General features: G+C 43.8%; 1 long non-coding RNA gene and 1 other non-coding gene across 6 annotated transcripts; both read left to right on the top strand.

Annotated features, from left to right (window-relative positions):
* Positions 1-621: 621 nt before the first annotated feature.
* LOC145343497 (uncharacterized) lies at positions 622-114,625 on the top strand. Of its 5 annotated transcripts, XR_013886716.1 has the most exons (3): positions 622-661; positions 94,961-95,049; positions 113,024-114,625. It is a non-coding gene; the product is annotated as an uncharacterized LOC145343497 (long non-coding RNA). The 5 variants fall into 5 exon arrangements; XR_013886719.1 differs by lacking the exons at positions 622-661; positions 94,961-95,049 and adding an exon at positions 103,270-103,428; XR_013886718.1 differs by lacking the exons at positions 622-661; positions 94,961-95,049 and adding an exon at positions 103,270-103,477.
* Positions 46,479-46,669, top strand: LOC145343568 (U2 spliceosomal RNA). Its single transcript, XR_013886728.1, has one exon. It is a non-coding gene; the product is annotated as a U2 spliceosomal RNA (small nuclear RNA).
* Positions 114,626-121,896: the final 7,271 nt, after the last annotated feature.

Genomic DNA, 121,896 nt, shown 5'->3' with positions numbered 1-121,896 from the left:
ACATTGTTTAAGTATAGTTCAAACAAAAGGAAACAGGTAAACTTTTAACAATTAAACAATCTTTAACCATGAAAAAATTTCTAACATATCACTATTTCAGGTCCAAATAAGCAGCAGTCTCCCCACAGATTCAAGACCACTTTAAATATAGTTTGCAAACCCAAGCTTGCTCTAAATTGTAGTAAAAGCTGTGAAACTTCCAAAGAGATTTTGTGGGAAAAGAGAGGGTGCAGCTTGCAGATCTGTCTTCAAATCCCAGCTAGCAAACTGAATGCTGTTTTTGTGCTGCATACCTATCTCCTCCCATCTTCTCATTAACCATTACCACTTGACCATATGACCCTATAGACCTAAACTCACCTTCCATTCCTTTAATGAAGAAAACCCTGGGGAACTTTCCCATTTATAAACACAAGCCCATTTGCCTTCTGCTAAGTAAACACTAGATGGCTACAATGAGTAATTATTTTGCTGTCCCAGCATCTGAACTGTGTGTTTTCCAGACACGCTGACCCCCTGTAGGAGAAAAAAAACCTCAACTTTAAAACATTCTGCAGAAACATGAAATTTATCAATAGCACTGTATCATCATAGGTGGAAAGTGGAGCTGCACGGGATGGTCCCATGCTGCGAAGGCACAGAGCAGAGAATGCAACTCAAGGTGAGTGAAGTGCGAGTGAGGGAATGCAACTCAAGGTGAGTGAAGTGCGAGTGAGGGAATGCAACTCAAGGTGAGTGAAGTGCGAGTGAGGGAATGCAACTCAAGGTGAGTGAAGTGCGAGTGAGGTAAAGTAATGTCAGAGCAGACTGTCAATCCATGATAGCTGTTCCTGAGAGCAGCAGTGCTTTGAACAGTGTTCTCTCATCTGGCCATGGCTGAAGCTCTTCAGTTTCACCGACTGAAGAGCCTGCAGCTTGCCTGTTATGCTGAAGAAGTTATCACTGATGCACAGTCACCTTGGTGACCGTGACAGGTTGGGAATCAGGTCCTGTGGCTACAAAAACACAGAATTCAGGGCCGATGCTAATGATAAACAGCACATCTTTCGGACTGTGGGAGGAAACCAGAGCACCCGGGGAGACAAGGGGAGACGATACAGGCTGCGCACAGCCACTGACATAAGCTGGGAACCGACCCTGGGTCCCCACCGCTGTGAGGCAGCAGTGCTAACCACTGTGCTACTGTGCCACCCTTATGCCTCCATGAAGAAGGATGTGTGAGCAGGTTTCATTTCCCGCAATGTGATTGGCTAGAAATAATTTAGGCTTTGTGCAATTGGATTAAGGAATAATAAAAGTAGGAAACAACCAATTACATAACTCTTTATTAGATAGATAGGAGAGTGAATAAAGGCCAGGTTTTTTTTGAACAGCTAGCTGCAGCAGACGAGAATAATCTGTTCCCACGGAGCATGTGATAATTTGTTTCTATACTTATAACATTCAAAGCAATTCATAACTCGAAATTTGGACATGTTTTCCTTAATCCCCTCCCCTCCCCTTTCTCTTCAAGGCTAAAACTCATGCTGGATATAGTTAGACAGATAATGGCAGATTTCCAACCCTCCACTAAAATGGAAATTCCAACATTAACCTCGACAGGGAATGTCAGAGTGGCTATTAAGTACAACTTGTCTTGTTCTGCAATGTGCTTGGGCAGAAATACCTTGAAGCTCTGTGCCACAGGGCTAATAACTTTATTAGATGTCGGAATGAACGAAGAATGAACCAAACAGAATCTAACTTTCAAAAATCTCATCCTCGTTTTTAAATCTTTTGATGGCCACATTTCCCAATCTCCACAGCCTCCTCGAACAGCTCCACAACCCTCCGAGGCCTCTGCACTCCTTCAATTCTTCACTCATGTGCATCTTGACTCATGTCTACTTTTAGCTGCCTGGGCCCTCAGCTCTGCAATTCATTCCTTAAACTTCTTTGCCTCTAGATGTCTCTCTTTTTAGGTTGTACCTTAAAATCTACAGCTGGGATTATCCATCCCTGGTTTTGGGGGGGGGGGTGGGGGGGCAGGAATAGCGGAGGGGGCGGAGAATCCAATGGAAGTCCCCAAATTGCTTTTACACCATCGGGATTTCCTGCCAAAAAAGTCTCGACCTACATCTGAAGTTTATTTATTTGTAAGGTTTACATTAATACTGCAATAAAGTTACTTTGAAATAGCCCTAGCCGCTACACTCCGGCACCTGTTTGGGTCAATGCACCTAACCAGCACATCTTTTAAACCATGAGAGGAAACCGGAGCACCCGGAAGAAATTACGCAGACATAGGAAGAACGTATAGACTCCACACAGACAGTGACCCATGCCAGGAATCGAACACAAGTTCCTGTGCGCTGTGAGTCTGCAGTTTATTGTGCCACCATGCCATCTTGGTCTTTGACCAAGGTTCAATTTTTTGTCCTAATAACTCCTTGCCAGACTTGATGTCACAACAAGTGACTGCATTAGGAGACATGGAATGAAAAGCAAAACTTTAACCATGAAGTTGGAGGAGGTCACCAACCCATCCCCTCTATTTCTTTTGCTGCCTGCAACAATATGGATCATCGTCTCTTTATCGAGCCAAGTGTAGTAGATTTGTTGATGGCCTTTATGTCTGCAAGCCCCCCTTCTGTTGCCATCATCAACAAGACAAGTGGCTTGAAGAGTCATATGGGTCCAAAACATTAACTCTATTTTCTTGTTCCACAGATGCTGCCAGAATTGCAGCTCTTTTCCAGCATTTTCTGTGTTTGTTTTAGATTCCAGTACCCGCAGTGTTTTGCTTTTATCTGTGAAATGAGTGTGCTGACGTTGCACTTGTGAATGGAATGGGTAATATAATCAGCACACTGACAGCAATCCCACCCAGGCCCTACTCCATTAACCCTGCTAATCTCCCTGACACTAAGGGGCAATTTAGCATGGCCAATCAACATGACCTGCACATCTTTGAAGCGTGGGAGGAAACCAGAACACCTGGAGAGAACGTGCAACCTGCACGCAGACATAAGCTGAGGCCAGAATTGAACCCAGGTCCCTAGTGCTGTCAAGCAGCAGTGCTAACCACTGTGCCATCATGCATTGTGCATACTTCATATATACATCCACATTAGTATCCCTATTCCACCTTGGTCAAACTGTTGAATTTAGCCAGAACCCTTTCTTTCCTTTAATCTCCTGCCATGCGGTCATAAAACATTGGCTTCATTAGCGAAGCTCAGGTAATTACATTGAAATACTCTTCTTCCAAGTTATGACACAATGTGTGAACAGATCATCTGTAGAACAGCACCAAAATGTTTTGCATGTATCACATCTTCTTAATTCTTTTGCTGAGCCAGTTCTGAATCTGGTGAGCGAACTTTCCATTAGTTCCATAAATGTTGATCTCCCTTCAAGCTTTTGTCTTCCAAAAGAGCTCATAAATTGGATACAGTGGATTGCCCTCGTCATCAGGTTTAATTGCCTCTGCAAGAATTTCACCAGATTTGTGAGGCATGACCCATTGCTGCTAAGACATTGTTGCCTGCCCTTTATTGCCTCTGCACTCTGGTGAGCATTAATAGAATTCCATGAAATGCTCTTGTGCTTTTTATGCCCTTTACAAATGTACTTTAAAAGTGGTCAGAACAACACAATATAAAACAATATCCTAATCCTTGTTGGCTTGGCTCTTCTCTTCTGATTATTATTGGTAACCTTTGGATCATTTCATCTCATTGTCTATTTTCATCTTGCCCTGTCTAATGCTCAAGCATTGAAATCCAATGAAGTTTTCTTGCAGTACATTTTACACTGCAGCTACTGGTTTGAGACCGGAAGCTGCCCATTAATTTCTACCGAGACAGAATTCTGACAAGTTGAAATCTGACCGGGACTTTAAGTGTTTGCAAAGGCAAGAACTTGGCACTGGCCTGAATATATGCATCAGTACAGAGCTGACTTCTTGTAATTAGCAAAGCAAATGTTTAGACAACAGTGACAGTAGAATCATTGGCTTTCGAAATATGTAACTTGAGGTAAAGTAGGGATTTAAACTGAACCACAAAGCCATGAGGTCCAAAGGACTTTCAGTCCACTTCACGCCAGAATCAATTTGAATCCTCACTTTGGATTTGCATTGCCTGTTTAGTCTCGATGATAAGCCGGTCTAAATACAATTTCAATACATGTTCCCTTGCATAGGAATGTTGTGCTGGATGCGACAGGGAGATGATGGCCTGGTGGCATTATCACCGGATTATTAATCCACAAACTCAGCTAATGTTCACGGGTTAGGATCCCGCTACGGCAGGTGGTGGAATTTGAATTCAATAAAAAATATCTGGAATTGAGATCTATTGATGACCACGAAACCATTGTCAATTATCGAAAAAAACCCATCTGGTTCACAAATGTCCTTTAGGGAGGGAAATCTGCCATCCTTACCTGGTCTGGCCTACATGTGACTCCACAGCCACAGAAATGTGGTTGACTCTCAACTGTCCTCTAAGGGCAACTAGTGATGGGCAGCAATACCCATGTTCCATGAATGAATAAAAAAAAAATGGGTAATATTACTCTTCATTGCTTCTCTGCCTTTTGGCTAAGATCAAGCATCAGTTCAAACCCAAGCCGGGGTGTGTTGACTTATCTTGAGGGCTTGGTTCTTGTTGGTGTCTCTTGTGGGGAATATTAATTGGATTCAATTTGAATTTAGTATTTTGGAGCAAGCAAAGAAATGGATTCCGGTCTTGCCTGCTCCACTCTGAACATTTAAGATTGAAGTAAAAATTGAAAACAGATACTCTTCATAAGAACATAAGAACATAAGAAATAGGAGCAGGAGTAGGCCATCTAGCCCTTCGAGCCTGCCCTGCCATTCAATAAGATCATGGCTGATCTGTCGTGGCTCAGTTCCACATTCCCGCCCTCTCCCCATAACCCTTAATCCCCTAGCTTATCAAAAACCCATCAACCCGCGTCTTAAAAATATTTAGCGAGGCAGCCTCCACCACTTCAACGGGCAGAGAATTCCAGAGATTCACCACCCTTTGAGTGAAGAAGTTCCTCCTCAACTCTGTTCTAAACTGCCCCCCCTTTATCTTGAGGCTGTGCCCTCTAGTCCTGCTGTGCTTTCTGAGTGGGAAGAACCTCTCCACCTCTACCCTATCCATCCCCTTCATCATCTTATACGTCTCAATAAGATCCCCCCTCATCCTTCTAAACTCCAATGAGTACAAGCCCAGTCTATTCAGCCTCTCTTCGTAGCTCAACCCCCTCAACTCCGGTATTAGCCTAGTGAACCTCCTCTGCACTCCCTCCAAGGCCAAAATATCCTTGCGCAAGTGCGGAGACCAAAACTGCACACAATACTCCAGCTGCGGCCTCACCAGTGCCCTGTACAGTTGCAGCAAGACCTCCCTGCTTTTATATTCTATCCCCCTCACTATAAAGGCCAGCATTCCATTTGCCTTCCTGACCACCTGCTGCACCTGTAGGCTGGGTTTTTGCGACTCATGCACAAGGACCCCCAGGTCCCTCTGCACCATAGCATGCTGCAGTTTTTCGCCCTTTAAGTAGTAGTCCTTCCTACTATTATTCCTGCCAAAGTGGATAACCTTACACTTGCCAACGTTGTATTCCATCTGCCAGGCCCTCGCCCACTCACTCAGCCTATCTAGACCCCTCTGCAGACTTTCTACACCGTCCGCACAATTTGCTTTTCCACTTATCTTTGTGTCATCAGCAAATTGCGACACCCTACACTCAGCTCCCTCCTCCAGATCATCTATATAAATGGTAAATAGCTGAAGCCCCAGCACCAATCCCTGGGGCACTCCACTAGTCACCAACCGCCAATCCGAATAGCACCCATTGACACCTACTCTCTGCCTCCTATTAGACAGCCAATCCTTTATCCACGCTAACACATTAACCCCAACTCCATGCCCCCTAACCTTCCGTAACAACCTTTTGTGCGACGCCTTATCAAACGCCTTCTGAAAATCGAGAAACACCACATCCACTGGTTCCCCTCCGTCCACCGCACTAGACATATCTTCATAGAATTCCAATAAATTCGTCAGACACGACTTCCCCTTAACGAATCCGTGCTGCATCCGCTCTATCAGACAATTCTTCTCAAGATGCCTCGCTATTTCTTCTTTGATGACAGATTCAAGCATTTTTCCTACAACAGACATTAAACTAACCAGCCTATAATTCCTCGCCTTTTGCCTGCTACCCTTTTTAAACAGCGGCATAACATTAGCCGTTTTCCAATCTTCCAGCACTTCCCCGGAATCCAGCGAGATTTGGAAAATAATCACTAATGCATTCACTATAAGAACATAAGAACATAAGAACATAAGAAATAGGAGCAGGAGTAGGCCATCTGGCCCTTCGAGCCTGCCCCGCCATTCAATAAGATCATGGCTGATCTGTCGTGGCTCAGTTCCACTTTCCCGCCCTCTCCCCATAACCCTTAATCCCCTCTCTTATCAAAAACCCATCAACCCGCTTCTTAAAAATATTTAGCGAGGCAGCCTCCACCACTTCAACGGGCAGAGAATTCCAGAGATTCACCACCCTTTGAGTGAAGAAGTTCCTCCTCAACTCCGTTCTGAACCGCCCCCCCTTTATCTTGAGGCTGTGCCCCCTAGTCCTACTGTCTTTTTTGAGCGGGAAGAGTCTTTCCACCTCTATCCTATCCATCCCATTCATCATCTTATACGTCTCAATGAGATCTCCCCTCATTCTTCTAAACTCTAACGAGTACAAGCCTAGTTTATTCAGCCTCTCCTCATAGCTCAACCCCCTCAACTCCGGTATCAGCCTAGTAAACCTCCTCTGCACTCCCTCCAAGGCCAAAATATCCTTGCGCAGGTGCGGCGCCCAAAACTGCACACAGTACTCCAGCTGCGGCCTCACCAATGCCCTATACAGCTGCAGCAAGACCTCCCTACTTTTATATTCAATCCCCCTCGCTATGAAGGCCAGCATCCCATTCGCCTTCCTGACCACCTATCACCTCAGCCATTTCCTTCAGAACCCTGGGATGCATTCCATCTGGTCCTGGGGACTTGTCCACCATCAGTCCCACTAGTCTGTCGAGCACTACCTCTCTAGTGACAATGATCTCATTCAGGCCTTCAACTCCTACCATCCTTCTATCTTTAATACCCGGCAAACTATTCGCGTCCTCCTCTGTGAAGACTGAAGCAAAAAACTTATTCAAGGCCTCAGCCATTTCCTCATCCCCCACCACTAAATCCCCCCTCTCATTCTCTAAGGGTCCAACATTCACCCTAGCCAGCCTCCTCCTCTTTATATATTTATAAAACTCTTACTATCCTTTTTTATATTTAGCGCTAGTTTCATGGCCTTCACTGGGTTACACTATAGCACCCTCCAACCTGTCTAAGTGATCTAATCAGCTTTAAAGAATTTCTAAGGTGGCTATGACTGAGGGGAAAACCATTGTATATATTGTGCCTCTCCCCAGCTCTTCTCCCTCGGAGAGACAATGGATTAATGAGCCATGGTCGCAGCCAAGAGTCATTTTAGAAGCTTTTCCTGTCCTTGCAAACAATGCTGACATTGCAGAAGGAAAGAATCATGGGAGCTTCCAGAGTACCAAGCATTGTCATGCACGATTCCATTTTTATGGTGACTGATCGCTTATGCATTCCTGGAATGGCTGCTATTCTACTCATGGAGGTTACTGCACATGGGTAGGGACAAATATGGCCACATGGCCTCCATCTAAGCTGCAGCTAGCTCTATGGTTCTAATTATGCCCCAGCATTTGTGAGAATCCTGCCATGTTGTGGAACTGACGGGCACATTCTCGCTGCTCAGAACTTCTGATCAGAAAATGGATTAAATGACTGGCCTTGGCAAACAACACTCTGGTGGCTCACTTGATGCAATTTGCAATGAAGGTTAGGCATTTTGGCAGACCTCTTCAGGCTGTACTCGCTTGAATGGATCCTTCGATGTAAAAAAAAATGCAGCTTTAATCTTGACAGGCATTGACAAAATGTTCCGTGCTTGAACTGGATTCTATACACAGTTACATAATGGCCGCCTTGAGAGATCTTACTCGATGTAAGTTATGAATAGAGCCAGAGCAGTCTACTGGGGGTTGCAGAAAGAAATCTGACCTTCTAGCTGAGCTGAGACTCCAAACCCATGGCAACATGATTGACTCTTAAATGCCCTCTGAAATGGCTTAGAGAGGAATGCAATTAAGTGGTTAGCGCTGCTGCCTCACAGCTCCAGGGACTTGGGTTCAACCCCAGCCTCGGGTGACTCTGCGGAGCCTGCATGTTCTCCCTGTGTTTGTGTGGGTTTCCTCCGGGTGCCCCCAAGTTTCCTCCCACAGTCCAAAAATGTGCAGATTAAGTTGATTGGCCATGCTAAATTGCCCCTTGGTTTAGCAGGTTAGGGAGATTAGCAGAGTAAATATATAAGTTTACAGGGATAGGACTGGGTGGGATTGTTGTCAGTGCAGGTTCAATGAATTAGGATGATGAAAATGCTTGATGCAGAGCAGAACCCCTTCATTTATGTAACCACTTGTATCTCTCAGAATACAGAGCCTCACCAACAATCTGTCCTGTTCCCTCCATGCCAAGGGTATAGTTAAGAGAGCCCACCAATGCCTCTATTTGTTCAGGAGGTTAAGGAAATTCAGCATGTCTGCTGTGACTCTCACCAATTTTAACAGATACAGCATCAAAAGCATTTTTTCTGGTTGCATCATAGCTTGATATGGATCCTGCTCTGACCAAGACCACAAGAAACGACAAAATGTGAATGTAGCCCAGTCCATCACGTAAACCAGCCTCCTATCCATTGATTTGGAAAAGCAGCCAGCATAATTAAGGACCCTACGCACCCCAGACTTTGATTTTGATTTTGATTTGATTTATTATTGTCACATCTATTAGTATGCAGTGAAAAGTATTGTTTCTTATGCGCTATACAGATAAAACATACTGTTCATAGAGAAGGAAACAAAAGAGTGCAGAATGCAGTCATACAGTCATAGCTAGAGTGTAGAGACAGATCAACTTAATGCAAGGTAGGTCCACTTAAAAGTTTGACAGCAGCAGGAAAGAAGCTGTTCTTGAGTCGGTTGGTATGTGACCTCAGACTTTTGTGTCTTTTCCCCGACAGAAGAAGATGGAAGACGTTCAGGGGTGCATGGGGTCCTTAATTATGCTGGCTGCTTTGCTGAGACAGCATGAAGTGTAGCCAGTCAATGGATGGGAGGCTGGTTTGCATGATGGATTGGGCTACATTCACGACCTATTGTAGCTCCTTGCAGTCTTGGGCAGAACAGGAGCCATACCAAGCTGTGATACAACCAGAAAGAATGCTTTCTATGGTGCATCTGCAAAAGTTGGTGAGAGTCGTAGCTGACATGCCAAATTTCCTTAGTCTTCTGAGAGAGTAGAGGCATTGGTGGATCTACTGTCCTCCACTTTTTCCACTGAGACAAAGATACAAAAGTCTGAGGTCACATATCAACTGAGTCAAGAACAGCTTCTTCCCTGCTGCCATCAGACTTTTGTATGGATGCACCATATATTAAGCTGATCTTTCTCTACAGCCTAGCTATGACAGTAACATTACATTCTGCACCCTCCCCTTTCTTTCTCCCCTGTGTACTCAATGAACAGTTTGTTGTGTCTATATAGTGTGCAAAAACAATATGTTTCACTGTATACCAATAAATGACGAATCAAATAAAATTTAAAAAGATCATCATTGCTGTTGCTGTTTTGTGGACTACGGGCTAATTAATGAACACATTCCATCTGCTTACGCATTGCTCCCAAACTTTTGGATAATTGCCTCCACTTAGCATTGCAAGCTACTGTAAGCTAAGGCATTGTGGTAGTCTTTGGAACGCTGAGTCAGAAAGTTGTAGATTCGTAATCCCACTCTGGAGAATTGATATCAGAGGAAGCATTGATTTACTGGCCGTGCAATCCTCAGTCTCTTCACTCTGTTCACTGATGGGCCTAAGCTACAGCCAGGGAGCAGGTCCCTGCTGCAGCCTCTGACCAAGGTAGGCTTGTAGTTATTCATACAGTCAGAGCACACTTGGATTTCATTGCTGACTTCAAGATCTGGGCCAACTGTACAAAGCGAGGCCTTTCGGTCCATCATGTCTGCTCCAGGCATCAATCCATTCTAATTCCATTTTCCAGCACTTGGTCCGTAGCCTTATATGCTATGGCTCACCGAAATGCTTCATAAATCTTGTGAGGGGTCCCGTCTCCCCCACCCTTTCAGGCAGTGAGTTCCAGATTCCCACCGACCTCTGAGTGGAAAAGCTTTTCCTCAAACCCCTTCTAGACCTAGAGTCGTAGAGGTTTACAGCCCTTCGGCCCAACTTGTCCATGCCACCCTTTTTTTTAAATCCCTAAGCTAGTCCTAATTACCTGCATTTGGCCCATGTCCCTCTACAGCCATCTTATCTATGTAACTGTCTAAATATTTTTTAAGAGACAAAATTGTACCAGCCTCTACTACTACCTCTGGCAGCTTATTCCAGGCAGTCACCATCTTCTGTGTGAAACAATTGCCCCTCTGGACACTTTTGTATCTCTCCCCTCTCACTTTAAGCCTATGTCCTCTAGTTTTAGACTCTCCTACCTTTGGGAAGAGATATTGACTATCTAGTTGATCTGTACCCCTCATTATTTTATAGACCTCTATAAGGTCACCCCTCAGCCTTCTACACTCTAGAGAATAAAGTCCCAGTCTATCCAGCTTCTCCTTATAACTCAAACCATCAAGTCCCAGTAGCATCCTAGTAAATCTTTTCTGCGCTCTTTCTAGTTTAATAATATCCTTTCTATATTAGGGTGACCAGAACTGTACACAGTATCCCAAGTGTGGCCTTACCAATGTCTTGTACAACTTCAACAAGACATTCCAACTCCATATTCAATCCTCTGACCAATGAAACCAAACATGCTGAATGCCTTCTTCACCACTCTGTCCACCTGTGACTTCACTTTCAAGGAGTTACGAACCTGTACCCCAGATCCCTTTGCTTTGTAACTCTCCTCCTCCGTAGCCTTGTGCCTTAAAAGTCAAAATATTTTCAGTTTTACTATTTCAATCCTCTCCAATATTTTTAGTCTTTAAAGCAAACTTTGTGGGGTGCGGGCATTGCTGGCTAGGCCAGCATTGATTGCCCATCCCTAATTGCCCTTCAGAAGGTGGCGGTGAGCTGTCTTCTTGAATAACTGCGATCCATGTGGGCTATGCATATTGTATTAGAGATTTTATGAATCTATCTTGCATTTATCTGCCAAAAGTCTATTTTTAGTGAATGATTTTCAGTGTTTAATATCTGAAGCATTTATTCAATGACTGCGCCGCTTGGTTTATTATGTCATCCAGTTGTTCCTTGATTAATTTTGAGACTATTGCCTTGATTTTCTCCTTCTGTTCACCCAACTTTGGGAGCCCAATCAGGCAGGCAGCAGTAGAAATTGGGGTGGAGCTTTGTTGTAAAAGATCACCACCCCTTCCAGTGCCAGTTCCATTTCCACCATCATTCCCGATGATTGTGGGAAGCACATACCTCAATCTCACATGGGAACGTCCTGAACATCGCATTTTCCCACAGTTCTGCAATTCTGAAAATTACACCCCTGTCAGACTGATGAGAATGTTTTCCACACTGCAGTGAGTACACAGAAGCTAATGGAAAAGACAGAGCATCGTTTCAATGTGGCTAGATATAGCGCCTGGGGCGAATGGGATTAAAGGTTATGGGGAGAAAGCAGGATTAGGCAGGCTATTGAGTTGGACGATCAGCCATATCATGATGAATGGGGCAGCAGGCTTGAAGAGCTGAACAGTCTCCCCCAATCTTATCTTCTATGTTGAAATAATTGTGCTTATGTATTGATCATCTTCATTTTCTTCCCCTTTGTCAGTTCATGTAAAATCCTGATGGGGCTGGACAGGCTAAATGTGGGAAGAATCATAGAATCCTACAGTGCAGGAGTCCATTCGGTCCATCAAGTCTGCACTAACCACAATCCCACCCAGTCCCAATCCCAATAACCTCATGCAATTATCTAGCTAATCCCCTTAACACTAAAACCTCTCCCTTAAACTTTCCATTTCTCACCTTGAACTTGTGCCCCCTTATAATTGACATTTCTACCCTTGGAAAAAGCCTCTGACTGTCCACCCTCTCTATACCCCTCATAATGTTGTCAGGTCTCCCCTCAGCCTCTGTCTTTCCAGTGAAAGGACCATCTTCTCATAGCAAACACCTTTAAGATCAAGAACATTCTGGTGAACCTTCTTTGTACTCTCTCCAAAGCTTCCACATCTTTCCAGTAGTGTGGTGACCAGAACTGCATGCAATACTCCAAATGTGACCTAACTAAAGTTTTATACAGCTGCAACAAGATTTCCCAGCTCCTGTACTTGATGCCCCGGCTGATGAATGCAAACATGTCTTTGGCCTTCTTAATCACTTTAGCCACCCATGTTGCCACTTTTAGGGAACTGTAGGCCTGCATGCTCAGATCCCTCTGTATGTCCATGTTTCTATGGGTTTTGCCATTTACTGTATAATTCATGCCTAAATTTGATCCTCCAAAATGCATCACCTCGCATTTGTTCAGGTTAAACTCCATCTGCCAAGTCTCCAATCTATCTATATCCTTTTGCGTCCTCTGACAGTTCTTGGCACTATCAGCAACTCCACCAAATTTCCTGTCATCTGCAAACATACTAATCAGGCCCCCCACATTTTCCTCCAGATCATTTACATATCCTACAAATAACAAAGGTCCCAGCATTGATCCCTACAGAACCACTAGCTACACAGCCTCCATTCTGAAAAAACATCCTTCCTCCCTGTCTTCTATAACCAGGAGTGTTCCCTTCCAGTTGGGAAACATTTCAGCAGTCACGGGCATTCAGCGTCTGATTTTTGGGTAAGCATTCTCCAAGGTGGCCTTCAAGACACACAACAACATAGGATCACCGAGCAGAAACTGATAGCCAAGTTCTGCATGCGTGAGGATGGCCTCAACCAGGATCTTGGATTCATGTCACACTACACGTAACCCTACCACTTGGCCTGGGCTTGAAAAATCCTACTAATTATCTTGGCTTGAGACAATTCACACCTCTTTAACCTTTATCCCTCTCTTGACTCACACAGTCTGTACCTGTGAAGACTTGATTACCTGAAACGACTCACATTCCAACCATTATTTACAATTGTGTCTTTATATATGTGGTGTTTGTGAAACCGACTTCTCCACTCACCTGGTGAAGGAGCAACACTCCGAAAGCTCATGATTCCAAATAAACCTTTTGGACTTGGTGTTGTGGGACTTCTTACTGTGCCCACCCCAGTTCAACGCCAGCATCTCCACGTTCTATAACCAAGCCAGTCCTATATCCATCTAGCCATCCCACCTCAAATCCATGTGATTTTAGTTTTTGTACCAGCCTGCCACATAAGACCTTGTCAAATGCCTTACCAAAATCCACACAAGCTACATCCACAGCCCCTCCCTCATCAATTATCTTTGTTACCTCTTCAAAAAGCCCAATCAAGTTGATGAGACATGACCTTCCCCATACAAAACCATGCTGCCTGTCACTAACTGGTCTATTTTCTTCCAAATGTCCATGTATCCTGTCCCTCAGTATCTTCTCCAAAGACTTCCCCACCACTGACATCAGGCTCACTGGCCTATATGTTTTGTATTATCCATGCTTCCTTTTTTAAACAAGGGAACAACATTTTCTGTTCTCCAGTCTTCTGGAACCTCGTCTGTGGTCAACGAGGATGTGAAGATATCTGTTAGGCCCCAGCTATTTCTCCCCTTGCCTCCTGCAGTAGTTTGGGATAGATCCCATCCGGCCTCAGAGATCTGTCTATCTTAATGCAATTTAGGATGTTTAACACTTCCTCCTTTGACATGTTGATGCTCTCTAGAGCATGCACACACTTATCCCTGATGTCAACAGCCATCATGTTCTTCTCCTTGGTGAATACAGATGCAAAATACTCTTTAAGGATTTTACCCACTTCCTGTGGTCCTTGCATAACTTCCCTCCATTGTCCTTGAATGGGCCTACTCTTTCTCTTACTACCCGCTTACTCCTAATATATGCAACAAAAGCCTTGGGATTCTCCTTGGCCCTGTTTGCTAAAGACATTTCATGACCCCTTTTATCCTGCTTGATTGGTACCCTATCCACAAACATTCACTCCCTCCACCACTCATGCACAGTGGCAGCAGTGTGTACCATTTACAAAATGTACTGCAGGAAGTCATCAAAGCTCCTTTGGCAGCACCTCCCAAACTCACAACCATCTAGAAGGACAAGGGCAGCAGACACATGGTAATACCACCACCTGAAAGTTGCTCTCCAAGCCACCCTTCATCCTGACTTGCAAATACATCACCGTATCACTCTTGTCGCTGGGTCAAAATCCTAGAACTCTTTCCCTAACACCTCAGGGACTGCAGTGGTTCAAGAAGACAGCTCACCACCACCTTCTCAAGGGCAGTTAGGGACAGACAATAAATGCTGGCCTGGCCTGCGATGCTTACATCCAATAAATGAATTAAACAAATGTTAGTTAAGCCACAACCTTTAAAAATGTTAAACCCTTGATAGTTCATTCTATTTCCTTTCCTCTGGGTGTTTTCCCTCTTCCTTTTGTGTGATTTTAAAAAAATACTGTACATGAGTAGGACTATTTCCAGTCCTAATTAACCATGAAGGCAAAGTCTGCATCTTGGAGCATAAATTTAAATTAAAATTCCACTGCAGGTCATTGACCAAGCAGGAAGAGCAAGATGACACTATTCCACAGCAAATAATATGTAAGCTATAGATAAGATATTTGAAAGGGAGATATATTGAGAACATGCATGTTAATTGGGCTAAGGAGACTGAACGCAAAACCCACAATTAAAGATAACTTAAATACCATAGGGAACTCATTATTATTCATCCATGGGACATGGACGCCACTGACTGGCCAGCATTTATTGCCCATCCCAACTTCCCTGAAGGGTAGTTGAAAATCAACCACATTGCTGTGGTCCTGGAGTCACATGTAGGCCAAACCAGGTAAGATTTCCTTCCTGAAAGGACATTAGTGAACCAGATGGGTTTTTCTAACAATCGACAATGGTTTCATGGTCAACAGTAGATTCTTAATCCCAGATTTTTTTTATTGAATTCAAATTCCACTATCTGCCATGGTAGGATTTGAACCCAGATCCTCAGGACATTAGCTGCTTTTAGATTATAGAGTATAGAATCCTATGGTGTAGAAGGAGATCTTTTGGCCCATCGAGTCTGCACCAACCACAATTCCACCTAGGCCCTATTCCCATGACCCCATTTACCCTAGTGAGCTCCCCTGACACTAAGGATTCAATTTAGCATGGCCAATCCTCCTAACCTGCACATCTTTGGACTGTGGGAGGAAACCAGAGCACCCGGAGGAAACCCACATGGACACGGGGGGATTGCCCATGTAGACAGTGACCCAAGCCAGGAATTGCGTCCAGGTCCCTGGCACTGTGAGGCAGCAGTGCTAGCTACTGTGCCACCATGCCACCCATTTCTGGATTAACATTCTAGCAATAATACCATTAGGCCATCACCTCTCCAGTTCAAGAAGACAGCTCACCACCACCTTCTCAAGGGCAGTTTGCGACAGGTTGTCACCCTTTCAAGGCTGTCCTGGAGTTTGCAGGTATGAAAGCTTAATCTTGTGGACATTATCAGCAACGCTGAAGAAATGTTATCGTGCACTTTGAACAACCTTCCTGCTTATGAGTCACAGAAAAAGAGAATTGGAGATAAGAGCATAATCCGTAAGGGTAGAAGTAGGCCATTCTGCCTATTGAATCTACCCCCACCATTCAATGAGATCATGACTGGAAAAAATTCTGAGGGATAGGATTAACCTCCATTTGAAGAGGCAAGGATTAATCAAGGGTAGTCAGCATGGTTTTGTTAGAAGGAGATCCAGTCTAATGATTTTGATTGAAATTTTTGAAGAGGTGACTAGATGTGTAGATGAGGGCAAGGCAGTTGATGTAGCTTATATAGACTTCGATTAACCGAAGTTGATGTATCCCCTTCCAGGAATCCTTCTTCCCCATGGGATGTTTTTTGTCATGAGTCATGAACAACTTTCATGTCTTGGGTGGAGAAAGGACTATTTGGTTTTGTGGTGCATTTGGAGATGGGGAGCCTGCTATCAAACCTCCAGTAATGTGTCCAAGCAGAACTGGCAATCTGAATTATTAACTCCCAATATGATCTGGGACTCAGCCATACAGATTACCAAATCTCCAGTTTGTGCATGGAGTTAGTTATTGGTCATGTGTGACCTCGCTGAGGTAGTGTTGGAGCAGTGACCCGTTGTGGTGTTACACATTGAAAGTGAAAGAGGGTGTGTTCAAATAATTACATGGAATTTACAGCACAACAGGCCCCACTGTTGCTTATACTCCAAGCAAACCTCCTGACTAAGCAAACCTGCTTACTTAATCTAACCCTATCACCCTTCCTTTCTGCTCCTCATCTCCTTAACGAGGGCAGCATGGTGACACAATGGTTAACACTGCTGCCTCACTGCACCAGGGACCCGGGTTCAATTCCAGCCTCGGGTCACTGTCAGTGTGGAGTTTGCATGTTCTCCCCGTGTCTGCATGGGTTTCCTCCGGGTGCCGCAGTTTTCTTCCACAGTCCAAAGATGTGCAGGTTTGGAGGAATGGTCATGCTAAATTGCCCCTTATCATCTCAAGATGTTAAGGTTAGGGGGATTAATGAGGTAAATGTGTGGGGTTACAGGGATAGGGTGGGGATGGGCCTGGGTAAGATACTCTGTTGGAGAGACTTGATGGGCTGAACGATGTCTTTCTGAACTGTAGAGATTCTGTGATGAGATGTTTTCCCTTATATGAATTTATGCTAGTCAATGCAACTCAAATATTTTATGCGTTTGCAACCATTCTCCGCATAAAGACATCTCTCCTGAACTCTTCAGTGGATTTATTTGTCGCTATCTTATCTTACAATCACTAGTTACAGTTCCACACGCACACACACACACACACACACACATACACACAAGCGCACACAGGCACACACACACACTCACACACACACACAGAGTTGCTCTCGCACACGCACACACACACACATATACTGACACTCGTGTGCACATACACACACACACACACTTGTGCGCCTACACACACAGACACTTGTGTGCACACACACACAGACACTCAGACACACACAGAGACACTCATGCGGACACGCACACACACACATATGCACACACACACAGACATTTGGACATATAGACATTCATGCAGACGCGTGCGTGTGCACACACACACACACACACACACACACGTGCACACACACACAGACACTCGGACACACACAGACACGCATGCAGATGCACACACAGACACACTCGCACACACACAGACACTCGGACACACACACAGACACACATGCAGATGCACACACAGACACACACGCACACACACACAGACACTCGGACACACACACAGACACTCATGCAGATGCACACATAGACACGCGCACACACACACAGACACTCGTGCACCCGCACACACGCATACACACGCACACATTTGCGCACATGCACACACACAAACACACTTGTGTGCACACAACACACACACACATACGCACATACACACACACAGACACTTGCACACGCATACATACACACATGCACATCACCTCAAACAACTGAAATAATCCTTTTTTTGTCCATCCTTGCAAGCTTCTTTGTAATTTTGAAGGCTTCAGTTGTGCCACTCCTCAGCTAGCTTTCACCTTTCTGGAGAAAAGGACCTGATCATTTAGAAAAATTGATTCATTGCATCTGAGTGAGTAAAATACAGCTGGCATCAGTGGCCTGAGCTGAGGAAGGCATTGGAAAAATCAAACGTTCCTGAATCAGGTTCAATAATTCCGACTGAAAAGTGTGCCAATAGGGAAGTCAGTCTGAAGCTTGGCTGCGGAGGTGAGTGGTTGAATTGTATGGCAAGTTCATGCACAAACAGTGGTGACAACTTAGCAGAGGGTTAAACGTGGCCTTTGAACCATCCTCAACCTGAGGGCTCCATCTTCAAGAGAGGATGGGAGAAAGGTAGGTTATTTTTTAAAGGAAGCAGGCAGATCGAGGAGGTCATGGAAATCAGTACTGAGGATAGGAGGGGCAACATTAAAATATGCTACGAATTGTGAAGCTGCCAAGACAAGCAAGGAAGCGACACTATCGTATTTATCCAGGAGCCGCTGCCTAAGGTGGCGGGTCAGATTTGATCAAGATTGAGTTAATAAATATATGCAAATTTCTATACCATCCACCCTGATTGCAACCAGAGGGAATTGAACCATTATTTTTTTACATTGCTTTAGCTTCAAAACAAGGAAATATATCACCCACGTCAATTTTGAACCTTGCTAATCTAATGGAACTGCAATGCCAGAGGGTCAGTGAAGCCATTCAACAGCGCAAACGAAAATGTAGAATGCTACACGCATGAGAAAGGCTACAAAGATACTGCAGAGATGAATGGTCAGGCCTCAGGGATAGAATGGTAGAAACTGGCCAGAAATTTACCAGCCTGCCACCACGGGAATCGGAGCGGGCGAGGGGCAGACCATGGAATGTCCAATGACCTCGAGTGGGATTTTACAGCTCCGGGAAAGGCGACTGACTCTGACTGCATCAGTCTGCAGGCACAAAACGGATACAAAAAAGGACCAATTCTGAAGGATGGTGTAACATCATGTGTCCAAAGGATGCCTAAAAATAGACAACTGCCCTCAAATTCGGTAAGCCCACTTGCCTGGTGCCCACCCAGAATAAGGTATTTCAGTCCCTTCTCAATGCTAAAGAGAGAACCAAAGAGGGATTTTCCAGTCACCCTCAATCCAAAGCCGGAAAATCCCGCCCAAGATCAACAGACCTTTGTATGGTCCGTGTCCTAGCTACAATTACCATGGTGGGCAGAAGAGGAAAATTCCACCTCAATGCCTGTTTTAAGGCATTAAACAGAAATTGGACTAGTTAGTTCCACTCCATTTTTAAGGTGTAGCCAAAAATGGCTACCATGGAATAAGCATGTGGATCCTGGAGATAGGCTGATCTGTCTTACTCTGCGTCACTTTCATCTGTCACAGTAGCTCCATCTGCACCCCCTCCCAGCAAGTCTCCCCCCCCACCCCCTCCCCCATTCCCCCAACCCAACCCCTCTTGACCTACTCTCCTCATCTACCCTTCCCAGGCTTACTTGAGGACCACTGCTAATGAAACAAGACTTGTCTTGGATGAGCTGCCTATGGAGGCACCATGGATCACCCTGAATCTTTAAATTTCAGGGTAAGATGCCAATTTCTTGCGTTTCTCAGACCGCTGTTTTCCCCTTTCCTCACAGCACCAGGACTATCCCAGCGACACTCATAATCCCATGAAATAATCGGCAAAAAACGTGCTGAGGTTGTTTCTGCGCACCCATCTGACAGTTTAATAACACTCCAAAGGAATTCCCCCCAGGCCAAAATGTGTTCTGAAGAAGAGTTGTGCCATCATCACTCATCATTATCATAACAACATAAGATATAGAAGCAGAATTAGGCCACTTGGTCCATCGAGCCCGCTCCACCATTCAATCATGGCTGATATTTTTCTCATTCCCCTTCTCCTGCCTTTTCCCCATAACCCCTGATCCCCTTATTAATCAAGAACCTAACTATCTCTGTCTTGAAGACACTCAATGATCTGGCCTCCACTGCCTTCTGCGGCAAAGAGTTCCACAGAGTCACCACTCTCTGGCTGAAGAAATTCCTCCTTACTTCTGTTTTAAAGGATCGTCCCTTTAGCCTGAGATTGTGCCCTCTGGTTCCAATTTTTCTTATTAGTGGAAACATCTTCTCCACATCCACTCTATCCAGGCCTCACAGTATCCCATAAATTTCAGTAAGAAACCCCTCATCCTTCTAAACTCCAATGAGCACAGACCCAGATTCCTCAATTGTTCCTTATACAACAATCTCTTCATTCCAGGGTTCATTCTTATGAACCTCCTCTGGACTGTTTCCAAGGCCAGCACATCCTTCCTTAGATATGGGGCCTAGAACTGCTTACAATATTTTACTTGAGTTACTTTAGTCTGTGTACTTTCTGCCATCATATTTTATACTCATTTAGGGAAATGCACCATGTGAGATTGCAAAACTTGTTTTGTTGAGGAAAGGTAGGATGTCTACTTTCTTTTAGTTATCTTGGAGGTGCACAGCTTTGAGGAGACTAAGGAAATTTGTCATGTCTGCTATGACTCTCACCAATGATAACAGATGCACCATAGAAAGCACTCTTACCAGTTGTATCACAGTTTGGTATGGCTCTTGTTCTGACTAAGACTGCAATAAACTACAAAGGGTTGCGAACATGGCCCAGTCCATCACGCGAACCAGCCTCCCATCCATTGACTCTGTCTACACTTCCCACTGTCTTGGAAATGCAGCCAGTATAATCAAGGACCCCTACAACCCAGACACACTCTCATATGCCTTCTTCCAATGGGAAAAAGATACAAAAGTCTGAGGTCCCATACCAACTAACCAAGAACAGATTCTTCCCTGCTGCCTTTTAAATGGACCTACCTTATATTAAGCTGATCTTCCTCTGCACCCTAGCTGTGACTGCAACAATTTGTCCTTCTCTCCAAAGTACTCTATGAACAGAATGTTTTGTCGGTATAGTGCACAAGAAACAATACTTTTCATAGTATATTAGTACATGTGACAATAATAGATCAAATCAAGTCAAATTCTGAGAATGTGGCTTCTTCAGTAGGTTGTCAAAATTCACAATAAAAAAAAGCACACACTTTCTTCAGTTTACCATCCAAAGAAAATTTTAATTTAATGTCTTCAACGGTGATAGATCAGCTGCAGAAATGGGAATGCGGGGGTTTCATTTTTTTGCCTCAGCCATAGGTTAACGAGAATTCTCTTATGTTTTTGGTTTCACGTGGGAAAAGAAACGCAGATCTGAATGAATTTTTTTTTCCCCGGGAAACTGTTGAACAGAAATTTGAAAGCTAAAAATTGGAAAAAGAAATCTGAGGCACTTGGCCAACAGGTTGCAAATTATTCAGGCCATATTTTCATTTATCTCCTATTACTGCAGTGTCAACAGAGAGCATCTGCACAAAATGTTCTTTCCAAAAGCAAATATGAATATATTCCTTGAGAAAAGTGAACCAGAGACTGACTGGAACAAAATTCATTTCTACTTATGGCCTGACTAGGATCAGACTATTTTCCACCTACAAGCTGTTCCCCAGCACACTGTCCAAAACAAAAGTGCAGGTCAGGTTACATACGCTGGTGACAACTACTTCACTACAATGTCTCCTGGCTGCTCTACTGTGTTTCCTATTTGATCAACATTCAGCAGTAGATGAGCAGAAATTTGCTCTAACAACTGCCTATCTTCATCAGCCCCCATCACAGCCACTGACTCCCTTCCTCTCCCTGACCACTGTCAGAGGCTGAACCGTTTGCCACTTTGGCATCCTATTTGAATTTATCAAAACCACATACCTCTTCCATCACTAAAACTGTCCACTTCTTCCTCTCTAACATCGCCTGTCTCCAGCCTTATTTCGGTCCAGCTGTTGCTGATAGCTCCATCCATGCATTTGTTTCCTGCAAATTCAATTCTTTCTTGGCTGCCCTCCCAGTTTCCATCCTTCATTAGCTCGAGTGTATCCTGTTGTCCCTAACATAACCTGTCCCATTCACCAATCACTCTAGTTTTCTATTCATTCGTGGGACACGGGCGTCACTGGCTGGCCAGCATTTATTGCCCATCCCTTGTTGCCCTTGTTCAGAGGGCAGTTGAGGGTCAACCACATCAGTGAGGTTATAGTGTATAGGAAAATGTAAAACAAACAAACAAAGCTGGGTGGAGTTAACGCAGAGAGCAGGATCGGCGAGGAAGATTGCACATCCATGATAGAACCTGCACAATTGACATAAATGAAGGAAAATTAGTTGGGTGGAAAGAGAGTCTCTTATTGCCTTATACCTAAATGCTTAAAGCATAACATCTACCTTAGGAAATTCTGGAAATATCTGCAAGTCAGTCAATTTTCAAAAAAAAGAGATAGGTTAATTATTTCCTATCAGACCCCTAACTTATTTACTTTATTCTTTAAGAAAAAACAAGTAATAGAGAGAAAATTTCTAATGAAAATATTATAAGTAGCTTCTTCTTGCTTCCAAAGGCAACTGAGTGAATTACGATGAGTGGGATTTTCCAGTCACCCCCACCCCCAGTTGTGTATGTTCCGTAGGTGGGTTTTCCAGTCCCAGAAAAGTCGAAGGTGTATTGCATGCCCCGCACCCTGCACTACAGGGGAATGTGCAGCATGGGGTTGCCATTGGTGAGACCAGGAGATCCCAATGGTGAGAAGGACCAGAAAGCTAAGGTCAATGGGTACAGATCAGCTATGCTGTCAGTGAATGGTGGGATAGAATGGAGGGGCTGAATGGCCTTATCCATGTTTCTATTTTCCTATGTTGCAACATTACAATTTAACATTCCTGTATCCAATTCAGGCTCATATGGAGTTGTTTTCCCATCCCACCAGCTGCATTCACTGTCACGGGCAGAATGGGAAATCTTGGAGAAGAGTCAAAAGTCCGTTCGTCATTGACTGGAAAGTCCTGCCTATAATGTTGGCAGATAATTGGTCATCAGAGTATTGTACATACCTTCAGAAATCTCCATGTCATCCAGCTTCATTTTAAAAGATTGAGTTGGCATAGCAATCATTACATCTGACACAACATAGAAGTACAAGCCTGTGGGAAAAAAAGGATCCCATTCTTCCCTTGTTTCACTTGAGACATGCTCATTTTACACTGTGTCCTTTAGCCCCATGGCTATAATTTAAGATAAGCATTCTGTCTACATCACATCATCAACATTTTACAGAACAGGATCAGGACCCCCGTCTAATGACATTTCATCCCATTTCTGTGTGGAGTTTGTACATTTTCCTCATGTCTGCTTGGGGTTCCTCTGGGTGCTCGGGTTTCCTTCCACAGTCCAAAGATGCGTGGGTTAGGTTGATTGGTCATGTTAAAATTGCTCCTTAGTGTCCTGAGATGCGTAGGTTAAAGGGATTAATGGGTAAATGTGTGGGGATATGGGGGTAGGACCTGGGTGGGATTGTGGTCGGTGCAGATTCGATGGGCCAAATGGCCTCTTTCTGCACTGTAGGATTTCTATGATTCTATGAGATATCTGCCTAATAGAATACTTTCAGTTTTAAACGGACTTCTGAATACTCTGCAGTATATTTTCAGATCATTTGCTGAGTTTTGCCAGATTACCTGTAAAATGCACTAAATTAGATACATTTACAAATGCAATTTTATATTTTGAGGACAAAGAGCAAACGTAACAATCAGCATTGTACATTTACATTTACAGCATAGAAAACAGGTCATTTAATCCAACTGGTCTTCATTGGTTTTTACAGTCCACACAATCCTCCTGCCAATCTAATTACCCCTTCCTAGCCTGGCCCTCACATCTCTTTATCTCACATTTGCATCAGCTCTCTGCTTCATTGTGTCAGTGCTGTCTGCCTCAGGCACTCCATGTGGCAGGTATGTTTCATATTACTCTCTGAATAAGAATATTCCCCTCCGATTCTTTGTTTAATCCATTCGTCACTATCTTATATTCATATCCCTTTGCTCCAGAGTCATTCAGAAGCATAGTCGGTTTCTCCACATCCATCCTTTCTAACTTCAAAGGCACTTTCTTTGTCACCTCTTTTTTTCGGAGGAATGCATCCAAAGCGACATGGTGGCTCAGTGGTTAGCAGTGCTAAGTCACAGCACTAAGGACCTGCGTTCAAGTCCAGCCTTGGGTGACTCTCTGTCTGAAGTTAACACGTTCTCCCTGCGTCCGTGCGAGTTTCCTCCAGATGCTCTGGTTTCCTCCCACAGTCTAAAGATGTGCATGTTATGTTGATTAGTCATGCTAAATTGCCCCTTAGTACCAGGGAGATTAGGAGGGTAAATACATGTGGTTACAGGGATAGGATTGTGGTCAGTGCAAGCTCAGTGGCCTCTTTCTGCACTGTAAGGATCCTATGATTCAAAGTGTTCAATCTTTTGGATTGTCAATTCTAAGTGACATCTTGTAAATGTTTTCTACACTTTCTCCAGTTGTTTCAGCATTCGTCCTGTTGTATGGAGATCACATGATCTTCCAAGTGTGGTCTGCCCAACGCTCTACATAAATTTTATGTAACCTTCTTGCTTTTGCTTTTCTACGTGGAGAAAAACTGCAGCAGGCGACGGTGCAGAGGGACCTTGGGGTCCTTGTGCATGAGTCGCAAAAACCCAGCTTGCAGGTGCAGCATGTGGTCAGGAAGACGAATGGGATGCTGGCCTTCATAGCGAGGGGGATTGAATATAAAAGTAGGGAGGTCTTGCTGCGGCTGTATAGGGCATTGGTGAGGCCGCAGCTGGAGTACCGTGTGCAGTTTTGGGCGCCGTACTTACGCAAGGATATTTTGGCCTTGGAGGGAGTGCAGAGGAGGTTTACTAGGCTGATGCCGGAGTTGAGGGGGTTGAGCTATGAGGAGAGGCTGAATAAACTAGGCTTGTACTCGTTAGAGTTTAGAAGAATGAGGGGAGATCTCATTAAGACGTATAAGATGATGAATGGGATGGATAGGATAGAGGTGGAGAGACTCTTCCCGCTCAGAAAGGACAGTAGGACTAGGGGGCACAGCCTCAAGATAAAGGGAGGGCGGTTTAGAATGGAGTTGAGGAAGAATTTCTTCACTCAAAGGGTGGTGAATCTCTGGAATTCTCTGCCCGTTGAAGTGGTGGAGGCTATCTCGCTAAATATTTTTAAGACGCGGGTTGATGGTTTTTTGATAAGGGAGGGGATTAAGGGTTATGGGGAGAGGGCGGGAATGTGGAACTGAGCCACGACAGATCAGCCATGATCTTATTGAATGGCAGGGCAGGCTCGAAGGGCTAGATGGCCTACTCCTGCTCCTATTTCTTATGTTCTTATAAACATGTCCCGGGAATTTGTCCACTCTCATGTAGGTCTTCAGATATAATTCCTGTAACTTAGTGCTCTCTTTCACATTATTTGCACTATTCACCTGTGTTCCCATCACCCCATTATCAATATGGCACACTCTGTTAACATAATCCTATACCTAACTAATTCTAATCAAGAACTCCATGCAACCCGGACGTTCCCTCGTTCACATTTTTCCGTCGGGAAAAAGATACAAAACTCTGAGATCACGTACCAACCGACTCAAGAACAGCTTCTTCCCTGCTGTCATCAGACTTTTGAATGGACCTACCTCGCACTAAATTGATCTTTCTCTACATCCTAGCTATGACTGTAACACTACATTCTGCACTCTCTCCTTTCCTTCTCTGTAAACGGTAAGCTTTGTCTGTATAGCATGCAAGAAACAATAGTTTTCACTGCATACTTTCATCAGACTATTAATCCAGAAACCCAGCTAACATTCTGGGGACTCAGGTTCAAATCCTGCAAGGCAGATAGTGGAATTTAAATTCAATAAAAAATATCTGGAATTAAGAATCTACTGATGACCATAAAACCATTGTTGTTTGTTGGAAAAATCCATCTTGTTCACTCATGTCTTTTAGGGAAAGAAATCTGCTGTCTTTACCTAGTCTGGGCTACATGTGACTCCAGAGCCACAGCAATGTGGTTGACTTTCAACTGCCCTTTGAAATGGCCAAGCAAGCCACTCAGTTCAGGAGCAACTTGAGATGGGCAATAAATACTAGCTAGTGATGCTCATGTCCCACAAATGAATAAAAACAAAAACTTATCCATGTGACAATAATAAACCAAATCAAATCAAAAATTCAATTGCTGAGTCCAAATCATGTTTACGATGAACAACAGTGGTCCCAGCATGGATCCATGAAAGCCACACTTACTATTTTCAGTCAGCCTAAAAAATGTATCTACGGTGAACTTCTTCAGTTTTAAAAATAAACTCTGATGAACAGATTGATTTAGTTTTATTTCTTTTAGCTACATCAATTGCTCCGTTTTGTTTGCCTCACCTTTTAACGCCAATTAGGAGGTGTCAGATTATTTGATTCATTCATTCTTTGGTTGCAGGTTTACAGTCGATAGCTCCTGCAATGCAAAAAGGCTTGCATTTTAATCGATTGTAGTCTGTGGTGCCTGACATATAAGAGACTGAAATTTGGGACTCAGAGCAGAACTGAATGAAGGGATTGATGTGAAGACGCACTAACAAAGAATGCTAGTGTTAAGGGAGTCTATAGCACGGTTTACTTTGAAGTGCGACATGCCTATAGACGCTGAGAGGAACAGAAGTAAAAACATTTCTGACGTGCTATCTTAGATGTAGGCTAGAGGGACCATGTTACGTGCTGTGTTTATTTGCAGTCAAAGCCCTCCTTCATGTTGAATGGGTGCTTTCTAATACTGAAGGATCAGAAGCACGAGCAAAGCCATACAAACAATCATTGACCTCTCCTACATGAGATGTAACGTGCTGCTTTGACTGTGACATGTTTATTTGCTCTAATTTCCCCGTGAGAAGTATCTCTGAAGGCTGAATAGTGCTAAAACACAGAAGGATCCTTGTAGAAAAATGGGCCAAGTGGTTTTACTTGAATACAAGACATGCTGTTGCTTTTCATATTTTTCACTGCATAAATGCGTAAAAATATGAATTGTGCCAACTGTTAGATGTTTAAAATTGTATTTACTGTTAAAACGGTCAAAAACTTTCACTGCATTTGCTTGGCCGGTGTTTATCCCTCAACTAACATAATAAAGTCTAATTCACAATTGGAAGAAAGGTAACTTCAATGCGATGAGAGAGTTTTTTTTAGTTCATGGCGTGTCGACATTGCTGGCTGTGCCTGCAATTTATTGCCTGTCCTTAATTGACCTTAAGGGGTCAGTTAGAATTATGGAATCATAGAATCCCTACAGTACAGAAGAAAGCCTGCACTAACAACAGGCCCACCCTATTCACTGCGCCACCATGCCGCAGTTAAGAGTGAACCACTTCACTGGAGTCACATATAGGCCAGACCAGGTAAGGACAGCAGATTCCCTTCTCTGGGGTGGCATGGTGGCACAGTGATTAGCATTGCTGCCTCACAGCACCAGAGACCTGGGTTCAATTCTTGGCTTGGGTCACTGTCTGTGTGGAGTTTGCGCATTCTCCCTGTGTCTGCTTGGGTTTGCTTCGGTTTCCTCCCACAGTCCTAAGATGTGCTGGTTCGGTGCATTGGCCATGGTAAGTTGTCCCTCAGTGTACCTGAACAGGCACCAAAGGATGGTGGCTAGGGAATTTTCATAGTAATTTCATTACAGTGTGAATGTAAGCCAACTTGTGACTAATAAATAAGCTTCACTTTTACTTTTTTTCCTTCACAATAGGACATTAGTGAATCAGATTTTTTTTAATGATAATCAACAATGGTTTCATGGTCATCATTAGACTTTTAATTCTAGATTTTTTAATTGAATTTAAACTTCACCATCTGTCATGGTGTGATTTAAACCTGGGTCCCCAGAGCATTACCCTGGGTCTCTGGATTATTATTCCAGTGGCATTACTATTATGGCACTGTCTCCCCTTAACAGAGTAGGTGACTGGGGAAACAGCATCAGAGGAAGGGTGATCTTTATGGAGGAAGTATTGCTGGAATGGCCTAGATACATCCCAAAATGGGCGAAAGGTTAAGGTAAAAGCCAGGTTCGGACAACAAGGGAGATATAATGTAACCCATAAGAGAGGAGATATGATAGATGTCTGGTAAATTGTACAAGCAAGAACCAGGCCAAATGCAATGAATTGGGAAGGAAAGTGAACAGGTAAATAAGACTGGCAAAGAGACAATACAAGAACTGAATGGCAGTTAAGATAAAAGATACTAAAATCCACTAGCATCATGTAAATAGTTAGTGAATAGTTGGAGATAGAGTGGATCCTATCAGGGGTGAAGTGGCTGATATAAGCCTGGAGTCAAATGCTAGAGTACTTAATGAACACTTTCTATCAGAGTTTGCTGAGGAAGACAAGGTACCACATGATAGGTTGTTGCATCAGGTTAAATCTCATGGGATCATGGGTGAGGTAGCCAAATGGATACAAAAGTGGTTTGATGACAGAAGCCAGAGCGTGATTATAGAGGGTTGCTTTTCAAACTGGAGGCCTGTGACCAGGGTATGCCTCAGGGATCAGTGCTGGGTCCACTGTTATTTGTCATTTATATTAATGATTTGGATGAAAATATAGGAAGCATGGTTAGTAAATTTGCACATGACACCAAGATTGGTGGCATAGTGGATAGTGAAGGAAGTTATCTCCAATTGCAATAGGACCTTGATCAATTGGGCTGACAAATGGCAGATGGAGTTTAACTTAGACAAATGCGAGGTGATGCATTTTGGTAGATTGAACCAGGGCAGGACTTCCTCAGTTAATGGTAGGGCACTGGGGAGAGTTAAGAACAAAGAGATCTAGGGGTACATGTTCATAGCTCCTTGAAAATGGAGTCACAGGCGGACAGAGTGGTGAAGAAGACATTCGGCATGCTTGGTTTCATTGGTCAGATCATTGAATACAGGAGTTGGGACGCCTTGTTGAAGTTGTACAAGACATTGGTAAGGCCACATTTGGAATACTGTGTACAGTTCTGGTCACTGCATCATAAAAAGGATATTATTAAACTAAAAGAGTGCAGGAGAGATTTACTAGGAACCTCCGGGACTTGATTGCTTGAGTTTTAAGGAGAGGCTGGATAGATTGGGACTTTTTTCTCTGGAGCGTAGAAGGCTGAGGAGTGATTTTATACAGGTAGACAAAATAATGAAGTGCATAGATCAGCTATATAGCCAGTATCTTTTCCCAAAAGTAAGGGAGTCTAAAACTAGAGGGCATAGGTTTTAAGTCAGAGGAGGGAGATACAAAAGTGTCCAGAGGGGCAATTTTTCACACAGAGGATGGTGAGTATTTGGAATAAGCTGCCAGATGCAGTAGTAGAGGCGGGTACAAATTTTCCTTTTAAGAAGCATTTGGACAGTTACATGGGTAAGATGGGTATAGAGGGATATGGGCCAAATGTGGACAATTGGGATTAGCTTCGGGGTTTAAAAAACAAGGGTGACATGGTCAAGTTGGGCCGAAGGGCCTGTTTTCATGCTGTCAACTTCTATGACTCTATGATTCTAAGAGGTAGAAGTGGAGATGGTGGAGGTGATGCATGCAGTGATAATTAGGGGTTGGCATGGTGGCACAGTGGTTAGCACTGCTGCTTCACAGCTCCAGGGACCTGGGTTCGATTCCTGGCTTGGGTCACTGTCTGTGTGGAGTTTGCACATACTCCTCGTGTCTGCGTGGGTTTCCTCCAGGAGCTCTGGTTTCCTTCCACAGTCCAAAGATATGTGGGTTACGTTGATTGGCCATGCTAAAATTGCCTTTTGTGCCCTGAGATGTGTAGGTTAAAGGTATTAGTGAGTAAATATGTAGGGATATGGGGGTAGAGCCTGGGTGGGATTGAGGTCAGTGCAGATTCGATGGGCCAAATGACTTCTTTCTGTACTGTAGGATTTCTATGATTCTATGTGCGGGTCAGGTCATTTGGCTATGCTAAATTACCACTTAGTGTTCAGGGATTAGCAGGGTAAATATGTGGAGCTATGGGTATAGCAGCTGGGTGGGATTGTGGTCGGCGCAGACCTGATGGGCCAAATGGCCTCCTTCTTCACTGTAGGGATTCTATGATAATTGTTTGGAAGGCAAAGTGGAAAGGCTGACTTTGCCTGGAGTGAATGAGGAATTTTAGCTATAAGGTTAGGTTAGAGAAGCAAGGTTTGTTCTCCTTGAAGCAAATGAGGCTGAGGAGAGATTTCATCGAGATGTGCAAGGTAATGACAGGTTTAGATAAAATGAACAAAGAAAAGGTGTTCTCATCAGCTTCGATCCAAGGACTAGAGGTCACAGATTTATGGTTTTTGTGCGAGGGGTGCAGGGGGAAATGCAAGGAATGTTGTTTTAATGCAGTCAGTGGTGATGAGCTGCACTTTCTTCTTCTGGGTGGGGGAAGCAAAAACAGTTGACTTCAAAAGAAAATTGGTTGGGCACTTGGGGAAACATAAACTTGCAGGGCAACAGGGATAGAGCAGGAGAGCTGCACAGGCTGGATTGGTCGACAGAGAGCCAGCACTTACTCAATGAGATGAATGGTCTTCAGAGTTTCTGTTCATTGTCACATTTCTGTTTGTGGGAACTTGCTATTGCATTTCTTACATTACAACAATGACTGAACTACAAAAGTATGGGTGGCATGGTGGCACAGTGGTTAGCACTGCTGCTTCACAGCGCCAGGGACCTGCGTTCAATTCCTGGCTTGGATCACTGTCTGTGTGGAGTTTGCACATTCTCCTCGTGACTGCATGGGTTTCCTCCAGGTACTCCGATTTCCTCCCACAGTCCAAAGATGTGCGGGTTAGGTTGATTGGCCATGCTAAGATTGCCCTTTAGTGTCCTGGGATGTGTAGGTTAGAGGGATTAGTGGGTAAAATATGTAGGGATATGGGGGTAGGGCCTGGGTGGGATTGTGTTCGTAACAGAGTCGATGGGCCATAGGGCCTCTTTTTGCACTGTAGGGTCCTATGATTCTCAAAAAACCATTTTAAATGATCTAAGGCTATGAAAGTTGCTATGTAAATGCAAAGTCTTCTTCCTTTCATTGACCCTTAGTTCCTTTCTTTATCTTTCGATCAGAAGCACAGTCACTGTTGTGATGTGGAAAATGCAGCGGGCAACTAGAGCAAAAATGATCCCACAAGTAGCAGTGAAATGGGGCGGCACGGTGCCACAGTGGTTACCACTGATGCCTCACATCACCAAGGACCCGCATTCGATTCTGGCCTTGGAGTTTGCTGTTCTCCCTGTGTCTGCGAGGTTTTCCTTCGGGTGTTCTGGTTTCCTCCCACACTCAAAAGATGTTAGGTGGTTTAGCCGTGGGAAATGCGTGGCGTTACGGGAATAGGGTGGCGGGGAGGGCCTGGTTAAGATACTCTGTCGTAGGGTCGGAGCAGACTTGCTGGGACTGTGTATCTCCGCGCCATGGAGATTCAGTGTAATAACTGATGAGATAATCTGTGTATTTTTGAATCTTGTTTGAATGAACGACAGTGCCAGAAGTGGATGGAAAGTTCCACCAAAGTACAGATGAGACAATATGAATACACAATATTTTATTAGTGCCCCACCGGACAGAGAGAGAATTGTCAATTTTCAGTCAGAATGATGTGTGATCTCCGATGCTGGGGGTCCTTTTTCTCTTGGTGTTAATAGACTGTCCCAGAGATAATGGCGCAAACCTCCCCTGCAAAGCTTTAATTGAACTTATAGTCATGAACCACAACTTGTAACTACACAACTCAATGCAGTGCCAACTGCGTTTATTATCATTACAATGATGTTTTCTGTCAAAAACTCGGTGTTTGGGAGTGGTCACACTATTTCTGTGCCATCGCTGACATCTTCTGAGAGGAACTTGCGGTCAGATTGGAATGAGGTTTGAAAAAGCTGTCTTCTGTTTTAATGCCACTGTGTGAAAGAAAGCAAAGAACGAGTTCTGACTAAGTGTTGTGTCCACAACCAACAGAGTGATGACAGCAAAGGTGTAATGTTTACTTGATTAGCATTAGCCCTTTCTGAGAAATTGTAACCCGGCGAGTTTCCAGAATAAAGAGTTCAGCTGGCGAGAATTGACGTTATTGTGTATGCATATATGGACAATGTAAGTGTTTACTGCAAATTTTAATACCTGAGGGACAGTGCAGTCAAAACCTGTACAAAATAACAGGGGATGATTCAATCACTTCAATAGTGTAAGGAGTTTTATACTTTAGAGTAAAAAGAAATCTAGTGAGTGGAAAAGGGGAAAAAATCATGAGCATAAGACATAGGAACAGAACTAGACTATTTGATCGATTGAGTCTAACCTGACATTCAATTAGATCATGACCGATCTGATGTGATAATCCTCAACTCCACTTTCCCACATTATCCCCATAACTCTTGATTCACTTACTGATGAAAATCTGTCTATCTCAGCCTTGAGTATATTTAACAACCCAGCTTCTGTGGTAAAGAATTCCATAGATTCGCCACCCTCTGAGAGAAGAAATTCCTCCTCATCTCTTAAATGAGTGACCCCTTTCTCTGAGATCATTCCCACTGGTCCCAGACTGTCACGCAAAGGGAAACAACGCTTCAGCATCTACCCCGTCAAGACCTCTGAGGATCCTATTTATCTCAAGGTCGCCTCTCATTCTTCTAACTTCAATGAGTAAAGTCCCAACCTACTCAACTTCTCTACATAAGAAATTCCCCCCTGTACCTGGGATCAACCTAGTGAAGCTTTGCTGAATTGTCTCCAATGCCAGTATATCTTTCCTCAGATTTCTGAAATAATACCAGAAAATTTTAAATAAAGTCAGCGTGCCTTGTAGCATCTATGGAAAGAAAAGCAGACTTAATGTTTCATCTGCGTATCAGACTCAAAATATTGGATGGAATTTTATGGCCCTTCTCGCTGGTGGGATTTTCCGGTCCACCCAAAGCCAATGGAGATTGAACAGCTCGCCACATTTTACAGGCCTGCCCCCACAGTGACAGGGCTGTAAGTTCCACCCTGTTTCTCCCTCCACGGATGCTGCCAGACCTGCTGAGTTTTCCCAGCACTTTGGTTTTACAGAGTCATAGGGGTTTACAGCATGGAAACAGCCCAACTTGCCCATGTTGCCCAGTTTTTACGACTCAGCTAGTTCCAATTGTCCACATTTGAACCATATTCCTCTCCATCCATATTACACATGTACCTGTCTAAATGCTTTTTAAAAGACAAAATTGTACTCACCTCTTCTACTGCCTCTGGCAGCTCGTTCCGGACACTCATCATCCTCTTTATGAGAAAACTCCCCCTCTAGACCCTTTTGTATCTCTCCCCTTTCACCTTAAACCTATGCCCTTTAGTTATAGATTCCAATCTCACATTGCCAGCATCCGCAGTTCCTTGCTTTTATTTTAGACTTGAAATGTTGGTCGGATTCCTCCAATGCTGGATGCCCTGCCACTGCTACTGGTGAGAACAGAGAATTCGGCGCTCAACCAAATATCTCTTCACAGCAGCAGGACTGGAGAATCCTAGCCGTGAGTGTGGTTGGAGAATTCCAGCTGTTAAATCTGTGCAAAGACTTAGACTCAAGGTTCTTTGGACAAAAGGCAGGATGGATATCTAAGAAAGACGCAACCATAATAATACCAGTTTACTGGATCAAAGTGGGACTGACATAAGTCAAAGATAAGGATATCTGGTAAGAGATTGCATCTTAAAAGAATGGAACAAGCAGGAGCCAAGCTTGAAGATTTTTTTTAAGTTTAAAGTTTATTTATTAGCGTCACAAGTAGGCTTACATAACACTGCAATGAAGTTACTGTGAAAATCTCCTAGTTGCCACATTCCAGCGCCTGTCTGGGTACACTGAAGGAGAATTTGGCATGGCCAATGCACCCAACCAGCACATTATTTGTACTGTGGGGAGAAACCGGAGCTCCTGGAGGAAACCTATGCAGACGTGGGGAGAACATGCAGACTCCGTACAGGCAGTGACTCAAGCCAGGAATTGAACTTTGGTCCCTGGCACTATGAGGTAGCAGTGCTAATCACTGTGCCAACATGCCGCCCTACTGTGCCACCATGCTGCTCTACTGTGCCACTGTGCTGCCCTACTGTGCCACTACGCCTGTTGCACTGAAGTAGCAGGGGAGTTAAACTTTTCATGCTTAGTGAATAGATTTCTCTAAATAATTACAAGGCATATTGAAGTTAGGTGACTCTAAGTGGTGCACCGTTCAGGAGATTCTGCTTTTCCCACAAAGGAAGTATTAAACATCTTTTGCCAATATAGGAGCAACAGCAACTTCATCTCAATTTGGTTGGTTTTCCACAATTAATGCGGGGAAACCAATGGAATTCATATGATATTCTTCAAGATCAAACATCTGTTCAGGAATAGAAAATTCTCCATGTACATGACCATGACTGTTGATGCCAAGAGTACTTGCTTCTTTCTCATGGTCATGAGGGAAGACATATTTTTTGATTGTCATACATTTATTTTTATAAATTCATCTCATTTAACCATACACAGTGCTGTCGGGTCATTGCTTGACTTCTTAAAACTGATGAATCATCGAAGGCAGCTGCTGTTCATTGAATCTCACATTCCTCCTATGGAATTGAAGCCAGGGCTTTATAAGTAAAAATTTATAATCGGCACACAGCATCTCAATCAGCAGCAAGGATCCAGTTATTTCAGCCTGTGATTGAGAGGACCTTTTCCATCTTAAGTAAATTATTCAAAGACTTTCATTCCACTGCCTTTTCAAGAAGAAAATTTGAAAGACTCGCAGTCCTCTGAGAGAAAAAAAAATTGCCTCATCTTCATCTTAAATTGGCTACCCCTTAGTTTTAACCAGTTCCAAAGTTTCAAAGTTTATTTATTAGTGTCTCAAGTATGGCTTACATTAACACACTGCAATGAAGTTACTCTGAAATCCCCTAGCCGTCGCACTCCGATGCCTGTTCAGGTACACTGAGGGAGAATTTAGCATGGCCAATGCAGCTAACCAGCACGTCTTTCAGACTGTGGGAGGAAACCAGAGCACCTGGAGGAAACCCACGGAGACACAGGGAGAACGTGCAGACTCCGTGTAGACAGTGACCTAAGCCAGGAATCGAATCTGGTCCTTGGCATTGTGAAGCACCGGTATTTCCCAAGGCCTTTCCTCCCAGCTTACTCGTTGCAAATGTCCAATCTCTGGCATAATTTAAGGACCCCACACACCCCGGACATACCTTCCTCTGTTGGGAAAAAGGTACAAAAATCTGATGTCATGTACCAACTGACTCAAGAACAGCTTCTTCCCTGCTGCTATCAGACATTTGAATGGACCTACCTCGCACTAAGTTGATCCTTCTCTATATTCTAGCTATAACTGTAACACAACATTCTGCATTTTCTCCTTTCCTTCTCTATGAACGGTATGCTTTGTCTGTATAGCATGCAAGAAACAATACTTTTCACTGTACGCTAATACATGAGACAATAATAAATCAAATCAAATTAAGCTGTGCCACCTTGCTGCCCACTTGCTCCTTGTTCCACCTTCTCCCATTAGGGAAAACATCTTCTTCGCACTCACCCTGTCAAGATCTTTCAGGATCCTATATGTTTTAATCAAGCCGCCTCTCATCCTTCTAAACTCCAGCGGATACAAGCCTAGCCTGCCCAGACTTTCCAACCTGCACATTCCAGGAATTAGTCCGGTAAACCTACTCTGAACTGCCTCCAAGACATGTCCATGTCCTTCCTTGAATAAGGTGGCCAATTCTGTTCATGGTATTCCAAATGTGAGCAGGAATTCCCTGGTCTCATATGTCATCGCTGCCAGTGAGAATGGAGAAATTGACACTCAGTCATATCTCTATGCACACCCGCAGGACTGGAGAATTCCTGCTGCAGACGAGGTTAGATAACTCCAGCATCGTCTCACTCATGCCCTGTACATCTGAAGCAGAGAAACCAGGAGCAGCAGTAGGTCATTTGGCCCTTCGAGCCTGCTTCACACAATGTTCTTACTTTTGTATACAACTCCCCTCACAATAAATGATAAGTAGTTGCTGCACTTGCAGATTAGCTAGCATTCCCTCCACCTAGAATCCATTGAATAGATTCTTACCAGCAACACTTGTTGAACCCTGTTGCCAGGGAATAAAAGTCCTTTTCCTCAGGAAAAACAACTCTCAATCTAATCTCAGCAAACATTAATGTGGTTCAGCGTCAGCCTACTTAAATTAACTACCATCTTTCTAGTGGGTAATTCCTCATGTTTTGTTTTGATTTATTATTTCCACATGTATTGGTATACAGTGAAAAGTATTGTTTCTTGCGCGCCATTCCATTCATAGAATATATAGGGGAGAAGGAAAGGAGGACACTGGTTCAAGTACATTATCTTGTGAGAAATAATGTTTTATGTATTCTTAAGTTGTCATGAGGACTTATGAGTTTTGTACTTGTGTCCTCAAGTCCTATGTTTATTATACATGACAAATAGTTTGTTGATTTGCACCTCATCTATTTCTATTACCAAGTTGAAGTTTTGTATAAATACTCCTTCAGGGGTCTCTCCAATAAATGTGAAGTCCAGTCAGTTAAGTTTATTTAAGGTTTATATATTTATTAGTCACAAGTAAGGCTTACATTAACACTGCAATGAAGTTATTTTGAAATTCCCCTGGTTGCCACACTCAGGCCCCTGTTTGGGTCAATGTACCTAATCAGCGCGTCTTTCAGACTGTGGGAGGAAACCAGGGCACCCGGAGGGAACCCACGCAGACGTGGAGAACGTGAATACCCCACACATAGAGTGACCTGAACTGGGAATTGAACCCGGGCCTCTGGCACTGTGAGGCCGACCCTGAGCCACTGTGTCACCCCGTGCCAAGTCTGGTTTCATAAGATAGTTCCATGAGAGTGACAATAAACTTGGTCATTCTTCCCTGATACTTCTGCATGCACCCATGTCCCTGTTGAGTACCAAGGCCAAAACTGTTTGATTTAGTCTAGAACCGGTCCTGCCAATTCTTTAATTCCAATATGTGCACTGCCAGTAGAACTAGCTTCAACTTGATGTGCAATGTCATTCAGTTATATAGAAGCACCAAATTTGTATTACTAATAACTGCTTTCTGTTGACTTCATGCGAGTGATCATTTGATCTCTGCCTTTATGATATCCTGATATCCTGTGTTGGTTGGCCCCTTTAAGTGGGGGGTGGTTGGGGGCATTGGGAGGATAATGTGACCCAATCCCCAATGGGGAACAAATGTAGGGATTTTGAGCCTGAATGTGGGCTTTTGCTGCCAGAACTGATCCTCGAGCTCGAAGTGTTCACATCATGAAAATATTCCCGATGGAATTTTACAGTTGTTCACTCTGGCAGGATTTTCCCATCCTGCTGCAGTGAATGGAGATTCGGCTGGGTGCTAAATTCTCCAACCTCGCTGCAGCAGGGTACGAGCAGCCGGTAAGTTCACGCCCTCTGTGTACTTATCTGCCTATAAATAGCGGTGAAAGTTCATTATAGTAACTGATGGTCGCCAATCCTAGCAATTACTACAGTATCCTGTTGATTTAGATTGTTAAGTTTCTTATAAAGATCAATTTGAATTGTGAAATACTACAATACTAGTGATGTGCCCCCTTTAAGAGAAGGCACTTATTTGCATTCCTGTTAATACTGGCCAACACTAAATAGGACCCAGTCAAGTTAATCTTTTATTTACTATTACCTCTTCCTATATGCATTGCCCTACATTTGTTGACTTTATCTGGTACTTATCAAATTATTTACTACATCATAACCATCTGCACAATGGACCTAAATCTTTCAAATTGTAATCTACTCTTTGCTGCTCATATATCTTTGTGTCATCAGGGAAGATTGTAACATTGCTACAGAACACCTGTTCTATATCACTCATAAAAATACTAAGTGGTGCAGATTTTTAAAACGGGTCACCACGAAACTTCAGTGATCACTTTTTTCCAGACAGAACATTTTTGACTCAAGAACAGCTTCTTCCCTGCTGTCATCAGGCTTTTTGAATAGACCTACCTTTAATTAAGCTGATCTTTCTCTGCACCCAAGCTACAACTGGAACACTACATTTTGCACCCTGTCCTTTTCTTTTCCCCAATGTATTCTATAATGACACTGTAGCACTGCTGCCTCACAGCACCAAGAATCCAAGTTCAATTCCAGCCTCGGGTCACTGTCTGTTTGCACTTTCTCCCCGTGTCTGCGTGGGTTTCCTCCGGATGCTCTGGTTTCCTCCGACAGTCCAATCATGCGTGGGTTAGGTTGATTGGCCATGCTAAATTGACCCTAGTGTCAGGGCGAATGTTAGGGTTATGGGAATAGGGCCTGGATGGGATGTGGTTAGTATAGACTTGATGGACCAAATGGTCTCATCCTACACTGTAGGGATTCTATGATTCTTTAATTGACAATACTTCTCAATGTATGCCAAGAGGTAAGACAATAATAAATCAAATTAAATCAAATCATCTGAAATCTCTGTCTTTTTTCGCTATGTTCATTTTCAATACATGTAGACAATTTCTCAGAGATTGCTTGAGCAGTAAGCTCCTCTGCTGGACTCAAGTGTAGATCCTTCCTTAATTTAGGGAAACTACATCTACTAGCTTTCCCTCCTCCTAAGTAGCTTATTTATTGCCTGAAAACATTCCATTTAGTGTGTAAGCCATGACCATTGTGACTTTGAAAACTGCTCAGAGCTTCCTATAATCCTTATGCTGGTTAAATATTCATTCATATTATTCTGTAGAATGTCCTGAAGCATTTTCTCCAGCCATGGCTGGCTGGTAGTCAGCTTGTGATTACCAAGTTCACAGTTTACTCGGTTTATTTGAATACTGAAACCACTGTGGTCTTGCTCTGGTCCGTAGGTTTTCGTTTGGTATTCGTGGGAGCTCTGGAAAGTATCAGTTCATTCGTTCATGTGATGTGGGCATCACTGACAAGACTAGTATTTGTTGCCCATCCCTAATTCCTCTTGAACCGAGTGGTTTTGCCATAGCACTTCAGAGGGTGGCACAGTGGTTAGCACTGCTGCCTCACAGCGCCAGGGACCTGGGTTCAATTCCTGGCTTGGGTCACTGTCTGTGTGGAGACTGTATGTTCTCCTGCTCTGTTTGTGTGCATTTCCTCCAGGCGCTCTGGTTTTGTCCCACAGTCCAAAAATGTGCAGGTTAGGATGATTGGCCATGATAAATTGCTTCTCAGTGACGGGGGGGTAAATATGTGGGGTCACAGGAATAGGGTGGGATTGTTGTCACTGCAGTCTTGATGGGCCAAATAGTCTTCTTCTGCACTGTAGATTCTATGAAAGGCAGTTAAGAGTCAACCTAATTTCTGGAGTTACGTATAGGCCATATACGTATGGAAAGGGCAGCAAATTTACTTCCCTAAAGGATGTTCATGAATCAGTTTTCAATCAAAACTTTGCTAATCCTATTCTTTAATACTTTGAGTTTTACGATACATTACATGCACTGATATATGCGACAGAATACCTAACTTCACTATATTACAATTGGGCTCTTATCAAAATCTCCTTTTTATAGAACACCATGAATAATTATTTCACTGTTTTTGCCATACCTTAATCACCGTTAATAACTTTAATGCAATGTGTTCTTGAATGGGTTCCTTGTTACATGATCTTCCTTCTTTGTTGCATATTTAAGTGGTTGCATGATTGCTTTAAGAGCCGATCACATGATTTGACAATGATGTTGTTAGGGCATTTCACAGACTCCTGTTTAGTTTACTTTTCTACTCGACACATGCAATATTCCCTACATTAAATCTGTCATTCATCTGAATCAATGTGTGCAAACCACACCTTTTTCTTTTTGTATAAAACACACAACCCCTAACATAGGACATTACAACCTTAGGCATAGTTAGATAGTGGACAATGCAGAGGTGATTGCAGATGCGCATCAGTGGCTGAACTTCAGAGGATGGCACAAGGTGTGGAATACCAGGACAGCACACTGTCAGAAGGACGTGGAGGCTTTGGAGAGAGTGCAGAAAAGGTTTACCAGGGTGTTGCCCAGTATGGAGGGTATTAGCTATGAGGAGAGATTGAATGAATTGGGATTGTTCTCCCTGGAAAGACAGAGGCTGAGGAGAAACTTGATAGATGTTTATAAAATTACGAAGGGTATAGAGATGGTGAACAGTTGGAAGTTTTTTTTTCTCCAATGGCAATTACAAGGGGGCACAAGTTCAAGGGAAGGGGGCGAAAAGTTCAGAAGAGATGTGCGGGGGAAGTTTTTTACACAGAGGATGGTGTGGGCACTGCCAAGTGAGGTGATTGAGGCAGTTATGTTAGCCACATTTAAGACTTACCTTGAAAGGCATATGGACAAATGAGGAACAGGGGGATATGAGCAGTTGATTTAGAAAGGAAAACATGATTGGTGCAGGCTTGGAGGGCTGAAGGGCCTGTTCCTGTGCTGTACTGTTCTTTGTTCTTTGTTCAGATCAGTAGCTGCAAACAGAAGCAGAGAGACAATTATGACATTTGTCTGCCGTCTTGTCACCTTATTGTCACACAATTACAACAAGGCACATGGCTGAGCCAGGAGAGTTACTGAGCCAACATTTGGAAAACCTTACCATGCAATTTGCCGAGAATCATTTTCCTTCCCTCTCTCACTCTTTCCCCCTACTTCATCCCTCTTCCCTTACCTTTTCTCTCCCCCCTGCTTCCCCTTTTCAACATTCTGTCCTCTGTCCAATCTACCACCCCCTCCCCATCCCCGGGCCCCACCAACATCTCCATCTGTCTCCAGCTTCTCTAGCTTTTGGCCATTAACACCTTTTATTCTCTCTGTGGACAGCTATTAGCAGTCTTTTCCCCTTGTTTCTGTGGCTATGACTTATCTTTCATGCCCTCACCCTGCAGTATAAATATCTCCCGTTTTCTGTGCCTTTTAGCTTTGACAAAGGGGCATCTGGACTCGAAATGTCAGCTCTTTTCTTTCCTTCTTGCCAGACCTGCTGAGATTTTCCAGCATTTTCTCTTTTGGTCCCAGTTGCGACTTGTTGATTGTAAGTTGGCCAATTTTACAAATTGCTCCAACCAGCCTTTTGGATCATAATCCAGTACGATTAAAGAACAACCGTGTTTGGGCAAGTTGTCCAGTTGATTAATACAAGCATTTTATTTCAAAATGCAGGAAATACTGTTTATTCCAAATGTTTCACCGCAACAAGACATGTTTTGTCTAATGTGGTTTAGTTTGAGTTTAGTACATTTGAAAGATGTGCAGGTTAGGTGCATTGGCTACGCTAAATTCTCCCTCAGTGTACCCAAACAGTGCCGAAATATGACGATTTGGGGATTCTCACTGTACCTTTATTGCAGTGTTAATGTAAGCCTACTTGTGACACTAATAAATAAACTTTAAACTTTAAAACTTCAAACTTTAAACATAATTTTTTTTTTCACAAAATCCAAACCGTGACGGAAATGTAAATCAGAATGTTTGCTACGCAGGTTAACCCCTTGCAATGATTGCCAGATCCTTCATGACTCATTTTTTTCCAGTTTACATACTTTGTTCCCAATTTTAGGCTGTTTGTATAGTATTCCTCATAGTTGGACCATTATTTTGCCTTTTAAGGTAATCTTAATTTGACACAAATTCGAGGGTTTTCCAGCCATGCTCGCCTCAAAACCGGAAAATGCCAGCTATGATTCCCATGGCAGGCGACATGGAAAAATTCAGCCCAAGGTCTTAAAGATTACATTATTTTTGGATGTTTAAGTGACAGTGAAGCTAATTTATTCCACAGGCAAATCATTAATACATCTATTTGATATGTTGAAAAACATTGGCCGGATTTCCCCATTATGCGCACCCCACTACCTCTGCCAGCAAGGATGGGGAATTTGGCGCTCAGCCAAATCTCTATTCACAGCTACGGGACTGGAGAATCCCAGTTAGTTGGGAGGATTTCACACAGCTCTTGATGATTGTAGAGAGGGAATTGAAGCAAGTAACAAGTTGCTGCAGAGCTGTAACGTTGGGCTCAACTTCAGTGTATTTTGTACGCAATGAGCGATTGAAGAAAATGCCTGCCTTTGCCGTACGGCAAGACAGCTGGGAAGCCAATTTGAAGAGTGAGTCTATTGTTTGCCGACAAGGTCTTTAACTGTCTGCTGCCCTTCCTGAATAGATGGTGTCTCAGCCAGACTAGACTATTGAAGCAGTTGATGAAACGTCATACAGTGTTAATCATTTGGGACTTGAGCTAAATCTGAGAACCAAAAATAAAAGTAACAACACTTGGAATTTCTAATGGGCCCATTATAGAGTGCAAAGGCATTTAAACATTAGCTCTGGCTGGACCAAAGATCCTTGCACTGCTGGTTCCCACAGAAGAATCAACTCATTGGAAACATGCAACAATTAACAAGGTTCAAGAAAAGACCCTTGGCCCCGACACACAAAATCAGTAGCCCGGTTAAAAGTGGAATTCATGGGGGACTGCCAGCTTTCAATTGAGTTCGGTTCAAACCTGTTTCCCCAAGGATTCAAGTGGAGAAGGCTAATCTCGTTTTCTAGACACTTAAATCCCATTTTCCCAGGCGGCTTTATTCTCCGCTGTCTCAAGATGTCTCTTAAGGAGAATATCGTATTCTGAAGCATCTCTGTTGAGTACTGAATGGAACAATGCTCCTGAATACATCAGTGTCGCAACCAGTATGTCCATTAAATTCAAAGGAATTCCCTTTTTCCTACAAGAATTGATAATTATCTTGATTGACACAAAAATACATGGATGGAAACTTAGTTTAATTATTTACCACTTAAATCTATCTTACCCGATAGAAATGAATGATAATTCTCCCAAGTGAAAAGGAATTCAGATAGAGGCATTATTGCTTAACAATTTGACACATGGTAGCTGCTTCCTGGCCCTTAAGGGAGCAGTGATTATTCTCACTTATATATAAAGACCCAAATGTCATTTATTATTGACAAACAGAAAGACTAAAGAAAGATCTCAAGCACAACACAGTGTTATGCATGGAAGGATACCCCACCTAGTGCAACATGTGCAATATCCATATCTTAATGAAAAGGCATATAACATGGGGTAGGAAGCAATTTTCACTTCTGGTGTCTTTAACATGAAGCCGGCACAGAGGCACAATGGTTAGCAATGCTGCCTCACAGCACCAGGGACCCCGCTCTGATTCTGGCCTTGGATCACTGTCTGTGTAGAGTTTGCATATTCTCCCCATATCTCCAAACTTGGGCCTTGGTTCCTCCTTCTGCGATTGGATTCCAAACCCACAGACCACAATCAATAAGGATAGGCAACACCTCCTCTATGATCATCCTCAACACCAGTGCCCCACAAGGCTTGTGTTCTCAGCCCTTTACTGTTCTCTTTATACACCTATGACTGTGTGGCCAAATTCCCCTCCAATTCAATTTTCAAGCTTTCTGACGACCCCCACCATAATGGATTGGTTCTCAAGTAATGATGAGACAGAGTATAGGAATGAGATGGAGAATCTGGTAAACTGGTTGGCGACAATAAACTTTCGCTCAATGTCAATAAAATGAACAAGATTGCCATTGACTTCAGGAAGCGTAGGAAACATGCCCCTGTCTATATCAATGGGGGTGAAGTAGAAAGGGTCGAGAACTTCAAGTTTTTAGGTGCCCAAATCATCAACAACCTGTCCTGGACCCCCATAACGACACTTGGTTAAGAAAATCCCCAATGCCTCTACTTCTTCAGAAGACTAAGGAAATTTGGCATGTCAGCTGTGACTCTCACCAACTTTGCAGATGCACCATAGAAAGTATTCTTTCTGGTTGTATCACAGCTTAGTATGGCTCTTGCTCTGCCCAAGACTGCAAGGAACTGCAAAGGGTCGTAAATGTAGCCCAATCCTTCACACAAACCAACCTCCCATCCATTGACTCTGTCTATACTTCCTACTGCCTCGGCAAAGCAGTCAGCATAATTAAGGACCCCACGCATCCTGGACGTTCTCTCTTCCATCAGGAAAAAGATACAGAAGTCTGAGGTACGTACCAACCGATTCAAGAACAGCTTCTTCTCTGCTACTGTCAGACTTTTAAATGGATCTGCCTTATATTAAGCTGATCTTTCTCTACATCCTAGCTGTGACTGTAACACTACATTCTGCAGCCTTTCCTTTCCTTGTTCATGCATGGTATGCGTTCTCTGTATAGTGTGCAAGAAACAATACTTTTCACAGTATACGAATACATGCGACAATAATAAATCAAATCAAAATCAAATCAGATCAAATGTCTAATCTGCACATTGGGCTTCAGGCACTTTTCACACCAAATCATGCAATAGTGAATGCAGCTGCTGATTTCTGTGGGCAACTATGAGTTGATGTAAGTACAGCTGTTGGTGCGCCCAAAATTCTAGATGCAATGTATCAAACAGCGCCAAGTGGACGTAATCAATGGAAAGTTATCATGGCAACACGGGGCAGTAGCCAGAATGGTGGAGGTACTTTTGGATGAACTGACTTTTCAACCAATACACAAATTGACATGAATGGGACATGTTTGTTCCTGGACGTTACATTTTGAATGTTGCAATCTTTGGTGCTGTTTCTGTCAATTCCACCCAGATTGTGTTCATAACACAACTGGACAAAAAAAATACAGAAATTGTAGGCCATGATTTCTATCAAGATCATAAAAGAGGGTGGCACAATGCTTAGCACTGCTGCCTCGCAGTGCCAGGGAACCAGGTTTGATTCCTGGCTTGGATCACTCTCTGTGTGGAGTCTGCATGTTCTCCCCATGTCTGCCTGGGTTTCCTCCAGATGCTCTGGTTTCATCCCACAGTCTGAAAGACGTGCTGATTATGTTCATTGGCCATGCTAAATTCTCCCTCAGTGTACCCAAACAGACGCCGGAATGTGCGGCAACTAGGGGGTTTTCACAGTAACTTCATTGCCTACTTGTGACACTAGTAAATTTGGAGAAATCCTCCCACTGTCTCCTTGAAGGGCAATTTTCTGCTTTCACAGCAGACTCTGGCCGGCACTTACTGCCTTTCAAAATATTCTTCAATTAAAGATAAAAATGAGCACTGTTATTAATAGTTTGGTTTCCTCCCACAGTTCAAAGATGTGCAGGTTAGGTGGATTGGCCAAGCTAAATTGCACTTTAGTGTCAGGGATACAAGTTAGTGTAAATACATGGCATTATGGGATAGGGATTATCATCAATGCAGACTCGATGGTCCGAATGGCCTCCTTTTGCACTGTTGGGATTCTATGATTCTTTAATTGACAATAGAGACAAAAAGGCCTTGAAAGGATTTAAATTAATGTCTCAGGATTAAATCATCTCCTTTGGGCCCCCACAAAATATTCAGGTTGTTGTTGCCTGCCCCACCCCGACTCTCCTCACTCAGCGATCACTGTCATACCATAAAGATGTCTCTCTGCTGGCCCAGAGTCTGATTCGATGCCAAATCATGCAATGCCAATTTGACCACCGCAGCTTGCTGGTTCCACTTATGTTTTGCCGAGACTCGACTGGATCAGGTGTGTTGTCGGAGTGCTCCATCAGTCATCTACACAACCATAGAACCATCACAGCGCAGAAGGAGGCCATTCAACCCATCGAGTCTGCACCGACTCTCCGACAGAGCGTCGTCACCAGGCCAGGTTGGCACCGGACCCTGGCTCAGCCTGACTGACGTATCCAGCCTTGTAGCTTGCTCACTCATCTCTTCCCGATTTACCTATTCCTGCTTGATCTGAAATAGCGCACCGCTGGTGTCACCCGCCGCCTTGTGTTAATAACGCAGGGCTGAGCAGTAAGAGTATCGATGTGCGCGCATCACTGCTGTACCCATGTGACTTGGTCCAGAACTCACATCAACACTTTGAACTTTCCGCTCTCGCGCTCTGGGAACCTGAGGGGTAAATGAGGCAGAGCACATCAACAAAGGGTCAAAGCGATCTCTTCCTGAAACAGGTGACATTCAAAACAATTTATGTAGTGAAACGTACATTTGTTTCCTTCACAAAGGAGATGCTCATAAAAGTTCAGTTTGACTCTATTGAAGTGCTTTAGTCTCAAGCGTTAAGGCTGACCACAAGCAGTAAACACAAGGTTGCTCACATTTAAACTTGAGGCATTAAGTCGAAAGGGTAAAAGTTCGTTGTTACATTGCCATTTACAAACGAAGGCAAATTGAGGGATCACTTAGAGTTTCTCTGTTAGATTTTCTTAAAATATGCTTACGCAATTTTTAAAAGGAACATTGTCATCCGATGCCAATCTCTTGCGAAATGCCTTTATGTGCTTACGAATATGAACGAACACAGCAGAGTGAGTATCATAGAATACTTACACTGCAGAAGGAACCAGCAATGTAAGTATTCGGTTCATCGAACCTGCACTGACAACAATCCCACCCAGGCTCTATCCCTGTAACCCCATGTATTTACCCTGCTGGTCCCCCTGACACCAAGGGGGAGTCAATGGATGGAGGGGAGAACGAGCGCTGGTTTGTGTGATGGTCTGGGCTACATTCACAACTCTTTATATTATTTTCTCTTGGCCTTTTGGCTAAGATCAAGTGTAGTATCAGCATGCTGCACTTGGTTGAAGTCATTAGGTTACATTTCAGCTTCATTTGAAGCAATTTTTAAAGCGGCATCTAGATCATTTGGCTAAGATGCAAATGAGATCAAGCCTTGGAGGAGGAGCTACACCTACTCCAATCAGCTTGGATCATGTAGATCAAGCCCAAGACAGGCGGCGAGAGCCCTGTCTTGTCAGCTTGGATTGGGAATATCCCAACTTGTTGGGACTCTGAATTGGCTTTAATTTGACTTGATTGGATTGGAATAAAGTAAACAAAAGAAAAATTCCTTCACAATGTTTACAAGGCATATAGTTTGTTTGGGATGCATTGGTCTGTCTCTGAGAATTAATTGGAGGAGATGCCAATAATTGATTAACTTTTGCAGTCTAAGCCTTATGCTTATCCTGGGCTAGTTCAGGCAGTAATGACAAATTAAATCTTCTATTTATCTCTAATATGGACTCTTACCTCTGAAGCAGGGCACAATCTCATTCTAAGTCTCAAACTCCTCATTTGGATTGACACTTTAGCATGACAAGAGGGAATGGTGAATTGTTTAATGTCTAACCTTTGAGGTGGAAAGGCAAATTGTGGCTAGATACATCTGTTGAAGTGACAGTAAAGGATCCCATAACCTGAAGAAGAGCAGGGAATGTTCCTGGTGGCCTGGTCTACCTTCTTCCCTCAGCTGCCTACATAATTTGACTGGTTATTTGTTGTTCATAGAATCGCTACAGTGCAAAAGAAGACTATTTGGCCCATCATCAACAACAATCCCACCCAGGCCCTATCCCCTTCACACCCCCCCACATATTTATCCCACTAATCTTTCTGTCCTATGCACTCAAGAACACTAAGTGATAATTTAGCATGACCAATGACCCTAACCTGCACATCTTTGGAATGTGGGAGGAAACTGGAGCACCTAGAGGAAACCCATGCAGACATGGGGAGAATGTGCAAACTCCACACAAATGGTGACACAAGCCAAGAATTGAACCCAGATCCCTGGGGCTGTGAGGCAGCAGTGCTAACTACTGTGCTACCGTGACACCCACACCTCTGTCTCTGGGACATTGCTGTGTGTGCAAAGGGGCATGCAAGGGAAGGCAATGGCACAATGGAATTATCACTGGACTAGCAATTCAGAGATCCAGGATAATGCTTGGGGACCTGGGTTCAAATCCCACCAACGCTGATGGTGACATCTGAATCCAATAAAAACCTGGAATTAAAGTCTACTGATGACCATTGCCAATTGTCGTAAAAACCCATCTGGTTTACTAATGTCTTTAGGGGAGGGAAATCTGCCGTCCTTACCTGGTCTGGACTACATGTGACTCCAGAACCGCAGCAATGTGGTTGTCTCTCAACTGCCCTCAGGCAACTTAGGATGGGCAATAAATGCTGGCCAGCCAGCAATGCCTATGTCCCTCGAATGAATAAAAAAAATGATCATGGGACACCTCTCATTAAATAAGCCATGTTCCGAATGTGTGCCATGAACTTACATTTCACTAACTTAAACGTGGTCCTCCGATCTTAATACAGGCATTATTGAAAACTATCAAAATGGTGGCAATCCCACAAATACCCATTGAAAGGTTGGCATTAAAGGGGCCTGTGTATTTACTTCATTCCCTTTTGAGTTTAATTCCAGGCTTGTCTTCATAAATGTTGACAAGATCCATTAAAAATTCATTCTTCTTGTAAACTCAAAGTAAGGTCAAAGTTTTGTCGTCGCAAACTCAGAGTTCAAAGATGGAGTTGCCAAATGCTCAATCATGCCACTGACAGCAAATTAATCTTCTGCATCAAAGCATGCGAAGGATATTCAATGTTGCCCTTAGTAGCCTTGATATTAGAAACCAATAAAATTCAGTGTTATTCATTAGGGACAGTAGGGATCAGATTCCAATCTGTATAATGTAGCTGCGAGGAATGAGGTGACAGGAATTTCCTGAAGCAGAAATATTGTGCAGATGAGGAGTTTTCACATGTGTGGATGATTGTGAGTCTGCTGGAGTTCTTACAATAACACTGATATCTTTTATACGACCCATTAAATCAACCCCCAGCTGGTGTTCAATGTTGATGATCCTATGGCACTGGTTGAGGAAGAACAGGGAGTTCTACCAGTGTCCTGTTCAACATTCCTCAGTCAACCAAGAACAACAGCGAACGATCTGGCAGCGCGTGTGCAAAGAAAACATTTCACAGATGGGAGCGAGCGTGGAAACGGACGGGCCTCGTAATCCACGCCGTGGGCCAGAGTGCCAGTTTACCGGCTGAGCTATGTAAATGCTGATTAGGGCACTCCGTCTGAAGCAGAGTACGAATTTTTAATATAAAAGTTTAAAAAGTTGGAGAGAGAGAGAGACCACCTCCAAGTTGAAGGGCCCCCTCTCTCTCTCTTATTTACCCACACAGTAGGTTGCAGCTTCTCCCGAGCTGGAGGGCCTCTTATAGGCCGTCTAGCTTCAAGAGCCCACTTGTTGCCTTTAATTGGACAGCCAGCCCAACCTCCTTATTCCCTCTGAAGTTTGCCTCAGGGTGGCTGGTGATTGCCCACACGCAGTTCTAACTAGTAAAGCGAGTCACTTGAGGTCTTGGGGCCAAAGCGATGTCAACCTATTCTCGAACTTTAAATGGGTAAGAAGCCTGACTCGCTGGCTTGGCGATGGGTGTGGAATGTGAGTGCCTAGTGGGCCATTTTTGGTGAGCAGAATTGGCGCTGCGGGGTGAACCCAACACCAGATTAAAGTGCCCGATTCCCAACTTGAGGAATATTACAACGGGTGACTGTTTCCCACAAAGTGCAAGAATTCAATTCCCTTTTGACCCTGACACAGGGAAGCCTAAAGCTCAGGGGGAAAATCCTGCCTATTAACTCCATTCTGCTCTTCACAATTGCTGCTTGGTTGGCTGAGTATTGCCGGCATTGACTTTTTATTTTCGATCCCAGGCATCATTTGCTTTTGAGTGAAAACAGATCAAATGGACATGCAGCTTCCTGGCTGTGGGAGTTTGCTGCATCCAAAGTGGCTTTGACAATTGAATTGTCCAATGACTGCTCCTACACTTCAGAGTACATCATTGTTGGAGAGACAGAATGAGGCATTATGTGAATTGCAAGTTCTTCTTTCTCTTCGCTTGGTTTCAAAAGAGCTTCAATTTTCAAAGGCAAAAGATGTTTGAATATGAAGAACACACTATTACCAGGATGACCATCTCAGCAGATGTTGCCCACAGTTTGCCCTACTTCTGTAAATATTGGTGGAGTAAAAATTTCAGTCTGTGCTGCCAACATAACTAAAGTTGAAACAGATGCAGGAAACAAGACAGGAAAGAATAGACTTGGTTTAGCTGATCCTGTCCCTCAGAATTCTGCATGCCAGTGCAATTATTACAAAGTTGAGTTTGCGAAGTTAGGAATTGATGTTAGGTAAAGATGTAAAAAAAGTTGTAAAAATGCTGGAGGGAAAAAAAAAGCATTGTGTTGTTTGAATGCTTGGAGGTTTAAAATGCAAAATAATCCAGAGTCCAAGCAGCAATCTTAACAAGACAAACTGTTCTTGTTTGAATTTTGCCCAATCAATTTATAGCAGGCACTCAGCTACCAAGAACCTATAAGATTTGAATTTGATGGTGCTGACAACAGCAGACCAATCCTGTTGTAGGAAAATTGAGAGCTCATCGCAGGTAAATTTCGCAACAACTTCATTGCAGTCATGTAAACCTTACTTGTGACTAATAAATAAACTTTAACTTTACTTACGTATAAAAGAGAGTGCAAGGGGAAAAATCAGTAGATAACAACTGCCACCTCTCAAGCCTCAAGAAGGAGAGACCAAATGCCAATTGCCAAGAGCAAAGAGCTCTCAGCTCTCTACTCTGCCAGCTTTATATATGTCTTAAGTGAACACACCATCTAACCAATAAAAGATATTGAATTAGAAAAATAACTTACAGATTGAGAGACTCCACAAAGTTCTAAAAAGTACAAAACCTGGTTGTATTTTTTTTGATTGACTAAATTCTATTATTGCTTTTCTTGTTGGTGAATGGGCATTATATTTATATGAATAACATTCCAGTAGAATCTTATTTTATTCGGTCTGTTACTTGTTTTGTTAAAGTTCCCTGTTCGTTAAATAGATAAACTGTTAAGTGTTCATGTTAAAGTGAGTGTCAGGTAATTCTGTAAGTTAACTACTAAACATTACTGAAGAGCAGTTCACACCTTCCCACACACTTTTAACAGACCACGAGTTAAGCTATTCCTCTTTGGGGGATTCAGCGTTACGACTCAAAAGGGGGACAACCTTCACGTCAGAACACAATGAATACCAGGAAATTTGGGTGTATAAAATTAGAGCCAGTTGGATTTAGTATTCAGTCTAACAGAAAAATGAAGCAATCTTCTTTATGCGCGCCACTCTGCTGGAGTTGAACTTCGCCCTCAGGTTTACAACCCATTGTCGGAACTAAGGGAGGTGACAGCCTAATGGTATTATCACTAGGCTATTAATCCAAAAATTCAGCTAATGTTCCAAAATGCTTTTTGGAACCTTGTGGAGTTTTTCAGTTGATTTCTCCATCTGTCAGTTCTTTCTGATTTGGTACCTTTTGTTGGTGAGATGGTGTGTTCACTTAAGACATATGTAAAGCTGGCAGAGTGGGGAACTGAGAACTCTTAGCTCTTGGCAACTGGCATTTGGCCTCTCCCTTTTGAGGCTTGACAGGTGGCAGTTGCTATCTACTGATTTTCCCCTTTGCACTCTCTTTTATACTGAAAGTAAAGTCAAAGTTTATTTATTAGTCACAAGTAAGGTTTGCGTTAACACTGCAATGAAGTTACTGTGAATTTTACCTGTGATGACCTATCAATCACCCAGGTTTGAATCCCGCCACGGCAACTAGTCAAAGTTGACATCAATAAAAAAATCTGGAATTATGAATCTACTGATGACCATGAAACCATTGTCGATTGTCGGAAAAGCCTGTATGATTCACTAATATACTTTAGGGAAGGAAATCTGCTGTCCTTACCTGATCTAACCTACATATGACTCCAGAGCCACAGCAATGTGGGTGACTCTCAACTGCATTTTGAACAAGGGCAACAAGGGATGGTCAAGAAATACTGGCCAGTTAGTGAAGCCTGTGTCCCACAAATAAGTAAATAACTCAGTCCTCTGACCTGTTGTGTAACTTGAGAAGTATGTGCTTTTATTACAATCAAACATTTGTTGCAAAAGTAATGACCCCAGGTAGGCACAGTGTAACCTGGAATGTAAATTTTAAACATTGCAGGGCGGCAACTCTGTATGGCCTTGAAGTAAAGTGACAGTGCACTCGCATTATCAAACAGATTTGCTTTAATAAGCCACTACCTAGCAAGGAATTATTTTAATGCTTTCACTCAGCTCATTATTTTGGTAGTTATGATCACATCAGTCAACACTTAAAGCTTTTCTCAAGCCTGCAATCACATGCAAGTGCTTTGTGAAAGGAAAGCTTTCAGAGCTACTTCTGCTCCTGGTAAACAGAATCCCTCATTAGTCTTGGAGTTGACTTCCTAAGTGGCTGCTGGCTGTGATCACAAAGACATCTATTAGCAAGTTAAATGCCTCGTTTTGTTAAAATCAGCCAGTGATTTTGGATACCAAGGTCTTTCTGCTCATCTGTGATTTTGAAAAGTATAACAAGTTGGAGAGATCTTTTGTGTTCAGCTATTCTAATCCTTAAAGGGGACAGGATGAGTTGATACAACACCCAAAATAAATTTGGTTCACTTGGGTTTCTAAGTAAAGGAAGAAAAGGCTTCCTTTTCATTGTGGAATCATTGTGGACAAATTTGGGCACCATTCTTCAGGGAAGATGTATTAGCCTCAGAAAGGGTACAGAGGATGTTTACCAGACATTATCAGGCATGAAGGATTTCAGCTCTGAGGAGAAATTGGAGAGGCTAGACCCATTCTACAATGGGGAAGGTAAAGCGGTGCCACAATAAGAGGGCAGCACGGTGACACAGTGGTTAGCACTGTTGCCACACAGCGACAGGAAATTGAGTTCAATTCCAGCCTTGAGTCATTGGATGGAGTTTGCACATTCTTCCCGTGTCAACGTGAGTTCCTCTGGATGCTCCAGTGTCCTCCCACAGTCCAAAGCTGTGCAAGCCTGGTAAGTCATCCAGTCTTGAAGCGTTGGCTCTGTTCTCCCTCGACAATGCTGTCAGACAAACTGAGACTTTCCTGCAGTTTCTGTTTTTGTTTCTTATTCTCTGGAGTTTAGAGGAATAACGAGTGACCTCATTGAAACCTACAAAATTCTGGTGCAGCTTGACAGGGTGGACACTAAGAGATTGCTTCCCTTGATGTTGAGGGGACTCAGAAGTACGGGGGCACAGTCTCGGGGTAAGGGGCTAAACATTTAGGACTGAGATGAGGAAAGATTACTTCTGCCAAAGAGCTGGGAATTTTTGGAATTCTCTACCCCAGAGGATTGTGGATGCTCCATCGTTGAATACATTTAAAGATGGGATAAACAGATTTTTGGACTCTCAAGGAATTAAGGGATATGGGGAGTGGACGGGAAAATGGAGTTGAAACCTAGGATCAGCACTGTGTACAGTTCTGGTCACCCTATTACAGAAAGGATATTATTAAACTAGAAAGAGTGCAGAAAAGATTTACCAGGATGCTACCGGGACTTGATGGTTTGAGTTATAATGAGAGGCTGGATAGACTGGGACATTTTTCCTCTGGAGCGTAGGAGGCTTAGGAGTAATCTTATAGAGATTGATAAAATAATGAGGAACATAGAGCAGCTAGATAGTCAATATATTTTCCCAAAGGTAGGGGAGTCTAAAACTAGAGGGCATAGGTTTAAGGTGAGAGGGGAAAGATACATAAGTGCCCAGAGGGGCAATTTTTTCACACAGAGGGTGGTGAGTGTCTGGAACAAGCTGCCAGAGCCAGTAGTAGAGGCAGGTACAATGTTGTCTTTTAAAAAGCATTTAGATAGTTACATGGGAAAGATGGATATAAAGGGATAAGGCCAAATGCGAGGTATTGGGGCTTAGGGGTTTAAAAAAAACGGTGGCATGGCCAAGTTGGGCTGAAGGACTGTTTCCATGCTGTAAACGTCTATGACTCTATGAGCCATGAACTTACTGAACGCAGGACAGGCTCGATGGACGATATGGTTAACTCATGCTCCTACATCTTCTATTTTTTCATTCCTAAATAAGGAATTTGGGCTGGTACTTGAGGGTAATGATGTTATGGACAAAAATCGGGAATGTGGGACTAAGCGCAACTGCTCTTTCAAAGGGCCAGCACAGACATAAAGGCCAAATGGCCTCCTTCCGTACTGAAAGGTTCTATGATCTTTATAACTATTTTTCCTTTTCAACCATTGCCACTCAATGAAGGAAAGCCCAAGAAGTGGATTCTTGCTTGACACGGTCTGATAAAAGGTGTTGCAAGAGAAGGAACAAGAACTCCAGAGCAGCAAGGTACATTGAATTAAAGTGAAATCAAGTTTCAAGTCTTCCTTCATTGAGGCAACTATCATGTTGATAGTTAACTTTACTCTGCTTTGATTTATTTGAGCTCCTAGAATCATAGCATTTGGTCCATCTTGCCTGTTGGGTCTTTCAAAGAGTTTTCCAATCATTTGCATGCTGCTGCTATTCTTTTTTTACAGAATAGAATCCCTACAGTGCAGAAGGAGGCTATTTGGCCCATCGAGCCAGCAATGACAACAATCACACCCAGGCCCTCTCCCCATAACCATACACATTTACCCTAGCTAGTTCCCCTCACAGTAAGGGTCAATTTAGCATAGAGAACCCATTTAACCTGCACATCTTTGGGCTCTGGGAGGAAACCAGAACACCTGGAGGAAATGCACTCAGACATGGAGAGAATGTGCAAACTCCACACAGGCAGTCATCGAAGGCAGGAATTGAACCCGGGTCCCTGATGATGTGACGCAGCAATGCTAACACTGTGCCACCGTGCCACCCATATTCCACAATAGCCTTGCAAATATTTTCTTTTCTCGTGTTCAAATTTAACATCTAAGTAGAAAAAAAGAAACACAGAACTGAGGCAGGCTCCTGAGAATGCGTTGGAACTTTGTTTCAAAAACAATTTATAAAATGCATTTGGAGTTGTAAGATTACTGACTGGCTTGTGTGTCGCATATACGGGCATGGTGGCACAGTGGTTAGCACTGCTGTCTCACAGCACCAGGGACTCGGGTTCAATTCTGGCCTTGGGAGATGCCTGTGTAGAGTTTGCATGTTCTCCCCATGTCTGCATGGGTTTCTTCTGGGAGCTCCGGTTTCCTCCCACACTCCAGAGGTGCACATTACGATAGTTGGCCATTTTGTGTTGTCCCATAGCGTCAGGAGGATTAGCAGGATAACTATGTGAAGTTATGGAGACAGGGCGTGGGTGGGACTATTGTTGGTGCAAACTTGAAAAGCCTCCTTCTGCACTGCAGGGATCTGATGATTCAGGACTTTCTTTTAACGTGACTGAATTATTTTATTAAGCTATCAGAGGCTGTAAAGAAAAAGGGGACAGGGGCTGGATTGGAGACAGAAGGATGGACACTGGCCATCTGAAAAGGAATCATGAGCAATCACATCTGCTGATTAATTGAAGGGACAAGCATTAGATTAGAGTTAAGAGTAATTAAACAATGCAGATCAAGCCAACTCGTCAATAACAACTGCAGCAGTCCTTTCACACTCTCCATTCATTTATTGCCCATTTATACAGTTCACTCGTGGGAGATTGGTAGAATTGTGCTCAAATCCTTCATGATTGTGAAAGTCACACTGTTCAGCAGCAAACAACACAATTTGAATGAGGCTTTTGTTAATTAATTCTTTCCCCTTTTTAACCATATGTTGAGTTTTATTCTAACAGTGCAGACGGAGGCCATTTGGTCCATTGTGTCTGTGACAGCTCTCCAAAATGAACATCATGGCTGAGCACCAGTCCCCTACCCTTTCCATTGAACATTAAGGCTGGAATGTACCAATCTCGGATGCCCTGCTACCGTTGCCAGCGGGGACAGAGAAGTTGGTGCTCAGTCAAATCTCTGCTCACAGCAGTGGGATTGGAGAACCCCAGCTATGGGCGAGATCGGAGAATTCCAACCTAAGTTGCAAATTTTTGCATGCCTGGGAAGAAGGTGGATCTTAAATAGGATTTAACTGAAGACATAGAAAGATTTACAGCCCATTGTGTCCACGTCAGCTGGAAAGATGTTACCCAGTTTAATCCCATATCCTTTTGGTCTATGACCATCTAGGGTGGCACGGTGGCACAATGGTTAGCACTGCTGCCTCATAGCACCAGGGAGCTGGGATTGATTCCTGGCTTGGGTCATGCCTGTGTGGAGTTTGCACGTTGTCCCCATGCCACCACAGCCTTCTGTGGTAGAGAATCTCACAGGGTCACGACTCTTTGAGTGAAGAAATGTTTCCTCATCTCAGTCTTAAATTGTCTACCATGTACCCTGGTTCTAGATTCCTCAACCAGAGGAAACATCCCCCTTGCATCTAGTCTATTCTGCCCTAGTATAATTTTATGTTTCAATTAGATCTCATCTTATCCTCCTAAACTCTAGGGAATACAGGCCTGGTTGAATCAATCTCTCCTCATAGGATAGTCCCACAAACCCCAGTATCTGCCTATTGAACCTCCACTGCACTCCCTCTATGGCAAGTATATCCTTACTTAGGTAGGGAGACCAAACCTGCAAGCAACACTCTAGGTATAGTCTCACCAAAACCCCATATAACTGTAATATTACCTGAGTTGTATTTGTTGAGGCTGAATTATATCTAAAAAGTTTAATACATTCTAGACTCTTGCTTTTTATTTTTATTCTGAGTTGTACAGTCGCTTACTAATTACCTCCCCAATTCATAGGGAATATTTTCTGCTGTAACTGTTAATACTATTCAGAGAAATTATACAATCAAATGTATTTCTGTAATGCTTTAAAACTACTAAAATCCAAATATAAATTTCTTCAATGTCAATGTGGTTAGCACTACTGCCTCATAGGGCAGGGAATCCGGGTTCGATTCACGGCTTGGGTCATTGTCTGTTTAGAGTTTGCACATTCTCTCGGTGGGTTTCCTCTGGGTGCTCCGGTTTCCTCCAACAGTCCAAAGATGTGCAGGTTAGATGGAATGGCCATGCTAAATTGCTCCTAGTGTCAGGGAGGCTAGCTAGGGTAAATGCATTGGGTGATGCAGCTAGGGCCTGGGGGGAATTGTAGTTGTTGCAGACTTGATGGGCCGAATGGCTTCCTCCTGCACTGTAGGATTCTATGATTCTGTGCTTTCTATGCAAAGAGGTGAAAGAAAAATCACAAAGTATGAAAATCCACTGATGAGAGTGTTTATTTTTGGCATTGTTGCTGTACCTCTTTGAAAATTGTAACTCAATTCCAGGGAATAACTGCAATTAGGTAACCTGGAGAAAGGTTTCCTTGTTAACTATGTATCTAATGTGATAAGTTAATTTATGAAAAGCCATCACCGATAGTTTACTGAGTAATCTTCCTCCCTTGAATGCAAGTTAAGAAAAAAAGAAATAATAGTTGCCAATCTTTGCTGAGAATTCTTGTAACACTTTCAGGAGGATTTCTGGTGTTTAAGTAATTAATCTACAAGATCACAAAGTGATGGCTGCATGTAGATGCTTAAGGGTTCCAACTGAAAAGTGAAGTTTCAGGGTCACAGAACGCAATGGCCTTTCACCCCTGAACTATTGATAGCTTGCCCCTTGCAAATTACTTACACTGGCCAGCCTGATAAGCAGAGGGGGCATTAACCTTCCGAGCAGGCATAACAAACATGGATGGATTTACACTTGTGCGGTATTTAATTTGCATGGAAAGTCGTTTCCATGGGAATCTTTTAAACCAATGAGTGTAAACGTGCCTGACTGGGGCTACTTAGGAAACCTTAGGAACTCTCATCTTATCTTTGCCTCTTGGAATCAGTTTTGGTGCTGACTTTACGAATCAAGGTGCACACTGTTTGCAAAGTATTAACTTGTTGTAAAAACCATACCAGTCAAGTACTCTTTTGAAACCTAAGAGTCTTGCAATTGCACAAACCCTGTGTCCATTTAATTGGTTAAGGCTGGAATTTAATAGTTTGCCTGATCCTCCAGAAATATGCATATCCATCACGAATTTTAAGCTATCGGTGTGCTTGCAAGAGAATTCTGTTTGAGGATTTGATAGGGTAGATTGAGAAAAACTATTTCCTCCACTGGGAAATCCAGAATAAGGAGCCATAACCTTGAAACTGGAGCTCGGCCACTGAGGGGGTAACGTCAAGAAGCATTTCTTCATACAAAGAGTGAGAGGAAATTTGGAACTCTTTCACCACAGTTCTCTACTGCCCCCCTCCCGAAAAAAATGCCTCTTGAGGATAAGCCATGGCAAATTTCAAAATTAAGATTGATAGACTCTTATTTTTCAGGGCATTGAAGGATATGGTCAAAAGATGGATAAATGGAGTTAAAATACAGATCAGCTGTTGCTGAACACAGTTGAGAAGCTGAGTGGCTTACCCCTGCACCTATGATCTTTTGTAAGCTGTCATTTAAAATCAAAGCAAGGCATGGTTGGCTAATTTACTTTCCAACATGAACAGAGTGACTACACATCAAAGGTGCTTAATTGGTTGTACAGCATTTGCGAAGTCCGGAGGCCATGAAAGGCTGTGTATAAGGCAATGGCCCAGTGGTATTATCGCTAGACTATTAATCCAGAAACTCAGCTAATGTTCTGAAGACCCGGGTTCGAATCCCGCCATGGCAGATGGTGGAATTTGAATTCAATAAAAAGTAAGATGCTCCGAATGACCGTGAAACCATTGTTGATTGTCAGGAAAAACCCATCTGGTTCACTAATGTCCTTTAGGGAAGGAAATCTGCCGTCCTTACCTGGTCTGGCCTACATGTGACTTCAGAGCCACAGCAATGTGGTTGATTGTCAACTGCCCTCGGGGAAATAGGAATGGGCAGTAAATTCTGACCAGCCAGCAATGCCCGTGTTTCACGAATGCATTAAAAAAACCTCTTTCTTTATTTCAATTGTTCTGATCTTTTCAATTGTGCTAGCATCCTGCAGTATGAGGCTTGGATATTTATACAGACTTCTCAATTTCCTGAAGAAAGACTCTTCATGTGCTGGACAACATTTTGCCCAGTACTGCGCCAGACCATCAACTCAGACAACGACCAAAGATAACAGGAGAGAATTTACCTATTTGATTTGGTTTGATTCGACTTGATTTATTATTGTCACATGTATTAACATACAGTGAGAAGTATTGTTTCTTGCGCGCTATACATACTAAACATACCGTTCATTGAGAAGGAAAGGAGAGAGTGTAGAACATAGTGTCACAGTCAAAGCTGGAGTGTAGAGAAAGATCAGCTGAATACAAAGAAAGTCCATTCAAAAGTTTGATGGCAGCACGGAAGAAGCTGTTCTTGAGTTGGTTGGTACGTAACCTCAGAGTTCTGTATCTTTTTCCCAGTGGAAGAAAGAATGTCTGGCATGCATGGGGTCCTTAATTATGCTGATTGCTTTGCCAAGGCGGCGGGAAGCGTAGACAGAGTCAATGGATGGGAGACTGATTTGCGTGATAGATTGGGCTTTATTTATCACCCTTTGTAGTTCCTTGCAGTCTTGGGCAGAGCAGGAGCCATACCAAGCTGTGATACAATCAGAAAGAATGCTTTCTACAGTGCATCTGTAAAAGTTGGTGAGAGTTGTAGCGGACATGCCAAATTTCCTTAGTCTTCTGAGAAAGTTGGTGGGCTTTCTTAACTGCAGTAAAGGCACTGGAGGGAACAGGACTGGTTGTTGGTGAGCTGGACACCTAAAAACTTGAAGTTTTTGACCGTTTCTACTTCATCCCCATTGATTTAGATGAGGACCTATTCTCCTTTGCGCCTCCTGAAGTTGATGACCATCTCCTTCACTTTGTTGGTATTGAGGGCAAGATTATTGTCATAGATTCATAGAACCCTTGAGATGGGCCCTTCAGCCCATCGAGTCTGCAACGACCACAATCCCACCCAGGCCCTATCCCCATATACCTACATATTTTACCTGCTAATCCCTCTAGCCTTCGCATCCTAGTATACTAAGGGGCACCACATCCCCACAGCCCGACCAGTTGAGGGACCCTGATTGCCCCCCCTTCACTCCCGCAGGGTCTTAAAGTACTTACTTGCTGGTCCCACTGGTTTCTTGCATGGTCTCAACCACGCCAGATAGCCAGCAGTGGGAGATGCATGTGCATTGGGAACGCATGCATGAAGCCCACAAATTGGTGTGCACATGTATCTTCCATCCTGATTCGCCAAAAAATTAGTGGGAGATTGGGAGCCCCCAATGTGTTTTTTCACTGTTGTTGTGTCAAACTCCTGGAAATATCACATGATGGGTGTATTTATGCCACATGGGGGAAAACAGCTCACTATTACCTCTTCCATTCAAGGTGAACAATAAATGTTGGCCTTACCAGTGATGTCCAAATCCAATGAACAAACCAAAATCTTTCTGGGATGGGTCTTGAACTAATATCTTTCTGAAGATGAAAAATTACTGCTACTGATCTATGGCCAAAAATTGGAAATTTCTTTTTGCAAAAAGAAACCTTCTTCACAGTTCAAATGGTGAGTCAAGAACATTGAAAATCTACATTTCCAATTGCATTAAAACTATGAGAAATAATAAAAATTCTGACAACACCAGGTTAAAGTTCAGCTGGTTTATTTGGTACTACAAGCTTTCGGAGCACTGTTCCTTCATCAGGTGAGTGGAGAGTTGGGTTCACAAACATGGCATATATAGGCAAAGACACATTTGCAAGATAATAGCTGGAGCGAGAGTCTTTTCAGGTAACCAAGTCTTTACAGATACAGACAGTGTGAGTGGAGAAAGGGATATTCACAGATTAAAGAGGTGTGAATTATCTCAAGCCCAATGTTTGTGTAAGCATTCTCCAAGATGGCCTTCAAGACACATCAACAACGCAGAATCACCAAATAGAAACTGATAGCCAAGTTCCGTACGCATGAGGACGGCCTCAACCGGGATCTTGGGGTCATGTCACACTACATGTAACCCCCGCTATTTGGCCTTCTCTTCATAACCCTTCAACCCATCACCAATTAAAAATCTGTCTAACTCCTCCTTAAATTGCAAAATCCTACTAACTGTCCTGGCTTGAGACAATTCACATCTCTTTTACCATAGTGACTGCACTTCGAAAGTATTTTATTGGCTGTAACGTGTTGCGAGTGAAAAGCGTCATATAAATGCAAGCCTTCCTTTTTCCTCTTATCTTTTGATAAGCTGCCTGGGATGTTCAGCGTGCATTAACTGCTCGCCAGTGGTATGTGGCAGAAGTTCATAATAAATTCGTAAGTTGTAAGAGCAGAATTAGGCCATTTGGCCCATCGAATGCTCCATCATTCGATCATGGCTGATGTGCTCCTGATCCCCATTTTCCTGCCTTGTCTCCATAAACCCTTTGACCCATCACCAATTAAAAATCTGTCCAACTCCTCCTTAAATTGACTCACTGTCCCAGCATCCACCACACTTTGGGGTAGCAAATTCCACAGATTCACAATCCTTTGGGAGAAGTAGTTTGTCCTCGACTCTGTTTTAAATTTGCTTCGCCTTATCCTAAGACTATAACCTCTTGTCCTAGAATGCCCCACAAGAGGAAGCATCAAAAACGCCTCATGCTTATCCTTTCTAGCGTTGGAATAATTTCTAGGAAGACGGTGCAGACCTGTAGCGCGGCTCTGGAGTAGGAGACACGACAGGCGATCTTTGCAAGGCAATTGATCAAATGATAGTGCGTCTTAAATTGAGGGATAGACGGGACATAGGGCAGGGTACAATCCTGAGGTCAAATGCGTGGTAAATTAAATGTACTGGGCACTAAATATAGAAATGCAGCTTAAAGTTTAAAAACCACGGCGGTAACACATTTCTTTAAACAAGGCGATCTAGGTTTTTGGGTTAAGGCAACAAATAGTGGGTAACCTTCAACTGGTTCTGAATGGAATGTTGTTTTTGCTTTCTGACTTAATCTCTTTAATCTGTTATTGATCAGCTAGGATCATGGGACAGTGCGACCAGGCATGAAAAAAATAGGACACTTTCTTTAGAGGCTGGCGCTATTTGTTCACATTACACGGTCAAACCTAATTACGAAAGCTAAGCCGTAATTTTCTGCTTTTATGTCTTCCTCCAGCAGACCTTTGTGGCAGTCAAACATGTGCCCTTTGAATTCACTGCATACTTTCAAAGCGGGCGGGCTGGATGTCAGGTCCCTGTGACAATATTGTGCTAATGCAGGACAAGCATCCCTCAGCGCCAATTACTGACGTGCTAGTTCATTAATTCTGGGAAAGAGAGCAGTGCTTCAGCGCACACAAGATAGTCCCCCGATGACAAAATAAAACTCTCAGACGAGCACGCCCTCCCTCACCGACTGATTCAGTTTGCTGCCCTTTGCAGCTTTCTCACCTTGCAGATGCCGAGAACTAATCAGCAATAATAAGACGGCTGGCATCAGCACTGTGGGTCCATTGTGCTCGCGAAAGAGCCGACCAGCAACAATCTGACACCCAAAACCTCAGGTGCAAAATATTGTAGATTTTTATGCTTGATAGATCTGTCCATCATTCGCCCTTCCTTACGCCTTTTGTCCGTTCTCATGAAAACTGTGCTCTCTCGCTGTCTATGGCTCTTTTGCAATGAACAATCCGCCTTCTGTAGGGCCACGCTGCCTTCTATCCAAAACTGACCCCTCTTGTTGTTTTCCATGTCATTCATAGCTGGCCTCCGAACCAAACCATTGTGGTGTTGAGCACCTGGTCCAGGAATCTGGCCCGGTTTCCAGGAGCTCTTCTGAACTATATATCATCCACTCACTTAAAAGCCAAGAAGTCAACATTTTCTGTCACCCTTGTGCACGCATGGACTCAGGTATTTGCTCTTTTGTTCGACGCAGCTGCACAAGTAAAGGACAAAGGGGGAGAAAAATCCAGTCAGTGGCCCTCATTTTTCACCAAGACCGGTGTGAAAGGCAGCATTCAATCTCATCCATAAAATACTCCTTCATTATGACTGCAGTGTCCGATTGTCAGGGACAGCGCAGTGCCAGGGACCCAGGTTCGGTTCACGGCTTGGGTCACTGTGCGGAGTTGGCACGTTCTCCCCCGTGTCTGCATGCGTTTCCTCCAGGTGGTCCAGTTTCCTCCTACAGTCCGAAAGATGTGCTGGTTAGGAGCATTTGCCATGTTAAATTCTCCTTCAGTGTACCTGAACAGGTGTTGAAGGGTGGCAATGGGAGGATTTTCACAGCAACTTCTTTGCAGTGTAAGCCCACTTGTGACAATAATAAATAAACTTTAACTGTAAATGCTATCCAATAGTGTGCCAGCAATTGAGATATGGGGCACAAGTTTCAGGTGCAAGGGGCAAGTATTAAAGAGGATGTATGAGGCAGGTTTTTCACACAGAGAGTGGTGGGTGCCTGGAACTCGCTGCCAGGGGAGGTAGTGGAAGCAGATACAATAGTGAGCTTGAAGGGACGTCTTGACAAATACATGAATAGGATGGGAATAGAGGAATATAGTCCCCAGTAGGGTAGGGGGTTTTAGTTCATCCAGGCAGTATGGTCGGTGCAGGCTTGGAGGGCCAAAGGACCTGTTCCTGTGCTGTAATTTCCTTTGTTCTTTGATCTTTGAAATTGGTTTGCACCCTTGACAAATATGAAGTGCGGCTGGGATTCTGTGTAGGCCAAAGCACATTTAATATTGATTTTGATTTGATTTGATTTAACATTGTCACATGTATTGGCTGGGATACAGTGAAAAGTATTCTTTCTCGCCTGCTATGGACACAAAACAGACCATTCATTGAGTACATAGGGGAGAAGGAAAGGAGAAAGTGCAGAATATTTTGTTGCAGTTACAGATAGGGTGAAGAGAACATAAGAACATAAGAAATAGGAGCAGGAGTAGGCCAACTAGCCCTTCGAGACATCAGCTTAATATTAGATAGGCCAATTCAAAAGTCTGACAGCTGTTCTTGAGTCAGTTGGTATGTGCTCTCAGGCTTTTGTATCTTTTTCCTGATGGATGAACATAAGAACATAAGAAATAGGAGCAGGAGTAGGCCATCCAGCCCTTCGAGCCTGCCCCGCCATTCAATAAGATCATGGCTGATCTGTTGTGGCTCAGTTCCACATTCCCGCCCTCTCCCCATAACCCTTAATCCCCTCTCTTAACAAAAACCCATCAACCCACGTCTTAAAAATATTTAGCGAGGTAGCCTCCACCACTTCAACGGGCAGAGAATTCCAGAGATTCACCACCCTTTGAGTGAAGAAGTTCCTCCTCAACTCCGTTCTAAACCGCCTCCCCTTTATCTTGAGGCTGTGCCCCCTAGTCCTACTGTCCTTTCTGAGCGGGAAGAGTCTCTCCACCTCTATCCTATCCATCCCATTCATCATCTTATACGTCTCAATGAGATCTCCCCTCATTCTTCTAAACTCTAACGAGTACAAGTCTAGTTTATTTAGCCTCTCCTCATAGCTCAACCCCCTCAACTCTGGCATCAGCCTAGTAAACCTCCTCTGCACTCCCTCCGAGGCCAAAATATCCTTGCGTAAGTACGGCGCCCAAAACTGCACACAGTACTCCAGCTGCGGCCTCACCAATGCCCTATACAGCCGCTGCAAGACCTCCCTACTTTTATATTCAATCCCCCTCGCTATGAAGGCCAGCATCCCATTCACCTTCCTGACCACCTGCTGCACCTGCAAGCTGGGTTTTTGCGACTCATGCACAAGGACCCCGAGGTCCCTCTGCACCGTCGCCTGCTGCAGTTTTTCGCCACGTAAGTAATAATCCTTCCTACCATTATTCCTACCAAAGTGGACCACCTCGCACTTGCCAACATTAAATTCCATTTGCCATTTCCTGGCCCATTTGCCCAGCCTATCTAGATCCTTCTGTAGACCCTCCGCACAATTTGCCGTTCCACCAATCTTGGTGTCATCAGCAAATTTCGACACCCTACACTCGGTTCCCTCCTCCAGATCATCTATATAAATGGTAAATAGCTGAAGCCCCAGCACCGACCCCTGGGGCACTCCACTAGTCACCATCTGCCAATCCGAATAGCACCCATTGACCCCCACTCTCTGCCTCCTATTTGACAACCAATCCTCTATCCACGCTAACACCCTACCCCCAACTCCATGTCCCCTGACCTTCTGCAATAACCTCTTGTGAGGTACCTTGTCAAACGCCTTCTGAAAATCAAGAAGGTGGAAGAGAGAATGTCCAGGGTGTGTGGGGTCCTTAATTATGCTGGCTGCTTGGCCGAGGCAACAGAAATTATGGACAGAGTCAATGGATGGGAGGCTGGGTTTCTGTGATGGACTGGGCTACATTCACAAATCTTTATAGTTTCTTGAGGTCTTGGACAGAGTGGGAACCATACCAACCTGTGATACAGCCAGAAAGAATGATTTCTATGGTGTGTTCGTCAAAATTGGTGCAAGTCTTATTGGGCCTTTGGGCCTCATTCACACCGACCGGATGCATTCAGGTGCTTTCCTCTTGTGGTAGGAAGTTAATTGAGAGGGTGGGAAGCAATTGCAGAGGGAGGGGGAGAGGGCTGGCTGGTGTCTCAGTGCTCAACTCCGCAATTAGGTGAGGATTTCTTAAGCAAACTTACCATTTGGTGCCTACACTACCAACAAGTCATTAACTGCCCTTCAAACTTTTCTCATTACATACCAAGTGTTTTGTGAGGCCTTTTGGATGACAGCATGCTCGTGCAACTTCTTTAGACTTTTCTTTTCAATTACTACATGGCAAAAGGAGTGTTTTGTTAAGCTGTCATCGTGGAAAGAGGGATGTTGCAACTTTAATGTTTTTCTTTCCTCCTCACTGGTAGTCCTCAATTTTTTTGCCTGTTCCTAGATTTTGCACTATGTGTCTGCAACAGGCTGAGTAGGAGGCAAGTTACCGTTCATTCCCACAAGGGTGCACGGTGGCACAGTGGTTTGCACTGCTGCCTCACAGTGCAGGAGATCTGGGTTTGATTCCCCGCTTGGGTCACTGTCTGCGTGGAGTCTGCACATTCTCCCTGTGTCTGCGTGGCTTTCTCCGGATGCTCTGGTTTCCTCCCACAGTTTGAAAGACGTGCCGGTTAGGGTGAATTGGCCATGCTAAAATAAAAGCTAATGATTGTGGATGCTGGAATCTGAAACCAAAACAGCAAGTGCTGGAAAATCTCAGCAGGTCTGGCAGTGTCTGTAAGGAGAGAAAAGAGCTGACGTTTCGAGTCCAGATGACCCTTTGACAAAGGACCATCTGGACTCAAAACGTTAACTCTTTTCTCTCTTTACAGATGCTGCCAGACCTGCTGAGATTTTCTAGCATTTTCTCTTTTGGGTTGGCCATGCTAAATTTTCCCTCAGTGTACCCGAACACGTGGCAGAGTGTGGCGACTCGAGGATTTTCACAGTAACTTCATCGCAGTGTAAGCCTACGTGTGACACTAATAAATAAACTTCAACTTATCTTCAGGTCGATCCCATTCAGAGTCATTTCCATGTTCGTCCCTGAGAGTCAAGTTTAAACATTTCCAAAGCTGTTATCATTTCTCCCACACTGTGAAATGAACACACTGATAGCACATCGCAAACCTTAGGGCCGGAATTACCTGAAACATTCTGCCATGTTCCCATTAATCTCACAGTGCAGGCCCTGGTATGTTGCAAGAAACACATTGTGTTCCCTCCATGAGTGAAGCTCTTGCCAACTTCTGGGCAAGTTGTGGGTTAGATGCTGTCACAATAATTTTCACCCTCTTGACCTCAGTACCTGTGAAGTACATCACATCATCTCATGTGGACAGCAATTGAAGGCTAGTCTCATAAACAAGGATAGGTCTTTTTCACAACAATTAATGATCAAAACTTATATCACCAACAAACAGCCAAAAGAAGAAAAAAAGTGAAGATTTCAGCAGGGTGGATCATTTCCGTCTAATTTATAGCTTTTTCCAGATTCATATTAAAGTGCTGTGCATTCCAGGTTTATTCCAGATTTCCGCTGTTGGTGGTTTTGCTTTTAACTCTGCCTTTTTTATCTCCATGATTTCAACAGATGTTTATTTAAAGTGGTGATTTAAAGTCACCTCTGTCAGGATGTAAACGCCTAACTTTCTGTCATGGAGCAGGTGCTCACGTCTACCAAAGTCTGTGCAAATGGTGTTACATTTAGTAGCATTTAACTGCATACTGTGTCTCCCTCACGCTATTCATTGAGAACATTCTGAAACTCACTATCTGCACAATCTAAGTCCTATGAGTGACATATTGTCCATTCATCTCCAGTGTTTGAGGTCAGAGGGAGAGAGAACAGAGGGAGGTCCTGGGTTCGATTCCCGGCTCGGGTCACTGTCTGTATGGAGTTTGCACATTCCCCTCGTATCAGCGTGGGTTTCCTCCTGGTACTCCGGTTTCCTTCCACAGTCCAAAGATGTGCAGGTTAGGTTGATTGGCCATGCTAAGAAATTGCCCCTTAGCATCCAGGGATGTGTAGGTTAGAGGGATTAGTGGGTATCATATGTAGGGATATGGGGGTAGGGCCTGGGTGGGATTGTGTTTGGTGCAGACTCGATGGGCCGAAGGGCCTCTTTCTGCACTGTAGGGTTCTATGATCTGTGATCTATGATCTATGAACATCATTAAGGAAGATTAGGAATATAGCTGACCCTAGCCAAGTGTCCTGAGTTTACAGTGGTTAGCACTGCTGCCTCAGAGCAGCAGGGACCCAGGTTCAATTCTGGCCTGGGGTGACTGTGTAGAGTTTTCATGTTCTCCCCAGGTCTGCCTGGGTTTGCTCCATCTGATCTTGTTTCCTCCCATAGTCAAAGATGTGCAGGTTAGGTTGACTGGCCATGCCGAATTGCTCCTTTGTGTTGCAAGATGTATAGGTTAGGAGAATTAGCCAGGTAAACATATAGTTACAGGGTAAGAGATAAGGAGAGTTGGTGCAGACCTGATGAACCAAATGACCTCCTTCAATGATTCTATGAATAGAGCACAGACAGAAACCATGGTATCTGCAGTCAGTGAGGTAGGCGATGGATCAGGGCTGTTGTAATGAGAGGGGGTGGAGCTGGTGGGGCTGGTGGACGGATAGAGTGTCAGAGGATGGGGATACTTAGATTGCAAGTGCCCTCTGAAGAACTCTTACGAAAGTTATAAATTCATAATTTATAGGGTGGCATGATGGCACAGTGGTTAGTATTGCTACCTCTCAGCGCCAGGAACCAGGGTTCAATTCCCTCCTCGGGTGTAGAATTTGCACATTTTCCCCGTATCTGCATGGATTTCCTCCGGGTGCTCCGGTTTCTTCTCACAATCAAAAAAATGTGCAGGTTAGCGGGGGTAAATGCATGGGGCTATGGGGGTTGGACCTGGATAAGGTGCCATGTCCAGGCATGGCATAAGATACATGTCCATCCAGCCGGATGGGCAAAATAGCCTCCTCTGCACTGCAGGGATTCTATGATAACGGAAAACAGCCATCATCATCCTTTCCCGCTGGGAAGTCGACTCCATCCCTTTGCCGTGCTTCATCCTCAAGGAACATTTCAGTGACTGTCTGAGGAACGGCCTTAATAGATCCTTTCACTGGCTACCCACTGCTTCTGGACAGGGTCAGCCCTGCACCACCCCCATTTCCAGCCTACCTGATAGCATCGGAACAACAATGGCCTGGAGGAGGGCCCATGACAGGAGATTGGCATGCTGGCTGATGTTGCAAAATTGTAGTCTGCCCCCCTGTCCCACCTACTCAACCTCTTACTGTCTGTATATAAAACAAGTGTTTGACATGCATGTGCTTGTTTATGTATTCTATTCTCTTAAGCTCTGATATTCATAAATGTAGAAACAAATTTTAGGATTAACATTTAGAACATAGAACATCTATTTTTGTGGACACATTCAGGGAGCTATGGATTTGAACCCCAAAATCCCTCTGTACATCAATGCTGTTCAGGGTCCTGCCATTAACTGTATACTTACCTTTAACGTTTGATCTCCCAAAGTGCAGCACTTCACGCTTGCCCAGATTAATCTCCATCTGCCATTTCTCCACTCTTATCTGCGGATGATCTATATCCTGCTGTTTCTTTTAACAACCTTCTACACAATCCACAACACTGCCTATTTTTTTGTCATTTGTAAACTTAATAACTCACCCATCAACATTTTCATTCAAGTCATTTATATATATCACAAACAGCAGAGGCCCCAGTACAGATCCTTTGGAACACCACTAGTCATAGAGTCATAGAAGTTATAGCATGGAAACAGGCCCTTTGGCCCAACTTGTCCATGCCGCCCTTTTTTTTAAAACCCCTAAACTAATCCCAATTGCCCGCATTTGGCCCATATCCCTCTATACGCATCTTACCCATGTCACTGTTTAAATGCTTTTTTAAAAGACAAAATTGTACCCTTCTCTACTACTACCTCTGCCAGCTTGTTCCAGACACTCACCAACCTCTGTGTGAAAAAATTGCACCTCTGGACACTTTTGTATCTCTTCCCTCTCACCTTAAACCTGTTTCCTCTAGTTTTAGACTCCCTTACCTTTGGGAAAAGATATTAACTATCTAGCTAATCTATGCCCCTCATTATTTTATAGACCTCTATAAGATCACCCTTCAGCCTCCTATGCTCTGAAGCAAAAAGTCCCACTCTATCCAGCCTCTCCTTATAACACAAACCATCAAGTCCCGGTAGCATCCCTCTACACTCTTCCTAGTTTAATAATATCCTTTCTATAATAGAGTGACCAGAACTGTCACGGATCTCCAGCCAGAAAAACACCCTTCCACCACTACTCACTGACTTCTACAGGCAAACCAATTCTCAATCCAAGCAGCCAAGTCATCATGGATCCCATGCATCTTAATCTTCTGGATGAGCCGACCAAGAGAGACCTTGTAGAAAGACTTACTATAATCCATGTACACTACATCCACTGCTCGATCCTCACCGATCACCTTCGTCACCTCCTCGAAAAAAATCAATCAAGTTAGTAAGACATGACCTGCCCTGCACAAAGTCATGCTGACTTTCCTGAATCAGGCCACTGGGGGTCATTTAAAGCCAGTCTGAATTAGGCTGTGGTACAAATTCCATGGGCACATCCCCATTCACAGATACCACGCTGAAGTGCCCATTCATCATGTAGGAAGTGAGAAAGTGAGTAGAGAAAGGCTCTTTAGCCATAGGGTGGGATTTCTCACAGCTGGGCTTAATCTAATCCTCAGCAGATATCATTGCACTTTCCAACAATTCTACAAGGTATGTGTCCTCGATTGGGAGTGACATGGCGGGCGTGCCAATCTCAATGAGGCGCACCCATTCTACTACTTTGTGTTGCAATAACATACAATATGCAATGCAAAACCCATTCAAAACTTTCCCCATGCGTTCTCATTCCGATGGGTAGACAGAGGAAATGAAAGCGAGCTACACCAGAGAGTGAAAGAAAAGTCTGGTCATGAATTGGGAGTGCCAGGGAAATTAAAACTGTATTAAAGAGATTAAAGCTTTTCCTATTACAACATTTCTTACATTGCTTGTGGCAAGATTGTTGCGTGAAGTGGAATTTCCACTCCGAAGGAGTTGACTTCCAGCCCTTGTATAAGTGATATTGACATTGCCCCATGCCACTCTGTCTTAAGTTACAGACACAATTTTCCGCCGAGTCATATTCTGACTGGCGGTAGTATGTGAAAAAGACAGGAGGATTGTTAAGAATTTATTAACTTCTTGCGTTAATAATGGATTTACAAAGAGAATGTGCTGGCACAACTCCAGGTATTCCTGAGGCTGCCCATCTTTACATCCACTCTGCTCGTTCTTACAGATGCATAGTCACTCAAAAAGGCCTGACATACTTAAAGCACACCATTTTTAAGGTTGCTTTTCAAAAAAAAATTGAAATACAAGCGACAAAGTTTTCACGACGTAACATCTTGCTGGTGGATTGAAAGCTGCTTGATGCAGAATTTGCATCTCCGCTGGACGGGTAGATGGCAGAAAGTCAAGCTTGTTTTCATAACTTTCAAAAGGTATAAACATTTGGCTGACTATTGGTGTACCTTAGCAACCAGATAATATGCCCAACATTGCATCCATTCTGATGTGTTCACTTAGCTCCCTGGCACACATCACATCTGGTTTAGGCAAACCTATCTGTCTTCTGTCACAACAATGGACAAAGACATCAAGGCACACCGTAACAGAAAGCAGGCAAATAATTTGTATCTCATGCCTGGACCTTGGGGATGATGATGATACTTTAATATTTGTTCATGAGCAGGTCAGAAGCTAGGAATACTGTGGCGAGTTACTCAACTCTTGACTCCCCAAAGCCTGTCTACCATCTACAAGACACAAGTCACGAATGTGATGGAATGCTCCCCATTTTCCTCGATGGGCGCAGCTCCAACAAACTCACAAAGCTTGACACCATCCAGGACTAAGCAGCCCGCTTGACTGGCACCACATTCACACCCTCCATTGGCACTCAGTAGCAACAGTTGTGTACCATCTACAAGATGCAGTGCAGCAATTCACCAAAGATCCTTAGACAGCATCTTCCAAACCCGTGACCACTTCCATCTGGAAGGACAAGGGCAGCAGATAAATGGGAACGTCACCCCGCTGCAAGTTCCCCTCCACGCCACTCACCACCCTGACTTGGAAATATATCATCATTCCTTCAGAGTCGTTGGGTCAAAATACTAGAATGTCCTCCCTAACGGCATTGTGGGTCAACCCATAGAACATGGACTGCAGCGATTCAAGAGCGCAGCTCACCACCACCTTCTCAAGGGCAACAAGGGGTGGGCAATAAATGCTGGCCAGTCAGCAACACCCACGTCCCACAAATGAATTAAAAAAAAGTTGATTCCTCAGTTTTGCACTGGCTTTGATATGGTGGCTCATTGGTTAGCAGTGCTGCCTCACAGTGCTAGAGACCCGGGTTCAATTCCCATCTTGGACAACCCCAAAAATGTGGGGTGGGAGGGGTTGCACTGGAAGATGCGGCGGGGGGAGGGGGAAGGAGAGGCATAGAGACAACCCAGAAAGATGGCAATAGAAGAACCTGAATGAAGAGTAGAATCAACAAGACTCAGTTACATCTCATCCTTTTATCCTGCAATGAGAAATTCCTTGAAAGATTTAGCAATAAACTACCAGTAAATGCTAAAGCTGTAATCGCTCAGAAAGTAAGACAAAGCACAGCAGGAGAAGAAGTGTCTATTACATGTGATTTCAAGAGCAAAGAAAATTACAGCACAGGAACAGGTCTTTCAGCCCTCCAAGCGTGCACCAACCATGCTGCCCAACTAAACTAAAATCCCCTTTCCTTATGGGGATCATATCCCTTTATTCCCACCCTATTCGTGTATTTGTCAAGAAACCCCTCAAAACTCACTATTGTATCTACTTCCATTACCTTCCTGGCAGCAAGTTCCAGGCACCCACCACCCTCTGTGTAAAAAACTTGCCTCATGGATCTCCTTTAAATCTTGCCCCTCGCAACTTAAACCTACGTCCTCTGGTAATTGACCCTTCCACTGTGGGGAAAAAGCTTCTAACTATCCACTCTGTCCATACTACCACTCATAATCTTGTGGACATCTATCTTCCTTGGCTCTTTCCAAGTTCCATGCTATAACCTCTTTCGCTGACTACTGCTTCTGCTTTTTCTCTCAACTCTTTTTACTTTCTTTTACATCTTCATGCTGTAACTCCAGTTGCTTCAATGCTTGCTAAAGAATGTTGTACTGTTTTTTACTGGCCCTGTCGTAGGGCATCCTGTATCATTTACTCTAAGAGTCACTGTTGAAGGAGAGATTAGACCAGTGCCATTATTGGGAATTCTTTACAGATCCAATTGAAATGGTCGAGCTTCCAGTTATGTGGAATATACAAATAAGCTTACAAAAATGGCATTCTGAAGAATGGCAGAAACTGTCTGGTGTTTGAGGATGCGGAGGAACACAAAACAATGAACAAACCCAAAGAGATAAGACAACTGTTAGAACAAGTTAACCAATCAGGAGAATTTTCTAATATAACAAGAAGAAGGAAGAAATGATGGATGTAGGAGTGGAGTTCAGGGCAACTACAACAAAAGGAATGTGTCAGTTCTCTAAAAACATTTTGATTTGATTTGATTTATTATTTCATATGCATTGCAATACAGTGGAAAGTATTGTTTCTTGCACTACATAGACAAAGCATACCATTCAAAGAGAAGGAAAGGAGAGAGTGCAGAGTGTAATGTTACAGTCATCGCTAGGGTGTAGAGAAAGATCAACCTATTGCAAGGTAGGTCCATTCAAAAATCTGATGACAGCAGGGAAGGAGCTGTTCTTGAGTCGGTTGGTACGTGACCTCAGGCTCTTGTTTCTTCTCCCTGACAGAAGAAGGTGTAAGAGGGAATGTCCGAGGTATGTGGGGTCCTTAATTATGTTGGCCGCTTTTCTGAGGCAGCAGGAAGTGTAGACAGAGTCAATGGATGAGAGCCTGGTTTGCGTGATGGATTGGGCTACATTCACGACCTGTTGTAGTTTTTTGCAATATTGGGCAGAGCAGGAGCCATACCAAGCTGTGAAACAACCAGAAAGAATGGTTTCTCTGATGCATGTGTAAAAGTTGGTGAGAGTCGTAGTGAACATGCCATTAGCCTTCTGAGAAAGAAGAGGTGTTCGTGGGCTTTCTTAACTATAGTGTCAGCATGAGCAAAGCATGAGAAGGGAGAGATTGTTATCAAATGTTACTAGACGAGAACGTTGGATTCACCTTGGGAAGAAACTCAGAAACAGATAATTTGATTTGATTTGACTCATTATTGTTACATGTATTAGTATACAATGAAAAGTATTGTTTCTTGCACGCGATACAGACAAAGCATACTGTTCACAGAGAAGGAAACAAGAGAGTGCAGAATGTAGTGTTACAGATAAACTGAATGAATTACAAGAGCAGAGCTATGGACTAAGTTAAACTTGCACGTACTGAGAATGAGAATCAGAAAGCAAGAAGAACAGCTTAATCATTGGATATAGAACATAAGAACATAAGAGATAGGAGCAGGAGTAGGCCATCTAGCCCTTCGAGCCTGCCCCGCCATTCAATAAGATCATGGCTGATCTGTCGTGGCTCAGTTCCACTTTCCCGCCCTCTCCCCATAACCCTTAATCCCCTCTCTTATCAAGAACCCATCAACCCACTTCTTAAAAATATTTAGCGAGGCAGCCTCCACCACTTCAAAGGGCAGAGAATTCCAGAGATTCACCACCCTTTGAGTGAAGAAGTTCCTCCTCAACTCCGTTCTAAACCGCCTCCCCTTTATCTTGAGGCTGTGCCCCCTAGTCCTACTGTCTTTTTTACAGGGAATTCAGCTGTTTACAGAGTAAGAGATTGGTAAGGCAACAGTTGGAAAATAAAGCTGAGTTGGAACAAATTCAGTATCAGATTGAAGACTGTGATCACTGCAGAGAACTCTTTTAATCAGGGTAGGCCACTTAAAATTGTCATTTCATCTAAGATCACTTCAGATGAATATCAAGACAAAGTGAGTGGTGAGTGGAATCGGCTGCCGCCGGTGGTGGTGGAGGCGAACTCGCTGGGGTCTTTTCAAAGACTTCTGGATGAGTATGTGGGATTTAATGGGATTGGGAGTTACAGATAGCTCTATGGCCTGGTAGGTATGGATATGATCAGCACAACTTGTGGGCCGAAGGGCCTGTTTGTGTTGTAGTGTTAAAGGGAAAAAAGAAAAAGGGGAAGAGTTATTTACAACATGAAACAACTGCGCGAGATGGAGGTGGAATGGGTTCAGACAGAACTACAACTGGTGAAGACTGAATGCAAAAAAATTCTGATGTGGAGGAGGAATGGATGCCTGGAATAAAATAAATACACAAACCTAAGCAGAAGATTGGTTGAGGCAGAAGACGGAAAGAAAGGAAAGGAAAATGAAGCCACTCTGCTGTGGAAGATGTGCAAGAGAGAACTAGACAAAGCAGCAATTCGGAAAGAGAAGGAAACTCAGGTTACGTGCTCAAACAAGATTGCTGAAATGGTCACATGAAAAAAAATGATAGAGAGAGAAGGAACATTATCACAATTCCTAAGCACCAGAAATAATTCAACCGTTTCCTTCACAGGTAACAGACCAAGACTGCAAATGAGCTGTCAAGACTTAAAAAAAAGTTAATTTGTTAGTCAGAAGTAAGGCTTACATTGGCACTGCAATGAAGTTACTGTGAAATTCCCCTAGTTGCTACACTCCGATGCCTGTTCGGGTCAACGCACCCTAACCAGCATGTCTTTCAAACTGTGGGAGGAAATTGGAGCAACCGGAGGAAACTCACACAGACACGTGGAGAACATGGAAACTCTGCACAGACAGTGACTCAAGATGGGAATCGAACCTGGATCCCTGGCGCTGCGAGGTAGGTGGCAGGTGGAAAGTTTGACTGGGGCGGTACACCTGTCGTACCGTAACACAGGTCTCCTAAAGTGAGCTCAGGCTTCCCATGGAGCACAAGTAGCTAACCACTCTGCTACCCTAGAGAGCCGTGGACCAAGACCTAAGACTGTTATTGTGGTGATGGTTCCTGAATGCATGGTAGAATTAGTGCTGGACAGAAAAAGGGGTCAATGGAATGCTGGAGAGTGGCACTGTCCACAGATAGCCACTGCAAAAGAGGGTCACCTGGCTTGAGGGACCAATGGGAACTGAGAGTGCGTGATCACCCAAGAGGGTGGAGTTCTCTCTTGGACAAACTACATCTGGAGACCATATAGTAAGCATGTAAGGATTGGAGCAGACCAGGTCTCCTACAAGGCAACCTGGGGCTGCAAACCATTGTACAAAGTCTCTCTGTCAATAAACACCTTTTGTTCCTACCAAAGCCTGAACTGTCTTGACGGTGGCAGAGTGTATTACAAATAGAAAAGAAATGTACTGTTTGAATTGAGAGAGACCACAGAATTCAAAAGTATAGAGCGATCTGGGAATCCTAGCACGTGAATCGCAAAAAGTTAGAATGCTGGCCCAGCAAGTGATTCGGAAGGCTAATGGAACATTGGTGTTTATTGCAAGGGGAATGGAATAGAAAAGTAGGGATGTTTTGCTGTAGCTGTATGCAGCATTAGTGAGACCATAGACGGGATTATACTGGCTTGCCCACCCCAGAATCGGAGAATGGCATTCTCTGTTGGCCTTGGGCAGACCAGGCGGTAAAATTCCGGCTCACATCTGGAGCACAGTGTGCAGTTTTGGTCTCCTTACCAGAGAGAGAATATATGCTTTATAAGAAGATCAGAGATGGCCCACTTGACTCATTCCGAGCATGAAAGATTTACCTTATAAAGAAAGGATGAATAGTTTGGGCTTTTTATAATTAAAAAAAAAGAGAGCTTATTTATTTTAGAAAGAGGTAAGATCCTGAGGGATCTTGACAGGATGGATAACAGGATGATTCTCCTCTTATGTGGGAGACTAGAACCAGAGGAGACAGTTTAAAAATAAAAGAGACTCCTATTTAAGACCGAGATGAACAATCATAACTATTTTCTATTTTCATTTTACCACAAGAAAATATGTGTACTGAAGTAAGGAGCTACACTTTTGGAGATATTAAATGATAACATTTATTAACAATGGAAAAGAAAACTTCAACATCTCTGGAACTCTCTTCCTCAAACAACAGTGGAAGCAGAGCCTTTGAATATTTTTAAGGCTGGGTTCGATAGATTATGGATTACCGAGGAGGTGAAAGGTTATCGGGGTTAGGTAAGAATGTGGGGTTGAAGTTATAATCTGATCAGCCATGATTTTACTGAATGGCGGAACAGGTTCAAGGCACTGCGTCGTCTCCTAATTCATACGTTCACACAATTTTACATTTATACAGCTAAAATTAGTCCCCCAGAACACAACTCCCAAAATATTCTTACTTGGTTAGACTCATTCCGATAGACAACAGTACTTCTAGGCACTTAGTTTATAGATACTCAGTCTGCATTGTAGGAATTCTGTGCTTCTACTGTGGAAATCCCCTACTCACCACAACCCAGTACGTGTTCAGATACACTAAAGGGGAATTTAGCATGGTCAATGCACCCAACCAGCAAATTTTTTGGATTGTGGGAAGAAACTGGAGCACCCACACAGACATGGAGACAACGTGCAGATTCCAGACAGACAGTGGCCCAAACTGGGAATCGAACACACGTCCTTGGTGCTGCGAGGTAGCAGTGCTAACCACAGTGCCGCCGTGCTGCCCTAAGGCACAGCAGGCTACAATGCAGTAGTAAACTGATGTTCTGAGTTGAAATGAACATGTGTAAACTGGAGAGAAAGAATTATTTACATACGGTAGAATGTTGAGCTGCTGGGACAAGCAGGTATTTGCCCTTTCTCACATCGTGTTTCCTTCAGTTACTCAATGTACTCACGTCATTACATTTACTAATTGTATTTATCTCCCATTGTACCAGCATTGTACAGAGAACAAAGGAGAGAGGACAAGCTAGGGAATGTAGGGCAGGGAGAAACAAAGAGTGATGGAAATGGAACATTAAGACTCTTGCCCCAGTGGTGAGAAAAATTCCCTTAGATCTATGTGTGCTGGGCCATATCTGTGCTTTTGAAAGGCCTGAACCTGCCAGATTAGGTGAGGTTAATTTATAAAAATACCTTGGCTATGTTCCCTGTACAAATTAAACCTTGTGTCGGTGAGAGTATGAAATCAGGAGTGTGAAATCCTGAACTGACTCCAGCTCACAAATTAAATGCATGCAGCCATTTAAAGGTCAGTCATCACACAAAGATGAAAATATTATGAAACTTTTACAAAATATTATGAAACTTTTACTGCTTTGTAAAATAGAAGCAGTAGTGTTCATCTTTGCAAAGATCGTAGATAGGTCATAGAATCATAGGTGCAGAAGGAGACCAGTCTGCCCATCGGGTCTGAATTGACCAGAATCCCACGCAAGCCCTATCCCCATAACCACATATTTTTACCCTAGCTAGACCTCCTGACACAAAGGGGCAATTTAGCATGGCCAATCCATCTCCAAGGTTGTTCAGGTTAGGTTGATTAGCTATGCTAAATTGCCTCTTTGTGTCAGGAAGACTAGCTATGGTAAATATATGTGCTTACGGGGATAGGGCCTGGGTGGAATTGTGGTCGGTGCAATCTCAATGGGCTGAATGGCCTCCTTCTGCGCTGCAGGAGTTTATGCATCTATGATTCTACCTTTGGACTGTGGGTGGAAATTGGAGCACCCGGAGGAAACCCGCACAGGCACGGGGAGAACATACTGTCTCCGCACGGACAATGACCAAGCCGGGAATTGAACCCAGGTCCCTGGCTAACCACTGTGCCACTGTGCTTCATGCCTCCCAGGGTCAGAAGGATAGGTAAAGCATTCTGCAGGCTCCCTGTACAAATGCCACCCCAACATCGATTTGAGAGATGACTGCATGAAGTGAAAATTTATTAGGATATAGAGTGCCTAACAGGGAGTGGCAGTTCCATTGAACATTGCCTAATGGACGGCCCGCATCTAACAACAGATGCACAGAAGATTGCACACGTTCAGGATTTAATGTTAACATAGGGTGACATCATGTAACATGGCATGGTACATTTGGCACATATCAGAAGGTACATGCTGCAAAGTGGAGCCTGTTCCATGCTGATGACATACAGTGGTCGCAGTGTGTACCATCTACTGTATCTTCTGTGCTGCAGAAACTTTCAAGGCTCCTTGGGCAGCCCCTTCCAAACCCATGTCCGCTGCCATCTAGGACAAAGGCAGCACCTGGATGTTCCCCTCCAAGCCACTCACCATCCTAACCTGGAAATATGTTGCTGTTTTTTCACTGCTGCTAGTTTAAAGTCCTAGAGCTCCTTCCCTAATAGTACAATGGGTACACCTCCACCACATGGATGCAATGGTTGAAGAAGGCCATGCCAACAATGCCCACATACCAAGAATGAATAATAAAAAAGCACAACTTCTCCTTCTATTCATTATATCTGATGCAATCACACACTTTTGCACTGCAATGGTCAAGATGTTTGCACGTACCTTCACAGCTTGGCTGGTCCTCATTGTCCTTATCTAGGAAGTGGAGAACATCCGAGGAATTGCAGGGATGCTGTGAACATGACTGTGTTCAAGAAGGGAGATAAGTGTGATTGTGGTGACTATAGTGGAGTCTCCCTGCAGACTCCCATAAGGAATACCAGTGCAAGGATTCTCCTCAATTTCCTCCTGCAAGTGGCTAAGAAGCTGCCTCCAGAGTCATGCCATTAAGGGACAGCACAGAGATAGATTTCACAATGCAGCAAATCTGGATGCGGCTCTTTCCTAACTCATGAAAGCCTTCGACTGTGTAAGGTGTCTGGAGTGTCGCCATCAAATTGGGCTGCTCTCAGAAATTTTTCACCATTTTCCACTACTCCAAGATGACACGCAAACTATGATCCTCGCCTGTAGAACCCTAACTCAGTCAAGGTTCTGGTCAAACAAAAGCTGTGTCACTGTACCGAATCTTTTTTCATTTCCCAAGCTGAAATGCTGCACCTTCAGCAGATTACACACACAGGCTTGGAAATAATTGACAGAGGAAAATCTACACCACCTTCTATTCAAAACCAGAACCATTGCAAACTCAGTCACAGCATTTCAGTATGCAAATGATGCTTGTGTGTGCACACTCATTCAGAAACTGAGCTCTGGACAATATTGCCAATTCCTCCTCTGAAGCATATGAAAAAAGGGCCTGGCACGAAACACCCAGAAAACCAAGGTCTTCTTACAAACAGCTCCCACAACACAACTCCTCCCCATGTTAATTAAGATAGATGGCAAAATCCTGGAACATGTTGACCTTTTCTGTACTTTGGGAGCCTCCTTTCGACGAGGGCAAATGTAGGAGGCAAAATCCAGCATCGCCTTCAACGTGCCAGCTCAGCCTTCAGCTGGTCGGTGTGGGGGTGGGGCTGGGGTGGGGGGGTGAGGTGGAGGGGGGGAGGTATTTGAGTACCAGGATCTCAAGTCGAAGACTAAGATCATGGTTTACTGGGAAGCAGTACTTTCCTTTCTCAGAAGACTAAGGAAGTTTGGCATGTCTGCTATGACTCTCATCAACTTCTACAGGTGCACCATAGTTAGCATTCTTTTCTGGTTGTATCACAGCTTGGTATTGCTCCTGTTCTATCCATGACTGCAAGAAACAACAAAGGATCATGAATATAGTTCTATCCATCACGCAAACCAGCTTCCCATCCCTTAACACTGTCTACATTTTCTGTTGCCTTAGAAAGGCAGCCAGCATAATCAAGGGCACACACACCGCAGACAGACTCTCTTCCACCTTCAAACACTGGGGGAAAGATACACAAATCTGAGGTCATGTACCAACCAACACAAGAACACCTTCATCCTTGCTGCCATAAGACCTATCTCGCACTAATTTGATCTTTCTCTATGCTCTAGCTATGACTATAACACTACATTCTGCACTGTCTCTTTTCCTTCTCTATGAACGGTATGCTTTGTCCGTATAGCGCACAAGAAACAATACTTTTCACTGCATACTAATACATGTGACAATGATAAATCAAATCAAATCAAATGAGTCATCTCTGTGGCCCTATTTATATTGGAGACTTAGACGCCTACTACAGACACCCCAAAGCACTGGAGAAGTATCACCAGTGATGCCTTCACAAGATTCTCCAAATCCAGTGGCAAGAAAGGCTGTCTAAAAGCATACCTCTCCCAAGCTAACTTACCCAAAATTGAGGTGCTATCACTGAAAAACAGTTCTGCTGAGCATGACTTGTTGCGTACATTCCTGACACCAAATTCCCAAAGTAACTGCTCCGTTTGGAGTTTTCTTACAGCAGGAGTCTTCCAAGATGATAGCAAAAAAGCATTTGGGATGCTCTGAAAGCATCCCTGAAATGGTCAAACATGCCACTGACTCATGGGAGCCCCTCACTTGTGACCAGCCAAATGGAGAAGATTCATCTGTGAAGGAACCAGACACATCAAGAGACTTGGGCAGAAAAAGTGTAGAAGTGGAGCCAAGATGTTGGAGCACAAAGTTCCAAACTCAATCGTTCAAGATCCATCTGCTTTGCATCTGACACAGTCTGCAGATTCCTCATTGAATTTATCAGCTATTTCAGAACTCATTGAACTGTCATCTGCAATTCCGAGAGATTGCTGAAGATACATGAATCTTAATCTAAAAGCATCATGATGGATACATGCAAGCAATTGCTCTCTCTCTTTCTTTAATTTGGGAAATTTGGGACTCGATGGTTTGAGTTATAAGGAGAGATTGGATAGGCTGGACTTCTTTCCCTGGAGCATCGGAGAATTAGGGCTGATCTTATAGACATCTACAAAATTATGAGGAGCATAGATCTGTTAGATAGTCAACATCTTTTCCTGAAGGTAGGGCAGTCTAAAATTAGAGGGCATAGGTTTAAGGTGATAGGGGAGAAATACAAAATGGTCCAGAGGGGAAACGGTTTTGCACAGAGAGTAGTGAGTGTTTGGAATGAGCTGCCAGAGGCAGCAGTAGAGGCAGATACAATTTGGTCTTTTAAAAAACATTTAGACAGTTACATGGGTAAGACGGGTATAGAGGGATATGGGTTAGATGCGGACAGTTGGGACTAGCTTAGTGTTTAAACAAGGGTGGCATGGACAAATTGGGCCAAAGGACCTATTTCATGCAGTGAACCTTTGTGACTCAATGACTGTCAATGTACCTATGTGTGTCTGTATGAGGCCATATTGACCAATGAACCTTTTTTTTGACACATATATACCAGCACTGTACCTGATGTTATAATCTCAATTTGGACTGAGCCATAGCACAACAATTAAGACTTTAATAAATATCAATGACCATTAATAAATACAAACAACAATGCATGCAAACTATTTCACACAGAGAATGGTTAGAATGTGGAACTTGTCACGATGTTGAGGCAATTAGTACAGCAGCATGTAAACAAGATAAGGCTTTGGGGGAGAAAGGAATGGACAAATATGCTGATGGGTTAAAGCGGATCAGTGTGGGAAGAGGCTCATGTGGAACATTAGCAGTGGCACTGACAAGTTGAGCTGAATGGCCTATTTCTAAGCTGTAACATCTATGTAATCTATTTACTATAGACGCTGGTTAACTGCTCTTTTACCATCTCTTATGTTGAAATTCTGCTGCAGGTGTTGTGGCGCTTATGAATAAGCTTTGACCTGAAGGGAACTAAAGCAATTGTTCTGATATTGCCAAGTGAGTGAGCCAAAAGTTGCTGCAAGGACAAGGCAGAACTTGCTAATGTCCATAACATGCCGTCTTTCATCCTGCTGCTCCAGACTGAATGGAAGTTGAATCATCTGACCTTAAGGAGTGAAAAAAAATTGGCCAGCAACATTTTTTTCCCAAGAAGTGAAGATTTTCACAAGTAATACATAGTAATATAAATCCATTGTTTCACTGAAAAAGTATTGCAAAAATGTTGCAAGAATTCACTTCAAAGGCTGTTTAAAAGTTTACCCAGTAAAAAGTCTGACAACACCAGGTTTTAGTCCAACCTATTTATTTGATAATATTCTCACTAGCTTTCGAGGGGACAGCCTCTTCGTCAGGTGAATGGAGAGTTCTGGCCTCAGACAGAGCATATAAAGCACAGACAGTTTAGAGATTACTGATTAAAATGCGAATCCTTACACCTAACCTGCTGTTCAAGACCTGAAGTGGCTGACAATGTGAGTGGTAGGAGCACTGATCACAGTTTAAAGAGATGTGTATTGTCTCCAGACAGTACAGTAAGTGAGGTTTTGCAAACCCAGGCAAGTCACGGGGGTTACAGATAGTGCGACATGAACCCAAGATCCCTGTTGAGACCGTCCTCATGTGTGCGGAACTTGGCTATCAGTCTCTGTTCAGCGACTCTGCGCTGTCGTGTGTTGTGAAGGCCGCCTTGGAGAATGCTTACCCGAAGGTCAGAGGCTGAATGCCCGTGACCACTGAAGTGTTCGCCAACAGGAAGGGAACAGTCTTGCCTGGTGACTGTCGAGCGATGTTCATTCATCCGTTGTCGTAGCGTCTGCATGGTCTCCCCAATGTACCATGCTTCGGGACATCCTTTCTTGCAACGTATCAGATAGACAATGTTGGCCGAGTTGCAAGAGTATTTACCATGTACCTGGTGGATGGTATTCTCACGTGTGATGATGGTGTCCATGTCGATGATCCGGCATGTCTTGCAGAGGTTGCTGTGACAGGGTTGTGTGGTATTGTGGTCACTGTTCTCCTGAAGGCTGGGTAGTTTGCTGCGAACAATGGCCTGTTTGAGGTTGTGTGGTTGTCTGAAAGCAAGAAGTGGGGGTGTGGGGATGGCCCTGGCGAGATGTTCGTCTTCATCACACGTGAGAATACCATCCACCAGGTACATGGTAAATACTCTTGCAACTCGGCCAACATTGTCTACCTGATACGTTGCAAGAAAGGATGTCCCGAAGCATGGTACATTGGGGAGACCATGCAGACGCTACGACAACGGATGAATGAACATCGCTCGACAGTCACCAGGCAAGACTGTTCCCTTCCTGTTGGCGAACACTTCAGTGGTCACGGGCATTCAGCCTCTGACCTTCGGGTAAGCATTCTCCAAGGCGGCCTTCACGACACACGACAGCGCAGAGTCGCTGAACAGAGACTGATAGCCAAGTTCCGCACACATGAGGACGGTCTCAACAGGGATCTTGGGTTCACGTCGCACTATCTGTAACCCCCGTGACTTGCCTGGGTTTGCAAAACCTCACTTACTGTACTGTCTGGAGACAATACACATCTCTTTAAACTGTGATCAGTGCTCCTACCACTCACATTGTCAGCCACTTCAGGTCTTGAACAGCAGGTTAGGTGTAAGGATTCGCATTTTAATCAGTAATCTCTAAACTGTCTGTGCTTTATATGCTCTGTCTGAGGCCAGAACTCTCCATTCACCTGACGAAGAGGCTGTCCCCTCGAAAGCTAGTGAGAATATTATCAAATAAATAGGTTGGACTAAAACCTGGTGTTGTCAGACTTTTTACTGTGTTTACGCCAGTCCAACGCCGGCATACCCACATCATAAAAGTTTACCTGCATGGAGTTTCCCTTGTACAAGTTCCAAGTGGGCTCATGGGATATTCATAAAATCTTACCGTGCAGAAGGAGGTCATTTGGCCCATCGGGTCAGTGTCAGCTCTCCGATATCTTATCCAGGCTCTGTCCCCATCACCCCATGTATTAACCACCCTAATCCTCCTCACCTACACATCTTTGACCACCAAGGGGCAATTTAGCATAGCCAACCCAGCTAACCTGCACATCTTTGGACAATGGAAGCCAAGCCACTGTGGAAATTGGGGTGGTGGGGTGGTGGTGGTGGTGGGGTGGGGGGGATGGTGGTTTGGTGGTAGCAGAGGTGGTGGGGGAGGTGGGGTGGTGTGAGGTGGTTTTGCATGAGATGCTCTTCTAGAGAATTGGTGCAGACTCAATGAACTGAATACCTCCTTCTGCATTGTACGGATTCTATGGTTCTATGTGTATGAAGGTCACCCCACAGCAAATTCGCCCAGCTATATTTTGTCCTGTAGAAACTAAAAAAAGTGATTGTGTTAAGGCGGTGAGGGTGAGGGAAGGGGGTGAGGGGGAGATAACTCTATATTTTACAAATAGATCCAAAGCTTCTGCATTAATTTTGAATTCTTTAAACACATTTTTCTGAATTGAGAAGGATGGTGTGTGCTCATTACATTGCTTATTAAGCAAACCAGACTTGGCATTTTCCAATTAGTTTGATTACTTAGGTCACACATTGCTGTGCAACTATTTGACTATTTTACACTGCGAATAGTCAACATTTCCCTTGTGGAATTACTTTGGATTCAGAGTTTTGTCGTCTGAACACTATTCCAGCAATGGAGTTTGTATTTCTTTGTACTTTTGTATCCACGAGTCTGGCATCATTTGCGACGGAGATGTATTCCAGCATCTTTTATATTCCTTTGAAATTTGTGATCTTTTTACCAGCTCCTAGACCTTCAAAGTGCCACTGCTTCAATGTATACAGCAGAGGAAGGAAAAAGACTGCATTATTGTTACATATAAAAGGGAAATCATTTGGTATTGAATTGTACAGAATTACCACAATACTTCCAAAGGAAATTGCATGGTAAATTACATGGCACATCTATTTCGCTGCTATAGGATTTAACCTATACATGATCCTGGGGCATAGTAAAATTTTAATCGCTGGGCGTGGTACACAGTTTGATAACTTAGAATAGCATATATAACGGATATTGTATTGTCTTGGGGTGGCATGGTCACACAGTGGTCAGCTCTACTGCCTCACAGTGCTAGGACCCCAGGTTCGATCCTGGCATCAGGTCACTGTCTGTGCAGAGTCTGCATGTTCTCCCCATGTCTGTGTGGGTTTCCTGCGGATGCTTCAGTTTCTTTCCAAAGTCTGAATGACATGGTGGTTAGGTGCATTGTCCATGCTAAATTCTCCCTCAGTATACCCGAGTGGTGCAGGTGCCAGAGTGTGGCGACTAGGGGATTTTCACAGTAGCTTCATTGCAATATTAGTTTAAGTCCACTTGTGACACTAATAAATGAACTTAAAAATTTCAGGATTGAAATATTGCAGTAACTAATAAAGATACTAAATATAACAAAATCCATTAAGTCCTAATTAAAGGCAAACCAAATTATTCATTAAATGCCACTGCAAGAAAACAGTATAACCTCTTTCTAAAGGTCACCTGTAATTATAAGTAGGGATGGATAACTCAGATAACTATTCCTATTCCTAATGGGATTTTTTTGTTGCATTGTAGATGTTTGAGGGGTTGGTTACAGAGTGGTATGTCATAAAAAAAGTCTGTAGTCTTCAGTAGATTAACTGTAAATCCTTATTAACAAGTAAGATTATTTCCACATGTGCAGTAAAGGATATGGACTAGGAGCTATCTCCATGCTAACAGTAAAGTTTATTTATTAGTCACAAGTAAGGCTTACATTAAGACTGCAATGAAGTTACTGTGAAATTCCCTTAGTTGCCATACTCCGGCACCTGTTCTTGTCAATGCACCTAACCAACATGTCTTCCAGAATTTGGGAGGAAACCAGGGCACTCAGAGGAAACACACGCAGACACGGGGAGAATGTGCAGACTCCACACAGACAGTGACCCAAGCCGGAAATCGAACCCGGGTTCCTGGCGCTGCAAAGCTAACCACTGTGCTACTATGCCACCCCGGCTTTGGGCTTCCCTGTCTCTGCTCAACACCACATTGTCCCCTGGGCCTGGACTGTGTGTCTTCCCACATTGCTGTATGCATTGTACAGTTCTCAATCCCACATTGACCAGATGTGTACCAGGCCCTTACACTACAGTAGATATCCCAACCTCTTTCCTTTGCCCAGGTAAAGAAACAGAATTGTTCTTTTTGTCTATCATCAAGTCAAGAAGTGGATGAAAATGATCTCCAGACCAGTTAGTGCATGCATGTCTCTAACTGCTGATTTTATGAAGGAAAAAAGACTTTCAGCGACCTCAAGATATCTCAGAATGAAGTCATGTGAAGCCTGGTCCTTGTGGAAATGTGGAGCTCATTTACATACGGCAAGGAGCAGCAATGTAATAATGACAAGTTAGTCATATTAACGCAGGAATAAGGTAGGCTAGAACAAAATGGAGAACTCTCCTGCTCTTCTTCAAAGAGGCACAAGAGCTTTTGTATGTGGCTGTGAGGAACATATGGTGTCTCACCACAGGATAGTAGCTGGAATTTTGCACCCACTTTTGCTGCATTAACATATAGGAACTCCCCTTATCGTTCCCCTGCCAAATTGGGGATTCCTTCCTCGCCAACGTAATGTCATGTCGGCAGGTTTTATAACAGGTCCGGAGCAATGTGCACCAAGCAAAGAGAACATGCTGAAGATGCGCAGGCAAGTACAGACCACAAGGAGGACAGGGACATGCTTCAGCATTGTACTGGCACTGCACCCTGGCACTGCACCCTGGGGCAGTGCCAGGGGACAATGTTGTGGGGGGGTGCAGTGTGAGCTCAGGGGAGTACCATGAGTGGAGCATGGAGGGCAGAATCACTGGATAGTTTATTAATTTCACCAATAAGAAAAATTTAATAAGAATAGCTGAACTATAATACATATATTTTAAGATTAACATGAGTACAAAGTACATCTTAATCAACAATGGCCTCATGAACACAAAGTCCCTTTTAAGCAAGGATATTTTGGCCCTGGAGGGAGTGCAGAGGAGGTTTACTAGGCTGATACCGGAGTTGAGGGGATTGAGCTATGAGGAGAGGCTGAATAAACTAGGCTTGTACTCGTTAGAGTTTAGAAGAATGAGGGGAGATCTCATTGAGACGTATAAGATGATGAATGGGATGGATAGGATAGAGGTGGAGAGACTCTTCCCGCTCAAAAAGGACAGTAGGACTAGGGGGCACAGCCTCAAGATAAAGGGGAGGTGGTTTAGAACGGAGTTGAGGAGGAACTTCTTCACTCAAAGGGTGGTGAATCTCTGGAATTCTCTGCCCGTTGAAGTGGTGGAGGCTGCCTCGCTAAATATTTTTAAGAAGCGGGTTGATGGGTTCTTGATAAGAGAGGGGATTAAGGGTTATGGGGAGAGGGCGGGAAAGTGGAACTGAGCCACAACAGATCAGCCATGATCTTATTGAATGGCGGGGCAGGCTCGAAGGGCTAGATGGCCTACTCCTGCTCCTATTTCTTATGTTCTTATGTTCTTATGTAAGCACACAAACCGACTGTGTTCAGATACACTCTCCATGATGCTTTCCATTAGCAGTTTGCATTCCAAAATCCAGTTCAAGTTTGACGCTTTAAACAAAGCTTTCGCTCCACTTTTAACAGTGTATCCTGCCCAGAATTTTGCACCAACCCTTTATGATTTATTTGTTTTGACTATTGTATAAACTGTTCCCTGTTTCTTTAACTCTCAATTCCCAGATTGTATTAAAATGGCATCAAGCATTTCATTTACCCCGATGTCTGTAGTCCCAATTTATACCTAATTATTGCAATTGTCTCTTTGTCTCAGAACACCTTGCTTACTCTTCTTTGAATTCTTCTGATGAATAACTTGGCCTTTGTTCTGTTAACTCCAGTCATCTCAGAAATTCTTTCTGTTCCAATTCTCTGGTTCCCTGGACTGTAGCTAGTTCCCTAGGAAGTGTGCATCTTTGCAAACCCCTTGTCCTGTCCAGCTTCTCCTGGCAGAGTTGAGAGCTATATATTCCTCAGTATCCTGTGTCCAACTCCAATATATCCAGCTAAAACTAAGAACATAGGACATTCTTTTGTCCTGGAAAGTGGCCTCTGTTGCTAAGCAATGACTTACTTCTTTTCATTCTTCATAATGTAACTTGTTCCAAGTGCAAAAGAATCACACTTTGAAGTTGACCACTCCCACACAAACAAACACCCATTGCAGCACAGTGGCACAGTAGCTAGTACTGCTGCATCACAGCACCAAGGACTCAGGTTCAATTCCCATCTTGGGTGACTGTCTGTGCGGAGTCACACATTCTCCCGTGTCTGTGTGAGTTTCCTGTGGATGCTCTGGTTTCTTCCCACAGTCTGAAAGACATACTGGTTAGTTGCATTGGCCAGATAAATTCTCCCTCAGTGTACCCAAACAAGCACCTGAGTGTGGCGATTAGGCGTTTTCATGGTAACTTCATTGCAGTGTTAATGTAAACCTACTTGTAACACTAGCAAATAGATAAATAAAATAAGCTTTTGTCGAACGTGTATCTAACTATAGGTTTTACCCTTCCTTCCAAAGAATATTAAACTAAACCCACTTAAAGCTACACCTTATTTCTAATGCTTGCCAGTACAAACATAAACCCTTTAAAAATATATTTGGTTTCTTAACAGGCCTTTGTTTTCCTAACAGAACTGCTTCTATCCACACAGATGCCAGACATGCAATGTTTTACCAGCATTTCCTGTTTTTGTTTTTGATTTCCAGCATCTGCAGCATTTTGCTTCTGTACCACGTTACACCAGCAATCTGGCTATTCAAGGGTACAAGCAAATGAGCCTTGGCCAACAACGAGAAAAGGTTAAGGCAAAATACTGAGGATGCTAGAAATTGAAACAAAATCAGAAAATGCTAGAAAATCTCAGCAGGACTGACAGCGTCTGTGAAGAGAGAATAGAGCCATCATTTTGAGTGGATTGAATAAAGATTATCTGCTAGTGTCTGTTGATAACTTCTAGGTGGCCATAGTGAAGCTATGAACAGTGTTAGACCATAAGACCATAAGACATAGGAGCAGAGTCAGGCCACTCGGCCCATCAAGTCTGCTCCGCCATTCAATCATGGCTGATATTTTTCGCATCCCCATTCCTCTGCTTTTCCTCCATAACACCTGACCCCCTTATTAATCAAGAATCTATCTATTTCTGTCTCAAAGATGCTCAATGACCTGGCCTCCACAGCCTTCTGTGGCAAAGAGTTCTACAGTTAGGGTACCTATACATACCTTAGGTTAAGGTTCAGAGGTCAGGAACTCCAATTTCCAATGAACCGCAGGCCTTCCTAACATGTGTTGGCCAGGAACCAGCCACACATGTGCAGTCTGAGTATGTTACACTTCAGGCTGAGGACCTGCCCTGCACACCTACACTGAAAAGAAGAGGAAAATGCAGGTCAGCTAACCTGGGCCTAAGTGTCATTGGGAATAAGTGTTCCAGGGTGCAGGAGAAGGGAGAGGGAGTAGGGAGAGCCTCTAAACCAGGGGTGAGGTCCCAAAAAAAAGTCTCAGAGATGAGGAACAGCAATGGGCCCTAAACAAAGTTAAAAGAAGGAGACAGAGAAATAGGCTCCAAATTAAAGAAACAGGCTTGAAGTGAAGTGGAAACATGAGTAGATCTGAGGACTCGAAAAGATTTGATGATTTGAAAGTGTGTTTGGAAGGTGAAGCTCGAGTGTACTCAGAAATCCAGGGAAAGGAATCTTGGAAGACAAAATTGAAACTGTAATGATTTTAATCACATCATTGAAGTTGGCCTATTAGGATATGAACTCCCTAATTAAGGGACCAATTGATGGGCCAATCAGGGAGACTTTTTCTTGTATATTACTGTGAGTGTCAGTCCCTCTGGCACTCCCAAAGATAGACTGCTGGCTGATAGTACTCTGTTCACTGTTTTTGGAATCGTAAATAAAGAGATTCCGGTGAAGGGACTTCTGCCTCTGTGAACTTGTCACAGAAACCCTATGAGATAGATTGCTGTTGAAGCTGTCTGAGTGGGAGTGGCCTTTGGAGAAAATTACAAGATCAGATTTTTAAAGGTGGAAATTGGAAACCCTCTTGAAAAGATGGTGCTTCAGTGAAATTGGTTGGCTCTCAGTATGACAATGTAAGGTATTGGCAAATCCATGGAATCTGTTATGGTTGCACGGTCTCCTATTTTGTAGTGCGGTGTGTCTGACCACAGTGCACCTGTCAATTCACATATACCTCATAATTACCCAAAATGTCAGAGTACAGGATAGATATTGTAAATAGTTTTTTCTTAATTTGATTTGATTTATTACTGTCACATATATTGGGATATAATGAAAAGTATTGTTTTGTGTAAGCTATACAGGCAAAACATAGAGTACATAGTGGAGAAGGAAAGGGTAGGGTGCAGAATATGATGTTGCAGCTATAGCTATAGTGTAGAAAAAGATCAGCTTAATATAAGGTACGTCCATTTAAAAGTCTGATGGCAGCAGGGAAGAAGCTATTCTTGAGTCGATTGACACGCGACCTCAGATTTTCCTTCAAAGGAAGAAGGTGGAAAAGAGGAAGTCCGGGGTGCATGGGGTTCTTGATTATGCTCGCTGCTTTTCTGAGGCAGTGGGAAGTGTCGATGGAGTCAATGGATGGAAGGCTGGTTTGCATGATGGACTGGGCTATGTTCACAACCCTTTGTAGTCTCTTGCGGTCTTGGTCAGAGCTTTTTGAACTTGCAGCGTAAAGTTTATTTTTGTTTGTTCTAAGCCTGTGGAATCTTGTGGTTCATTCACTTAATAAGCATTTTGAACTTCAAACATTAAGCAAAATATTATTGGTCCCTAACCAAACATCTCCCCCCAGCACAACCTAGGATTTTGGCCACAAGATGATGACAATCAACAGCATGGATGATTCATTTCCCACAAACTGGGAATCCTCTACCTAATAAGTGGTAGTTGCACGCAGTACAGAATTGCATCTGATGTGTCTTATTTGGTTTAACTGAGAATCCAAACAAGAGTCACATTGGACTTAATAGATTAACCCTGTTTCTCTGTCTCTTCAGATTGGCTGAGTTTCTCAAGCACTTTTTGTTTTCATTGTGTTAACGATGGTTAGTTTATTGCTGTCCTTTGCGTGCAATTGGGGTAGAGCAATACATGTAGAAATGTGTATCCCCAGTGTACTAACCAACATTTTTAGTTAGAATGGGATGGTTGGCAACAGCATTTAAACAGTAGGAAGTCTAACTTGAAAGCATTGAAAGCTCACAAAGGCAATTAAACCCCAATGTGAGGTCTTGTGACGCATCCTGCTTTTCAGCACTCATTTACTATTGGAACTGTAAGGGTAAGTTTACATAACACCACTTTCTGGATGAATACTTTTCTGAAAAGGATAGAAACAAGGGTCATTTTTCTGCAGTTTGTTTATTGATGGATTAGTCATTTCTTGGTTTAGAATTCTCCATGTGTTTGGTTGCTTTATTCTTGGTAATGTGTGGTTTGGGAGAATTTTTTGATAGCACTTGGTTGGTAGCAATGGATATTTCACCAGGAGTCTCAGCATTGGAAATGGCAGTGTTTTTTATTGCAATTGGTATCTTTTCATGCTTCAGCTATGTGACAATATTTTTAACTTCTGATGTGGAAGATTCACTAATCCCAGACAGGATGTCAAGGGTTTTTATTTGCTGTGTTACTTATTGATAAGTGTGAATTCACCTTCTGTAGGGGTCGTATCTATGAATCTGAATGATTTGGTTCAGGGATGTTTAATTGTTACCTATATTTTTGCATGTGCACTGAATGGTTTGTCATCTTTTCATTGGTTGGAGGTCCACAGTTTAACCAGACATGTTTTTATGTGGTTATTGATTGACTGACGTTGTCACATGCCAAATGTTACATCTAATTCCTCTGTTACTGTACAGGTTCGGCAGTTAGAAAGATAAAGTTTAAATTTATTAGTCACAAGTAAAGCTTACATTAACACTGCAATTAAATTACTGTGAAATCCCCGTAGTCACCGCACTCTGACGCCTGTTCCGGTCAATGCACCTAACCAGCACATCTTTTGGACTGTGGGGAAAAGGCCAGAGCACCCAGAGGAAATGGGGAGAATGTGCAAATTCCACACAGATGGTGACCCAAGCCACGAATTGAACTCAGGTCCTTGGCGTTGTGAGTCATCAGTGCTTACCACTATGCTGCCCTTCTCATGCAAGCAACGTACAATGGCTGTGTGGTAGCTTCTAATGTCCTTGCTCATGTTTTGAGTGCGCACTTGGCTTTTGGAAAGTGTCCTTCCATTATAGATAACGAGTACTACGTTGTACATTTTGACCTATGCGTTACACTGCTTTCCTAATTTAGATCTGATCAATGTTTTATTTACAGAGTATTTGTGGAACAAAAGTCACTTCATGAGCAGCATTATAAAAGACTCCAAAGATTTCCACTTTCTGATATCTATTATTGTAACATGAACACAACATTCACTGGAGATACTAAACAAAGAGAAATCAGCACAAGCACCTTTATAATATCACAATATGTATCAAGTGGAAGAATTTTTACCCTTTAATTCTATATGAGTCATGGGCTGAACATTTCTTGCCTTGCCTGCCGTTGGAATCTTTTTTTAAAAGTTTATTTATTACTGTCAGAAGTAAGCTTACATTAACAGTGCAATGAAGTTACTGTAAGAATCCCCCAGTCGCCTGTTCAGGTACACCGAGGGGGAATTTAGCACGGCCAGTGCACTTAGCCAGCATATCTTTCAGACTGTTGGGGGAAACCGGAGCACCCGGAGGAAACCCATGCAGACACGGAGAGAATGTGCAGACCAAGCTGGAGAATTGAACTCAGGTCCCTGGCGCTATGAGGCAGTAGTGCTAACCATTGTGCCACCCAAAGTAGTGGGCGAGACAGATAATTCAGTGGACCATTGAACAGGGGCAAGAATTTCCTGAAAATACCACCCATCATGGTTAAGATGTCCTGTTGCTTCTTTTGTTATCTTCAAATCTGAGAAGGAAAATTGAAATGTGTCGATGATGTATCTTTTCTTCAAATGTTTAAGCATTAAGAATTTAATTGAATCATTTCAGACTGAGGGGGGGGGGGTGCGAAATGGGGGCACATGATTTTAGATGTATAAAATTAAGGGTCATGGTTAGCGTACACAGGAAGAAACTTTCCCCTTGTTGGACAGATCAATGACCAGGGGGCACAGGTTTAAGGTATAGGGCAGGAGGTTCAGAAGAGGAAAGACTTTTTCACCCAGAGTGGGTGGGAGTCTGGAAATCACTTGCCTGAAAGCGCAGCAGAGACCCTCATAACATTTAAGAAGTATTCAGATGTGCACTTGCGATGTCGAGGCTATGGGGCCAAGTACTGGAAAAAAAGATTACAATAGTTAGGTGCTTGGTTGCGTTAGTTGCAAGGGGGTGGCACAGTAGCACAGTGGTTAGCATTGCTGCTTCATAGTGCCAGGGACCTGGGTTCAATTCCTGAGTTGATTCACTCTCTGTGCTTGAACAGACACATGTTCTCCCAGTGTCTGCATGTGTTTCCCCCGAGTGCTCCGGTTTCCTCCCACATTCCAAAAGACGTGCTGTTTAGGTGCATTGGCCCAGACAGGTACCAGACTGTGGTGACTAGGGGAATTTCACAGTAACTTCATTGCGGTGTTACTTGTGACTAATAAATAAACTTTAAATTTTTAACCAATGCAGACACAATGGGCTGAAGGGTCTTTTCTGTGCTGTAGAGCTCCAGGATTCTACATGAACAGAAGTAAGTGTAAAAAGCAAATGACTGGACCCTGTGGGTGATAATCAGTGGTGGGGAGATATATTCTCTCGGGCAATTCTCAGATGGCCCATAGTAACCCTGGAAAATCCCATAATCTTGTGCAATAGAAATGGCAGATGGTTCATTTCATTCGCAAGAAAGCAATGGCCTTGATTATAAGCTTGCAAAAATACAGATTTTTCTTTCAAAAGATCAACAGTAACAATTTCAGAATCTGGTGAATTGAAAAGTTGGATTTGTTTGGCCACCATTAAACCATGGTTCGGATAAGCATTTGATTTGCCAGGGACGTTCCTGACACTCTGTACTACTTCCCAACCGCTTAGTTAAATTGTAATGTTAACCTCTAAGCGAAAGTTTTGTGGCTCTCCTCTCACTGAGTCAGAAGCCCTGGGTTCAATTTCCATAGTAGGAAGTCTCTCAACGCCAGGTTAAAGGCCTGTGGGGTGGGGAAGGTGATCAGAGCAGAGACAGGGGGAGGGGGTCAGACTGGGATTAGTGCAACTGTCATTAGTACCCTAGTGGGTGATCAGAGCAGAGACGAGGGGGAGAGGGGGTCAGATTGGGGTTGGTGCTGCTGTCATGTGTCCCCTGGGTGGGGGAAGGGTTATGTGTGTGCGGGGCATCCCCTGGAATGCTGTATTTGGGTGTTTAAATAGTTATTCTGGAGTTTGGAATGTTTTTTTCCTTCTAACTCTTTCACAGTAACTTTCAGGGTAAAACTGATGGAACCATCTGAAGTTCTGTACTTAACAATTTAAATTGTTTCAGATGGGTGGTTAACAGCTCAGTACAATTGCCCAGAGGAAGTTGGCACTTCCAGGCAATTGCTGGGTAAACCCTTGACTAGAAACGTCCCAGACGGATTCCACCACCACCTCCCCCCCCACCACCCACCCACCCAAATGTGAAAGTTTGGGGAAGCAGGAAGGTATGCGCCACTAACTCTGTTTGTCTCTCTCCAAAGTTGCCGCCAGAATTGCTGATTCCACCGTTTTCTCAATTTATTCCAGATTTCCAGCATTTTTTTATTGAGTTCTGTTGCTTGTACCTTGCAGCATTTGGCAGCCTGCAAACCAGAAGTAAATGTCCAGCCTCGCAGGTACGATATTCTGTTACTCCTGGTGCTCGTATCTGACACGTGTTATTGCGATTAGGATCTGAACCAGCTCCAGACTCCCAAGTGTTTTTGATGTGAGGTAGCGGATCTTTTCCACTTTCCTGGAAATTGTACCTTGCAGTGCTTTCAAGGAGCCCTGATTTCTTTTTTTGCATCAATGGTAGTTCAATCAAATTCCTCTTAGGGAATTCCAAAACTTTAACCTTTGGGGGTCAGTAGCAGAGACAGACACTTTCATGTCTTGAGCATTGACCCCTGTTCATTTTCAATCCAAACAAAGTGTATCTGATCCTATTGCTTATATATCTTAGAGTTTATGAAAGTAACCCACTCTACCCTCCTCAGATCGACATTCTACTCAATGTTGCATGTGATGCAATTTGAGAATAGTTTTCAGTTATTGAATTCAATTGATTTGATTTATTATTGTCCCATGTATTGGGATACAATGAAAAATATACTTCTTTCAAGCTATATAGGCAAAGCATACCATTCAGAGTACACAGGGAGAAGGAAAAGAGAAGGTGCAGAATATAGTGTAGCAGTTACTGATAGGGTGAAGAGAAAGATCAGCTTAATATGTGATAGGTCCATTCAAAAGCCTGATGGCAGCAGGGAAGAAGTTGTTTTTGAGTCAGCTGGTATGTGTTTTCATATTTTTGTATCTTTTATCTGATGGGAGAAGGTTGAAGAGAATATGTCCGGGGTGCGTGGAGCCCTTGTTTATGCTGGCAGCTCTCCTGCGGCAGCGGGAGGTGTAGATGGAATCAATGGATGCGAGATTAGTTTGAGTGATGATCTGAGCTTTGTTCATGACCTTCTGTAGTTCCTTGGAATCTTGGTCAGAGCAGGAGCCATACCTCGCAGCGTTGTAACAAGAAAGGATGTTTTCTATGGTGCGTCTGTAAAAATTGGTGAAAGTCGTAGTGGACATGCTGAGTTTCCTTAGCATTTTGAGAAAATGGAGGCATTGGTGAGTTTTCTTAATTTAGCATCAGCATGGAGGGAACAGGACAGGGTGTTGGTGATCCGAACACTGAGAAACTTGAAGCGCTGACCATGTCCACTTCACCACCTTTGTTATAAACCGGGGCATGTCCTCCACGATGTTTCCTTTCCTGACTATTTCCTTCATTTTACTGACACTGAGGGAGAGATTATTGCCATCACACCATTTCACCAGATTCTCTATCTCTTTCCTGTACTCTGCCTTGTCATTGTTTGAGATCCGACCCACTGTGGTGCTATCATCAGCAAACTTGAAAATCAAGTCGGAGGGGAATTTGGCCACACAGTCATCGGTGCATAAGGAGTATAGTAAGGGACTGAGGACACAGCTTTGCGGGGTACCGGTGTTGAGGATGATCGTGGATGAGGTGTTGTTCTCTATTCTTACTGCTTTGCATTCTGTGGGTTATGAAGTCTAGGATCCAATTGCAGTGGGAGGAGCAGAGCCTTACTCATTTATTTCTCACTCCTGTTTTACCTTTCAATGACCTTGCCTTCCTCCCACTCCATTCTGACTCCCGTTCTTCAGTCAGCCAGGAGGCCGGATTGTTGTGTGAAACAGCAGTCATGATGAAATCCACAGCTTGTATTTCACCAACACTGTTTGGGCTCTCTGCCAGACTAGGACCACAACAAGGGATACACTGACCTCTGGCTGGAAGTTAGATAATTCTGCCATGTGAACCTTTTAAATTCCCTCCTAAATGCTTTCCTCTATTTGATTCTGATCAGAGATCTTCCTGGCTATTGCTGATTTGATTTGGTTTTATTTGATTTGGTTTATTATTGTCACATGTATTAGCATACAGTGAAAAGCATTGTTTCTAGTGTGCTATGCAGATAAAACATACTGTTCATAGAGAAGGGAATGAGCGAGTGCAGAATGTAATGTTACACTCATAAGTGTGTGGGGGGAGTGGTAGAGAAAGATCAACTTAATGTGAGGTAGGTCCATTTAAAAGTTTGACAGCGGCAGGGAAGAAGCTGTTCTTGAGTTGGTTGGTACGTGACCTCTGACTTTTGTAAATTTTTCCTGCTGGAAGAAAGTGGAAGAGAGAATGTCTGGAGCGCGTGGGGTCCTTAATCATGCTGGCTGCTTTGCCAAGACAGCGGGAAGTGTAGACAGAGTCAATGGGTGGGAGGCTGGTTTGCATGATGGATTGGGCTACATTCACGACCTTTTGTAGTTCCTCAGTTGGGCCAAGCAGGTGCCAAACAAAGCTGTGATACAACCAGAAAGAATGCTTTCTATGATGCATCTGTAAAAATTGGTGAGAATCGTAGCTGACATGCCAAATTTCCTCAGTATTCTGAGAAAGTAGAAGCATGGTGGGCTTTCTTAACTATAGTATCGGCATGGGGAGACTGTTTATTCTGTTTGTTTTACCCCCTGATTTTTCTCATTTAACTGGGCTGCAACTTATGCATTCTGTTGCATATGTTTTCTTCCACCTGTCCACAACAGTTGTAAAATATACCAATGATTCATCATCAGGAATTAGAATTTGACCTTCAACTTTCTTTATCCTAAAACCTAACATTTTCCCTGCCTGGAGATGTACTGATAAAAGCTTCAGTGTCACTGTAAAGTGTAAAGATGCTTGTTCACCTCGTTTGTTCACAGATTAAGATTGTACAGAGGCTGGCAGCCTTATGGCCACAATCAGCTCCTGAGATGGCTCTGAGTACAGAAGCCCACACTTACCAAGGTGGTTCCCCCGCCCTCCTCGCTAATTGGTTTCTCTAGGTCATGTGACCCTTGCACTACAGATGGATTCTTAAAGGGACAATCACCACAATGAGTGATATCCATTTGATTGAAACTATCTCAACCTTTTTATGAGGGAGGTCTTGGAATTGTTGTAAGTGACAAGGTCTGAGGGAGACTGTCCAAATTGTTGACTTGTCTTCTTCTTTCTCAATGTCAGCCTTGGCTTGGTCATCATCACTCTCTCCATTGATTCCGAGTCAGATGGTAGTGGGTTTGTGTTCAATTCCAGGGATATTCTGGATCAATATTGAAGGAGTGCTGCACTGAACTGGTTGCCAGTTTTCAGACATGGTGTTAAACTGAGGCCCTGTTTACCTTGGATAAAAGCAAATTATTGCAGATGCTGGAATCTAAAACCAAAAGATAAAATGCTGGAAAATCTCAGCAGGTCTGGCAGCATCTGTAAGGAGAGAAAAGAGCTGATGTTTTGAGTCCAAATGACCCATTGTCAAAGCGGGCATTAGCAGCTTTGTCAAAGCGGGCATTAGCACCGAGTTTACCCTCTGTGATGACTGTAAAATAGTCTCTGGAACCATTTTGAGGATGAGAAGATGACTTCGACCAGGTGTCTCAACCATTGTCTTACAGAGTATATTACTGCCAAAACTGTTCCTATTTCTTTAAAACAGTTCATCCTCCCAGCTAAAAGAAATGAGAGACATATTGATCATGAAGGGAAAAATGTATAAAATTGGGTCTAACACTGTATATTAAACCATCATGTTATAATTTCCTCTTTAAAATGAAAAAAAAACTTGCAGTTAGGCCACATCTTTCATAACTTTGGGACATCGCAAAAAGCAATTAATTGCAAATGAAGTATTTCTAAAGTGTAATTACTGTTGCAATATCGAAAAATGCAACAGCTGATTGGCGCTAAACCAATCAAAAATGGACCATACCCTGTCTACAAGATACAATGGCCCTGTCTACAAGGCCACGCATCCGCTGGCCAGTCTGGGAGGACGTTAAGAAGCAGGAAACTTGGACGGTTTGCAGGTGACTGGGTTATGACACACCAGTGTTCATTCCTGCTAGATACAGCAAATTCTAGATGAATGTTCACTTGAAGTGATTTGTACCTTCCTGTTCCAGGGGTCAAGAGGTTACATATTTTATTTACAAATGGTGCAGATCTCCATTCTGCAGCACCACACTGTATGGAGCACAGAGCAGCACAGAGGAGGGCTGGTCCATTTGCAAATGTTGAGTGCAGTGTTGTTTCTGAACTTCAGTTAAAACAACTGCAGCAGTCATCCATTCAATATGTGTTTCCAATCTAGGTATTGATGAATGAGGTGCTTGGGTCCTTTACGTCGTACAAGTGAGGCTAGCAGATTGGCCAACCTCTTCTGTTCCACCCTACAATTTGGCTACAAAAATCAAGGCTGCCACTCAGTACAGTACTGAGGGGCAGCCTGACAGTGGCAGGTGCCATCTGTCTGATGTTAAAATAAGGTCTCGTCTGGCTCCTGAAGTGGACTTACAGGATCCGTGGCACTACTCTGAAGAAGAATCCAGTGTCCTGGCCAAATGCAGATTATTCGGTCATTATCACATTGCTGTTTATGGTGAAATACCAGGATACCGGAAATCTGAAATCTGATCAGAAAATGCTAGAAAAACTCAACAGGTGGCATGGTGGGTGGCACAAGGGTGACATGGTGACATAGTGGGTAATACTGCTGCCTCACAGCACCAGATTCAATTCCTGGCTTGGGTCACTGTCTGTATGGAGTTTGCACGTTCTCCCCATGTCTACGTGAGTTCCCTCCGGTTGCTCCAGTTTCCTCCCACAGTCCAAAGATATGCAGGTTAGGTGGCTTGGCCATGCTAAATTGCCGCTTAGTGTCAAGGGGGCTAGCTAGGGTAAATGCATGGGGTGATGGGGATAGGGCCTGGGTGGGATTGTAGTTGCTGCAGACTTGATGGGCCAAATGGCCTCTTTCCACACTGTAGGATTCAATGGTTGTAAGGACTGTGAAGGGAGGAACAGTCAATGGGCAGGATATTCTCGCCCCGCCCACTGCCAGGATCAACCAATCCCACTGAAACTCAGTAGGCTATTGGCCGGCTTGCTGCATCTCTCATGGCAGGTCCTGCCAATGTGGGGTCCGAAAAATCCCATCCAATGTTTCGGCTCTGTGATCTCTCAAGGTTGACTTGCTTTATCCCTCTCCATAGACAGTGCCAGACTTACTGAGTATTTCCAGCATATCTGAGCTTTCCTTTCTCTATAATGTGGGGCAATTTACTGCCTCATCTCACAAATGTTAACTTAATGAGCTTGCATTCCCCACAGGGAACTATAGTCACAGAAAACATGGATGGATCAGAGGTTCAGAGCAAAGGCGTCGCAGCTCCTAACAGTTTTGCAGCCCTTACGGTCGCTCAGTCTTTACAATCCCCCAGCCCTTACAATATCCAACCCATTATATCTGATTCATGCTTCCTTCACACAGTTTCTCTCCTGGTCGCGTAGAATGAGCACCGCTGATCCCAACCTGCCTTGTCGTGTTTTGAACGATCAGAGGTCGGCCTAAATCTATATATGGTGTAAAGTCCATATCTAAGTTAAAAGAAGAAAGAGAACATGCTGCCTTTCATGTTCAGTGTGTTCATTATTTTCCCAATTCAGCCTTTACAAACAGGTGTAGGGTTGGTGACACAGTGGTTAGCCCTGCTGCCTCACGGCACCAAGGACCCAGGTTCGATTCCCGGTTTGAGTCACTGTCTCTGCAGATTTGGCACGTTCTCCCTGTTTTGTGTGGGTTTCCTCCGGATGCTCTGGTTTCCTCCCACAGTCCGAAAGGTGCGCTGGTTAGGCGCACTGACCATGCTAAATTCTCACTCAGTATATCTGAACAGGTGCCGGAGTATGACAACTCGGGGGTTTTTACAATAACTTCATTGCGGTGTTAATGTAATCCTACATGTAGCCTCCACCAGCCCCTGCACTCCTCCTTATCTCTGTAACCTCCCCTAATCCCCTACAGCCCTCCCTATCTCTATAACCTCCTCTGGCCCCCTACATCCCTCCCTATCTCTGTAACCTCCCCCAGCCCCCTTCTCCTTCCCTATTTCTGTAACTTCCAGCAGCCTCTCCCTATCTCTGCGACCTCCTCCAGCTGTGCACTTTTTCAATTCTGGCCTCAGGTCACATCCCTAACTGTTCTTTTCACACCATTGACAGCCATGCCTTCAGCTGTCAAGATGTTTGACATTCAATGGCATCTTGGGGCAGCAGTGGGGTGACACAGTGGCACAGTGGTTAGCACTGCTGCCTCACAGTGCCAGGGACCCAGATTCAATTCCGGCCACAGATCACCATCTGTGTGGAGTTTGCACATTCTCCTCTTGTCTGCATAGGCTTTCTTTGGGTGCTCTGTTTTCCTCCCACAGTCCAAAGATGTATGGGTTAGGTTGACTGGCCAGGCTAAATTGACCCTAATATCAGGGGGATTAGCAGGATAAATGTGTCGGGTTATGGGAATAGGGCCTGGGAGGGATTGTGGTCAGTACACACTCAATGGATTGAATGGCCTCTTTCTGTACTGTAGGGATTCTGTGAAAGGATCTTATGAAAATTACCATCTCCAAATCCTCTACTATTAACATCCTGGGGGTTACTATTGACCAAAAACTGAACTGGACTTGCCATATAAATACAGTAGCTACAAGAGCTAGTCAGAAGCTAGGAATCCTGTGGTGAGTAACTCGCCTCATGACTCCCCAAAGCAATCCACAAGGCACAAGTGAGGAGTGTGATGGAATACTCCCCACTAGCCTGGATGAATATAGCTCCAACAATACTCAAGAGGCTTGATACCATCCAGGACAAAGTAGCCCGCTTGATTGGCACCACATCTGCAAACATTCACTCCCTCCACCACCGACACACAAAGCTGTGTGGACCATCTACAAGATGCACTGCATAAACTCACCATAGACAGCACCTTCCAAACTCATGACCACACCATCTAGAAGGACAAGGGCAAGAGACAGCTGGAAGTTCCAAGTAACCCTAACTTGGAGATATATCTCCATTCTTTCACTTTTGGTGAGTCAAAATTCTGAAACTCACTCCCTAACAGCACTATGGATGTACCTACACCTCAGGAACAGCAGCAGTTCAAGAAGACATCTCACTGCAACCATTACAGGTGGACAATAAATGTTGGCCCAGCAATGTCCACATTCCATAAATTAAATTTAAAAAATGCAAAAATACATGAATAGGAGGGGAATAGAGGACAATCATTAAATCAGAGAATAATTGCAACACAGAAGGACGCTATTTGGCCCGTTCTGTCCTTGCTGTCTCCTCGCAAGAGTGAACTTGCATTTGTATAGTTTGTGGGTGTGGTGCCAATCAAGCAGGCTGCTTTGCCGTGGATGGTGTCCAGCTTCTTGAGTGTTGTTGGAGCTGTACTCATTCAGGCTAATGGGGAGTATTCCAGCACACTCCTGACTTGTGCCTTGTGGATTGCTTTGGGGTGTCATTAGGCGAGTTACTCACCACAGGATCTTAGCCGCTGACTTGCTCTTGTAGCCAGTATTAACATGGCTAGTCTAGCCCCGGAAGGATAGGGTGTTTTAGTTCAGACGGGCTGCATGGTGAGTGCAAGCCTGGAGGGCCAAAGAGACTTCCTCTGCTGAAATTTTCTTTGTTCTTTGTTTATCCTAAGCTTTGGGAGTCACTATCTATACTCCTATCCCTCTACCTCTCTCCCTTCATTGAATTATAAAATCCCAACAGTGCAGAAGCAGGCCATTCAGCCCATCATGTCTGCAGCAATTTTCCAACAGGGCATCTTACCCAGACCCTACCCTTGTAACCCATTCCGCTAATCCCCCTAACCTACACATCTTGGGACACTAAAGGGCAATTTAGCATGGCCAATCCACCTAACCTGCACACCTTTGGACTGGAGGAAACTGGAATCGAACCAGGTTCTCTCATGCTGTGAGGCATCATTGCCGTGTCACCGTAACCCTGAAAACTGATCTCTGTGGCCACACTTTTGGGCACCTTTCCTGATATCTCTTTATGTGGCTCACAGTGAAATTAATTAATAGTCTTGCAAAATGCTTAGGGACATCTTACCATATTAAAGACACCATATAAATGCAAGGTTGCTCTTGCAGGGAGACAGCACAGGTAGAACGGACCAAATAGCCACCTTCTGTGTTGCAACTATTCTATGATTTAATGATTTGTTATTGTTGCAATCAGCTTAATCTGTTATCTGAGCTTCATGTCAGATGTGGCATAGTAAGTAACCAATTAACCTTGCTATCAAGCCAGTTTTAATGGTAACCCATTCAAGATAAAGTCCATTAAGTTAAAGGTATACAGCAACATAAAATTAAAGGACATTTGTCTACTAATGCTGCTGGTTAATTCTCAAACCTGTCTTATATCCAGAGACTGGCCTGTCACACATTCCATGTGTTCTGTTGCAGGCTAATTACCAGTCACGAGCACATGCACTTAACTGTATCTGTTATCAGTGGAGATATTTGCTTCGGCTTGCTATGTTTAGCAACATCTTATAAACAAACAGGAGTATTTCCCTCTGGTCAGTATATCTGGTGAAATCCTGCAGGTGTTCTTTTTAAACAGATTGGGTAAGTTTTGACTTTGCATGATAATTCGAGGCACATGTTTTAATCCTGTTTTAAATCTCCCTCTTGTTTAATATTTTCACAGACTTCTGCTGATTTGGTGGGTGTAGCTAATAAACATTCAGCCATACTGATATACTTAGCGTAAGCCACTTAAATCTTTTGCTGTGCAAGTTTTGATTCTATGTAAATACAAAGGGGTGAATTCTGCCTGTCTTGGGAATCATAGCAGGTGAGGGAGTGGACCATGGAAAGGTCCTTTGACCTTGGATGCAATTTTCCGATTTCGAGGCGTGTACCACTGGAAAATCCCACCCAAAGGTTTCAATAAATAAACTTTGTCTTAACATTCACGTTCTTTTTGTTCATTCGTGGGACTTGGGCGTCACTGTCCATGTTCCACAAATGAATTCATAGAATCATAGACTCCTTACAGTGCAAAAGGAGGTCATTCAGCCCATCAAGTCTGCACAGTCCACAATCCTGCTCAAGTCCTATTCCCGTAACCCCACATATTTACCCGGCTAATGCACCTGATGCTAGGGCCAACTTAACATGGCCAATCCAACTAACCTGCATACCTTTGGACCGTGGGAGGAAACTGGAGCACCTAGAGGAAACTCTCGCAGATGCGGGGAGGATTGCCCATCCCTGGTCACCCTTGGAGCGCAGTTGAGAGTCAACCACAATGCTGTGGCTCTGGAATCACATGTAGGCCAAACCAGGTAAGGATGGCTGATTTCCTCCCCTAAAGGACATTAGTGAACCAGGTGGGCTTTTCCGACAATCAACATCGTTTCATGATCATGCTTAGATTGTTAATTCCAGATTATTTTTACTGAATTTATATTCCACTATCTGCCATGGCAGGATTTAAACCAGGTCTCCAGAACATTAGCTGAGTTTCTCAATTAAAAAAATGATAATATTGCTGGGCCATAACCTCTTAAATAGTTATTGCTGATTACTTGTTATTTTTTGACCCATTTGGGTGACAAAAAATGCTAGCATTTCAAAGAAATATTTCATGGTCAATTTTCTGATGTATGTAGGGAAATCCAATGGCAGTTGTTTGCCTTTGGTACACAGGTATCTATTCAGATGGGCTGTAAAACCTGTCATAACTGTGACCACAATCCATCATCTTGTTCCAAGCCATTTAACGCATGTTTTTATGTAACACCTATAATGACTTAATTAGTGGACATAAAATGATTTGTTTATACGAAGCTACCAGAGCAGCAGTGCATCTGCGGCTAGTTCTGGAACATGTCCTGCCTGAGAGAACTCCTCTCCCAGGCTGATTCCCCACTCTGAGTCCTGATCGGCCACCCAGGCCAGATGATCCATACTCTGCTGTGTTGCCCTTAAAGGGACAATCGTCATAACACGCTCAAGATAAAAAAGTAAATTTAAAAGTACTCAATGCTTCAACACTAGGGATATATGGTTCACAGTTGGCGCAGTGTGGTTGTTACTAACTGCTGGTCACATTTTGCTGTTCCATCACGAGGTGAAATTTCAACAAACAAAGAAAATGACAGCACAGGCCCTTCGGCCCTCCAAGCCTGCACTAACCATACTGCCCATCTGAGCTAAGCCCCCCTGCCCTTCCGGGGACTATATCCCTCTATTCCCATTCTATTCATGTATTTGTCAAGATGCCCCACAATAGTCATTGTATCTGTCTCCACTACCTCTCCTGGCAGAGAGTTCTAGGCACCTACAACCCTCTGTGTAAAAAAAAACTTGCCACGTACACCTCTTTAAACCTTGCCCCTTGCACCTTATACCTATGTCCCCTAGTAAATGACTCTTCCACCTTGGGGAAAAAACTTCTGACTATCCACTCTGTCCATGTCCCTCATAATCTTGTAGACTTCTGTCAGGTCTCCCCTCAATCTCCATCGTTCCAGTGAGAACAAACCAAGTTTCTCCAACCTCACCTCACGCCCTCCATACCAGGCAACATCCTAATAAATCTTTTCTATACCCTCACCAAAGCCTCCATATCCTTCTGGTAGTGTAGTGGAATATCCAATGTTTCCACTTATCCAACCTTGGAATTCTTGTTGGTTTCTTTTCCAGTCAGTAAGCTTGTGGTCCTGACTTGCCTGGACAGCCACAGGATGTGACCAACATTTTTAAACTAAAGCATCTGATTCACCACTGCATCAATCACAATTACTTATTCATAAATTCTTCTTTTTTTGATGGAAAAAACATAAAGATGGCATTCGGCTGACATCAAGCCACTTATACTTGTGACTGAATCATGCATTCAGTTCAGCACATTGCCCATTCAGAAATTTTATTTACACTGGCATGTACCCAGACAGTTGTACATTCAATAGAACATAGAACAGCACAGCACAGAACAGGCCCTTTGGCCCATGAGGTTGTACTGAACATAACGCCAAATTCAATTAATCCCTTCTGCCTACCCCCTATTCTTTGCATATTTATGTGTTTATCTAAAATGCCCCTATCGTATCTACTTGCACCACAACCCCTGACAGGTGACAGCGTGTTCCAGTCACCTACCACTCTCTATGTAAAAATCTTGCCCCACACATCTCCCTTGAACTTTCGACCTCTCACCTTAAGTGCATGCTCCCGAGGATTAGACATTTCAACTCTGGGGGAAAAAAGACTCTGCCAACCCTATCTATATCTCTCATAATTTTATAGACTTCTATCAGATCTCCCCCTGAGCCTCTGCCGCTCCAGAGAAAACAATCCTGGTTTGTCCAGCCTGTCTCATATGTAATCCAGGCAGTATCCTGGTAAATCTCTCCAAAGCCTCCATAACCTTCCTGTAACGTGGCAACCATAATTGACATAATACTCTACGCGCAGCCTAATCAAATTTTTATAAAGGTACAACATGACATCTTGTATTCAGTGTCCCGACCAATAAAGACAAGCATGCCACACCCCTTCTTCACCACCCTATCTACTTGTGTGACCACTTTCAGGCAGCTATGGACCCAAGATCCCTCTGTACATCAATGCTGTTCAGCGTCCTGCCATTAACTATACACTTACCCTCAACATTTGATCTTCCAAAGTGCAGCACCTCACACTTGCCCTGATTAGATGTCATCTGCCTCTACCATTTCTCCACCCATATCTGCATCTGCTCTATATCCCGCTGTATCTCTTCACAACCTTCTACACGATCCACAATTCTACCTATCGCTCATGTTTCCAGCTTAAATGCAAATATTTCCAGCGGACTTTAGGGGGTAATTTTGCCATTGCATTGTGCCCATTTTCTGGCGTGATGCGATGGTAAAGTGGGGCGTATAGTTCTTGACGCGATTGGTGCTGGTTTTCACGACTGCCGCTGTTTTACGAGATCCGGGTTTCCGGCATGATCAGCATCTCGCCAGAAATGGGTGGGAGGCAGGTTAATGTATGGAAATTTATTTTAATGTTGTTTTACATCTGCTCAGCAAGCCTGGCGCTCAATCGTCTGGGTCCGCTCCCCCCTTAATGACCTTGCCGGGAAAGGATCTCGTCGGAGAGAGACAGACATGATAGATATGCTCCCCATGAGTGGGAAGCAGTTGACTTGGTCTTGCCAGTTGAACCAAAAGTCATTGAGGCCCCCGGGGGGGGTGGGGGGGAGGCTGGGGGAATGGGGCAGTGGTGCCCTTGAGCAATGCCAATCTGGCACCTGGGCAATGCCCATTTGGCAGTGCCAGGGGTTGGGGCCAAGGGGAGATCAGCCAGTAGGATGGGGCCAATGGGGTGGAACTAATGGGGGGGGGAGGGGTGAATTGGGTGGGGCTAATGGGGGAGGGGCCAACTCCTACTCTGCAGCGATTGGGGGGAGGGAGAGGGGGCCTGCTGCCACTCTGCAGTGATTGGTGGAGGATGGGTGACGATGGTGGGAGAAGGGGAGGGTCTACAATTGGTCTGGGCATCAGAAAGGGCAGAGGGAGGGAGGCGTCAGGTGGCACTGTATCTTGGCCTGGGGGGCCCATGCGATTGCAGGAGAGGGGGAGCTGCTTCAGGCTGCCTGCACTAGCAGGGGCCTGACTGCTCTCTCTTTTCAGTCAGGCTCCTGCTTCTGCTCATGCGGGTGTGCGGCATTAGAGGCCGGCACGTGCGCACCGCCTCCCTGCGCGGGCTTCCGGGGTGCGTTAAGCCCCGCCCACAGCCTCGCTCAGAATTCTGCCGGCAAAGTGCGTATGGGATCGGGGAGGAGTCCTGAAAATCCGTCCAGAAGATGAGTCTGAAACTCTCCCGGTGCTGGCCAAAAAAATGGTAAAATCGCCCTCCAGAAGTTAGCATAATTGAAGCAAGGTGAGACTTACTCAACACTGTAAAGCAACAGAGCTGGTGGGGTTGGAGGGTGCAATGCTGGTCGACAAAATGAGCAACTGAAGTAAATAAACTGTGCTGAAGAAAGGCAAACTAACTGATGTACTGAGCTGCCTGCCAACTCACCCGAGGCAGAGGAAGTGAATGTATTGTGACACGCTTAAAGATATCGCAAGAGGTTTGTTGGGGGGGGGGGGGGGGGGGGGGGTGGCGGGGAATAGTTTTGCTTACACAATCCTATGTGGGTTTCTGGTGCTGACACGCAGGATCAGTCACAATTAATGCTGCAGTCTGTTTTCTGAAGGCATTTAATCTCTCCCCAGGGAGATCTACCAGATACCAAAGACAAGCATCAGTCTTGTGCAAGAGGAAATTCCACACAGATCAATCACAGGCACTGAATGCTGTATTGGAGAAAACTCTCCTGAGTGATGCAGCTGGTTGAGAAATGTATTTTTAGACCCTCAGCTGTTCTTTTTATAACGCTGCGCGCATTAAAGTTAAAGTTGATTTATTAGTGTCGCAAATAAGCTTACATTAACACTGCAATGAGGTTACTGCGGAAGTTTCCCCGAGTCGCCACCCTCCCACGCCTGTTCGGGTACACTGAGGGAGAATTTGGCACGGCCAATGCACCTATCCAGCACGTCTTTTGGACTCTGGGAGGAAACCAGAGCACTCGGAGGAAACCCACGCAGACATGAGGGGAATGTGCAAACTTCACGCAGACTGTGACCCAAGCCAGGAGTCGACCCTGGGTCCTGGCACTGTAGGGCAGCAGTGCCACTGTGCCACCCCTGCATACTGAAGTGTATGCTTTATTATTCTCCACTAACTTGTCTAGCGAGGATGGAGAAATGCAACTCGCGGGGAGGGAGGGTGCTGGAGGGGTGGTGGGTAGGGGGGATGTTGTGGGGGAGATTGGGGGGGTGGAGGGTTGGAGGGAGGGGGTTGGGGGGGGGGTGGATGGTAGTGGGGTGAGGCGGATGTTTCTTTTCATTGCTAACCTACCACAGTTGCCCGACAATGCAGCATTCAACTTGCAAGCAACTACAGACGTGCAAACCGTGATATAACGTACAGGCACTTAGTTTGGCAAGCACATGTGTAATTCTACTGCACACAGTTCAGATTTATAGGGTGGAATTTTCCCATCCTGCCCACCGCAGGAATCGTGGCAGCTGGAGGGTAGGGGGGGGAGAAATGTGGGGAGTTTGTGGGGTGGGGGGACATGTGGGGAGTTTGGGGGGGAAATGTGGGGAGTTTGGGGGGGGGGTGGGGGGGGAAATGTGGGGAGTTTGGGGGGGGTGGGGGGGGAAATGTGGGGAGTTTGGGGGGGTTGGGGGGGGAAATGTGGGGAGTTTGTGGGGGGTGGGGGGGGAATGTGGGGAGTTTGGGGGGGGTGGGGGGGCCGGAAATGTGGGGAGTTTGTTGGGGGGGTGGGGGGCAGCCAGAAAATCCCACCCACAGCATCTCCAGCAGATACAGACATTCTGCCTTGGTGGAATAAAATTGAACATCAGGGTTCATATGCAGAAATCACAAAAAGCTAACGGACATAAAGGCTAATATAGTGTAATGTCTTTATCGCAAGAGGACTGACTGGCATCCATTGACTCTGTCTACACTTCCCACTGCCTCAAAGCAGCCAGCATAATTAAGGACCCCATGCACCTCGGACATTCTTTCTTCCATCTTCTTCTGTTGGGTAAAAGCTACAAAAGTCTGAGGATATGTACCAACCAAACAGCTTCTTCCCTATTGACATCACATTTTTGAATGGACCCACCTTCCATTAAGCTGATCTTTTTCTACACCCTAGCTATGACTATAGCATTATATTCTGCACCCCCTCGTTTCCTTTTGCCCTATGTACTCTATGAACAGTATGCTTTGTCTATACATTGCTCAAGAAACAATACTTTTCACTGTATCCCAATACATGTGACAAAAATAAATCAAAGCAAATCAGAGCAAAATATAACTGATGGATGTTATTTAGAGTTCTAACAAGCCATTTTGAGTGTTGTGATCTGTTCTGGACACTACACTTCAGACAAGAATTTTCTTTGGATGGGATGGATGGGAGTTTCATCAGAATGATAGCTAGGTGACAAGCATTATATTTCTGGGGGTGGGCTGCAAAGATTAGAAGCTTGTATTTTCTTAAGTATAGAAGAATAAGAGAGGACCTAATTGGGTTTAAATTGATTCATGGAGCTAAATGTGAGAACCTATTTTGCCCGGTGGGGTCCTTAAAACTACTGTGCCATTTAGATGGCAGGAAGAATTTAACTGCACAAGTGAAGCAAGACAAGAACGAACAGGAGCAGGAGTAGACCATTTGGCCAACCAAGCCTGTTTCAGCATTAAATGAGATCATGACAGTTTTAATTGTGACTTTAGCTCCACTTTCCTGCCTGTTCCTTTAACTCTTGACCCCCTTGTAGATCAATAAACTGTCTAACTCAGTCTTTAATATATTCCTTGACCCAACCTGAAGGCTGAGAACTCTAAAACTAATTACTCTCTGAGTAAATAAATTTTTATAAACTCCAATGAGTAGTCAACCTCTCCTCATAAGAAAGTCTTTCCATACCAGGAATCAACCTAGTGAACCTTCTCTGGACTTCCTCCAATGCCAGTTTATCTTTCCTTAGATAATGTGATCAAAATTGTTCACAGTATTCAGTATTCGCCCAATGACAAATATTAGGCTAATTGGCCCATAGCTGCCTGCTTTCAGTCTCCCTCCTTTCTTGAACACAGAGTAGTAGAAATCTGGTCCATAAGCTTTTGAGGCCATGGTAATTGAAAATAGAGAGTGATTTTTATTTTATTATTGGCCTAAACTGGTTATATAGCCAAAGAGTTCAGATGGCATAAGATTGAAATCAGCTATGATCTAACTGAATAGTCAAACAAGCTCAAGGGACAAGCTCACCACTACCTGTTCAAGGCACTTACGGAAAAGCAACAAATGCTGAACTTGCTGGCAATGTTCACATTCAAAACAAGAATATATTCTAAAGAAAATGGCATGAAGGGAGCTGATGATATTATGAACACCACAGAGACTTGGTGAAATAATATTACCACTTGGTGGCTACATTTGTAGACATAGAATCAGCTTTATATTTAAATAGGACACATCAACAGTCCAGCAATTCAATATTGGGGACAGACGAGGTGGGAACATGTTGCATTAAGTTACATATTTAAATAGGACACATCGACAGTCCAGCAATTCAATACTGGGGACAGACGAGGTGGGAACATGTTGCATTAAGTTACATATTTAAATAGGACACATCGACAGTCCAGCAATTCAATATTGGGGACAGACGAGGTGGGAACATGTTGCATTAAGTTACATAATTTCAACAAAGAGATTGGAGAGGTTAGGACTCTTCTCGGAACAGAGCAGGTTACAAGGCGACTGGATAGGGATTTTCAAGAATCATAGAGATTTTACAACAAGGAAGGAGGTTACCCAACCCATTCTGTCCCTGCTGGTCAGACCAACATGAGAGTGGGTTAAATGCCTGTGCTGACCATGTTCAGGACCTATTGCGGTTCAGGTGGTCAACCTCGAGTCTCTTAACTCTCAGTCCATCAGATAAAAGCAAAATACTGCCAATGCTGCAGAGCTGAAATAAAAACAGATGAAATAGGCAGCATCTGCAGAGAGATGAAAGCAAGACTCAACACTTCGAGTCAATCCCTTTTTCCGCACTGAAGCGAGGGAGAAATATAATGAGTTTAATGCTCTTGAACTAGAGGGGGTACAGAGGAGTTTCACCAGGATGTTGCCTGGGATGGAGCATCTGAGCTACAAAGAGAGCCTGGATAGGTTTGGATTTCTTTCATTCGAGTAGAGAAGGCTGAGGAAGGACATGATTGAGGTGTAAAAGATTATAAGGATAGGGTGAGTAGGGAGCAGTTGTCCCCCTTCATTGAGGGGTCAATCACGAGGAGGCACGGTTTTAGGGTGAGTGAAAGGAGATTCCGAGGGATTTGAGAAAAAAAAGCCTTTCACTCAGAGGGTGGTGGGAATCTGGAATGCACCTCCTGGGAAGGTAGTCAAGGCTGGAAAACGTACAACCTTTGGATGGACATTTGAAAGATCATAACATTCAAGGATATGGAACAAATGTAGGAAAATAAGATTAGAGTGCCTTTAGTGGTAGTTATCGTTGGTGCAGACTCAATGGGCCAAAGGGATGTTTTTGAGTTGAATGATCAAAGAACAAAGAAAATTACAGCACCGACTTAACTAAAACCTCCTACCCTTCTGGAGATCATATCCCTTATTCCCATCCTATTCATGTACTTGTTAAAAATGTCCCTTAAAAGTCACTACCTCCCCTGACAACGAGTTCGAGGCACCCGCTACTCTCTGTGTAAAAAATCTGCCTCGTACATCTCCTTTAAACCTTGCTCCTTGCACCTTAAACCTGTGCCCCCTAGTAATTGACTCTTCCACCCTGGGAAAAAGCTTCTGACTCTCCACTCTGTCCATGTCTCTCATAATTTTGTAGGCTTCTATCAGGTCAACCCTCAACCTCCGTCGCTCCAGTGAGAACAACCAAGTTTCTCCAAACCTTCCTCATAGCTAATGCCCTCCATACCAGGCAACATTGTGGAAAGTCTTTCCTGTACTCTCTCCAAGCCTCCACATCCTTGACGTAGCGTGGCAACCAGAATTGAACACTATATTCCAAGTGCAGCCTAACTAAGGTTCTGTAAAACTGCAACATGACTTGCCAATTTTTAAACTCAATACCCCGGCTGATGAAGGCAAGCATGCCATATGCCTTCTTGACTACCTTCTCCACCTCCACTTTCAGTGACCTGTGTACCTGTACACCCAGATCCCTTTGCCTATCAATTCTCTGAAGGGTTCTGCCATTTACTGTATATTTCCGTTCAGTATTAGACCTTCCAAAATGCATTACCTCACATTTGACTCTATGAAAAAGGGGTTGGGGTCAGGGTGTGGGGGGAGGTGGTGGGTGGGATGGGCCCCAATCTTTCATTCATTGCCTCATGTACTCAACAACATTGCTTGAGGACTTTAGCCTTCAATGAATTTCCTGTGTAATCAGTCCTACTTATTTCTTTCCTGGCCTATGTGTTCAGCACAGTTCAGCATATATGCAGTTCAGCACTTACGATACCGTTTTCATTTGTTGCCCATTTCCATTTTTCCCACAGGACAGGCAAGTGAAGGTGAGGTCAGCTCAGAAAGACATGGAAGGAATGCATCCGCTGTGCTGCTGGAACTCTGGAAGTCAGAGTGACATAGAACATGTGGCAGCAGTTGTGGGAAGCTTGAAGAAGACTACATGGGAAATGTGCAAGATGCCATAAATTAGACACAGTATCACTGGGAAGGTCAAAGAGAAAATGACAGGAATTAATTGAACACATCACCAAGATAAATTTGAGAAAGAGGTCACAATACTTGACCACATTACTTAAGAGTGATTTCTTGCCTTCCAAACGCTGTGATAATCCAGGTGTTTTTGCTAACTTCATAAACGCATGCAAGTTACATGATTAACATGAGAGAGCAGTTGTGGTAAAACTGTGATAGGGTGACACGGAGGCACAGTGGTTAGCGCTGCTTCCTCACAGCACCAGGGAGCTGGTTCAAATCCGGGATCTGTGTGGAGTTTGCACATTCCCCCCGTGAAAGCATGGATTTCCTCCAGGTGCTCCGGCTTCCTCCAAACATGTGTAGGTTAGATGGATTAGCCATGGAAGATATGAGGGTTTACCGGGATTGGGCAGGATTGAGCCTTGGTAAGTTACTGTGTCAGACAGTTGGTGCAGATTCAAATGGTCTCCTCTGCACTGTAGGGATCCTCTGATAAATCTGTTGCGTCTGCAGGTAGAAAATAGTCAAGAGTTTCAAGTTTCTAGGTATCCAGATGTGGGACAGGTGTCCAGGGAACCCAAGCAGACACAGGAAGAACATGCAAACTCCACACAAACAGTCACCCAAGGCTGGAATTGAACTCGAGTTCTTGATGTTGTGAGGCAGCAATGCTAACCACTGTGCCACATGCCATACTAAGTGTAGTTATCGTTGTGTATGTGGACACTGCAGCTGCCATGCATTGCAATTCTCCCACAAATTAATAAAGTGACAATGATCTGGTAATCTGCTTTTAGTGCTGGTCATTGCATAATAAAATATTGGCCAGGAAACCGAAGATAACAACACTGCTTTTCTCCGAAATAGTGCAATGGGATCTTTTACAAGCACCTGGGAGGGCACACAGGGCCTTCTGATTTAACACATCATCCCAAAGGCAGCACTTCTGACAATTGAGCACTCCTTCAGCCCTGCACTGGGTTCGCAGCACAGATTTTTGTGCTTGTGTCCTGCAGTAGGACTTAAACCCACATCCTTTGTGATTCAGAGTGGAGAGTGTGAGCAAATGAGTGACACCGCATCGTGAGCGAGATGTCAAGGGACCAGTTAAATGCAAACTCGTTCAGTTTAACCTAATATGACATCTCCCACCTTAATTAATTGAACTCTGAAGAAAAGTTAGAACAGACTCAAAAGATATTAACTTTTTTGTACATTTGTGATGGGGGATGGATCAATACTCTGCTGTGTGTCTAACCAACACAATTGATTCCTCTTAAATCGGTGTTCAGACTTTTATTATAATTATTCCATTTGAAGATGTAAAGGAAAACATATGCAATTGTTGCATGAGGAATCAAACGATGCTCACCATCTTCAAAAAATAAACATATTTTTGGGCAGTAAATTGAAATGAAGTTCCTCTGACCACTGTGTTTGGCAAAGTATGTGTTTCAGATCCCAGAATTCTGCTGATGCAGTTAACCCAAAGCAACACATAAAGGAATTTGGTGTGAAAGCGTTATGTAGAACTAGCACATGGAGAACCTTTACCCATCAGCTTTTCATCATACACAAGAACACAAGAAATAGAAGCAGGACCATTGGATATAGGAGCAGGGTTAATCCATTCAACCCATTCAATCATGGCTGACAAGTTTCTCAACCCATTCTCCCTCCTTTTACCTGTAACCTTTGATCCCCTTACCACAGGATGGCACTGTGGCATGGTGGTTACTCCTGCTGCCTCATAACGCCAAGGACTCGGGTTTGATTCCTGGCTAGGGTCACTGTCTGTGCAGAGGCTGCATGTTCTCTCTCTCTCTGGGTGCTCCCACAATATGAAAGATGCTCTGGTTAGGTGTATTGGCCATGCTAAATTCTCCATTAGTGTACCTGATCAGGCACTGGATTGTGGCGCCTGGGGGATTTTCACAGTAACTTCATTGCAGTGTTAATATAAGCCTACTTTTGCCACTAATAAATAAATTTAAAAAACTTAAAAAATTAGGAACTTATATATCTTTGTCTTAAATACACTCAATGACCTGGCCTCCATAGCCCTCTATGGCAATGAGTTCCACAGACTCACTATCCTCTGGTTGAAGAAATTCCTCCTCATCGCGGTTTTAAAGGGTTGTCCCTTCTCTTTGAGGCCGCACCCTCAGGTCCCAATCTCTCTTACTAGTGGAAGCATCTTCCTCACATCCACTCTATCCAGCCTTTTGTTATCCTGTAAGTTTCAATGAGATCCCCCCTCATCCTTCTAAGCTCTATCAAGTACAGAACCAGAAGCCTCAGACGCACTTCATACGTCCAGATTTTCATTCCTGGGATCGTTCTTGTGAACCTCCTCTGCACCATCTCCAAGGCCAGCACATCTTCCCTTAGATATGGGCCCCAAATTGTTCACAATGTTCTAAGTATGGTGGAGTAGGCCACCAGGCCCTTCAATCCTGCCCTGCCATTCAATACAAACAATACCGACCTCAATTCCTTTTCTGTGCCATTTCCCTGTTGCATCTATTCCTCAATCTGTCAAATAATCATCCACCTCCACTTTAGATACTTCTAATGATCCAACCTCCACTGCCCTTTGGGGCAGAGAATTCCAGAGAAACACCACTCTATGCGGGAAGAATACTCTGTGCACCTCGGTTTTAAATGACTGACTCTTTACCTTGTAGCTATGTCTACCATAGGCCCAGGATTGAGATTACTCCATTTTTGGAAGAGTCTATCCTGGGGGCTACATGGTGACACAGTGGTTAGCACTGCTGCCTCACGGTGCAAGGGACCTGGTTTGATTCCTCTCTGTGTGGAGTTTGCACATTCTCCCTGTGTCTGCGTGGGTTTCCTCTGGTGCTCCAATTTCCTCCCACAGTCTCACAATGTCGAAATGGCGGCGCGGGCTCGTTGGGCCAAAGGGCCTGTTTCCCGTGCTGTATTGTTCTTTGTTCTTTGGACAGTCTAAAGCTGTGCGTGTTTGGCCATAGTAAATTGCTCCTTCGTGTCAGAGGGGACTAGGAGGGTAAATAAATGGAGTTACGGGAATAGGGCCTGGGTAGGATTGTGATCGGTGCAGACTCAATGGGCCAAATGGCCTCTTCCTGCACTGTAGGGATTCTACTCTGTGATTCTAGTCATCCTGGTCTTAAACAGGAATTTCCAGGAATGATAGCAAATGGAGTGGGGGGGGGGTGCATTGTAATATCACAGTAACTTCATTGCAGTGTTAATATAAGTCTTACTTGTGACTAATAGATTAACTTTAAAAAGGACAATGGGATTGGTACTGCAACTACCATGAATTCACACACAACACAAGTGACAGCCACACACTAAAATTAGGCCCCTTTTAACTCATTACTCGCAGAATGCATTTTGTTCTTTTCTTAGTTTAGTCTAGTAATGTTTAATGCATATAAGAACACAAGAAATAGGAGCAGGAGTAGGCCATCTAGCCCTTCGAGCCTGCCCCGCCATTCAATAAGATCATGGCTGATCTGTCGTGGCTCAGTTCCACATTCCCGCCCTCTCCCTATAACCCTTAATCCCCTCTCTTATGTTTGGTATGACAGGATCACAGACCATCTATCCCATTCAGCCACTTAACAAAATTCCCATTTGTTTTTAAAAAATGAAGTGTGAACAAATTGAATCAAGGTTTTTTCACATGTTTACTGCTTTATTGTGTTTGCGTTTGGAATTTGAATCTATTTTTGACAAGATCACATAGGTAGGCATATCTGGTTACAGAGACAAAAGCAAAAAAATGCTGGAAAATCGTGGCAGACCTGACAGCATCTGTGGAGAGAGAATAGACTAAGAAGTCTCACAACACCAGGTTAAAGTCCAACAGGTTTATTTGGTAGCAAATACCGCTATAACCTGGTGTTGTGAGGCTTCTTACTGTGTTTACCCCAGTCCAATGCTGGCATCTTCACATTGAGAGAGAATAGAGCCAACTTTTTGAGTCCAGATGATCCTTTGTCAACTCTGATGAAAGATCATCTAGACTCAAAATGTTGGCTCTATTCTCTTCCCACAGCCACCGTCAGACCTGCCTGAGATTTTCCAGCACTTTTCTGTTTTTGTTTCCGATTCCAGCATTAGGTTACAGAGAGATACGTTCATGAAGGAATGCAGTCTCCTTGGCTAATGCGAAACTCTGCTTGATGAAAATTTGTGGATGAATCCCTTGGGATTTGAGTCATCGGGATTTTACTGACATTCAGCGAGTAATTCACCTCTTGACTCCCTAAATCTTGCCCATATTCAGGTGTGTGAGCGAATACTATCCACTTGCCAGGCTGAGTGCCCTTCTAACAAAGAAATTTGGTACCATCAAAGACTTAGCAGTCTGTTTTCTTGGTGTCCCATCCAGCATCTTAATCATTCACTCCCTCCACCACTGGTGCAGAGCGGCAGCACAGTATATCATCTATGAGAAACACAGCAGCAAATCACCAAAGCTCCTTCAACAGCACTTCCAAATCCATAGCTTTTACCAGCTAGAAGGACACACTCTGGAAAGTCCCCTTTAAGTCACACACCATTCTGGCTCTATGGATGGAACTTAAAATGCCCTCCCTGACATGGGTTTGGTGTCGGGGGCATTTAATGCATGTGAAGGTGGTGATCCCACCATCTCCCGACTTCTCTTCTGGGGTGGGGACGTTAGTGGATGGATTTTGCCTGATGCTAATTGAGGCCCCTTAACTGGGCATCAATATCCACTTAATCAGAGAATCATAGAATCCCTACAGTGCAGAATGAGGCCATTTGGCCCATCAAGTTTGCACCAACCACAATCCCACCTATCCCCATAACGCCATGCATTTACCCTAGCTAACTCAACCTGACACTAAGGGGCAATTTAGCCTGGCCAATCCACCTAACCCACACATCTTTTGAACAGTGGGAGGAAACTGGAGCACCCGGAGGAAACCCACGCAAAGACGGAGAGAATGTGCAAACTCCACGCACACAGTGACCCAAACTGGGAATCGAACCCAGGTTCCTGGAGCTATGAGGCAGCACTGTTAACCGCTGTGCCACCATGCCACCCATGTCCTGCTCATGCCTCCCAAGCCAAGGTATGCTCCCTGGAGACTCCCTATGGTCCCTCATGTCCCTGAAGCCAGGGAATGAACCCTAACACCATCACCCACCCCAGCCCCTATAAAAATAAGGGTCTGAGGACATAACCTTCACAGCCTTGTGGGGCACCAGTGTTGAGAATAGAAACATAGAAGCTAGAAGCAAGAGTAAGCCATTCGGCCCTTTGAGACTGTTCCACCATTCATTTTGATCATGGCTGATCATTGAATTCAATATCCTGATTCTCCCTTCACCCCTTGACCCTTTGGTCCCAAACTAGAATAATGGCGGAGGAGGTGTTGTTGCTTATCATTACTGATTGCAATCTGTGGGCTATGAAGTCCAGTTGCAGAGGGAAGAGCCGAGCCTTAGGCCATGGAGTTTGGAGATGTGTTTTGCTGGAATAATGGTTTTGAAGGCTGAGTTATAGTCAATGAATAGGAGTCTGATGTAGGTGTCCTTGTTATCCAAGTGCGCTAGGGTTGAGTGTAGGGCTAGGGAGATGACATCCACTGTGGACCTGCAGTGGCAATAGGCAAATTACAGTGGATCCAGGCAATCAAGAAGGCAGCTCTCCATCACCTTCTAAAGGGCAATTAGGGCTGGGCACTAAATGCTGGTCTAGTCAGTGACATCCACATTCTCTGAACGAATAAAAGGAAAGGTATGGGCATTGCTGACAAGGTCACTTCCAGTTGTCCTAAGAGTGTGGGCAATGGACTTTCTTCCATGGTTTCATAGAAACCTAGAATCCCTACAGAGCAGAAGGAGACCATTTGGCCCATCAAGTCTGCTCTGACCACTACCCATGCCCTATCCCCATAACCCCATACATTTACCCTAGCTAGCCCCCCCTGACACTAAGGGGCAATTTAGCATAGTCAATCCACATAACCCATACATCTTTGGACTGTGTGAGGAAACCAGAGCACCCGGAGAAAACCCATACAGCGATGGGGAAAATGTGCAAACTCCACACAGACGGTGACCCAAGCCGGTATTGAAACCCGGGACCCTGGCACTGTGAGGCAGCAATGCTAACCCCTGTGCCAGCGTGCCGCCCTAATGATTTGGTGCAACTGAGTAGTTTGTTCGATCCCTTTCGAGGAGAGGTTCAAATCAAAGATAGTGGTTAGCACCTCACATCGGCCAAACTTGGTCAGGAGAGCAAGTTTACTCCTTGAAAGGAGACGATTTATTTTTTATCCCAATCCAATGGTTCCATGGCCGCTTCTACTGGTGCCAGTTTCTTTTTGAAGCTGCATCCTTGTTCTCAAGCTGCCGGAGTTTGAACTCACTAACCAGTCACTGCTACACCCCCTTGCTACTTTTCACAACATTCACACCCAGAAAGAGTTACTGGCGCTGATTTTGCTTAATGCCTGTTGAGGTTCCAGAGCCTTGGGACTGAGATGTAGAATGCAACATTAATGATAATATAACTGAAGTGTGAGCCAGGTGCACCTCAAGAATGCAGCCAGATAGGCTCCCGCAGAGAGTCTGTCTCACACTAATCCAATGTGTCATGGTGTGGTGTAACAGCAGTGTGGTTTTAATGAAAAACCTCTCACACTGTCAAAATGAAAAAGAGTAGCATTTTTTGCTTTAGGCATAATTCAGGAAATTGTGCCGTTAAGTGCACTGGAAGCACTTATACCAGATGAATATTAGTTTTCCCAATTTCAAATTAACTTAAGTTTGTTACTAAAATTAATTTGCACAACTGTAATATCTTCCATGAACCAGCACAGTTGGGCAATATAATAGATATTTAAGATATTTCCATCCAACTGAAGTGTTTTATTTATTTCCCCAAGTTCCCTAACATACATGCTTTCCTCAAAGGTAAATACTGATGATCTTGCCCACCTCTTGTGGATCCACACATAGATGACCTTGTTGATCCTTAAGACGTCCTGCTATCTCTGCCTAGTTACTCTTTTGCCCCTTATTATTTGTTGAATCTCTTTGGATTTTCCTTTGCCTTATCTGCCAAAGCAATCTTGTGTCCCATTTTTGCCCCTCTGATTTCTCTTTTAACTGTACCCCTACACCCTCTATACTCTTCAAGAGATCCATTTGATCTCAGCTGCCTATGCATGTCATGTGCCTCCTTCTTCTTGACCAGGGTTTCAATATCCTGAGTCATCCAGAGTTCCCTACTTCTACCGGACTTGCCCTTCACTCAAAGAGTGAAGTGTGCATATGTTACAGTTACTGATAGGGCGTAGAGAAAGCGCAGCTTAATGCACGATAGCTCCATTCAAAAATCTGATGGCAACAATGAAGGAGCTGCTGTTGAGTCAGTTGGTACATGTTTTCAGCCTCTTGTATCTTTTTTCTGATGTAAGAATGTGGAAGAGGGAATGTCCGGGGCCTATGGGGTCATTGATTATGCTGGCTGCTTTTCTGAGGCAGCAGGAAATGTAGATGGAATCAATGAATGGAAGGCTGGTTTGTGTGATGGACTAAGCTACATTCAAAACCCTTTGTAGTTTCTTGCAGTCTTTGTCAGAGCAGGAGGGAACCATGGTCTATTGGTATTATCGCCACTACTAATGGCGATAATATCACTGGGTATTCTATTAATCCAGAAACACAGCTAATGTTCTGGGGACCCACCATGGCAGATGGTGGAATTTGAATTCAATAAAAAAATCTGGAATTTAGAATCTACTGATGCCCATGAAACTATTGTCGATTGTCTGACAAACTCATCTGTGATTCACTGGTGTCCTTTAGGTGTGGAAATCTGCTGCCCTTACCTGGTCTGGCCTACATGTGGCTCCAGAGCCACAGTAATGTAATTGATTCTCAACTGCCTTCTGAGCAAGGTCAACTAGGGATGGGCAATAAATGCTGGCCAGCCAGCAACACCCATGTCCCACGAATGAATAAAAAAAAGGATCCATACCAAGATGTGATACATCCGGAAAGGATGCTTTCCGTGGTGCATCTGTAAAATTTGGTGAGAGTCGTGGTGGACATGCCAAATTTCCTTAGCCTTGGTTAATCACCAAAATAAGGGTATCCAAGATTCCCACCATCGGCCATCAGATTTACAATTGCCGACAATCAATTTAAAAATCTAGACTCAACCATTTCATGGGGTGGGACCTGCTCACCTCACCATCATAGAACGGGTATGCTACACAAAACATCAATGGGCTCTCTCGGTGCCAATAGCAAACTTTCTCCACTGCCGGGGTAGAAAATCCCAGCTAATAGTCTCATTGAAATACACTGGCTAAGATCCTGAGCAACTTTAATCCCTTTTGATCTGAGAATGTATTTAAAACATGATTACTTTCACAGCTAGCAACACGTCTAAATCATAGAAACATTGACAAATACTCCATGAATCATCAATTCAAAGCAGGTTGTGTGCAGTAAGCAGCCAAAACACACTCACTGACAAGTAAGACTTCAGGCATTTCATTTTAACTGGTAAAGGTGAGCGGAGTGACCTTGACTTGCTTATTTAGGTTCGTTCAATCAACCTGAAACACTGAACTCAAAAGCCAGGGCCCATCTGTTAAATGTAATGCTTGCATGGGGGAAATCAGTAGAGGAATAAAAATCTGACTCGACTCCAAGCTTCCAG

Source organism: Carcharhinus amblyrhynchos, chromosome 5 (genome assembly GCF_965287045.1).
Source record: "Carcharhinus amblyrhynchos chromosome 5, sCarAmb.v2.hapA, whole genome shotgun sequence".
NCBI lineage: Eukaryota > Metazoa > Chordata > Chondrichthyes > Carcharhiniformes > Carcharhinidae > Carcharhinus > Carcharhinus amblyrhynchos.
The sequence above is the reverse complement of the archived record's forward strand: the minus strand, read 5'-3'. Positions and strand labels throughout refer to the sequence as shown.